This window comes from Dufourea novaeangliae, unplaced genomic scaffold (assembly GCF_001272555.1).
Source record: "Dufourea novaeangliae isolate 0120121106 unplaced genomic scaffold, ASM127255v1 scaffold65, whole genome shotgun sequence".
NCBI lineage: Eukaryota > Metazoa > Arthropoda > Insecta > Hymenoptera > Halictidae > Dufourea > Dufourea novaeangliae.
In genome coordinates, this window is record NW_015373961.1 from 5371348 (window position 1) to 5494452 (window position 123105).

The following is a 123105-nucleotide window of genomic DNA, read 5'->3' on the forward strand; positions in this document are numbered from 1 at the left end:
GACCGGACCAAGTGTGTGAAGTCATAACAGGGTTATAGAATCGAAAAGGTGATTGGGCCGAAATAAACTTCAAGAACGTAGGTAGCAGGGTTAAACATATTTTAGAATATAGGTATTCAAACAAGCCTTCCTTTTTATTTAAGGTGGCTTCCGCAAATTTTTAATAATTTATAAATTTAGTTGAATATTTAACAAAACATTGCTAGAAGCTTCAACTTTAGATTGCTACCAAAAAATCGCAAGGTGAAGGATAAAGTTATTGAACGGGAACGTTATCAAAATTTCATTTTAAAACGAGCCTTATGCAACTGTAGTTGATACTAAGAAGCTAATCATTTCTTATTTAGCTACAAAAAATGTTATTTTCATAAAAAATTAGGTGGTTATAGATTTTTTTACGCACATTATGATGACACGGAAGAAAAGACATATTAACGATCAAATATAACTAAAAATTAAGATCAAAGTATGCAAACTTAGGTTTTGATGCGTTCGATAGTATCTTCTATAAGCAGCCACGTCGTTTGTTTTCCTGTTGTTCGTTCGCGAAACTTTCTAAGTTTTTCTTTAAAATTAAAAAAGAATACATTTTCTGTGCAACAGGGGAACAAATTGTGATTTTTTTCCACATATTTGTGAATTTTGTTTTCCTTTAAACTATTTCGAAGTAGTTTAAAATATTAATCATTGAAATTAAATTGGTAAAATTGATAAAAAGTATAAAGCGCCATATGGAATCCCAGAAAACTACGTGAATCTAATAAAAAATTCCCATGGTTTAAATTAGTTATTTTAAGTTCACGGATTCGATGAACCCCTTGGAAATTCTAGTCAAAGTGGACACAAACATTGCTGTTCGAAGGTTAAAACTTTAAGCATCAAATCGCTGTCAACTGTTGAAAATGTCAATTTTAATTGAAACAGGTACGGAAAGACCATGATAATATGCATTTGGCTGAAATTTAAACTTTTTTTTTTAATTAGTTAATTTTGTTGATATTTTTCGAGATAGGTCATCAATTTTTAATTTACATATGTACTTGTGATATTTATATTCGTAAAACGACCGCGTATTAATTAAATTGTTCTGCTGTGATTTTGGTATCGCTTGTGACAGGAATTAACTTTGGAAATAAGTAGGTGTAATGTCTTCCCCTCCATGAATGCGCGTTAAACAAGTGAATGAAAAATAAGGCAGTGGAGACTATTAACCAATGATAATAATCCCAAGTGGTGTGACTATAAGAAGGGAATACTGAATATATGTAATTCTTAAATACTGTAACTGTACTCTTCTGTATTGTGAAGATAAGGTATTAATACTTTTTTTATAAATACATAGACATGTATAACATATAGAGTGTTTCTGAATTACTGATCGAGGTCTAACTGACTGAAAGGAAAAACAGGGGAATATAAACTTCTTCAGAAAATATGTATACTCTATAGGAATTCTATAGACAAAGCATGAAAAATGCAATTACAAAAAACAGATTGTCACATAAAAGAAGTAATTCGTTCTTCCGCCGATCCCGTCGCTTTTAAGAGGTAAGACGAACAGTGGAAAATGTCAATTACCAATTTTCTCGGTAAATGTGTGAATTGTGCCATACATATGTATATATAATTGCGGTTACGTTATTACAAACTGTACAAAGTGTTTTTCACGACTCATAAGATTATCGCTACTATGGAAACGATTAGTTCTAGGAATTGTCGTTCGTCCAACAAATTCTTCGCTTAATATTCAATGATGCTCAATATATATATATATGTATATATGTATATATTGTATCTTCCTCTATACATCACTCTTGTTCACTCTCTCCCTTTCACTCCCAACACACGTTTCACACGGTAGGAATTCTTCCTACAAAAAGAAACACATAATTAAAAAACGATCAGCAACAGGCCAGATATGTACGATTTTATAATATTTACAACATAATCAAGTTCTTTCCAATGCGCACATTATCGTCTTTCGATATATTACTCGAACGTTCCACATTGAAATTCTCAAATTTCTGTAAATAAATTTTTCTTCGTCGAATGATTGAAACGTTAACGTTACGACGTTCGATTCTTAATTAATAATAATTAATTAATTGCGTAATTAATTACGAAAAAGAAGCTCTATTTATCTCTATCCAAATTAACCGAGTAGGAAGCTTCACAAGTTTTCGTACCAGAGACAGAATTACAATACACAAAGATTTCATAGGTACTGAAAAACTTACGAAAATTCTTACCTTTTTTTTTTCTCAGAACACCGATATGTTTTCCATTTCAATTTGTAGGAAGGACTGCGTGCATGCTTCCATCCGTCGATCGTACAGGAGACGTCCATTATATCGGCTGTATTACGCCGCCAAATATAACTCATTAAGCTCATCAAAGTGGATATGTACATCGATCCCCTACGATACTGCACGTTCTGTACGATCGACCGTGATTTTCCTCGCTATTCTTATTGTTTCCGTGAGATCGTAACGTTCCTCGCGTGTATCCCGGAACGAATCGATCATCCTTCGCTGTCGTGCGAATGAGAAAGGATTGGAATGAGATATCGCCTGACGTAATAGGTTCCCTAATAGAGTGGCAGTATTCCTTACCGATATGGATCTTAACTTTGTATCATATTAAATTACCAACGTGTCGTGTCATAGACAATATCCTAGAATTTTCATATTCAAAATGTCGCCTTTCGATCAGTTTTTGGAGCGACGAACGTAGTACTGTAAAAGGACTTCGATAACTCTATTTTTTCCATTTTTCAGTTAGAAATGTTGAAATATGTTTATCTAAGTGACTTGTAGTTCTTTATTGGTTAGTTTCATTGTTTTATAGCGCGAATCAGTGATAAGTGGTTAAACGGACGTCGACGATTCTTTCACAGGACTACTTTCAGTTGCGTATACATTTGTCACTTACGATTCCTACGGCAGTTTATATTTTTACAGATTGTGAGAGTGACTGATTAGTTTGAGTAACATTATAAATTCCAGAACAACGCAACGGTTCACCGAGCGATCTAACGTCCCCTAGACGACACGATTCGTCCTAACAGTTATTCATAACAGTTGTTAACAAGTTCTTCATTGTTCCGCGCTGAACACGGCCTATTATCCGATAGATATTCGTTCGATATGTATAATAACATTTATTATAATGTTAGTATCCGTAATATAACTTCAATATTAGACAATTATTGTAATATCTGTCAAACTTATTAGAAAATTCTATTAATGAGTAATGTGTCAAGGGAATTGGTACAGAATATAAACTTGAATTTTATTATGAAACATTTTAGCGACTTACTTAAGTTATTGCAAACTGGCCTCGATTACCAAGGAAATCGGTTAATTGATCATTTATTTATCACATGATTTGCCTCCAAAATGATTGCAATTAGCAATGAAAGTATATTTGTTTGGTTTAATTACTATATTTTCGAGTACATATTGGACTTATATCGTCGTATTTGTATTATGTATCACGAAACCGTAAGAAGACACATTTATAATTCGCAAATAATAATTCTATAATACATTGAAACTTTTGAATTGCATGCAGCAAATGAAGTGCACAATAATCACTAAAGTCAGGATAAATCGACGAAAAAATTATAACTTCGTTATTACCGGGGAAAATTAAATGTGCACCTTGTGTTCCAATAGTAATTCCTAGAATCATGAATATTTAACACATTAGAGCCATTTGTCTCGTCTAGTTGAACGTTAACGTTTTCCGATAAATTGATAATACTCATCAATCATTCGGAAGAATGGCAATTTCGACACCGTTAAAAATTTATGGATGTGTTAGCACTGATTAAATGGCAGGATAATCGAAATTACCATAACCCCAGATGGATGTTCTACCACGTGATCTGATTGATCGAGTCTGTGACCAATGCGAGGTCTCAGGAACAGTGGGCTGAGAAAGAAAGAAACTGGTATTTACAAGACTCAAAGAATATTCATTTAGTATTATTCACCATTATTCGCTACAACCAATAACACAGTACGACGCGACGTAGTAAGAGGAGAAGCCATAAGCCTTCTCGATCGGTCACGTGATTTCTAACGCACGCAGGTTCCAACCTCGATCAACCAAACCGCACGTCAAAATCTCTTGATTTCCGGTTTAAAAATACTTAATAGCTGTACCAATTAATTATCTCTTGAAAATAATCGGCAATCAAAAATAAATCTCGACGATTGATTACAAAATCGAAGTATTTGCGTGACATTCGTCGATGTCGAAATGATCGACAAGAATACGTTCGTGGATTGGACGGGAATATCCACCGGATAAATGGGCCGTGTCTATTCCTTCCTATAAACTTAACTTCAGGTCACACGAAAGCTTCTCCTCCTCCGCCCCCCCCCCCCCCCCGGCCCACGCAACGACCATGTTTTGCAAGTCAGTAGAGGATTTAACACGTTAAATGCCGAGGATGAGGTTCCTGTTTACGCCACGCAATGCGACAGTTGTTCAGAAATGTTAGAAAATTGTGCAAAATGTATCATGAAAAAAATTCAAAACGATTTGGTAGGGAAAATTCTAGAAATACGACTACCATTTTAATTTGGAAAAACAAAATATTATATTTTTGAATTTCATACCGATTGCATTGTCTGTGACCGACGTTGTCTGAAATCTACTGTCGGACACCGATGACTGCCACGGCACTTAACGCGTTAACGAAAAAAAAAAAAGTACGGTCGTCCGGCCGCCGAGAGGAATGCGAAGCCTTATTTAAACGACGTTCACTAATCATATCTTTTATACTATCGTTTAACCCTTTAACATTCTTTACACGCTATATAATATATATATTATATATACGAATTTTATACTGCAACCTCTAGTGGTATTGTCAAACATTTATGCACTTCGGCTAAGCGCATCTTAAGCTTATTAGTAGTTTCATGGGAACTTAAACGTAAGCCGGTTGGCTCGAGGAATTCCTTTATGCCGTCCACCTTCACCCTTCTCTCCTTTTCATTTTCAACCCTTTCCCTCTTACAACCTACGACCGATAAAGCTGCCCCGTCACGGGACACTGGTTCTCGGTTCCGCCAGGCGCGTTCATCGTCGAACTTAATCGGCAATCTTAAGTTCCGATGCGCCCGTCAACTTCCCGCCCGGGACGAAATCTGCCCACGGTCTCCCCTTCTTTCAGTTTTTCCTTCGTCAGCGGTGGTTAATTAAAATTTTACAAAAAAGAACAGGTTGCGGTTGCACACTTGACCGCGTCGATTTCGCGAAGCTAAAGGCGAATTTATACTTTACGCTTTGAATGTGCAACGTGAATGATTCGTCCACACTGATAGGTGTAAAAATTGTTTGTCATCTGCATTTCATTTGAATTGAACGTCCAAAGTAACCAGTGATGAAAGTGGAGTCAAACACGTCCAAAGTGTAAAAGTGTAAATTTGTCTTTACGAACTCATCGGACGGCTTTGGGTGTCCTGTCGATTTAACTCGCAGTTCTGCCACTTGACGTACTTTTATAAAAATAATACTTATCCTGATCTTTAGATATCCTTAAATAATTACTCATCTAAAGAAAAATTGTATAATTAAATATTAAAGATTTTGTTGCCTGTTTTCAGTAGACCAATTTACTTGTCCATTATAGTAGGAGTCTCTTATAGTAAACTTTTAAATGCAGGAGGATATTCACTTGTAACTGTGAATCTTAAAGAAAATGATTCATTATTCTTGAAAATATAGAATTACGAACGACTAAAAATATACCACCCAGCACAAATTCTTAATATTTCCATTCATTGATTAAACAAATGTTTAATCCTGTGCATGACTTATCTTATTTTACAAAATAAGGAACTGTCCAGTTTATTGAAGCTTTCAATCAAACAACCACGTTTTCTTCCTCGAAACGAAGTTTACCACAATTTATTAAATTAGTAAATTATTATATCCCTTATTTGTTTCGATAACTGCCGATCTAATTTTCAAATCTTTTACATTACAGATTAACCCTCCACTGCATAATGTAAGTTTGAAGTCACATACCAGTTTTACCATTATCAAGGTTAAAACCATTATAATTTTATCATAGAAAGTATATCTTTTTCCACAGTTGACCAATGTAACTTGAAAGTTCGAATATGGCTGCTTATTAGTAAATATGTACACTACTGCACAGTCTGAACTTAAAGTAACAAATCTATTTAAAAAAAAACTGAACCCTTTAAAATGGAAAATATAAATTCCATATGTTAACAGTATATACAGGGTATGCCATTTATCTCGACAATCACATGGACATATGGAAAAATATTAATGGCAATACATACACCTGTTGTAAGTGAACAAAGAATAAATGAATTTGTGTATTAACATCAATAGCTTCCTCATAGAGGGTAGATCACGAAACGTGATCAGCTTAGATTATTCTACGGCTTGCTGCACGAACGAACATTTTTTTGGCTAATATAACATAATTTAAGGAGAACTTTAAGATGATTATACCCAATTTTTTGTCAACCCTTTTTTTCCAGAGTTTTAAAGGTCACCTTCAGTTTCTTACAGATAAACCTATAGAAGCAGATAAGACAAAATAATTTATCATAATGCTTACCAAATTCGTCTCAGTATCAGCTAAAAGATAGGTGTAAAAAAATGTAGATTCATCTATAAAAAACTGAAGGTGACTTTAAAAACTCTGGAAAAAGGGGTTTACAAAAAATTTGCTACAATCACCTTAAAAGTCTCCTTGAATAATATTATATTAGCTGAACAAAATTTCGATCGAACAACTAGCAGTAAAATCTATGCTGATCACGTTTCGTGGTCCACCCTGTATATTATCATAATAGCAAAAAACTAAACTGTACGGAAAAGTCTCTTCATCGTATACTCTTTAAATGGTCGAATTAAATATAACACCCTTATATACTGTCAGCAAATTTGTCGAAAAATAGATATTAATTTGCGTAGTAAAGGGTTAAAGTGTCTCGTTTAATGGTCTCAGAACACCCAAATCCCACGTCGTCGAACGTTCGCCAGTGTATAAACCTCGTGCTTCGACGAAAAAACACGGACGTGCGCACTTGATCGCGAAAAACCGTCTCCCGGAAATTATTCGTCGGCGTAGAAAACGTTATACACCACCCGCGATCCACAAAGTCTCGTGGCCACGTGTGTTCTGAACGTGATGCGAGTGCCGTTGCGGTGGGTATTGCAAGCTTGTTTGCTGACAGTATCAATTTCAGAAACAGCGTATGTGCGATTTATCGTACGTGCTCATCCTCTATTGGCCTACGAGAGGACCGAGTTCCATTTCGTATCGTATGCCGCCGCAGCTCGAAGTCGTCCTACTGACTCGACTACAAATACAAATACAAATCCGTCTCGTGTTTCTGATTATCGGGGCCGAAACGTACGTAACGTAACATTGTGCTCACCTTTCCCATTTGGGAAAAATTGAAATCACATTGATTTCTCGCTGTTGTAAAAACATAAAAATCTTGAATACAATTTCCGTTGAATATTTTTCCATGAACTAGTCGACTCGAATGTTAAAATAGTCGTGGAAATTAATTACGCTTATGACAGCTGCCAGAACATATTATGTTCGAATGGAAAATTAATAGATGAATCTTACTGTGTCTCGTAGATTTACAGGATCTTAAGATTCGATTTAGTCACGCGAAATGATTAACAGCGACAAGATGACCAGAATCGACGATTTACCTTTGCATTCGGATGATTTATCGAACTCCGTCTCGAGCGATTGGTCATCCTAGGTACTAACTTGGTCTGGTTTGGTGGAGCTTGGTCGTCGAGGGCCACCAATTCCCGTTTAGCTCGCCGATCATAGAAAGCCGGATGAGGTTCCAGCCTTCCAGTTCTCTGTATCAGGTGTCGTTCGCGTCCCCGTGCTTGTAACCGAGATTCTTCCTTTGGAGGAACAGATGGATCTCGCGGAAGTTCGGCCGGTCCACGTCGTTCCTCTGCCAGCACTCGCGCATCAAGTCATAGATGTCCTTGGGACAGTTCTTCGGCAACGGTAAGATTATCTGGAAAAATAAAAGTGCCCAACATACGTTAGTCACACATTTATGGAATACAAAAATTAGATATGCCAGCAATTGTAAACATAGGAGTAATAGCACTTCCAAAATAAAAAATTAAAATACTTCAATAAATAATTAAACTTAACAGAATAAAAATTTTTAAACTAGAATTTTATGAAATAATCAAGGAAAGAGTCACGAAAAATTCTAGGAACATTATTTATGTACTATACTATAGCATTGTTAATTCCAGAAACATTGAAATAAGTAGAAATGATCGAGAATTGTAAGACATGCTGGTAGAGTTTATGCAGATTTGACAAGTTTTTACGTTTCGTTACCCGAGTTCTTAATTGTATTAACTTTATTTTTTAAAAAAATGTAGTTAATTAATCTTCGTGCGCCTTATTGGTTCGAAGAATACAAGTACACCATAATATAAAAAAAATTCAACTTAGAAAACAACAAATATTCTGTCAAGTCCTAATTCTGAAACTTAAAAAATTTTTTTTTTCTTAATGGTTGTATCTCCAAATATTAACAATAATTAAAAATTGATGTCTATAATAAGATAAAATTTTGTTACACACGGTAATAAATAGCTATTCAGTAGATGATATTACAGTGTGTCTGATTATTTCACTACTTTCCTGCTTCTATAATGTTAAATGTCATAAACTTCAAACTCAGTTTTCTCAATTTAGAAATTAGTGGGGATAGAACAATTAAGAACTAGAGCAACGATTTGGTTTTCTCGAAAAAAGAGGTTGATTATAAAATTGTATTTCTTCATATTACATGTATAATTATCGTCTTCTCACTTGTATTACCAATTTTCTCTATATGTATTATACTAGTGATCGTTAGTTATAAAAGTTACATACGTATAGAAAATATAGAATTCGTCAACATTACTATGAACATCGAATAGTCAGAAATATCCCAAGAACATAGAGCTAACAGTAAGTATCATATAGAATATGTATGAATAAAATATTATGACAATAATGAATACAATATACATAAATAATTGAAATATGAAGAAATATTTTAAGTATTTAATAAATTAATGCGATATGAATAATTTAATACTATATTGTGTATATTTAAATGTTAATGCGAGAAGGCAGCTTTAAATAAATTCAGTATCAATAAGAATTTATTGTCATTTCTACGTTGGAATATTTTGAACTTCCATACTTTTCAAATACAACCAGTTAAACTATTCTACAAAAATCTCTCCTAACAATAAAATTAAATTACAGAAATTGGTTCGGAAGAAACAAATCGATAGATAATTTGAATTGGGATAGTTGACACGTTAAAACGTTTAGAGAACGTTTAATTCGATATATTTATTCGATCTATATATCGTCAACATTTAATTTACTAGTAGAAATGTGATATATGGGATAATACTTACTCTCCTCTCGTCCTCTTGGTAAAAATAAGTCGCGTTCTCAACGATGCGATGGTCGGGCTGCTCCTCGAACGGTTGTTCCCTCGCAAACGTTAAAATCTCCCAGAGCGTGACTGCGAACGCCCAGACATCGCTCTTCGTCGTATGTCTTCCCTAATTTCAACAAATCATCACAAAATGATCATTAGACTGTCTCAAAATATGCCACAAAAATTTCAAACGGATATTTTTTAATATCGCAAAATACACTATCGATTTTATTCCTGACTTTTTACTTTATTCTATACTATATATTATAATAATTCCAATCAACGGTATTCACTTGTCATTTTTCATTTCCAAGCAACAAAAAAGCAAATGCACCAGTAAAATCGCGAACAAACAATCGTTTCCAAAATATTCCCGGGTGCTAAAATCGTTCGATTTTATTTCAACGTCGCCTCCGTTTCCCGTTAGCACGGATACCATTAAAACGGTATCAAACTGAAACCCTGTCGCGACTAGGCGAGGCGAAAACAATTTTATTAACACGCTACGCGGCTCTTTCATATCTATACCATTCCCATCGATACACGTTCCCTGACTGAATCAATATTTATGGTATAGAATGTTACTGATATACAATAATACACAAACAGAAGCATTGTGAAACTCCCAAAAGTCACGTCAGTACTTCTATGATCTTTACAAGACCTCGAAACAAGTTGCCTCGCAAAATGTAGTCGGCCAACAGAACAGACCAAACTGTCACATTCATGAGGTCTTAAAAATAACACTCCCAGACTGTGTGAAACATATAATAGACCTATAATTATCAACCACATTATTTTCTAATATAGGAAATATAAGCAAGTTGGAAGAAGGTTAAATAAACTAACAATCCTTTCGGGTTCTTCAAAAATTAAGAATCTTTTCATTTCGAAATCACTCAAATATTATATCAAGGAGATAGGTATTTTGGTGTATTCTTTTGTATCTTACATAACATATAAATGATTCACAAGAACATTTTAACACTTCGAAACCATCTAATGCCGTTTTTCATTCGCTGTCATTTCATAACATTTTTATTTTTATCACAGTTATACATATACATATAATAATTCCCATTATAATGTTAATATACACAATGAAACCCAATTTTTCTTACCTTTGATCAATAAACCCTTTTGAAATATTTGAAACAGAATAGAGTTTTGTACATTTCTATACTATTAACAACACCTACTCAACACTTGAATTCCATAAAATGAAAGAGACAAAGGACGAGTAGGTAATCTCTTATTTTTACCGATAAGCTTTTAAATATATGTATATTCAAATACAAATTTGAACTAATATTTTATTTCGTAATTTAGAATTCACAGCTATATGGCAACAGTTGGAATGAAAGGATTAAGGACAACCTCACCGAAGCAACAATCTCGACATCGTACCAGGACATGTTGATAATATTCTGTCTGAGTATTGGAATACTCGATTACTTATAAAGACCCTGCTGAATCATCCCTTCAGATTCTACAGTTTTCAATCGCTTACTCGTGTGTATTTAAATTCAGTCAACAGTTGCTAATAATCCTTGTTTATGCTGCGACTCTAAGCTTGCAAAGAAGAAATAATATAATGAACTAAAATAATGATCGAGCTTTAGCTGTTGCGACAGAAAAAGCTCCTGGAGGAATCGGAGATCTGAACGCCACCCGTGAAACCCACGTCTAGAGCGTGGTCGGAGTAATTTATGGAAACCTTGTTGCACCGCGTCGAGTTCGACGAAGTTCAGGTGCTTCAGTTTACGTGTTCTTGCACCGATGGAGCACGTAACTACAACCACTTCGATACTGCGTAAAAAATGATTTTAATGAAAAGTGTTTTAAATAAAAGTTATGTGGTTTGTAACCCTGCGAGGTACATAACACACCAGTTCGATGGTAGTAGTAGCACAGACGAGATATAAGAATAGACCTAATATGCAATGTAATTTTCTGTCCCATGCTTCGAGGGCATCAGAAGCCCCCTTACCATTTTAATGTCAATACCCGACGTTACCGATAAAGCATGAATTCTGAGTATTATTAGCACAAATGAAGTGTTATATATTCCATTCACATTGCGTGTATCTATATGATTTAATGGGAATAAAAATATTCGATGCTTCAGTTTAAGGTTAAGAGATAAATATGACAGTCATGAAACATGAAACGGAAAAGTATATATTTTTCCACTTAACTACACGACAAGTTATTCTAAATGCATTGTTAATGGACATTTTAGTAATGTTACTTTTTACATGTTCTTGTTTTATTCGTTTTCATATCTTGCCTTACACTAGTATATTTGTAACAGATAAATTCAGAATAGATGCAGTTTCATAAATAGTTTATCAAATCTACATGTGGGAGAATATATACACCGCTTTTATTAACATTTACATATTTATAATTTATATGGGAGTAGGAATAGTTTTACTGCCTATTGTAAGAATCTTAATACGCACGAACAATTACTTTCTGGCAATTGGTAAATTTTTACATATGAATTTACTTACACGTTATTTACTTATAAAAATTGTATTTATTACGAGTAATTAAATAATGAACGTACGTTAATATTCAGCTACGTGTCTCTCAAATTAAGTGAAATACAGAAGTTTCATTTTCTTGAAAATTGGTGTCAAAGAATGCAGCAACTGGTCAGATTAGTTTCGTAAATAAATCGAAACCCTGTATCGGCATATTGTTTTTTAGGCTATCAAATATCACACGGAGTCTTTTAGGAAGTAGTAAAATCTTTTATACAAATTCAATGAAATACTTTCAGATACCCAGTTTAAGAAGAGGTAAAGAAGTTTCATATTTGCAATTATTTTGTGATACCGTTATAGAAATCGATATCCTGTGAGAAAAATCGTATTTAACGATATGAAATGAATAATAAATAACGGTCTTAGGGATTTATACTGGAGAGCTAAATCTTTAAAAGGAACATATCGCTTAAACAAATTAGTTAGAAATGATATTTATTTGGGGAATATGAACATCATAAATAAACGAGAGCGGGAGAGCGAGCTGCGGTAGCGGTGCTCTCCGTCGGTGTGACGCGAGCCGAGGAAATTCAGGGGGAAATTCGAGGAATTCTATGGGGGCAGGTGTGCGAGCGAGAGAGTACGGTAGAGCGTGCCGCGGCATCGGTGTACTCCGTCGGTCCAACGCACTAGTGACGTTGCGTCACACAGTTTATTGACCTAGCCGTGTACGCCGTGTACCATAGCCGTACCTGGCTGTACCATCCGGTGTTTGGGTCGTTCAAGGAAGGTCGTTCAAGCCGGCAAAAACAATTCAACACGAACAAACCTGCGTACGCCCAATCCATAACGGCGTTAGCTTCCTCACTTTCTCGTGAGCCGTCGCGGAGGGTGGGCGCGCGTCTCATACTCGTCCTTTCTCTTGTTACTAATCCATTGTTTGTTTCAGGCATTCGACAACCAGTTAATTAATTTACTGTGCATATTATTAATCTATTTACTGTGCATATTGTTGTGTCCCCTCTCTTGTAACTAATCCCTTGTATGTTACAAATGTTCGAGAACCATTGGCTTCGATATTTATCTTCTTATGTACTGTGATTCATTTACTGTGATTTATTTACTGTGCGTATTATTAATTTATTTATTGTGCATATTGTTGTGTCCCCTCTCTTGTTACTAATCCTTTGTATGTTGCAGAAGTTCGAGAACCATTGGCTTCGATATTTATCTTCTTATGTACTGTGATTTATTTACTGTGCATATTATGTATTCTATGTGTATTGTATAATGAAAAATATTTTTCCAAACAGTGATTCCATCGAAAGAAGACATCGATCAACGTCTACATCCTCGAAGCGTTTACCACTGCGTTAAGTTACTGGAAGTTAAACTTAAATCATAATTCGATATTCATTGTTATATTCATATTCATCATCACGTCGTTTATTATTAAATTTAGTCTATCTATTAATAGACTTAAATTGTAACCATCCATTGTGCATACCAAGTTTTTAGTAATTCATTTTGCTCGTTGATTTTCTACACAGACTTGGGGTACGGGCAGTGGGTCTGTAGTCTGTACCTATGGTACGGGCAGTGGGCCTGTGCACTAAGACTGTTTGCCGATCCCTCTGGTTTCTATTGAGAAGCCAGATATCGGACGTGTTTAGTCTTTGCCTGGTAAGTAGGATTTGGAGAAAGGCTCGTGCGTGCCAGGGTACGGAGGAGTCGGGAGGCTGCTCCGTAAACGGACTCTGTTTAACAGGGAATCTCGCTTGCACTACCATGCTTGTGTACTCTTTTGGTTCGGGTCTGGTACGCAGGTGAGCAGCCCAAAGCTCTTGGGCCTCCACTCGCAGCAACCTCCTCGTGGTGAGGCCTGGGCAATCGGTATTATCATCGGTAAAGTACTGGAAACTGAAGACAATACCGAGCTAATGGCTGCGAACTTCGAATCTATCTCATAAAACCACGTTCTATATTACATCGAACTAGGATTATTTTAGAAATCGATATGAGATTCAAAGTTTAAAAATGTTTAGTACTTTGAATGTTTTCGAAAATTATTCGAGATAAAGATGTATGAAACTACTGAAAATTACTTTAGATTCCTTTTCCTTTTTCTGTAAATTCTTTGATTGGAATATGAATGCTGCTGGAAGTATGAACATTTTCACAGGACAATGATATAAATGGAACTTTGAAACTTTTTTAAGTGTTACAGTGATATTTCGTTATATGTTCCATAATGTCAATAATATTGATTTCCCCGCAACATCCATAATTATTACAAATGTCAATATAACGAAATATCTTTTGTGCGATGCTTGTGATGTAATAAAAATCTGTGTTTCGATTACGTTTTTGATACGTATTACTCACTTATATGGAATAACATAGAATAAAAATATATATGCGTTCGTTGTCACTGTTAAACTGTTGTAATAACAATGAAATAATAAAATAATTTACTGAAATGTACATAATAATACATATACATATTCATAAAAACAATATTAAACGCAATAACTTGTTTGTACGCGAAAAAAAACCAATAGATTCGTCGGGACTGGAATCCAAGACTCCTTTCTAATACGTCTACTTTACAGTGAACGGACGTAAGAGAATCCGTTCACGACCATGGTCCCTTCGATAATTTTCCGACGTACCGAACACTCATGATCTGATAATATTGCGTACTTTAGACTCGATACGACTGTAGAAGTTAGACTACATAGTTGAGCTCGAATGGTTTAACGTAGTTCACAAATTCACCGTTCTCATAACGTAAAGGGCAGCAGAAAATCCCTGACTTTTTACACTATCGGTATTTGAGAACATGAGACACGAAGTCCCATAAGATGATAGGTCTATCCTATACCTAGTCGGTGGTAGTAGTAATGCACATAAGCGGAGCGAATCCCCACCACCTCCACAGTTTCGCGACATACGAACATCGTGCGAGGATCCACGAAATTCTAGCGCCCCACTTAGGCTTATTCTCCGCTAAGGCGTCTCGTCATAGACACGTCGGTGTAGCGTACAACATGACGTTACGCTACGCTTGAGTTTCTGTCCACTATGAGCGTATTGGAAGCGTACAGAAAGCCATGTTTGTACATGGCTAAGACAACATTGCATTAGTGTCTTGTTTTTTGATTAGCGGAGCTACCAATTTCTATTCATTCTATAGAAAGAATGAAATACATGATCATCTTCTGCTAATCCTAGCGCAGCAACAAATAGTCTACAATTTATACTCTTTTCTATGTAAGGATTTAAACCAATATCTTTTCCGACTTTTACGCCGTCGAATATAATTATATAAGGCGATAACGTTTTCTTCGTAGCTCGACGTCATTGTCAATGAGGAAAATGAAGCTTTCTGTACGCTTTCTGTACGCTTTATATACGCTTTCGATACGTTCAAGTGGAACCGCCCTACAGATTCAAATTAAATTTAAAAGTTCTAATAAATATAACAAAAGTACGGTTACAAGTTTCAAGGGGAGCATAATATTGGATGTGATTAGTGTTTTCGTAGGAGAATGCGTAGAGGACATATGAAGGTCAAGTTGGTTTCTTAAAATGGAATTATACATTTTGTATTGAGTTAATCGATCCAGTTTGTTACTTTGTATAAAAAGAAGTATTAACCTGTCTATATAAAAAAATTAGTCTAGGAGATATTTTAATTTCAATTATTCAGAGTGGCATATGTGAAACCACTGCGACAGAGAGTCACATTTAACAATTGAAGTTAAAATACCTCCTAAACTAATAGTTTTTTTATATAAACAGGTAACATGTGTTTATGCAGAATTTCAATGAATAGGTACATGATTCCTATAAAAAAAGTCAACTTGACCTTCATATGTCCTCTACGCACCCTTCAACAGAAGAACTAATCACGTGAAATTATACCATTCTCGAAACCATATAACTTTGACCTGAAACATTTTTCTCTAAAATCATTGGTGACGCAGTATCGAAGTGGTTCCAGTTACGCGCTCCCCCATATACAGGGTGTCCGAATTACCCGACACTACGTGAACGTAATTTTAATATAAGCCGTTTTCGAGATATGAACTCTCAAAGTTAACGTCAAAGCCACCATGATGTATAAACTCCGTTCGTGATACTGCCTCGTGGTGTGCTACATCGGGTAACCCTAATGCCGACGACTCGTCAAACTTGAGAGTTCATATCTCAGGAATGGCTTATGTTATAATTACGTCTAGATAGTGTTTTGAAAACTTTTCGATGCCAGCATTAATAAGATGCACTATAAAATATGGATTCCATTTTAAAAATTCAAAGTTAGCTTTCGTAGGCTTTTCCAAGGTCATCACAAGGTCAAATAGATGACAGCATAATATGGCCCCCATAGAATCATATAACTTCTACCTGAGACATTTCTTCATATCATTCATATTGTTCGAGATATTTTCCATCCTAGATAAAACTGGGTCATCCTATATACTCCTTTCTTCATTGATAGCGACTCGTCTCGCGGTTTACCGTTTCGAAGAATTTGAGAACACCGTGAAACGACACTGAGAATCGATTGAAATTTCGAGCTCTTCGATTCGCCGGTTAATTAATTCGCCTTTTTCCACGTCTTATCAATTAGTGAGGCGAACGTTGAAACACAACGAGGGTCGTAAATAAAACATTTCATTTCCCGCGGAAGGGAAATTGGTTCCGGTAATGGTGTCGAATTTTTCATTATCGTCGGATCTATCGGGAGGAGAAAAAACGTGGGTGGATGGGAAAACGAGTCGGGAGCCAGAGACGACTTTCCCGTCAGGCCGGTCGCACAGGTGACATTCGAAGTTGAAACCGATTTACGGCGGCGACGGCGACGAGCGCGCGGCAGGTGGTATCGTTGCTTGACGAGAAATTACTCCAACTTAAGTGCTTTAGTTACGTAATTTCAGGCAACTACTCCATCCCCTCCAGACTGTGCGTGGGCGGGAGCTAGGCGTGTTTACGGATCACGCGCGTTCCTGCAACCTTATAAACGTACTTCATTGTACGGTGGGGCGAACGCATACTCGGGGCTCAGATACGATTTCTAATTAGCTCGTTAACATACTGCCTTAATACGAACTCGACATCGATGGGAAGCTTTCCGGTGAAATTTCGCTTCGTTGTGTCTGAAGATGTGATATTCTGCGCACGGAAATAAGAAAGGAATGTTCCGTTGGCTCTTAACTTGGGAAGTGGAAATCTCATTACTTATTACGCAAATCTTATTACCAGACTGCAGATTTTGTACATTTATCGCAAATATGAATGAACGAAACGCAATATGTACAACTACTTTCGTCAAGATTAGCATCAATGTCACTTTATTTTGGACTTAGCAAAACCGATAGTAAGGGAAACAAATCTCAGACATAACTTCAGTTTAATAAATTAATCCATTTTGAATTTGCATGCAATTCTACAGTCTACTTAGTACTTGGACTAATTAAAAGGACTAATTAAAGTAGACTGTGGATGTTTATGCATTTATAGCACCTCTTAACTTGGAAAGTGCAGTAAACTAAAGGTTTTAATAAAGTTTAATACTACCTACGCCTTATTATTAACGTAGTAAAGCATCTATTACAGAATTGAAAATTCTGTTCCATTTTAATTTTTAGATATTAGTACCCAAAATAATGAATTTTGCATGAACCTCCGCAGTCTATTTATTACACAACTAGTTGTTTTGCATTCTCATGTCAGAGAAGATCAGAATAAACTAGCATTTTTTAACCCTTTAAGACCTGAATTATGATATCTTTATTTTTTATGACAATTTCTATTCTGGATACTTGAAACCAGTTCAAATATGGTTCCTCATTTTTTTAATTTTTTGTATTTTTTTTATTCGAACAGCTAAATTAGTTTCTGAGTGCTGGCATCATTCTGTAGCAATTCAAAGGACTTCAAAGAAGTAGTAAATGGTTATAAGTAGGCAGCGAATTTATACATTTACAGCATAAGGAGATTTGTGGAATGCAATAGAAAACAGAACTTGCATCAGCTTTAATATATTTTTTATTTTATTCTTAACCCGATGAACAACTTCGGAGGAAAAATAAGTTTTTGTATTTAATCTTTTTGAATTTTTGTAATGTAAGTAGTACTACAAAGTACCATCAGGACATAAAGGATTAAGTAACTAGTGACCAGAATTAACCTATTCTAAAAATATTCATGGGGTTCCTCAGACCCTACCTCACCACCGAAGGGTTAAGTTGCTAGTATGTTGAAATCATTGGTAAAAATATTAAGTCATATCATTTTGTACTGGTACCTATTTCAACGTTTGAAATGTATTTTTAGTAAATATGAAGAAACGTACTTGCTCTTTTATGCTTTATCCTATTTCGTTTGTACGAACATGATAATGTAACCATAGACATTCAGCAGCACTTCCATTACAGTAGGTATTCTTGGATACTGTTTCATCCAGCGTTCATAGTTTCAAACTTCCGAGTTGCAGAAAATTTTGTTATTTTGTACTAGATGTGTGTGAAACATGGTAGGTGCAATGAAATCTTCCGTCTGACGTTATGTAGCATTTATGGAACGTTTTCTGATTTACATGGGTGTAAGAATCCGACTCTATTACAATACAGAAGATACAATTCATTAATAAAACCCCAGAAAAATAATAATAACATAGCTCGATAATTTGTACTTTTCCCGTTAAAAAGATTTCCAAGCAGTTATGTATCATGAAAAATATAAGACTGAACTGTTATAACATCGTAAATTTTATCAACAAGGTTGTTTCAGAGCACAGATTCCCAAGATTCCTTCAAAGGAGACAAGAGTCCGAAGTATGCTAATGTATAAGAGTAAGTTTCGTCTAAAGATCCTTTAAACTTATCTTAGTTTGAAAAGTATCCGTTTAAAGGCGCAGTGGGCAGGACCCACCTCGCCGAGAAGTTGAGAATTAATTTTAGAACTGTAGTGCAGTGTGTCAAAAGAACGAACTTTACCATTATCTCTCTGTATCGCGACTAATCATTCGGAAAAAAAGTTTTTTCGTTTTATACGTACATATATTTCATACTATACTACAGAAGTATAATGTTTACACTACTGTTACCCAATAATCCCTTTAATCTGCTCATTGTATCTTTTTGGTATCTTATAGAAAAATTTTCTGTACAAAATCAAGAATCAGTAGTCATTTTAAGACCATTTAACACATTTAAAAAAAATTTTTTTCACGAACAATGTGTTTATTCACGATAAATAACGGCACAAAAGATGAAAATATCATCGACGCTATGAATAAAACGTTCCGAATAAAAAAAGTACCTTTTATTCGTCGGATAATTCTCGTCGAATAAATTTATTCAATCGACGCTGCTCGAATAAAGATACTTTTTTTATTCAAGCTTTGAATAACGAATAAAGATAAAGTATCTTTTATTCGAACAGTTATTTAAATAATTTTGTATCTAGATAATGCCCATCTCTGAGCTGAAGTTCCCTTTCGAATCCAGTTAACCTTGTAGTAAACCGTGAACATTTTATGGATTTTATTTGTGGGGAAAATTAAAGGAAGAAGTGTACCGCAAAAACCAACAACCAAAGTTGACATGCAAGAACATATAAACAGAGCTTGCTCTATAATAGATACAAATGAAATTTGTCAGGCAGTATCATTAGTATTGCAACGTTTTAGACTATGTATCCATGTTCAAGGGCGTCATTTTGAACACTTCTGCTAGCAGTGACTACGTAATTAACATGTTACATTTAAATTGTCGAAGTGTTCGGAGAGTGCTTTAAGATAATCTGTTTTCTCTTGCAGTTGGCCTTGAGTGACCTTGAATAACCTTCATTAGAAAAAATCCATTTAAAAAAACCGAGTTGGCCTTCATATCTCCTTGACGCCTCCACCAATTAAAAAATTAGTAACATCAGATTATGAGCCCCTCGATACCAAATAAGTTTGGTCTGATGCATTTCCTTCTATCTCCAAAAACAAGCGAGTTACCCAGGTGACCTGTATTAAATGCCCCACCGTGTATACATATTTAAGGAGCTGGAGGTTAAAGGGTTAACCCTCATGCACTGTTCGGGTCAATTTGACCGGAAGCCAATGCTCGATTATGAATGATATTTTTTAAAGAAATTCCTTGTAAAATTAAAATTTTTATAAAAGTTCCTTCAACAAATTTGTAAATTAATTTCACATCAATAGTTTACATAATATTATAATTTAGCGATAAGAAGATACATTTCCTCAACTTCCTTTTAATTCAGGCCGAATTTAATTCAAGAAATAGCAACGCAATAGTTTACTGTACAGTGCACGAGGGTTAAACAGTCGACAATTGCTCAAGGAAATTCGTTTCCCAGCCGAAATAGTTTCCTCGTTACGTATTCGTCGTCCACGCATTCAGCTTATTATCGAGGCGGTTCGAGTCGGGAATGTCGTAAAGTTTACGACGGCCGATCGCGGGACATTAGTTCGCGCCGGCGTTCGACTTAATAAAGTCCAACGTTAAATCATTAAATCGACGCTAATACCGAATAATTCTTGGCGCGGCGTTTCGCGCGGCGAACCAGTCCCACCCCCTTGCCCTCCTACGTTTCATTAACGCGCGGGCACAATGGCGGAGCTCGGATAAACGATGGCAATAATGAAACATTAACGACGCAGTCAATTTGAAATGACTACGTGAACGACCGGAGGGGGAAAATACTATATCGCCCGCTCGTTTCCCATTTAGTCGAATTACCATTTAGCTATCAATTTGCTGCTGCACGGATTTCATTCATACGCGATTTCCGATGGTAATGGCCGCCTGTTGATAAGTCGATCGGAACTCTCGGAACGGAGCCGGTCGATGCTGCGGCAAGATGAGCATTCTGAGTCGCTTTAGATCCAGAAATTACTATTACAATCGCTACTAAAGCGTGCAAGGTTAATTTTACGGTTAAGCCACCAATCACGAGATACATTGTATAGTAATAAAGAATATTACGGAAACCACAATAGATTCACAATAAAAATCGTAGTATATTCTGTTTTTTTTGGTGAATTGAATACAATTCACGTTTCTTTCGTCGTTACTTAGAATTCGTGCACTACAAATCGCGTTTTAGACTCAAGCCTCAGACGCTCAACCGTACAAAACACGCGATCACTGCTACAGTCCCGAAAGTGAGTTCTACAATATTTTCCTTGCTAACTAGAAGTGCGTGGATATCTGTCGCAGCAACCGATGGTTCGAAACGAAACCATTCGAAATTCAAATCCTCCGAACATTTGTAAGACTTAATAAATGGACATTCCTAGAACATGTGAAATTTAAATCTTGAGAACATCCGTAAGAGCTTCGTGACGAACGTTCGTAGAACATCCTAAATTTAAGTCTTACGAACTTCTTAGGGATGTCGAAAATAGATGTAGGATATTCGGATATAAACTGGAAATGGAACGGACGTCCTTTAGGTGTACGGTGCTATCTGGATAATGTATGAAAATTGGCAGAAGACAATGAAACATTTATTTATATTTTCCATAATAAATCCTATAATAAAGAATACAGTAAATCAATCATCGCTGAGTTTTCGAAGGCGCTTTGGCACTGGGTGTTCAAACGTCTTCCCCACTACTGGGCACTTGATTGGTTCCTTGCGCCCGCTCCCACCCCCAATAGTGGTGAAGACGTCTGAACACTCAATGCCGAGGAGCCTTCGAATACTCATCGATGATTTATTGTATTCATTTCTATTTGTTTCTCGTTTTCTTTCTTAAATTAACCCCTTGAGAATCTAAATTTTAAAAGTTTCATGAAGATTTACAATTTAACCCTGTTGTAGGTACTCTTCGAGTCTATATTACCCCAAAACGAAGATTATATTTCTATAGGTATTATGTTTTAAACTATTTGTGTTTTAGTATCCTCTTTTTCTATATTTCGCATTTCTAAAGTACATATTATTTAAAAATTTGAAATTTCAATGAAAAAGGAACAAAATTGTGTGTATACGTCATAATGGCTATTACAATTTTCAGAGAGTTTAATTGTATTCGAACTAATTGAATTCCAACAGACTTAAGTGACAGGTAATTTGTTTAGAATAATCTAATACTATCAATTCATTAGTGCTGACGGTACTGTGACGGAATGGAAAAATTTGGGTGGCGAGTGTTTAGAGCTGTCCGCGAGAGGATCATACGACTAGGATTCGGTTCGGAAAACAGCACGTTCAACTGGTTTCGTGTATGCTTGTGGCGTTTGAAATTAGAGGGATGCACGGCTTGAAATGCATGTGTACGCGTGTGTGTATAGGGAAATGCGTGGTTTCATTTCGAGAGTTCTGAGAGAGTAAGTGGCGCGAGCAACTTCATTTGAAACAGAGAATTCACGTTTAAAGCTATTCTATTTACCTGTTCTTGAATCTTTTATTCATAATTAGGCTACAGACGTTTATGTATTTAAAGCGTTTATTAATTTCAAAAATGCAATAAAATAAAAGTTTTTATAAGACTCAATATTACTTATGTGTTATTATTGATGTAGTAAAGCTTTCTGTACAGAACTAAAAATTCTGTCCACATTTTAATCTTCGGATACTAGTACTTACCAGAAGTTGTGAATTTGCATAACCATCCGCAGTCTATTTATAATTAAACAGTAATAATGTATCCACATTCAGGTCAATTCAAATTGGAAAACCCTCAAACAAATTATAACAATTTCAATCACTCAGTTACCAACGATTTAAACCACGTTCATTTCAATAGAATTTTTCCAACAAGCTCATTAATTATTCTGCGCTCATTAAAGGGTCACGGTTGCCTTGAGAATCTCCCATATCGAAAATGTTATCCCTTCAATCAGTACATTAAAGTTTAAACCTTTAAAAATTCAAGGAACGATTCGAAACTTTATTACTTAATTGCTTTTAAATCAATCGATCTCTAAGGGATAAAATGTAGAAATCCCGAAAATTGTGTAACACATTGACAAATACCGTTCATAAACGAAACAGCCATGAAAATATACTTTTGCACGTATCGCCGTGTCTGACCACTCACGGGTCTGCTCCACTTGTCGCGCACCTTTTAGAAGTGACCGACGAAACGAAGAAAAATTCCCATTCTATGGAACGTGTCTACATCCCCCTAGAAGGGACTCACATTTCCGAGGGATTGCCGAAGGGAAAACACGACCGATAGCAATCTATCCGTGTTATATTCGTGGAATCGTTGGAACGACGCCGGTATATTCGCTTAGTGGAACGATCGTGTCGGGGCGGTTAAGCAGGAAAAATTTACTCGACATCGAAAACGAATTCCCGAACCTGGATAGGGGTCGAGTGGAGAGGGAGCCGCACCCCACGGACTTTTAGGGTCCCGCGATGAAACTGGGGATAAGCTCGATCTGCTAATGCCACGCGACCGCAGACAGTTCTGGCGGCTGACGCTTCGTGGTTTCGCGGATCGACAGCCCGGTATCGACTAGCTACCGAACAAGAAATTAAAAATAGGATCCATCGAATGAAATACATATTGCACAGGGTTAGAAAAATGGTACAAGAGGGCAGTAAAGGGTGAAGTACTCTACTGTGTCCCTTCCGCAGGCCAATGTCTAATAATCTAACAAGAAAAATGGCCAACCTCTGAGTCGTCGATTTTAATGGAACTGTTAGGGCGTGTAGTAGGCATCTCCCTCTTCACAAATCACCCCCATATATGGTCAAATACTCAAAAGTTTTTGAGTTGCTTGATTTTGAAGTTTTCCGTGTGACATACAATGTCACGTTATTCTTTATATGAACAAAGAAATACAAAAACTACCAAGAAACCATATTTGAACAGTTTTCAAGTATCTAATAAAATTTGCAATAAAAGAATATCGATAACGTAATTCATGCCTTAAAGGGTTAATACAGAATTTAATGTTGGCTCTTTGTTCCAAGTTCATTTTTCAACACGCGCACAAAATTTGCTGTCACTTTGGGTGCTATAACTCAGACTCTAATTATCCGAATGTTATAAAACATTGACGCAATATCAGTGGAGGATGTATTTCTCGATGACAAAATTTTTCTGTAGATTCTAATTCAAGTTTTTTCAATCTTTAAAAAGTTCAGTTACGTTTAGGACAAACCGTGTATAACCAATCGTACCTGCATTCTCATTCCTTCTGCGCGCCATCTTTCCAATTCAACACAGCACGTCATTCCGCAAAACCTGTTCGTTACGCTGATGTACCGACATAACACGCGCCGACGATAAATCCGGTACGCGGAATACGTGTTTCCAGCGACTTCATCCTAACCACGCGGACCGTGACTAGTGACCGTTTCATATTTCTTTCAGAACGACGCGATAACTATCGGGACCCTCTCCGCCGGATGGGAAAACTGTTTTGGATCTGTTGCTTCATGAACTATGCGCCGCTCGTCCCGTTACCGTGAAGCACCGTTCTCCCCCATCGCGACACCGTGCTGAGCAATTTCATAAATTGAAACTCCTGAACTGCGCGGCGCGCTAATGCCTCGCCTTGATCTGCGCTAAAAGCTCCGGAACTTTTTTGGTGCGCTGATTTTTGCGGAAGTTAAAAGTGTCGGGAAAATTCGGAATTTATCGTGGTGGTGGTAACCTTGTAGATTGTATTCTGTTTGCAACTTCGGATGATAGAAACTGTGCTGATGTAGATTGGTCCATTTTAATCTCAATATTGCAGTATGAAAAGATTTTGGAATTTAAAACGATAAATACGTAGACACTGTAGAATATAAGGAATATATAGGGTGGGGCAATAACTATGTCCACTTTGAATGTTGCCGTTATTTGTAATAATATGAAAAAATGTTATGTACAAAACTTACACGGTATAGAGGAGATTTCAAGGTCATCTCTATTTTTTTTAATGGAATGCTATGTTTTTTTTATCGAGATGTGATAGTCGATGTTAAGACGACTTCAGCGAGCTATCATTGAAAGTCATGCAAGGTCAAATGTGGTAGTAAAATAAACTTTCTTACATTACAGGAGATGCTCGAAGTGGTGACCGTTTGCGTCAATGCAAAGTTGCAATCTTCGTATCGCTGCATCACGTGCATGTCTTATAGTTTCTGCACTTTTTTTAAAATGGAAATCTATGTTTTTGACTGCATCAACCGATGCAGTTTATTGTGCTCTATATAAAAGTACTAACATACTTATGCCCTAAACTTATTCGTTAGGAAGTTATCGAAGCTAAAAATTCTCTGAATTATTTCGGTCTGTCGGCAAATGTTCCGGAGTACCTACGTTATATTACATTACAATGTTTGTAAACATGAAGCTTCGATCACTTCCTAACGAATAAGTTTAGGGCATAAATATGTCAGTACTTTCATGTAGAGCACAATAAACTCCCTGGACTGGTCCAGTCAAAAACATAGGTTTCTATTTAAAAAAAAGTGCAGTTGCATTTTTCTGATGCACCGATGCATTAATACCATTTAACTTTTACTTATAACATCTTCTTCTATTCCCAACCGTTTAGGAGGTACATCTTGTTCCAGTTGCGTGGGACACCCTGTATATAATATGTGCGTGCGTGTGCATGTGAAAAATGGTATTAAAAATATTACGGGTATAGTTTTCAAACCAAAATCAAGAAGAAAAGATTATTGAACATCGGCCATAAATTGGAGTTGATAGGTCTGTGTTGCTACAGAAAGTAAGATATGTGATTTTGAGTCATTGTTCCGTCGTAGACCGAAACGACGGCTATACAGTCAGACAGTACCGTTACTTTTTATTATTTTATTCCTTCCTTCAGTCAATTTATATATTTGCAAGACCGACCCCTTGCAATTTCGATTTCGTTGACAAAGGGAATCAGAGACAAAAGAAGCGAACATTTGGTCTGCAGTCCGCCTCATGCGCTCGGTAAAAAAAACAATGTCGCGTCCGTCCGCGTGGATTCTCTTTTGAATCCGCCTGGAGTTGTAAATTCCAGGCTCGACCGTCGTGGTACGCGTACAGTTGCGACTGTTGCCCGCCAAATTAATTTTAGGCAACTGATTCAATGTTCTCTCAGTGAGAATAAAACAAATATCTGTTTGACCGATGGAGCGGATGATTTACGAGGTACTAATCGTGACTTGTGATACGATCGCGACAAATAGTTTAAGTCCATATTTGTTTTATTCTCACTGAGAGAACATTGAATCAGTTGCCTAAAATTAATTTGGCGGGCAACAGTCGCAACTGTACGCGTACCACGACGGTCGAGCCTGGAATTTACAACTCCAGGCGGATTCAAAAGAGAATCCACGCGGACGGACGCGACAGTCATCTAAAATCCATTGTTTAACCTTACGCTAATGTAAAATATTGACACAGGATAATGAATATATAAAAAATTGTAATCAAAATTATAAATTAGTCCAGTAATTGATGGCAGTTATATTACAAAATTCCTATAATATTGTACTCCTAGCTAAAAGACGGATGATGTCTTAAAGGACTCGCATATATGGATCGTCTTCATTGTTTATTTCAAGTGTTATTAATTTATATGTTAATGAAATTTTTTTACCAACAACTGTTGCTCAGATCAAATAAAAAATCAAAGGGAAAATGCATAGTTGCCAGTGAGAAATGAAGGGTTCACTTTTTTAAAGGGCTGAGCTTTTTTATGGATTGCGCACATCTACAAATATTGTAGAATACACGGGCGAAATATTATTTCTGAATGTAAAAGCTGAAAGGAGTAGTACTCATCATAAACGTGCAAGAAGTGGTCTATTAAGGAATCACGTCGCTCGTCTAATCAAATTTGTCATACCGACAAAGCAAATTATTTAAGATCCTTCGCTAGACTACTGTTCCAGGTCCCATAACACTAACGTAAAATCTCAAAAATATGTTTGAAAATCCCAAACACTAATTACTTTCCTACATGGTTAACAGTATCTACATACTCCTTTCGTTTCACTGCACTGAATGTTCGTCTCGTTCATGAAGACTCTAGTTCAAAACATCATTAAAAAGCAAATATACCAGGCTATTAGCTAGTTAATGCACCGTAATCTGCTGGCTCCCGTTTCAGTCCGTACTCGACTGTTTGAATCCACTTCGAGTTGCAGGGATCTCGGTGGATCACCATGGATGAGTTCGTGAACAACGAGGAATGTTAAAATGGCTCCTAGCCGGGATCGAGGCAGATCCGAAGGCGAATCGAGTCGACGCGACTAGCGTGGAAGCTACCCATTAAACAATGATCGCTGTTCTTTCAGCTTACTAAAACGGAGGGGATCAACGAATCTTGAATGCAAATATTGAAAAAAAAAAACACGCGTCCGTTCGTTCGAGCGCGAAAAACGAGGCTTTGATTCCGAGAGCGTGCAAAACAACGGATGATCGGCATCCGCGAAAACCAAACCGAGTTTCATCGCGTGGATGCGCAGCCACGGTCCATTTAAGCATCGCTGACCGAAACGGCTCGAAATAAAAGCGTTCGATTCAACTCGCCATTTTCATCCTCTCCTCTTCAACCTCAACGCTGAACAGAAACCGTTTACAATTTGTCTGGTGGCCTGCACTGTGACGGGACTTAATTTAGTCCTCGCTATAAAGAGGGATTTTCATTATTTCTCTAATGTTCCAGAATTATGAAACTTATTATTAGGTCAAAGATCATAGAAGGTTTCGTTGGTGCAGTACCTAAATGTTTACTGAAAATGTAAAATGCTTTTGAATATTGTACAATAGAGGCTAGATTATCCGAACACTGCATTAATCCGCTAAGTTGCTCGATTTATTCGAATTGTGTTTTTACGATTTGGGTCAGGAAAGTACGAATTTGCAAAAAAATGTAATGGTTACCAATGGTAATTGTATATCAGATTTGAATGAAGCTTGTTCCAGATCAAGTCGATTGTACTGAACCAAAAATTTGGTACATAATACTAAATATATATTAAATCTTTTAAGGTCCAGATTCATTAGAAAAGATACCTTACAAATCTGCAGTAACCCACTGCAGGAACTTCTATACATTCTTCTACTCCACGTCGATCAAACTCATGTAATTAAGTTCATCATTAATTCATTGACAGAATTGTCTCAACAATCTTTCACACTCTTGTGTCACAGACACTGAATATTCTCTTACAGCAAGGATAGACTAATTTAAAACTCGAATTACGAACTGTAATTAAACTACACTGCTTAAATGAATTAGGGTATCTCTAATGTGGGCGGTCCTGTTGCGCCCACTAAGTGAAAAAACACAAGTCCTGAATTGATAGCTTTCGAATTAACATGAGCCAGCGCCATTACGCTGCGAAAAAACCGAGCGTTAAAGGGTTAACACCCAGTTTATTTGTATAAAAAATTTTTCCAAAAATTATACCTAACCGTGAGAGACGATTCTCTAATTCTTTCAAGGAGTGTATTTGAATCACGAATATCGAAGATTCTACAGTAACTCCAATCGACTGTAAGACCAGTTAATAACTCACCATCAGCATGGATTCCCAAGCCATCCATCGAATTGGCAACGGAGGCCTGCCCTCGACCCGGAAGTAGTCAGCGGCATAGGCGTTCCTTCCGGAACCCAGATCCGACACTTTCACCGTATACCCACGACTTACCAAGCAGTTTCTGTAACAAACACATAAGCCGTTCAATCATATCTCCTCTTTTTGATATTTTTTTCAATGCAACAGCTGGCGCGCTAGCGGCTGCGTCCGTCGATGTTTTTTTCAGTTGACCCACATAAGCGGCAACGCTAACTTTTTCAATATTTCTGGATTCCCCGAATATACAGTAAACAGAGAGAGGTAAAAGAAAAAGAGAACCAATTCCTCTTCTATTTCTCGGGGGTTAATCCTTTTTCCATTTGGCTGTCGTCACTCGTTCGAGCGTCCCCCTACTCTCTGCTCGACCCCTGCAGCAACCCCAGCGTATTTACGACGGAACATCCCGTGGTACAAGAAGACACAGTAGACTTCACGAGATGATCCGTCTTCGAGGCCGAGTAGATTATTTCGGTTCCCCTATTCTGTCACTCGGCGGATACACGGGACAAGGGTATTGCCCGTGAAACGTGCTTAATACACAGTTCATAGGTCCCCGAAGAGGGTCTGAGCTATCCGATAAAAGAGATCCCGCCTCGGCTATTTATACGCGTTGAACGTGTTACGAAATTATTTCTGACACGACATCTGCAATCTTGATACCGTGTTCATCGTACTCTTACGGTTATGACATCTGAAATCTTAAGCCTGTGGGCTTATATCTCTCTAATGTGAACGGTCTCAGTATGTGTGGACGTGAAAGGGCTGATAAACTTGCAGAAGAGATGCGTGCACAAAAGAACTATCTAGATATTTTGGTTTATCATGTAGAAAAATAAGTAGTGTGCTACAAAATCTACTACTTAAATAATATAATGACAGATACTGTCAGGTAAGTTAGTGTAGACAGGGGGCACAATCGAAAGGTCTCAGTATGTGTGGACGTGAAAGGACTGATAAACTTGCAGAAGAGATTGCGTGTATAAAAGAACTATCTAGATACTTTGGTTTATCATGTGGAGATGGAGTAGGTGTTACAAAATCTACTGCCTAAATAATATAATGACAGATACTGTCAGGTAAGTTAGTGTAGACTGGGGGCACAATCGAAAGGTCTCAGTATGTGTGGACGTGAAAGGACTGATAAACTTGCAGAAGAGATTGCGTGTACAAAAGAACTATCTAAATATTTTGGTTTATCATGTGGAGATGGAGTAGGTGTTACAAAATCTACTACTTAAATAATATGACAGATACTATCAGGTAAGTTAGTGTAGACAGGGGGCACAATCTTACGAACCTTCGGACGAAGGTGTGTGGGTACATTTTGACACATGATTTCAGAAACATCATGCAACAATTCCACTAGCAAAAATTAAAAGAAGTCTAGAGTTGCTTATATTACCTTTTTACAGGAAGACTTTGCATGTTTTAAAAAAATTCGATCCAAAGCGCATGTAATGACGAATGAATAGAAGTTAGCGAAATCCAGGTACCGCTGTATATTCGATCATCAAAAATATATGCTTTTCAAGAGTTAACCCTTAAAAGACGGGAGGTCTAGCTTCAGGCTCCAGAGGGGTCGCTTATTTTTTATAATATAACACTATAACAAATCTATAAAATTTTTAATTCGGAAATATAAAATATCGTGAAAAAAAGGTGCCTGTCCTCTAAAAGTTAAAAGACCTTCATTGCTTCAAGCCACAATAACGTTAAGTCTCGTATCATTTAATCAAGAACTCTGTACTAAATCTTTTTCAATTATGCTTTTACGTAATTATTAAACAAATACCAGCACCTGAAGGAATACGCAAGATATATATATTATTCATACTGGAACACCAGTATCAAGCATGATGTTCATCAGAATTTTCTTCCGTAATTTTTATTGGTAATTCCGCATATTCAGGGTGTTCATAACCCATCATCAACCAGCGATTGCAGATCTATTTAGTATGATGACAACTGACTGATTGCCAATAAAATCTTCTATCATTAAGTATGTATGGAAATTGTGTGGGAACATTCAGAACGTAGTTTATAAACACTGAGGTAAGCCTCGCATGCGATGGTAGAAGCCAGTAAGTCAAACAGGCTGCTAATATACAAAAATGTTTATATCTCAAAAACGCTTAACCTTTCGATCAATGTTTACTAAGGATCTTTTACTCAGCACAATGTGTCCTATGTACCATATAAATATTGAATGCCTTTTTTTAACACCCTGTATTTAAAGCACGGCACTCTACACGATGGTAACTATCACAATAGCCGAAGAGTTTCTTCCAAAAAGAACTCCTCGGTCCCCCATCTCGTACTTTACCTTCTTTACCTTTTTTACGCTTTACCTTTTGTTACCTTTCCATTGGTGTCGGAGTCGCGTCTGACGGCGATGGATTCTGGAAGATCGCTTCGTGGCTGGGCGAATAGGGTTGAAGGAAGGGGAAGCGCCACTTTTAAGCAGCTCGCGGCGGAAATGTTCCGAGCACGTCGAAAACGATGGTCGTTCGAAGTTTTGCGCTGATTTGCGCGTAAAACCTGGGCGTTTATCGCTCACGGTGTCGGAGGAACATTTTAGTAGCTTCCGACGTCGCGTCGCCGCGACGCTTTTATTTTACGCGCGTCACGGAGTGCCCTCCAGGTATTCCGTCCGTTTTCTGGCAGATTTGCACGGGAACTTTTTACATCGTACACTGGTTAAACGACGAACTCTGGTGACGCGTAACGGAACGGTTAAAAATATTATTACACGCTTTAATTAATCTCCACGGCGTCAGGGTACAACAAGAGTGTAGTAGTAGCGGGAAACGTTTTCCAACTGCACAGGGAAATGACAGAAAACGCCCGGCAGCATAATACGCTTTGTTGACTATATTAATTACAAACAATCGTACGCGTGTTACGAGAGGCGGAATGAACTTGGTATGATTAAAACGTTTGAATGGGTCGACAGTTGCGTTAATACGGCCGCAGAAATGTTTTCGTGTGTCCTTGTGGCTCGTATACAGGGTGTTAATGAAAATGTGGGACACTCTCTTTGAGTGGATTCTACAGGTCGAACTATACTACAAGATACTCTCAATAAATTACAGCCTTGGACATAAACATCTGGTTTTAAATTTTTTAAAAGCGAAATAGAAATTATAGAATTCAATAGATCACGTGCTGACATTTCCATGAAACTACTTAAAACTTTCATAAACTATTAATCAATCTACGTGCATCTCATTGGTACAAAGAATACAAATTCATCAGAATGTATAGAAAATTCAACCTAGAAAACAATTATTCTTTTCAGTCCTAAGTTCGAAATATTGAAAGTTTTTTTTCATAATTGATGTATCTCCAAATACTAATGACAATTACAAATTTATGTAGATAATACGATAATATTTTGTTAAATATTGTAATAAATAGCTATTCAGTAGATGATTTTATAATGTGTTTGATTATTTCACTACTTTCCTGTTTCTACAATATTACACTTCGTAAAGTTTGAATTCAGTTTAGAAGTTAGTGGAGATAGAATAATTAAGAACTAGAGCGACGATTTATTGAAAATACGGGCGATATATGCGTGAAATACGTCGGACGCGATGGGTTATACTAAATCGAACAGCTGGATTCTGAGCTGATACACGGATTCGACCAATAACCCTGTGAATTTAAGGAATAAAATAAAATGAAATCAATGAAACCAATGCGTGGAACAGTTGACAAACTCGCTTCTCAAATAGAATAGCCCGTCGCGTCAGACGTACATTATCGTTCATAAGTATTAGGACACCTGGTCTGTTTGAATGAATTGCGATGTTTTGTACAAATAATACAGGGTGTCACAAAAGTGTTGCAGGTCCCAAAAATTGGTTTCTTGTGAAGTGATTTGGAATAAGTTTTGCCTTAGGAAAAATGTTATTCGAAGCTTTTAAACGACATATTAACATGAAAACGTGAATCTATCGGCCGAGCTCTGATTGGTCGGACTTTCCGTTAATACCTCGTTAACAAAGCCTCGAATAACATGTTTGCTAAGGAAAAAACTTGTTCCAAATCACTTCACGAGTGACCCATTTCAGGGACCTACAACACTTTCGTGACACCTTGTATACTTTAAGCCATTTTTATGTATTTCATAGTACCATAAGCGTTGTCCACCCAGCTTATATGTCCCCTAAACAACATTTATTCCAGACTTTTAGCAATTTCGGAATGTTTTATAATACTTATTGGATATTCGTTGAGTGTCTTAATACTTATCAACGGGAGTGTATTTTGCGCGCATTTCGGCGGTATTTTCAACAATTATTATCTCGAGAACGAAGCCTCGAGTGAAATTTCATGATTCTTGATTTTCATCTTAATTTGGCATGTAGAATCCATCCTGTGAAAGTGTCCCACATTTTTATCGACACCCTGTATATGAAATGTCCTGGAGCAGTTTTTTCGCCAGACGACTTTCGTTGGCGATAATGCGTGCTAATTGTTTGCGCGATCGCCGTCGTTTAATCGGTGGGTAGAGGTCCACAAAGGGCCGCGCACCGTTTCATATATCCACGTTTCATTTACCGCTCGGGCGGCCCGGTTATTTGGCCGTTTGGCACGACACTCGTTGCCAGTAAATCAACAGGCAATTAATTTCGGCCTCCGCGCCTGTTCCCGCTTTTGCCGTTGCGCCGCACGTAAACTTAAATTATAATTAAAGTTTATGATTAGAGTTAATAATTCGAACATGTGACTCGGCTATTCTCTGCCCCGCGTGTACGGTTTTAATGGCGCTACTAGGTTCACCGTTCCGTTGAGTTGCCAGCGGTGTCGGGAACGAGGAGTTTCTAAATCGAACCTGCGGTAGAGTGTACGGCCTGGAGTCTGATGAAATTGCGAGAGAAAGGGCTGGTAACTTCGCCTTTCATGTGTAAAAAAAATCGTTGGATCTCTATTGCCCGCTGTAATTTTCAAGTCAGATACCAGGTTTTCCATTATTAAGCAAATGAGAATATTTCTTCCCACGGTTGATCAGTGTAAGTTCAAAATTATAATATGAATTCTAATTTGCAAATGCACTATCGCCTAGTGTGACTATAAAATCAACAATCTGTTTTGGAGAAAATTAAAATCTACGAAATTGAAACTTTAAGTTTCGTGTATCCAGCTGGTTAGTAGTAGGCAGTATATGTATACAGAAAAAAGTTTATTAAACTGTAAAAGTATATTTGTGTTATAGAGGGTTAACAGAGCTCAGGAAACGTTTTAGAATTTCGCAGTGATAAAAGGGAGGAAGATATGAAATTGATGATAGCTACTGTGAAATTCTATGAATTAATACGAAAATTTAGTAGATAATGCGTGAAATAATATCGTGGGTGTACTCATAGAAGACCAGCTGTATTTAATATTATATTTTGCCAATATACTGCTAAAATAACTGCTGAACACACTAGTAAATCTTCAATACCTGTTAAATGAAACATACGAACGTCTTGTCTCGTAGAAATGCAACATTCATAATTGTTTGTGAATTAACCGAATTAGAGGGAGGGTTAATTTAGCTTCCGAGGTAGCTGTAGATCTAGAATATCTTAGTACTTAATGTTTATTACCAGTATGCGAAAGGTTAATTTTCATATGTTCTTTCACCATGAAGTAAAAATCGACAGTTTACGACTTAACGTCTTTTACCAGAATACACACGATGTGATTATCGATCGATAATTGTCGTATATATAGAATACTTTGTTTTTTCCTATTATTAGACAGAAGATTTTATGCATTTAAAGTATATAAGACTCTGTGAAATAAAATAATAGACAAAACATTCATCACATGCAACGAGTTTTCTATTTTATTCTTAACCCAACAAGGTACTCAGGGGAAGAAAGAAATTCCTACCATTTTATTACCATTAAAATGTCACTTTGCAGAAAAATCTGCAATCTACCTATTACTATCACTAGACTACATATGTTTATAAAAAACATGCAGTTTTACGAATTAATGCCTCGAAACTGAACGCAAATAACAATCTACATATGTATTTACGCTATTAGCGGTTCTATAGTTCGAAATAAAAAAGAAAACTGAACAAATTTTTTGAATCTTACTAGTATAATGAATTTACGTAGATCGAATATTTAAAAACGCATGAAATCCGCAGTCTTACCATATCACTTTTACTCCGCCCACGACTTAGAGATTAGACGTCTATCTTCGTAGGAAGTACAGAACTCAGGATCTTCGAACCGACCGTAGACATGGACTCAAACGAAACCACATGTTCACCATGGCGGTTGTCCCCCCCCCCCTCCCAACAACGAGAAAACACGCGTTTGCACAGCGCAAAGAGCAGTGAAGGTGTACATACCCCGTCGAACGAATGACTGATCGGCCGAAGTTTGTCTTAAAGTAATCTATGAGAAACTGTCTGTGTCGTTACCTTGTGGCGAGATCCCGATGCACGAAGTCCATTTCCTCGAGGTGTTTCATGCCGGATGCTATTTGCGTGGCCATGTAAACCAACGTGCCGAAACTGCAACACGAAGGAACGAGAGACGTTATCCGTCCTGAAGTTTACTCCTCGAAACTATCCTGTTCCGCGTGTGTACTTACACACGTGCGACGATACCATATACGTACACAGGTATCCTGCGTTGTGCACATACACACGAAACAGTCCCGTTCGTGCGTCGTACTCTAGCAATACCGCAAATGACGACGATTCGACGTTACAGACCGAACGAACGCACCGGTGTCGACCGGACCGTTCGCATTAACAACAAAAGCCCGGGCGCAGATCGATCGTTTTGCAATGTACGTTTCTGTGCGCCGCCCATAGAAATAAACCACGCTGCTTTGCTTCCGTTTCTGTTTTTTCTTTCTCACCTAACTAGGTATTTCCATTCGGTGCGCTCGACGAACCCGGTCAACGAGCCCTTTTTTATTTTCGGATGGAATCGTTAACAAAATGCCTCGGTGATCGTCCTTAGAGACGGAGCACGCGTTTAATGGCGGACAATGTACCGGGTGTCATGTGACTGGTGGTACAACAGCGTTGGGGGATTCTATGGGAGAAAATGAGTCGAAGAAATAACGTTTTTTGTTTTCGAGAAAATCGTGTTTGACGATTAATCTGATACGTGAGTACACTAAATCATTTATGAATGCTCGAAGGCTCCTTGGTATTGAATGTTTAGACGTTATCCCCACCACTGGGAGGGGGGGCGTGGAACTAGCCAAGCGCCCAGTGATGGAGATGACGTCTGAACACTTCCATGATTTACTGTATTCGTCCATGGTAGTAAGTAGAAACGGAACGCAATGAGCACACGCGGTAGCCAAGTCCTATTCAATTGGAGCAAGTTATACAGAAACCTACCAAGCCTGAAAATGACAACAAAATTAGTTAAACACACTACGGATCCCATTATTTTGTGATCTTTATTTTGCAATAAAATTACCAACCCATAGAACAACTCTTACATTGTATTGTACAATTACTGAAACTACCAAATTATAGGGAATTAAAAATAATATTAAAATTAACTATAGAAAATTTAAAATAAAATTAAAATTAACTATAGAAAATTTAAAATAATATTAATTATACTACTCACTATTAAATAAGCTATTGAAAAGCATTGTAGAACAGCAACAAGAAATAATATATATCCAATCGAAACAAAGCGACTTTCTTTTTAAATTAAAATCTTGAAACTGAATTTGCAGTATCACATAAGTATTCGTATCCTCGTAATTCTTGAATTCGAATGACTAATAATTCTTTAACAATATATACTTACATTCTGCAATGTTTATCATTTTTAAGCTTTCGAATGATGTGTCGTTTATTGAAAAAAAAAACAATTCATAATAATATAAGTGCAAACTCATAGTAATATAGTATAGACATTCATAGTAATATAAATGAAACTCACAAAAGTATTCGTATTCGTACCAGTTGTCTCCTTGTGGAATCAAAATATTTTCAAATATTTGTAAATTTCCTGTAGCCCCTTAAATTGTACGAATTATGCCAGATTCACACTAGCAGTCACGGTACGGTTAGATCACGTCAAATCAGGCAGCGGTCTTTATTGCTCACACGTAATCCAATAAGAGAGATATAGCCTAAATTCAAACTGCTCGTGATCTATCCGTACCTTTGAACGTTGGTGTGAATCTGGCTTTAGAATACTTTCATGAGATTAAATTTTCGATGATTTGTTTAAGTTTTCAATTACGATTATTACTATTTTCAATTAATGATATATAAATCGAAAACCAAGATATTGCAACAATATATTCTTATTGATAAACGTTTCAGAATGTATATTGTTAAAGAATATTAATCATTCAAATTCAAGAATTGCGAGGGTACGAATACTCCTGTAATTCACTGTATGTCATTTCATTGAGGATTAATAGCTTTCTGCATAACTTGGTCCAATTGCACGTGTATCCAGCAGATATTCAAAGTCGATTTTCTCGGAAACGAAGTCTGAACTAAAAAATCTTATTTTACATTTTCGACTTGTTTTTTCACGTAAAGTCACTCCACTGTAGCAGTTGATTGTACCACCAGTCACATGATACCCTATATACCGACATGACGCGAAAGATACAGACTCTCTCATTCGAAAAACGCGACCTATTCTTTTTCGGGTAACGTTTTCGTAAGCGGATTACGCGGTGGAACAGATTTATTTGTCCGTGGGATGGCCACGTCAACGATGGCCGCCCCCCACCCGCGTAAATATTGTTGGACGCGCGCGCGGCCCGTGTTCATGAAGAGGAATCGTTATATTTCATTCGTGCGAAACTCCGTTTTTTTTTTTCGAAAAAAAAAACACATCGAGACGCACCGCGAATTTTCATTGTTTCCCTTTCCGTGATTTTTGACCCCCCGCTGACCCTCACTCCCGTGATTTTTTTTCCGGGACGCGAAATTCGCACGGATAACACGGAATTGCAATTACTATACGTTTATGCAACGGCAGAAGGTAATGTTTCCCGGGCAGTCGAATATATCGATGTTAACGGGTCATTCTCGACACATCGTTTGGCGGAACGGTTCGGTAGTGGTTCGATTGCAACCGATCGGTTCGAAAATATGGATTTGGAAACAATTTTGTGCGTCTGAAAATTGCATTCACCGAACGAGCACGGGTGGCTAACACTAAAAATGGCAATCGAGCGTGGTGAATGGAAATAGTTTCGTTTACGTTGTCGGTCTAATTAACAGAATTGAGTAAGTTGAACTCGACACTCGGGAAAGTATTTAACTCTGTCACGGAATTCATTCGTTTTCCGTAGATTTCGCCCGAATAACATTAATTATGAATATCGATTGTCGTAATTAATTGATTGTCAAAGTTTGTCTCTATTTTTTTATTTGACCACGGTTAGTATGATATACTGTTATTTGTTTTTTTTTAAAACGATCGAACACATTCAAACACGAATATGCAGAAGTGAACGAATTATTAGACCAATTAAACTAACAGTGCAATATAGTGCAGTATAGTACAATATAGTTCAACACAATATAATCCAGTACACCCTTTTCTAAATCTGCTACGTACATTATCAACAACTTATTTGTAAAATAATTTGTAAAATAAGTTGTTGATATATTATTCATTGGTTTACAAAAAAATTTGGAAAAAATATTTCTTTTTAGCTTCCGTTTTTTTAAAAAAAAAGGTTGCAATTGTCGTCAATAATTACGAGCGCTTTTATTTCGTGTCGTATTCACTTCTATTGTGTACTATTTTCGTTCTTACGGCCAATTAGTTGGAATTTTGTTAAATTTTCAACCCCCTTTAATATAATGAATTCCCAATTTCCGTATGGACTCATATTTCAATACTGATCAAAAGCACATGGAATTGTATTAATTTGTAGCTTGAAAGCGGCGAAATTCACGCTAAAAGTTAAATTAACGTCAAAATATTCCAAATGAAACGTCATTCTGAACAAAGTGTAACACAGTAACCGGATAACAGCGTACATGGTATTTCACGAGTTACAAAACCGTGAAAATAAATGCTCTTCTTCTGTAATACGTAATTAATAAATTTCGATAAATTTGGTTACAATAGTCGACAGGGTAATTCAGCTCAGAGTAATTTAAGAATTAAGAAATTTCAGATAATGTATAAGATAGATTTTTCTACAATTGTAGGGAAGAATGATTATTAGGATTATTATGTTATTATACGACTTCGCGAGCCATTCTGAGCGGTCGTTTATGAGACGAAATTTCAGTAGCTCGTGAACTCTCGAATAGCTATATCAATCCCGATCGAAGATAAAGAGGAGCCGGAACGATCGTATCGGTCGTTCCCTCTTTGGCAGCGGTCGCAGGAAACGAACGCGCGGGAAAAACACGGTCCGGCCGACAGCTGTCACGAGCACCCGATGATCTTCTCTCTGTCGTTCACCTCTCATTTTCAGCCGATTTCTCGTATTTCGAGCAGTTTCGACTCGATCCGCGGACGTGCCGCATTTCCACACGCGCCTACGAACGTGATTGGAACTGACGTTCTCGCAACGATAAAATCGAAAAATTGGGTTCATTGTTCGCGGCACGGAAGCCATCGTTAGCTGGAATATCATTCGTCACGCGTATCGACGATGGGGACACCGACACGAGAAAAAATCGCCGTTGTTACATTTTCGATTGGACACACCAGTTACAATAAAGGGGGTGGGGGAGCAGGCGAGTGATTAAAAAGTCAAGCATCATTCGACGGCATACGGTTAACTGACGTATTGTAATATATGAAACTAATTTTCCGCGAAGAGTATGGTGAAATGTTTGCTGGAAAATTGCTTCGCGACCGGTCATTGAGGAAAGAGACGATTTCGATGCAATTCGAAAGTTTTTTCGGTCAGTAGGAATTGGCACTGATTATTCAGAATGTAATTTTACTGCAGTTACTGTAGCTATAATACATCATTTTTATTCTGTTCATTCGGTTTATCTTATATTCGACTCTTTTAATACAGGTTGCGGCATTTAAATTGACACGTGAAAATATCATAAAAACAAATCATTTCATAAGAAAGTATTTTAGACAACAGTTGTTTGATTTTGAGGGAGATAGAGAATGACATTATGTATTCTTAATCTGGTGAACGTTTTGAAGGTCATTTGAAGGTCAACTTTGTGTTTTTAAATGGATAAAATTTTGTTTAAATTGAAAGACAAAAACGTTTCAGAGAAGAATTGTTTATTTTTTTACGTGGATTAACGACCTGTTAAAAGAAATATATGTATTCATTTACGAAAACGCAGGTAACCTTCAAATGACCTTCAAAACGTTCACCAGATTAAAAATACATAATGTCATTTTCTTTCCCCCACAAAACCAAAAAACTTTTGTCTAAAATACTTTCTTAAGAAATGCTTTGCTTCTAACGATATTTCCATGTGTCAACTTACATACCGCACCCTGTATATCTACTACACTTTTTATATTTTTTCTGTATTTTAGTGGACTCATTCCGAATACATATCGCAGTCCTGGAAGAACAATGACACAACTGCAAAAAAGTAATTTTTCAGGAGATGAAAGAAGAACAATTGTTTTTAGTGATACTTCTGATTAAATAATGAAACAATGTTTCACAATGTTGGGAACAAAGTGATTGTTAGCGTATTTTGGTCACTTTTAAGTTGTATTAGTCACGAAGATATTTCTGAGACCAGTGACGCGTGTTACTCAAAATGTTCCAATTTTGCACTTGTGTTATCGTTCTTCCGAACCCATGATACGAATACAGAGAAATTTTCAAGCTTCTTCTAACAATTGTTTGAGACAGAATAGTCTCTTCAATTACTCGTTCGTAAAATTATATTAATTACGGATTGTCAGAAACTATAAACCATATAACCGTTCTAAAGACGATTATTGATTTTTTAAATATGGGAGTGCATGTTTTAAAAATCACAGAACTTACGAAATCACCGCATATTAACTAGACGAAAAGAAATACAGTAGAACCTTGATTATCGGAACATCACTTGATTGAACACTCTCAATGTATATTTAGTTGAATTTTATTTTGCAAAATGAACAAATCGTATATAACAATTTCATTTTGAGTTACTGTCTAGCATTTTTAGTTTGGAAGTAACTTTGATGATAAGAAAAGCAAAATTAAATTAATTCGTCTGTAAAGCGCGTATTAACACATTTCGCTTTAGTCCTGTAAAATTACAAGTTTATTGGACAATTGCTTCAGCACTGGTTTATTATCATATCCCTTCGAACATTTTAAACAGCCAATTATATAATATAAGAATTTTCCTCAAAACTTCACATAAAAGTGAAGTTCAATTTAACACGAAGTCAAATGTATTAACACTATAATTACCAAGCAAGTCAAAATGTTTTGTCGGTTCATTCTCATACCGATGATTAAAATATTATAGCCATATATTATCTCAGATATTTTTAATATTCTGTTACGATTTGAGAAAGAAGAAATTAATTAATTTATAAATTTTCAAAAGTTTGTCATGTTTATCGATCGATCGAAATAGATGTGCGTTTATCGTCGGTAGATCTAGGGTTAAGAACACTTTGAAGCCAACAGGTGACTCAAAACACTCGTAAAGTAAGAATTAAAATCGTCACAAAGTTAAAGCTGTTCATTACAACTACATCAATAACGTATAACAAATACTTATATTCCCAGTATTCATAAAGATTCATCTCTCAAACATCCGATTACCGTGAAATCGTTCCGTATAATCAAAGTTCCATCGTGCTCGCAACAGCCTATAACTATGATGATCCTTTCCAGCCGATTTAATCCCCGAACCCGTCTGTCGAATCGTTAAAAATGTTGTTTCGTCGCCGTGAGGACGCTGTAATTAGCCGTACCTGAGGGTCTTAGCCGTGTGCACGGTCGACGTTTCAGCGATGTGGCTCTGCAAATATTGATTCAAATCCCCGTACTCGCCGTTCTCCGATACGATGCACATGGGATCGTCTTGGAGGCTGGCGCCCAGTAGCCGTCCGACATTCCGATCGGCCAGCCGTGCCAGTCGTTTTGCCTCCTGTTGAAATTCTATCCTGGAAAATACACGGGGACACTCGGAAGTAATATCTTTATAGTCGGATGCCTCGCCGACCCCGTGCGACGGTATTGAATACGGGCATACCGGATGATGCCGGGGGAATAATGCGAGTTAGTCTGTCTGGGTATCGTACCGTTTTCCCGTGGAACTTCTCCCTCTTTCTCTCCTTTTTTTCTCCAATCCTTTTTCTCCCTCTAGAGGAAAATGTGAACGAGGGGTGGGGATGTGGGGTTGTGGAGGGGGGAGAAGGGCGGACAAGGGAGAAAAAAAACGGAAGAACAGAAGAGGGATTGTAGCCGGCAGAAGGTACGTAACACGGGGTCACGGATAAGAGCCGGCCGAGATTATCGTTTCAAGAACGCTTGTGAGCTTCATGTTTAATAGGGCCTTGCCTGTTGTGTTTCGGTTGTCTAATATTTATGATCCGGATAAGAGAAAACCTGATGTACCTCTGAGCCCCACAAGGACTTGTTGTCGAGACTGAAGCAGAGTATTCAGCGGATCGAATGACTACTGAGCGCATGGAATTGTGTTGTGTATGTATATGGATGGTATTATGAAGTACACTACCGCTCATAAGTTTAATCGCATCCGTGGAGATGCAGTAAAACTGAAAGTAACTGTAGAAGAAAAATGAATTGTCTTGTATAGCATATTATTTGAAATTGGGGGGTAACGTGATAATTATGGATGCACATATTATTCGAAAATACCTTCAACAATAAAAATATTTGAATCTGCTAATGAATGATATGATCGTAATGAATACTACATAATACAGGGAAGATATGGAATCGTGTTTTCCTTCTAACCTACAATAGTACATTCCAACGTGCTATGATGTATACTAAATTGCATGGGAAACAATTAAGGAGACATTAACCATATTTTAAATCGAGTATTGAAATAACAATCGAGTTGGTTACAATATTATTGCGTGCGTATGGAGTTCGCTAACAAGTTTGTTTTACTACTGAAAACTATGGTTAAAAGACAGCAGTCAAAGTTGGAAATTACAGCTGAAATACATGTATTACACGATATGAAGATTGATACCTTCTTTCTTTTAATCAGGCAAAGCACGACAACGTCAAATAACCGAATATTGTATGCGGGACTAAACCTTTGCGTTGTGCGATTAAAGTTATGAGTGGTAGTGTCTATGTTCTGTCTTTCTTTTCTTGTTTATAAAGACGTTGATACCTTTGGGGGTCATCGACATTGACCTTTTCTATTGAAGCTTGGATGTCATTGATGACTTAGACAGCGGATCTTTATGCATTTATAGCTTCTCTTAACTTGGGAAATATAGTAAGATAAAGGTTTTAATAAATTTTCATACTATTCGTATGTGATTGTTAAAGTAGTGAAGCTTCTAGTACAGAATACGAAATTCTGCTCCATTTCGATTTTTAGATACAGGTATCAGAAACTGTAAATTTCCATAAACTTTCGCAGTTTCTCGATGACTGACAGAGTTAGAAGTAATGTAGACATGTCAAATAAACGGTAATATTTGTAAGCTTTCCGATATTATTAATAATATAATATAAGCCATTAACCTTCATCAATATAAATGTACAAACTATAATAATACAGATCAGTTCAATAATTTTATATAATATTTTGGCAACACGTGTTTCGTGTAGTGAGAACTTCTTCGTTGAAAATATGTAGATATTTAGTATTTATGTCTATGCTTTATATGTTTCAATTTTATGTAATACGCTAACATAATAATAGCATTATTGCATTTAATACTATGCTTTCTTTGAAATGCAATCCTTGGTTATGCTGTATAAGGATTCTAATTAAGGAACTTTATTATGCGTGTGGTCAGCGTGCAAACGGACTACGTAATGCGTCTTTGTGGAGATCAACGCAGCAATTTAGCGGAAATGAGACTGAAAGGAAGCTTCCTAACCGGTACATGGAAAATTATAAACTTGTTTAGTAACTTTCAGAACAAACGTGACATGAAAGGAACGAATCTTACTCAAAGTTATACCAGAAATTTAGTATTCTTAATTTAGGTAGTTATCTACAATTTTGAGGCATATTTTGTAACAGAAAAGATTTAGTAGTCTTTCGAAATGGAAAGTTGCATTAAAAAATCGACAGTCAAATCGTTCACAAATAATTCATTTAACTTTGTTCTGGTTTCGACAATTTCTGTGTGTCCATATTGTTGCCAGGTATAAAGTTACCAGGAGTAAAGGACGGAGATATTAACACCGAGTGACAAGAATGAAAACAAATACGTGGCCTACAAGGTGTGACAATAAAGTGTCGCAGATAATTTATTCAAAAATTTTATTTCGAAAATTAAACGGATGTTAAGCCTTCACCTTCAAAGTATACCCTTGAGATTATGCACGCATTAAAGTGTGAAATCTATTGATCGTAATATTTCTTGTACCCACTTCTTGGTCATCTGTTGCCATACCCACGTTACATTACAGAGCGTGGCAATAAAATTTCGGTCCCACGTTTTTCGTTTGAAATTTTACAAGTATTTTCATAGCTAATAAAAATTCACAATCACAATTTTTCAGGACTATCTATATGGGGCTAGGAAAAATTATTTTATACTTTTTAGTCCATTTTAAAAACGTGGTATATTAGAAATTTTTTTTATTTAAATAATTATTGTTTTATGTATCTGTTAAATAAAAAAGAATTATCCAGGTAGTCCTGAATATAAGTAAAATATCACAAAACATGACATAAACAATGTGTAGATACTAAATGTTACTCATTTTTCGTACAAATGATACTTAGTAAGAATTTTCATATAAAATATATGAAGGTACAATTGTATCTCTGCCGCCTGTTAACGTTGTGAAATTATGCCACCTGACGAAGGTTAACAAGAATTACCCAGAGTTCCGTGAAAAATTGTATCAGAGGCGATGGAACGGCAGCGGAAGGGGGGTGACCGCGTACATTGGGAACGACCTAGTGATGGGCACCATCGACTAAATTAAACTATCAACTAAGGACTATTTAGTCGCAACATACTATCGACTATTTAGTCGATAGTTTTTAGTCGACTGAAATGTTGCTTTATAGGTTATGTATAGATTATCTCGTCAATTTTTCAGCACTATTGGTGTATTTACCTTTTAGAAATGTATTACTTCATAGATAGAATTTCAAAAATATAAATGGTAAACAAGTTTTTTTAAACAATTACTAGTATTCGATTTTTTGTAAGCTATTTAATACTGGCACTTAAAAAATTAACTGCTCTAAATTTGTTATGTAAATCAATTAGGTTATAAACAATAATTTGCACAGTTCTTGGTAATGCATAAAAAAATATATGAAAAAATTGCAATTGGTTTGCACCACGAAGAAAATAATTAAGATCCAGTTAATAGCGATCAATAGCTCGATAGTTCGAGCGAGTCGCTTGAAGCGACTAATATTAGTCGCCTCAAAGTAATCGCTTCAAGCGATTAATATTATTCGCCTGAAGTTAGTCGCTTCAAGCGATTAAAGTAGTCGACGATTGACAAAACTAGTCCACTGAATGTAGTCGTTGGTTTATATCGACTTAGTCGATAGTTTTTAGTCGATGGTGCCCATCACTAGAACGACCATAGACAGTACGTCTATGGGAACGATTGTCGAAAAACTGTGGCGGCGTTGCCGGATTTATCGACGCACGCCACCGTAGGCTTTTTCTTCTTTTTCGTTTACCGCGTCGCTGTTGCGATCCTCCTACCATTTTCTAGCCGACAGCGAGCGGTCTGTCGCGCGAAGAAAAAACGGGGAGAAAGAAGAAACGAACGAGAGAGCTCGATTGTGCTACGGAGAGGCTCGGGTAGGTATACCTGTCACCGAGTTTCTCGTCGACGGTATACACTTCCCACGAGCGTTCCGTCGAGCAGAGGAATCCGTAATCCCCGATCTTGTCTGCCCGGATCATCCGTTCCCTGGGCCGGCGATAACGCGTCGCCTGTTCAGCGTTGGAACACGCTTCACCGTGTATATCCGCTCTTGCTTCCTTGGCTTCCAACGGGGTCTCGAGTGGAGTTTATGAACACGGTTACGTAAATTGAAGAAGAACTATGACGAGCTACGAATTCGCAACAGTTAGTCGTCTGTTAATCCTGGTCCGTCCGTTGTGTCAATATGAAACATTTTTCTTTTAAGAAATGGTGTTATTCTATCATGTGTAGGTAAAGTTTAACTGACGATTCGTGATGTATGTTTTAAAGAATTTGTAAATTTGACTTATTTATCTCTTCGCTATATTAATTTTTTACTACTTCGTTCTTTTGATACAGGGGGACAAAATAAGTTGGGAAGACCAGAAGCGAATGAGGATTACGAGTAACTGTCACTCATTGTCAGTCGCTGGTTGGTTTTGTCGAGAATTAACAAAATATGGTTTTTGCTATGTGTGTAAGAACTAATTGAATAACTTTGAATACCTGGAAGGTATCAATTGTCCGTCAATTGTGTCAATATGACACATTTTTCTTTTAAGAAATGGTGTTATTCTATCATGTGTAGGTAAAGTTTAACTGACGATTCGTGATGTATGTTTTAAAGAATTTGTAAATTTGACTTATTTATCTCTTCGCTATATTAATTTTTTATTACTTTGTTCTTTTGATACAGGGGGACAAAATAAGTTGGGAAGACGAGAGACGAATGAGGATTACGAGTATCTGTCACTCAGACGCTGGTTGGTTTTGTCAAGAATTAACAAAATATGGTTTCTGCTATGTAGGTAAGAACTATTTGAATAACTTTGAATATCTGGAAGGTATCAATTGACACTCACATGATGGCAGTGTAGTGTTATCGACCACTAACAGTTGGCACTCACATAACGCTACAGTGGTGTCATTGGCTGTCATAGTGTTATTAGTGATTTTCGTGTAATTTACAAGGAAACTTCGACAACTCGAAAATTCCGATGTTTCTTAAATTGTTCAGATTTGTGAGGGTCCTCAATAGAAGTATCAAGCAATTTTGTTTTTGCTGTTGTTTGGTAGTTCAAGGTAAAAAATGCTTCTTAAAACGTAATGTGTATCTTTCAATTTTTTCGTGTATATATTGAAAAATATAAAAGATATACAAACATTGTTTACATGAAAATTTAACAGTTTTTTATGTTCCCTAGAGGTGTGCATTGAAATTGTTAGAAGTTTGTTCAGGTATGTATTTATCAACAAATTTTTAGTAAGTCTTTTGTAGGTCCTTACAAGCCTGAAGTTCATTCAAGTGTGAAAGTTTCAGAAACATCGGAATTTTTAGGTTACTGAAGTTTCCCTGGTAGTAGGTTGAACAAAAGGTTTGACGCAGTATAAAGCTTCATCTTAAATAATTATTTGTATTTTTCGTTCCTCAAGGAGAAGTATGTATTTCCTAGTGCAATATATCAGTATTTGATATTCTTATGTTTCTACTGAATATGCTATGTATGGAATCGAGCGATTATTTGTTTATACATTTGATATTGTATTGAGCAAATACGAGAATACCTAGTGCAAGCTAGAACAGTTTGTTTGTAAATGATTTAATGTAATCGTTTATCGATGGTATTAGTAACATAACTGTGCAATTGTTACTATGAATCTCTTAGTGTTTCTATTAATATGTTCTTACTCTACGAATATAGTACATGTAGGTACAATTTAGTAACGAAATCTATGTTATAAATAAATTTGGAACATACCGTCTAAAGTTAAGTCAACCCAGATGTAAATACCATTATTGAGCCAAAGTCATTTATCATTCGATTACAACTGTGCCCATTACCAGTTGAGCCTTCGTTCAAGTAACAGAACGGAATATTCTATTAAATCGGGAATCGATACGGGTGTATGGTGTGTAATTAAATTTTCCCAATAGAAATGAATCGAACAACACGTTATTGGGACATTCGTTTAAGTTCCTAAATATAGGTGGCCGGAACTATTAAGCGTTCCGATATTTTACGATGAATGAAAATATGGGAGGGTATAGGATACCCGCTGGAAAATTATCCCGATCGATTATAGAGTGCTACTCTGATTCGTTTAATATCCCGTTCATAGAACGGTGCGAAGTTCCGGAATGGTAGCGGGATGGGAGACCTGTTATAAGAGGGAAATAATGGAAATGTAGGACATCGATAGAAAATTATCCCAATCGATTATATCGCCGAGCGTGCAACGTTAACGGGATAATTCGATAATGTGGCGCAAAGTGATTTCAAATATAATAACACGCTCCGCGCATTAAGTAGTCGCGACGTGATAATGCGAAAGACGTTTACACTGGAGCTATGTACGTCCACTGCCCTGGTGGTATAATCGGATAACTTCCTCGCGACGTTATTATTTTTCTCGGACGCAAGGGGGGCGTTTTAACGACGTAACACCGATACCCGAACTAGCCGTCAGCGATTGGCAGCACAGTTCCCTCCGTAATTGACTGTATCGAACTTCGAATTCGACCTAGATATCCTTTGAAACCGACTAAACTACCTACCCCCCTCCGTCCCCCAGGGGAATTATTTAAACTCCCGTCCTGCGAATCACGAGACAATAACGAACTGGAAAGTTCGAATGTTTAATACCAATATTGATTTCATTTTAAAATTCATTCGGACACCGCATAGAAGGAAGTGGAACACCTTGAATGGTTATTCGAAACGGTAATTGACCGTTCGAGGCAATTGATTTCGTGAATTTTCTGCCACTTAGCCCCGTTTGTACGATTACTGACAGTAATTTGGAAAACATATGTAGTTGTTAGGTAAATGAGATTCTTTATATAGATAGAAAGTATCTGTGACAGTTAATGAAGTATTAATTATTTAATTTAAACTTTGCGATTACTTTGACGATAGGATTGAAAACAGTTACATTGGAATATTGATTGGATATAAATATGGCGAATGTTCACTTCATTAGGCAACCTGATGGTAGGAAATTGATAAATTTTGGTGAGTTCAAAAATATTCCTGAGGTTGTAAAGATACCATTGTATTTATGAGTAACACAATTCAATTGTAAAGATGATAAAGTTATTTAGACGTGATTTTGTTTGAATTAAAATGTAAGCTACGTCTAAAACCAGAAGTCGCATGTAATCCTGTTATAACATATACCTATTAGACTGATAGACAGTAATCATCCACAGGTGAATAAATAATAAAATTAGATTCGAATCCTGTCAGATGAGATTTATTATGAGTTTTCAATTGTTCGATGAAACTGATGATTTAATCTCAATGAAATTGATTTCGACAGAATATACAATTTTGACAGATTTGGTAGTTAGCGTTTACACAGTTTTCACGAATTTATTGAACACGATAAACCACGGATATTTCACTAAGAGTACATGTCTACAGAATTTTTTTAATATCATGATTATGACTGCATTTAAAATTTATTCAAGGTATCTTCTATGTTCATTATTACCCATCGCTGATTTCCATAAATTCCAGAAAATCATACATACGAGTCCAACTACACAACATACAACAACTAAGACTCTTCATTTCCACTACGGCACAAATACGTACAGCAAATCACAAGCTGATCTGTACCAATTAATGAGCTACAACTCGGACAAACATTAGAGAGAACGCATTCAGCAGTCAGAGAGAACAGATTCAACAGTCAAAGAGGGCAAATCCAGCATTTACATCAAGCACAATTAGTACAGATGTACACACACATACATCATACTATGTTACGATCAGTAAAGTTTCAGGGTGTTACCAAGTTGTGTCAAATTATTCAATATCACACCATACGACCAACCAGAATCACATTATTTATATCGCCACTACTATTACTATTCCAAACAACACCAAGTAAATTTTTGTAAAATAAATACCCTTGTATTAACATAACAAGATCTATGCATATTTAATATACACTTCTGCTCCTACGTATTGGGACATTTATCAGCTATGCAACAAATGTTACAAAGCACTATAAAATTGGTGAAAATCAGAAATAAATATTATTTAGGGAATATTAAAACTTAGTGGACAACGTTTGTGCTACTACAAATTAATAAAGGTGGCCCAAAATTTTTACTATACATCACATTTTCGTCATACAAACCATTTCGTCATAAGTATGATAAGTCCTAATACTTATGAGTAGACTGCGGATTTTATCCATTTATAAATCACGAATCCCAAGAATTCACTCAACTTAACACTCTTCTGACCGGTAGCCTATTAATAGACTTAAATTTCAGTGCTGATAAATAAAAAGGCTATTAATTTAGACTTAGATCAGGGTTAAAGTAGAAATTGTTACGTTATTCTGTTAGAGTTCTTGCCATTTTTCATGAATGTATGTCGTTACTGTTTAATAGGTTTAATAGTTCTTTGGCTATTCATCCTGGGATCTACTAAACCTACTAAATTGTAGCAACCGGTACGTAATATGTTAAGACTTTGTTAAATTTTAAAGAAGTGTTTATTATCTTAGGAACCCGGTGGTATATTAATAAAGTTGACAGTTCGTGGTTCGACTCCAATTCTGTAAATTAAACCATAAAAATCCATATTTGCATAGATACACATCCGCAGTGTACATATGAGCAGTAGCGTACATTCTACTTCATTAATCATTAATAAAAATTATTATACCTGTAACATTCCGTTCCATTCCCATCACCCCCAATTAATTCCATATTTGTTTCATTATATCCTTTTTCCCAGCATCCACCACAAAATTAAGTTGACGTGTCCCCAGCCAAAAGCGTCGGAAATATTAAACACCTGCGATCGTACGCGCAACACAGTCTCATATGCACCGGGTCAATATCATAATGCATCAACGGCACTTTATCAAATATTCACCCACCTCCCCGGAAATTCCTGTGCCAATGTAGTACCTCCGTCGACTTTCGCGATTATTTGCTTAACGCTCGGCAAATTTCGGGTTAATACGCGGACTCGATGGGGGTAGTTGACGATAACACAAGATCCTTACCTAAGCGCATCCGAGGAGCCCGGTCTCAGGGACTTAACGATCACTAGGTCGCTGCCAGCGTTCCGGAAAACTTCGTCGTATCCGGGAAACCTGTCGACCTCGCAAACGTGAACGTCCCCGAAGTATCCGCAGCCGAGGTTTTCAACGATGTTCAGCTTCTCCCGTGGGAAGTCTAGGATGCACTCGGGCACCTCGTCCTCCTCCTCCGTGAGCATATCCTCCGGGCTGTAGCTTGTCATGCTGCTCGAGGCTTTCGCGCTCATTGGCGGCGGCGTGCTAGGCGTCGGCGACGGCGGCAACGGCGGCAACGAGTTCTGTAATAAAAGCCAGAAATGTCGTACCGATGAGAAACGGAAAGCCTTGGAAATATTTGCGAACGAATCCGCGGAGAATAATACCCCCCCCTGGCCGTCGGTTTTATCGAATTTTTTCCGACGGATGAATATAAATCAGAGTGTGAGCCTGAAAGGTTCAGGAGACAAAGAATGAGGATCTTTTTTTTCGTCTGCTATGATATTTCAATACATACTGATGTATTTTTTATTTATATTATATTATGTTTGTTTTATTTATTTTATATGTTCTTGGATTTGATGGCCTCGACAGTTAGAAAAAGTTACATAATATTTAGTTACAGATCTTCGATGTTTAAATTTCGTTTTACTCGAAATAAGATTACGTGGACCTTCGTCTTTTTTCCGCTACACGTATCGGCTTTTAAGTTTCTATTACACTGACTTCGTTTGCTTTCATACGTTTAGTAGGGCCACTGATACACTTTGTAGATAGACTTGCATTTATTTATGTTATTTAGTAGAGATAATGCGACAATATTAGAGGATTGTAATAGAAGAGAATTTTTAGAAGTACTTGAATAAGAAATGATTCTTCATTGAATTACACTGAATGTATGATATGAAATGTAAAAAAAGAACATTAATTTGATTGGATCCTTTTTCATTCTGTGTACCAACTATTTTGAGATTTACTACATTTTGTAGTAGATAAACACAAGTTAAATGCCAATATTGTAAGAAACAGCTTACACGAATATCTTACTACTGAAATAAGAACAAACTTCTAAACAATATCATTATATTTTCTTTCATGAAGAACTTATGAACTGTTGATGAAAGTATCATTTCAAAAATTGCCATGAATTTTTGAATGACCATGTGATGTCGGTATGTGGTATGTATAAAATGTCGGTGTAGGTAATTTTGATACAGATATGCACAAATAGAGTGATGACATTAATCATGTATTTTTTAAGACACAGCTACTTTTGTGTTATATTCCTTGCCCAGCATTACGCGCCATTGTACTTCGTTTGGTTTAACCGAATGCCCCGTTACGTTACCCCAACAAATCCCCCAAGTATTTAATTACCAGGCTTGTATTATTCATGAGCCCGCTATCAGTGCACCCCTCTCTTCAATTATTTTTACGTTACTCCCGGTGTAGAAGCAATTAGGAAGCAAATTTACAAAAATCATGGTCGATCTTTCTTTGGTAAATACACCAGTGATTAACAATATTCACCTTGGCGGGCAACAATAGGGGATGATGGCGTAATCAGATGAAAATACGCGTAAAGCGGCTAGGGGAACTTAAGTAATCAATAACCACACCCTTTACATTATCGTCCGGTAATCTGTGTATGCCCACGAAAGACGCTTTCCTCGGACGTCTCGCATTAGTTATGATTGATAGTACCTCCTGGTTGCCTTGTTTTTCATCCATTAAGCCTCATTATTCTCTGTGCGAAGTGTTTTAACGTCGCGCCAGCGAATTCTAAGACCCGGGGAAAAATTGATCGTGATATTGTTTTCAATGAGAAAGCAGCGTGTTTTCACCACGACAATCAAACGAGGGCTGAGATATCTTAGTTATGGAAATGCACGCGAAGGAATGGCTAATTGATTCGAACTTGAATCTAGACACATGCATCGAATCAATTCAGAATTGTGAAACTAGAGTCGCGCTAATTCATGATAGAGCCACTCGTATTGGTTCAACCCGGCTTCAGAAGACTTAAATAGAACCGACCTTGAATTGACGAACATGAATTCACACGACTTGTGATCAATCGACACTAATTAAAGCAATTCAGGATTAAGAAACACGAATAGGACTAATGCAAAATAGAGAGAAGAGAATTGGACCAAATCAGAATCGAAATACATGAATCTGAGGAATTCAAGATGAAAGACCGGAAACTAAGCAATACAAGAAAAAGGAACTCGAATCAGATGAAACCGGCGCCGAATGATTCGAAACAAATCAACCCGAGAGTGTAATATTCGAATCGAACCAACCTAGAGTAAAGAAGTACGAGTCAGACTAATCCTGTATCGACATAACTGAATTGAACTGATCTAGAAATAAGAGAATCGAATCAAACTAGGGGAAAGGTGTCTAAAACGATCCCTTTAAGGCGTAATTTATATAAAAAATTCAAATGCTCATTATTTAAATAAAAGTAAAGTAATTTTTGTATGTTAGTCTATCTGTCTTATCATTGGCTGAAATAAAATTTAGCTACCTGATCAATTATATTTTTTATTCAGATTTCATTGAAGGCATACCTAAGAATCATTTTGTAATATACGTGTCCAAAATGATCCCCGGAGATCATTTTATACCTACTGATAGTAAATACGACGAACATTAAAAAGCATTTCATTTATTCCATTTTATTTAAATAAAAACAGCTTTGACGCGTTGTTTTTCTTTCATACTGACAGGGGCATTGTTGTAACTAAAACAAAAAAACAATAATATTGCATATGGGTAAAATGATTCCTGGGATCATTTTATCGTACTAGAGAGGGATCATATGACCCCAAACACCCAATTCATATTCAGTGGTTGAATGTAACCTCAACTTATTATTGAATTGTGGTTAAATCCGCGCAAGAAGCAGCTGTCGCATTAAACCGTTTATGATAAAAGTTACACAACATTGAAAAAGACCTTATCATAGATAAATTGCAGTAATTTTACATTTTTTTCGGGCTTAGGTTCTTTGCTCCAGGGAACTCTGTATTAAATTTGTTGACTGTGACTTATCCTGATCCAGACGTTTTAATTCTTTGGCAGCAAGACTACTAACCATCAATTTAGGGCTCACTTTCTTCATTTTTTTACGTTCTACATTGACCGAAATAGTGATTGGAGTGCCATTTGAATCCTTCGACCTTGAATCGATTCGATCCAAATCCTTCGACTCTAGGTTGGTCCAATTCAGTTTCCTCAGCTCTGATTTGATCACTGTCTTCTCGCTTCAATCTAATTCAGGCCTCATAATACCGACTCTACCTGATCAAAGTACGTATACAATCTGTATTAAATTTGTTGACTGTGACTTATCCTGATTCAGACGTTTCTATTCTTTGGCAGCAAGACTACTATCCATCAATTTTGGGCTCACTTTCTTAATTTTTTTACGTCCTACATTGATCGAAATAGTGAGTGGGGTGCCATTTGTATTCTTCGACCTTGAATCGATTCGATCCAAATCCTTCGACTCTAGGTTGGTCCAATTCAGTTTCCTCAGCTCTTCTCGCTTAAATCTAATTCAGGCCCCACAATTCCGACTCTATCTGATCCAAGTACATATACAACCGAAAAATGTTACAATCGCGTGTTATATATTATCAAAATCTCCTAAGCATGAAACAAGACTTTTCAGGGACAGAGTTAAGTGAAATTAAATTAAAGCAGAAGCCGGAACACCGTGGTGGCGAAACAACAAGGAATTAAGAGGGACCCAGCCGCTGTATAAGCTCACCGGGGCCGCGAAACCCTCGAAAGGGAAACGATTCAAGTGGCCGCGTGGCGGCGTGCCTACGATCGCGTTGTAAGATCCCGTAGTCACGAAGTGGTGTTTGACACAGTTCCAAGCCTCCCGAAGTGGCCCGCATTAATGCCCCCCGCGTGCGAGAAGGACTAATCGTCACGGATCGCATGTCTGCCGTACATTTTTGATACTCACCTTGCAGATCTCCGTGCTGGCGTAATACTTCTCTGGCGGCGGTGGTATGGGCGGCGGATTAGATGGATATTCTTGAACCGGCGGGATCGGCGGCCTCGCAAGATTGATCGTCGTGTTCAACAGCAACGGAATAACCGGCTGCACCTCCGTGATCCCTGTCCGGCGATATCCGTGAACGGGTGGGGAAAAAGAAAAAAGAATTTTTTTTTTCGACAAGGTTAGAGACACACGCAATGATGGCCACGGTGCACGTAAAGAAATTATTTACCTCGCGACTCGAAAGCTGCCCTTGCGCGCAACGCGATTGCATGCAACGTGGAACTTTTCGAAACCTGTACACTTCCGTCCTTTCTTTTTCTATTACCGGCCCCCGCGACGCGGTTTACGTTCTATTACGACACGTTGAGCGCGACCGTTCGAGGTCTTCGTGTTTTCACATGGTTTTCCCTTATCTTTGTGGGACAGACCCTCGATGTGATCGTACGAATCGATTAGGAGGCATGTGATTTTGTAATTAAACCTTTTTTCTGGCGGGTCGCATGGTTTTTTGTTTGCAACGTGGAACAATGTTTAAGGGATGTTCTAGTTCTTAAAGTAATTCACGTTTCACGGTGATATGGAAGGTTTCTATCAATCGAAAGAAATGATTGACTTTAATAGATTAGTGCATGTGAACTGTTGTTTCTGGAGTTCCGAATTAGCCGGGCCAATAATATCCATTATATGTATTTGGACCGATATTCTATTGTTTTATACCGTATTAACACTGTCACGTCACCTAAATATAAGTGACACGTAAATTTGCAAAAAGGCCGGATTGTTATAATAGGAAGGCTGGAAATTTTGCATAAAATTAATATCTCACAGTGTAATCTAAAACAAGACCATACATATTTTCGACGAACTTAAAAAATGAAATAAAGTGTGTCTGGTTACATAAAAACTTTTTCGCTGTGGCAGTTAACGTATCAGAGCAGAAAAAATATGTTGTAATACACGTGTTTTGAATATTAACAAGATACACAGGGTGTCCCACGTGTCACCACAAAATTTCATGGCATTTCTTTACTTTTGCAAAAAAAAAATTGTACTTCACTAAATATTTTTACTACTTCTCGACTTTTATTCTTTGCGGGATACTCTATAGATTAGAAATATTTTCACTCACAAATCGTCTTTAAACAGTCGGTGATTATGCAAATACGATCTGGTTTTGCAGTTCCGATTGTCATAAAAATTTCAACGGGCGTAATAGTCACGAAAAAGCTCGGCGAGAAATTTAAAATCGATTAAGGACGGGTACGTCGGAGGTACAAAGGTCCGATAAATCACGCGGAAGTTTATAATGATTTGTGTTCATGTAAGTATTGGCTTAAGTGGTCCACGAGCTCTATAATAATCAGTCTACCATTAGCCTGTAATTTAATTCGAGCGTTGCTCGGCATATCGCGGTAGGTGTTGCGTTTATCGTCGCGGCCGATGCCTATAGTCCACCGCCACCCAACCATGGTTTTACGTAATTTTAGCCGAACGCAAACTCGATAATGCGCCGCAGCGCAAACCCGCTCATTCCGAGTTTTCCCTCCATCTCCCCCTTCGCTATTTAATTAAAACACATAACGCTGTAATAAATATCGAGGCCGCGAGCGAATCTAGGCCTGATTTCAGAGTCCGTAGGTTCCCTAATAATTAATAACCCTACACTGAACACTTGTGTGTAAAAATCACATCATCAAAATATACGATATTACATTCTACAGCGTCCTCTACACGAGCACTGATCAACTTACATTTGCTACGAATATTAAAATCTATATTGCCTCAAATGATAGGAAGGTGTACAGTAGGCATAGAAAGTGTAATTAACACGGCCAATGCGGAACATTTATTAAAATTCCAACTCTAGTGAGGTAAATTATTTAAAAGTTTTGTGATTAGTTTTATTTTAACCCTGCTGTTCTCCTTGGGTTTATATAACCTGAAATGAAGATTATATTTCAATAGATATTATGGTTTTAAACACTTGTTTTCAGTATCCAACGTAGTAACATTTTATGTCTACTGTTTGTGTATTTCCCATTTCCTAAGAACAAATTATTTCAAGGTTTGAAATAATTTTATTCGAAGGGATACGAACGTGAAGAATAAGTGAGGAGAACAGCAAGATTAAAACAGTCGCAAATTCACTACTTAACCCTTTAACGCCCAGTGTTGCACCGGTACAACAATAATTTTAAAAGTGCGTCAAATTCTGTCGCCGGTTAATATGTAACTTTTGTCAGTGAAGATCATATTTTCAATTTGAAAATAACAAGATACAACATATACATATATCAGTTTTATAATTTTTAAATACCAATTTAAGGGTTTAAGCGTTAAGGGGTAAATGCTTGAATTAGTAATATATTCAAAAAATATTTCAAGAAATTGATATCAATAATTGTATCGAGTTCGGTATCGAGAATGTATGAACTTAAAGGGACACGTAAAAAGTATATACAGTGTGTCATGTAACTGGTGGTACAACCGTATGGGGATGAATCTAGGTGAGAAAATAAGTTTAAAATTTAGAACAAAATTTTTTCATTTAAAACTTCGTCTTTTGTGAAAATCGAGTTTCAATTTCTGTTGAATACGCGTGTATTCTTGGCTAACGCGTCTAATCATTGCATTCCGTTTCCACTTACGACCATGACGAATACACACGTTTCAAGTCAATTTTCTCAAGAATGAAGTCCCAAATGAAAAAATTGTGTTCCATATTTTCAAATTATTTTTTCAAGTAGAATTACCTCCTACCCGGTTTTACGACCTTATCCGATACTTGACAGTCTCTATACTTGATATACAGGGTGTAACAAAAGTGTTGTAGGTCCCTGAAACGGGTCACTCATAAGATGATTTGGAACAAGTTTTTCTGACCTATTGTCTGCACTTTTACGACATTCCTCACAAAACAACAAATGTTAATAGACTCTATTCTTTTTTTCTTTCATTTGAAACATATTCTTCTTTATACAGTCTATGAATAAAGACCTTAATTAAATCAATATATGAACGATCAACTAAAACGTTCATCGTGGCAGCAAGCGCAGTCTCTTCGGTTTAATTGAAAATTCCATAAAAAATTCATCTGGAACCAATCGAAATTAATCACATCGGTATTGGCCCCCGAAGTATGTAATTGTGAATTATTCGAAGCCCCACTTTGTCGGTTCACAATTACTTGACTTGGTAAAAATGTCATCCGAGGCTTTGTTAACGAAATATTAACGAAAAACCTTCGTTTCCGTAATATCTCGTTAACAAAGCTTCGGATAACATTTTTGCTTTAATACTTTTATTACATCCTGTATGTATCGACTTCGTCACTCTAAAGAACCTTTTCGATATATGTATCGACCTCGCACTGAACGTGTTAAAGAATTATATGTATATTTCATATCATAAAAAATAATAGTATGAACTTCTCGGGCCCAATGTGTGCTCTGTAGAGTTAGTAGACCCCGACCCCAAAAACACATGTAATTGATAATCATTAGAATCGAAGTGCAACCCTCCTGTACTCGTGGAAACGATTTAATGCGGCTTAACCGTACAGACGAAAGTAAAGTTCTGATGGCTTAACGCTGAACCGACAGAGTGGGGCTTCGAATGATTCACAATTACATACTTCGGGGGCCAATACCGAAGTGATTAATTTCGATTGGTTCCACTTGAATTTATTATGGAATTTTCAATTAAACCGAAGAGACTGCGCTTGCTACCGCGATGAATGTTTGAGTTGATCGTTCATATATTGATTTAATTAAGGTCTTTATTCATAGACTGTATAACGAAGAATATGTTTCAAATGAGAAAAAAAAGAATAGTGTCTATTAACATTTGATGTTTTGTGAGGAATGTCGTAAAAGTGCAGACAATAGGTCAGAATGTTTCAATCTTTAAAGTATATTTTTATATAGGCGAAGCATGAAATTGATTGTATGTTTCAGATATAATAGAGGAGAGTTTCGAAATGAGAATATTAAATCATTCAGGTTCCGTAATAATTAATCATTTTCTGCGGTACGCTAAGTCGATAATATCAAATCTATTCGAATTAATTTAGAACATCAAAGGCGTAACGTTTGTTTATTTCATTTAAACGATAATTATGTATTCGGTTTACGAGATCACCGAACTGTACCCATTAGACAATTATTGAAATTGTTATCTACCCTTTACTGCAGAAACTACTTTGTTAATCTTCAAATTTACGAATATACAGTGGATGAGAAAAGTACTTGCTCATTCAAATCTCTTATCAGTGACGGTTACATTGTCACAAATAAATCACAATAGTGCAATTATCAGAAATATATTATATAGAGCAAAATGTATGCAATACTTCTATGATTAACACGTTGATCGCCGAAATGTTTACTATTGAAATAATATTATGATGAAACACATTTGTTCAAATATTTGCTTTATATGAGGAATATAAATATTTGCATATTGGTTTCAATTACACCCATTATATGGATTATTACCTACTCCACAAGCAACTATACTTACAAGATTTGATATATTACAATTTAGAAATGCAATGTTTCTTCATATACTTTGATGTCTGGTAGAAACTATTAATTTTGTTAAGAAATCTAGAACTGTACAAGATAATTTGTAAAAATACAAATACTTCTTTCACACCACGCGTGTCCATACTCTACAGCAGTAACGTATATTCAAAGTGAAAAGAGCCAAATGAGACAGGAAAATCAATGATCATGTAAATCATTTGACTTTTTATGACACGTTTAATAATACCGTGGAATATGTTTCGAGGTGTGCCGTTGATAATCGCGAGCAACTCGAGCCGCCGCTGTTTGAATTAATTTAAATGGGCCTAACCGTGCATGCACAGGCAGAATTCGAAAGGCTTAAGTATCGCACTTAACGTCGCTACCAACCGCTGTAATCCGTGATAGTTTTGTGTAGTTGAGGTGTCGTCGTGGTGTAGGCAGCCGCGTGGTACTGCGCCGGAAGCGGAGGGCAAATTGGTCCCTTGTCCTCGCCCTCCTCCTGCACGGAGACCTGCGGCCGAATATTGAACGTACCCGTTAATGCACCTGACATTTATGCACAGGCCGCGCGTGTATATCGCCCGGTGAAAGCGATATTCCGCCCGGGAACTTTCCGTCACTTTGAGCAACTAGCTTCGCTCTATCTCTCCAAACTACTAAATACATACATATATTTCTGGTTCCTTTATTTATCGTAATATTAAAATATGTAAATCTCAACGACCGACCCTCCACCAGGGATATAGGGGGTTGATATCGGGTCAATTGAGATCGATATCGAAATTTCTTTTTATATACACTGCCCAAACCACTTAGGGGATCTTACATTATAGTTGCTGCGTTCGAAAATATGGCAAATAATTCTCGGAATCTTTGAAATACTCGGAATACTTGGAATACTTGGAATACTTGGAATACTTGGAATACTTGGAATACTTGGAATACTTGGAATACTTGGAATACTTGGAATACTTGGAATACTTGGAATACTTGGAATACTTGGAATACTTGGAATACTTGGAATACTTGGAATACTTGGAATACTTGGAATACTTGGAATACTTGCAATACTTGGAATACTTGGAATACTTGGAATACTTGGAATACTTGGAATACTTGGAATACTTGCAATATTTGGAATACTTGGAATACTTGGAATACTTGGAATACTTGGAATACTTGGAATACTTGGAATACTTGGAATACTTGCAATATTTTTCTTCCAATCAGTGTACGATAATACTATTTAAGAGATGTACGAACGCATTACAATAAAATACAATAAAAATTTGCGAATGAGCCAAAATTTCTACTGTATCATTATTACTGCAATTATGATACGGGACGGGTCAAATGTGAGACAAAGTTTATTAATTCCTATAATCAGATCTTAAATTGAACAATTTGGGGCAGGGTTCATATTAATTCTGCCAGAATATCCCTGTCGTTTTCTTCCTCTTCTATTTAATTTACAGTAAAATCTGTTCACTTTAATATCGATCTGAAATACATTGCATAATATAGCGCATTGAATAAAAATTGCAATACCAATAAAAACCAAGCTGAAGTGATTAACTTTTTATCACATATGAACAATAATTATAGAAAAACGTTTCTGTACTCCAGTTGTAGAATTGATATTCGACATTAACAATTTATGTTTCTGATCTAATTGCAATCGTTACGTACAACAGTATATTCCTTTCGCCATTTCGTCAATAACTACGAAATTTACCCCTTAAAATAACCTAACCCCTCCGTGAAACAGTCTATGTAAAGAATATTAAACAGTTTCTCTGCTATAATTATGTACTGTGCATCAACCTCCGTCTCGTCTAAAGAATCACGCAACGCGGGAAACATGGCGACGCGAATAATGCCGCACAACGTTATTATCCGCACAATGCATCGAAACGTATAATAAAATTTATCATATCATCGAGTAATTATTAGTTACGGTTCGGTCTGATGCCCGAGGAAATTGGATCCCGCTATATTGTGCACTCCAGTTTCGTTAATATTATAATTAATGCACGGTCGAACATCTATACCGATAAGCCTTACCACGTGTGAGATTAATAAAAAATAGAACAATAAAAATAATCCGGTAGGACGTATCACCTTCGTTCCACATCTCAAACTTCCACATCGCGCTTTATTTCCTTAAAAATAGAAAGTTGAATTCAGGTATTCAGGTTACCATCACGCTAGTACAAGAAACTCCCGCATAACACAGTGGTTAGGTTTCTAAAAATTGTTATACAAAATTGAAAAAAATAGATTAGCTTCCAGAAAATAACAAAACTACAAAAATGGAAATAACAAAAATGTTAATAACCACAGCAATGACCGTAGTGTGAGGCGGGAAACTCACTTTTTACAAAAAAAATCAAAGTTTCTAAAAAATTGAATAATATAGGATATCGAAACAAATCAATTTAAAAAATTGAAAGTTAACTTACGAAGAGGAGATTTCCAAGTATTACCTATTTTTTCCCCTATATCTACCGCGGCCGGTCAAGTGACCGGTTTTTCCGTACTAATTCCTACCTTTTTATTTATTTATTTATACGTGTATTTAGAATATATACGAGCATAGCCCTGTTTGAAGTGTTCTGTAGATTTCGTGTTAGAAGCCTCAGAGTGATGTACTCCCATATCAAGGATCTATTACATTGACGACCCCGAAACATAAAGACCAGTATCGTCGGTTCTTATCGACCACAGACTCAAACACGCGTATCGAGGCTAGCGAGAAGGAACAGCTTCGGTCAAGTATTACCGCCGCACACCTCAGGAAATTAAGGCTCTTATTGTAACAAACAATTCTCCACCAGAAGTACGATCTCACACACCACCCTTTCATTCACCTCCAAGATCGATAAGAGGATCCCGCCGAGGCACGATTCACCACGGTTGTGACATAATATCTATTGATTTTTCCCTTGCCCTCGAATGTCGCGGACGTCTAGAAGGGCACCACTGGAGGTGTGAGGGTGGTGTTAATTTCCGTTTAGGAAGCGTTAGGGTGCCACGTCGCCAAGATACTACGCCGACACTGTTAAGATAAGATAACCACTTAGCCATCGGGATTCTGCTCGAATCTCTTTGCTCGATTCCCACCACCCCCTTCAAACCGTCTTCCAGCTGGTCTTCTTTCACTTTTTTTGCTTCGATCGCTACCCGTGTCTGGTACGTTGCTCGTCTTCCTGTCATTCCAGGGTTCTATAGCGACGCCTCTCGTTTGCCATTAGGGCTATCTGAAGTCCTGTCGCGACTTCCTCCCCTCTTATGACCGGGCATTCAAAGAGACGTCTCGACTGCTCGTTCGGGTTGATGGCTCGATCACCAGCGAACCCCTTCGATGTGTCGGGGCTCGTTGCTTTCGGGGACGAGATGGGGAAACGAACCGAGGGAGAACACGGAGGGACACACACGGCGATCTTTTATCGCGTCTCGAACTGGTTGTAATAAAGTGCAACAGCGGGGAGGAGGCTGGGGGTGGGGGTAAGCATTCGATGAGAGTCGTTAACCCCTAGCGTTGACACTTAATACGTTCGATGCTGTGTGAAATGGGATGCGATGGCATGTTGAAAAATGATCGAGCAGTCGGAGTGCATTTTTCATCTTCTTGGTATCTTTTTATTTTCATGGTGGACTGAAGCGTGGTGCTATCTATTCGGTTGATGCATGCGTAATGGGGGAATTTTCAAAGCGATACTTTTGTATTACTGTCATCAGAATGTTCTGAAGATAGATCATGTTTTGGGAGTGATGTGTTACACCGCATGTAATGGAGAATACTTAGTTGATTGAATTACTGATTTTCATGTTTGAAAAAAAAATTTCTTATCATATGGAAAGAATTTTGTTATTAATCCTCTGCTATATGATTTTCTTGACATACATGTATAGTCTTCAGAATTTAGAGAACGTTTTCGAATTTGGACCATCGCATAGGTTGGACCACTACTGTCTCTTGTCATGGGTAAATAATTTGCACCGTATGATAGACAATATGTGTATGATAGAGGTGATTGCATTAACTAACTTTGTATACAGGCAACACACGTTATACTGCACAAATTGCTTTGCACATGACAAGTTACAGTAGTGGTTTAACGTAGGCGTTGGTCCAAATTCAATAACCTTCCCTTACTTTATTGTTACTAGTTTTCTACAAACAAAAGAAATTCTGTTATCGCAATTGGACATTTCCTCAAAAATATTAAATATTAATTCCGACAGAATAGTATTTCACTTCGACTCAAAGAAAACGAATAAAATTCATGTATATTTAATTCCATATTGAAATCGTCACCACGAGTCTGACAAGATATTATAAGGCAAGGGGTTATAATGTATCAATCTAACACTTGATTAAAATTGCATTTGTACATACGACTGTGGCTAGATGTGATAAGGATGTGTTAACTGTTCGCGGTTTAGAGGGTGAATTGTGCTTCTCACCTGAATTAGTTCAGTAGGTTATGAAACTCATTCGGAACCCACAGACACATATTTGAATCTTGGGTTCTGATAATTTCGGTAACCCACGAAGCACGTACAGGTGAGGGTACACATGATGCCTCCAAAAATCGCGATCTTGATAATTTCTAGTCGCCAGGAGATGACCGCCTAATATCAGATAATATAATTTGATCTTTTAAAGAATTGCATGACATTAAAAAACATTTTCGAATTATCATTCCTTACTGCAAATAAAATTAATTTTGGATTAGGATATTCATCTTTTCTTATTCATTTTGACGCTTCTCTAAACGACACTCTATTGCTGTTATCGTCATTATCTCAGAATTTGCAATAACCATACACAATTATTAAAATGTCCACCGTATGATTATTCACAATTTCTGAGGTATTTTTACCAACCCAATACCACAAATATTGTATTATAACAAAACTGTGGATTTTATGCATTTATAGCCTATAGGGCTTTCTGAAATACAATAAAAAACAAAACTTTCATCAGTTGCTACGAGTTCTGTATTTTATTCTCAATTCAATGAGACACTTAAGGGAAGGAAGAAATTCCTACACCCGTTCTTGCCTTTATGAATTTCATTAAAACATGTCATTTTGTTTATAGATCCGCAGTCTATTATAATGTAGTTAATTATAATGTACAACTGAAAAATGACGTACACCATTTCAATGGAAATTCTGTACAATTCAAATGGATACAAACAGTTGTAGTATTATTTACTAAACGAAACCGTCCCTCCTATTTTTTTAACGTATTAGCAAAGATTGAATTATTACACAAATACATAGTTAACCATAAATTATAGGTAACAAATGAAACATGCGTACAGTCCCCTAAATCTTGATATTCTCAGCACGTGAAAATCGTATAACGTTCTCCAGACACCAGTCTACACCAGGGAATTAATTTCGACGGCGATTTTGTTTGTTGGACGTTCGTACATTGATAGGGAATGGATTGCAACGATCGTGCGCGCGCGAGCGTTTGTCCTCGTAATTGACAGTATGGAAATCTTCGGTCGGGTCGAGCGTGTTTCGGTGATCGAGACGCAACGGCGCGAATGATTTAATACGCGAGGAAAAATTAATTACAGAGAAACCAATCAGCAGGCGGAATTTTCGACCGATCACACGGCAATTTTCGTTTAAGTGAAAAATAATCGATCGAACGAACGTTAATTGAAAATAGTAATTACTCGATAAACACCGGCCCGACGGCGGAGGAAGAATCTCGACGGGGCTTTCCGTAAACGCGTTCTCGAACGAATCTGCGAACTGTAAGTGGCTAGATCGCCTGGCGATTGAAAAACACGTTTACACGTCGAACTGTGGTTGCTTATTCGGATGTATGTTTGAAAAAAAAAATATTTTCTGTATTCCAGATAGACGTTCCATAAGTTGAATTTTTAGATTATTCGTAACGAGTGTCTTTATAGGCTGAATAAATATAGACTGGATATTCTGTATAAAATTTTGAAAATTAAAACTGTACAAATTGACAATTTCATAAACTCCAGCAACATTGATCATTGATAAGACAAATAAAGAACTATTTATTTATATTAACATTCAAAAATTTATCTAAAATTTTATCTTCTCAAATACTATAAAGATAAAATTTTTGTCCTGGTCTGTAGACCTGCTGTAATAAAATTGTATTATTCCGATCATTGGCAGAGTTGTTATTACTGAATTTAATTACAAAATGTTGATGTACACTTCGTTTAGACTTTATCAATATGAATGGAAAAACAGTTGTACAAGCAGTGATTCCTAGATAGTTAAATAACTAACTAGTTTAATTAGTTCAATACCTTGAACAAAACGATACTTCTACCATTCAAAAGCAATCTCGTCCACACAGTATATTACTACAAACAGGAGAATGATTCCAAGCGTCTTTTAAAAAATTATATTACTAATAGACTAGTTAAAAAAGCGATTACCACGACATACGCTTACAGTGTGAGAGCAATAAAAAATGCTTAATGAATGTCGGTCCTGAAATTAATCTGCTTGTATATAATTGTGAGCGTACAACTATTCGAAACTCATTGTCTTGAAATTCTCAGGACCCATTACAGAACCACAAGAATTTTACTATCCAGCGTCATTTTTCCAATTGCGGAACACGCCAGACATAACTTCCATTTTTACGATCTCATAAGGATGGGTATACATTCTAGGAGTGTCTCCCCTATATTTAGCTCTTTACCCCTCGCAATAAGTTCTTAATGGAGTAACGAATCAACCATGAAGGGACGGTCACCCAATGATCGTGAATGGTCAAATTTCTGCGGTCTTGACATTCAATGTCTGATTAATTATAGTCGTTATTAAATGAAACGCGTGGAATAATACTTTTTCACGCAAAACATCATTTATCAGAAAATTCACTATGCTTTTATATGTAGAATCGAATACGATTCGAATAACATGTCTGACCATTGCTCGCTGTTTCTACTTGTTGCAGCTACTGAAAATGATACAATTTCATTACTGTTCTACTGACTTCGTCACCTTCTATTAGCGTGTATTCAATTGTTGAAACAATAAATACTACACTCTTACTATCAACAATTATAGAGACAACAATAGATATAAGTAATCAGTCACGATAAAACGACAGCAGAATTGAAGATAATAAATTGGTTACTTTATTTTTAACATAATAATACATATAACTGATGAAATATCATTTACTTCGAAACTGATTTTTACAAAATATTCTATGAAAGCCAGAATTTCAATAAATATCGGTAATGCACGTATAAAAATTAACACAAAAAGAACCAATGAGAAATAAACAAATAATTAGACAAAATCTGAATCATACATGTGAATAGAATGTTTTAAAATAAAGCCTCATATGTAACTGGATGTTTATACATTTATAGCAAATTTGGCATATAAAATGCAGTAAAATAAAAATTGTAATAAGACATTTGGTACAGTAACTAAATTTCAATCAGATTTGAATGTTCATAAGTTAATGTCTAAAATTTTGAATTCGCATAAACATCCATAGTCTAGTAATTATGGTATTCCACATTTTCGATATTATTCTTTTTAAAAGATTAATTTGTTCTCGTTTGTAGAAGCATTGACGGTACTCTCTGTGCATTCCGAAATTTGATACGAACTGAGCACGATGGAACGCTCAGACATCGAGAGCAGGAATTCCGGCTGCCCCATCATTCCCCAAAAAGTATATCAATCGGTCGCACAAAAGGACCCTTTCAACCGATACATCCCTGACCCCTTTCCTGGATACAGACAGGTTCGATTGACCCGAAGTCGCTTTTATTGGGGAATATCGTACGGTCCGTAGCTCGGGCGTCTTCCGTTTCGGATATACAGTGTGTGTATCGGAAATTGTGGTACGACTGGAAAGACGATCGTATCGTACCGCTTTAATTATAAAAAAAATAACAGGAATGTTTTCACAAGATTATATTGAAGATTGGAATTTATAAAAAATCTTTTATTCACTTTTCAAAGATATCATTTACAATGCAACACTTCTAGCTACTTAACTGAGTAGTTCAGCTACTTAAACTGCCTCTAACCAACACAGAATCAGTATTTTGCTTTCGATCAGTGATTTTCTTTTTAAACTGTCTCTAACCAACACATAATCAGTCTTTTGCTTTGGAAATAGAAATAAACACAATGTACACACAGATCATACCCCGAGACCTATATTTCCATTATAATTCCTTATAGGAAATTTAACCTTTTATTTATTAACAGGAACTAAGTTAATCTAACTTCTACTAATCGCAGGAAAGTTAATCTTTTATTTATGAAACACAAACTAACGTAACCTAACTTTTATGACCTTGTAGAGAATGAAATCTAACCGTAATTCTAAACATTTGAGAAACGTGTCTTAAGACATTACCATAACGTTTTTAACAACTCTTTGAACGTTCCCAAAATATACAGAGAGTGCTACTTCTACACATTTGGAAAATGTTCTGAGAATGCTAACACAGGACATCCCTAGAATGTTCCACTTTGTAAGTACGACCTTCCTATGACATTTACAGATCATAGTAGGAGGACATGTGGACCACTTTGGGACATCCTCCGAATCTACCGAACATCGGGAATGTACGTACCCTGGACGTACATATAACGTTTTCGTGTTATTTGTGAAAGACTTCATTGATTCTTGCTAAAAGTTTTTTTTGCAGTATCTTTCCAATCTCTAAATTTGCTTTAAATCCATAAACATACACAGTCCAGTAATGACTGTACGATTTCAGATTCAGATCTTCGGTGTTTCGCAGTACAGCAATGACAAAATAATACGACACATATAATACTCGGTAGTCTCGGAGTCTTGCACAAGCGTTCTCCACTGGACTTATTATCATGCTGTATTTGTTCAGAGACGCAGAACGTTTCGCTGCATACTAATGACCGCATCCAGTTTGTCCACTGGTGGCGGCACGATCGATTGCCCCGCTATTAAATAATCTCCGGATGTCGCGGTTGAATTAAAAAGTTCCTTCGACGCGGCGCCGGAGAAATTTCAGAACGACTCGGAACAGTTTTAAATGCCGATGACAAGCGACACGGTTACAAATTTTACATCGGTGCCTCGAGGGGGAGCTAATTTCGACTCTGCGGCATTCTACGAAGTGGACACTCTGTTCGTGTCTGAGTCTTAGCTTCTGTCAGGGTGATTAATTACAAAAGACGTGTGAAATGTGTCCTTTTATGGTATATTCCAATGTATGTATATTTGTACGTAGGTTTATTCACTTAATTAGACGATGTTAAATTATTCGTTGTACGTAACAAACATGTTCTTAAACATTACCTGAATTCCAGTAATTATTTTTTTTTGTATGTTGTTCATAACCATAATTTGAACGTCAGGTTATTTTTTATAGATAACTATTTTCACAATAAGGAGAAGAATTCTGCATTGAAGAATATTTTGCATAGAACGAATACTTAATATAACTTTATTATTTTATACTCTCCCGGTGCAGAAACTTTCATTTACAGTATTGTACCAATATTACATTAACAAATAAATTTTTACATAGAACATGGAATGCCAATTATTGTAAGTTACAACAGATATGAGCACATGCAATTACCTTGTGGATAATCACAAGCAACTGAATGATTTTTCTAATAATGTTTCCAGATATATGAAAATTAACGCTCTTGTGAGAAAGCTATTGTAACTAAAGGAAAGAAACGAAAGGGGAAGGAAAATTGTATATGATTTGATATCACGTTTGAAAACTCCATAGATACTTGATATCGACAAAAAGGTATATTGTTTGAATGAATTGTAACTGTCAAGTGAAAGAGATTTTTAAAACTGAACGGACGATCGTTTTCACTCACGATTGACGAACGTCATACATTGAGCTGTCATGACAAATGCCAAAAATGTGAGTCGAAACAGAGGAAGCGTTCACGTTGATGAAATCCTAGACGCGCAAAGAACAGGATTTCCGGAACAAAACGATCTTTCCATTAATTAGCAGTGGAGTGCTTTTTGCCATTTTCATTACCATGGGTACATATTCCCGCCCTTTTCCTGTGAAAGCTGCTCAACCTGTCGGATGTTTGCACATTTTCTGCCTTCGCTCGACATCTGGCCCCTTACTCAGTGTCCTCTACTACTTTCCCCCATCCCGCGCTTTTTGCCTCTACTGAATTTCTCTACGTTCGATCACCGGTCACGTATCTCTTGCTCCGTGAAAATCACAAAAATTATAAATTCAAATAATCCGTCCCGATATTATCATTTAATTACTGGCTCATGAGCATACATACAATAGTATCGAATGATCGTCATATGCTGCTCTACGTGGATTATCTTCACACAAGGAATATTTGATTCGAAAGTGGACATTAATTTTCGGCTTTTTCTTTTAAACTAATTTCTGAATTCCCCACCGCGTAGGATCTATTTCCACAGAGTATGCCTCGTAACGATTGCACGGTATTTCAATAATTTATAGTTAATTAATTGTAATAATTTGGTCCAGAATTTAATTAGCTTCGTTCATAAATTACTTAACTTAATTAAGCTAATTAATCATGTCTTTACTTATCCATATTTCGACATTATTTAACTTAGTTATTAATTATACTAATTAGTATTCGATCTGTAATTTATGATAAAGTATTTAATTTGTAACAGTTAACAAGTTCTGGTGACATATTGCTCAAACAGTTTTTCCCTGAAATAGCTACGCGTCTTTTAATTTTCATGGTAGAATTGTATCATACAAAGCACTACAATAACTTTATAAGCACAGCTCTCAAAACATTGTTAATTTGAAAGATTTAACAAGTTAATTTTAAAGATATTTACACCAACACTGTTAACAATTACTGTATATTCAATTAGTCAGGCCTCAATTAGAGTATGCTTCAACCATTTGGTCTCCACAATTCTCAAAATATAAGCTAATGTTAGAGAGAGCGTAACACAAATTTTGTCAGATACATTGGTTTTAGATTGAACAATCCTATAAGTATAACAATCACGGGTATGAACCATTATTAAATACAGTACAGCAGTGCGTATCGGAACTCCATTTATTTCATCGAAATTTTAGCGAGTGCCCGATTAACTGAACACCAACCGAGGACCTCTTATCTGAACAACGCCCGAGCATCACTTCACTTACGTGGACGTTTTCAAAATGTAATAAGCAAAACAGAATCATAGTCCACGCTCAGTATATGCGCTTACTAAATGTGCTCAACTGATGTGCCAACTGTAACTGTCTCTATTGTTATTTGTAGATCATTTTATATACAGTGAGTGTCAAAAATATTCGTACACCCTTTAAAACGGAACAACTCTTTTACAATTGGTCCAACTGACTTGAGTTTTTTTGTGAAGTTAGAGACATTAATTTACTAAATGATGTGAAAAAAAAAATTGAAAAAGTTGCAATTGGTCCGAATCGCGAAGAAAATATTAAAGGTCTTGTTTTACAACTTTTTAATCTGAGGAAATAATGAAAATTTAGTAAATACGTATCGAAGATTTATGTTAGTTACGTACATACTGAAACTTTCATTGAAATCGGTTAATACAGAAACGAGCGACAGGCATCAAAAGATGTGAGAATTGTTAGATTTACTGCAGTTGTAGGTCGAAAGTCGGGAAAAACTACGATTTTCAATATTTCTAACCTTTTGTATCTCGTAGCAACGTTAACCGATTTTGATGAAATTTTCAACATGTATGTAACTAACATAAATCTTCGATATGTATTTATTAAATTTTCATTATAGTCTCAGATTAAAAAGTTGTAAAACACGACCTTTAATATTTTCTTCGCGATTCGGACCAATTGCAATTTTTTCCAATTTTTTTTTCACATCATTTAGTAAATTAATGTCTCTAACTTCAGAAAAAAAACTCAAGTCATTTGGACCAATTTTACAAGAGTTGTTCCGTTTTAAAGGGTGTACGAATACTTTTGACACCCACTGTAAGCATACATATAAAACAGACGCTGTTTATCTTGTGAACTACTATTATGTCAATATCTGCAATAGTTTTTTTTATCGCCTGAAAAAGTTTCAAAATTAATGAATTTTTGCTTTACACGGCTACCATATTTAAAAAAAATGTTTCTTTTTCATAACAGTTCACAAGATCGCCACTTTTCTGTAGAGTAAGATTACCTTTGATTTTTTTGTTCCGATGAATACAACAACGTGAATCGTGGCGACAGCCATTCAGAGCGAAACCTGGGTATAAACCCTATAATAACTAAATAAATAAATAAATCATTTACTCTCAGTCTCCCCTCCTTCCGTCTACATATTCCCAAACTCGAATCGAAACCATCGCATCGCAAGAACAATAAAAACAGTCTCATCTCGAAAGAATTCGAAATTCCTTTATTTCACTTTTCGCCGAATTTTCTATCTCACTCGCATTCCAATAATTTCACTCCATTCGCACAATTCGAGGGAAGTAACGCTCCTCTCAGTTTTTCTTTTGCCTCGAAATTGCACGGCGCACACCGTTCGCTAATTCGCGGTTGACGTTGATGAAAAGTTTCCTCGGCGAGAACGCCCACGGACCGAAAAGAAAAAATAGACGAACAGCGGAAAAAAGAAAATTCGAGGAAACGCGGAATGTAACGTTGTCGCGGGAAAAGCTCCGCGTAGAATCTTCTGTTTGATTTTCATCAGGCCAGCTAGGCACCGTCGCCTCGTTCTCCCGGAAATGGCCCCGTTCTATCCTAATGCTGAATCCGGAAACTACTGGCCGTGACAATGCGGATACACGCGTACGTCAAATTTGCGGCGGGTAGGGATTAGAGTGTACGGAATGGGAGGGGAAGGAGGAAAATCGGAGAGTTTGTTGCTTTAAATTAAAATAATCTGTTTTCGCTCGGCCGACCCCCCTCGTATCGTGACGAGCCCCAGAGCTAAAGTCGGTAATCGCATTACCTCACTTTTGAACACCACCACCCTCCCTCCAACCGTGTCCCTATTCCCCTCACCTTGTTTCGTCGCACCTCTACACCCACTGCGTCGTCCGAATGAAAAGCGTTTAAACGGTGTGCGTCACGATCAAACCGGCCGAAGATAATAAATTCGATGAAATTTAATGAAATCACGCGCGCTTCCTGTACTTTCAATTATACGACATTCCTTCTCCCGGAAATTCAATGTTCCCTGGCCCCTCGCGGACGGATCATCGGAAATCCAATATGGCGCTGGTCCGAAATTTAGATACCCTTTGCGTAACCGTTTCGCGAGTGCAACAATTGGTTTCCGATGAAATTGAATTTCGTCGACGCATTTTATAACGTGACTGGCTACCTAAACGTTCGTTAGGGGGTATTCTCAGTCGGAGACGTCATTTTTAAGCAATTTTTAGAACTAAGAATTATTAGACCAAGGAACTTGCCTTTGTTTGTAGGTGTTTGTGCATATTTCAGGAAAGCACCGTGAAATTTTTCGGCAATTCACTCTAATGTTAACAAAGTTATTACGTGTTATTTGCAGGGTTTCGCTCTGAATAGCTGTTGCCACGATTGACGTTGTTGTATTCATGGGAACAAAAAAATCACAGGTAATCTTACTCTACAGAAAAGTGGCTATCTTGTGAACTGTTATGAAACAGAACAATTTTTTTTAACAAATATGGTAACCGTGTAAAGCAAAAATTCATTAAATTTGAAACTTCTTCAGGCGATAAAAAAAACTATTGCAGATATTGACATAATAGTGGTTCACAAAATAAACAGCGTCTATTTTATATATACGTCAAAGTTAAAGTAGATTGATTAACTCATTGAGATATCGTGGCAGCCAATTTAGAAAACATGGTTTCAAGGAAAATACGTTTACTTGTGCAGCGGTACACCTACTCTTACAATCGTTATAACTTTGTCATTTCAATGAATTAAAGCACATCACTTTGGGGAAACATTTTCAATGTGATATACTTTAAGAAATTTTAATTTTAAAAAAATCGATTTTTTATTCTTAACCATTGTTAATCCAGTGATTCTTAAATCAGTAACTCTACTATGATTGAATATCGTTGATCTCGTTTGTAAAATTGCATATTGCCAATGATACATTGAAAAGTAACGAACTGTGAAACAGCGCTGTCCAGGTATTGTTATAAAGTCTGTTAATATAGATACGTGTACGTACGTGAAAAATTCAAATGGATCGTTATTTGTTTGAAGCATGAAAATTCGACGTCGAAAATCGGTAAATTGTGGAGCCACGTGAATGAAAAACAGATAAGTTAAAAAGGTTATACGTGTAATGGTTTCTCCGCTAGGTTAAATATCGGATAAATGATCGCGTCGGGCCGAAATAACGAGGGATCTGAAAATCGTTATTAATAATTTCATAAGAACATTTCGTGTAAATTTATGCGACACAGGGGCCGGGGAAAATTTTAAATCGCTCATTTCACGCACCCACCGTGGTTTGTCCACTCGCGATTTATGCCCGTTCGCCGGGCAGGAATTTCATTTAAATAATTTTACGGAGATATAATTCGAAACGAATCTGTTTCGGCTGTCTCGATGGTAATGCAAGAACATATTGCATGGATCGATCGAGCGAGAAGCATGACGAGTAGAGCGAACAAGCTTCGTTGTTGCATGCATTTAACTTGTTCGAAGTTCAAAAGTTCAATGAAACGAATAAATTCCTGGTTTGAAAATTGTATGATGGTAATTTCTAATGTTTAGGTATTTCGTCATAGATCGTAACAGCTGAGTTTTCAATGTTTGAAAGTCTTAGATGTCTACATCTGTATATTTATAAATTTATTTAATACTGACGGAATTGTAGAGGTATTTGATAATGGTACTAGTGTTAACTTATGGAAGAATTCCTATTGAATTTCAAAGAGTTCCATTTCTTCGAATTTTTCTATGTTTATGTTTTTTTACAACCCTCTGAAGCACGAATATGAGAATGCCACTGAGAAATCCTTATGCTGACAATTGTATGCGCTCGAAATAAGGGTTGCTGTGCAGGACACAGAAAGACAGAATACAGTAGCGTCGCACATGGCTTGAATATAGGACGCTGACATAGAATATGTAGTCAGTATGTCTACAATTTAATAACCGTCTCTGTTCATAATACAAAGAAAATTTGTTGCTTTCCAATTTCATCCATTTGTATATACAAACTAAAATTTGTTTCACAACGTAAATCTGTGCGAGAGTGGGTACATAATACTGGAACTACTGATGATAATGATAACACATCTATTTTGATCGATCGAGACAGATAATAAACTATTGAATATTTACGAATTTAGAAATTAACTAATTTCTTCACTTTCAAAAAGTTGCAAAAGATCTGATGAAATGTATTGTTATAATATTTAACGTTATAATATTAATCGTTGTTGTGAGTGCAGTGACAAGTCATTTTAACAAAATTCATCCAATTCTTCAGACTTCCACCACTTTATTACGCTTTATTTATACTATAATATATGACAATGACATAATTTATACTAAAAAGTACTCACCCAATACTATCAGCAATTGTCAAATTTCAAAATTTTCGGAAATTAGATCAAAACACTCAAGAACACAGAAAACATCGTAATATAGTGTTGCATACACATGTATACGTATCACGATCGACGTTTGTCGATATACTGATCGAAACGACGGCGTTGTGTGACTGCAAAGACGTGGAAGAATTTAAAACCGTTCCAAAAATAATAGCATGTCCTGTTTTTACCCTAATACCTGGTCTCAGACGGATTTCGCCTATCCTCCGTTACGTCCCGACAACCACAATTCTTCTTTTGAATTTCACGAAATTATAAATTCCACTATGTTGGACAATGCGGAACGTCGAAATTATCGAAGTATAACAGTAACGAAAACTTTAATAACGAACTTCACTTAAATTGAGAATTAGTCGTGTTACAAGCATTGGTTGAACAAAATGCGTTTTCAAAGTTTAGGAGAATTTTGCTTTAATTGTGGCGTGTTGGGGCTTATATAAACTTGGTTTCGTTGTGATTGGTGGGTGATGTGTTCTGTGATTGGTCAGAAGTCTTGGGCGATTTTATATAAAGTCTGTCGCCGACGAACGGAACTTTAGAGGAAGACAATTGTGCTAAGGTAAGCAGAAATTTACCACGGGTCGAAATGACAAAAAATTAGTTATACACAGTACGAATTCCTGAATTTTGTTATTTTTATTTTGCAAAAAATTACCAACCCATAGGGCAACGCTTACATTATACAATTATTGAAACCACTAAGCAACAGAAAATCAAAAACAAATTAAATTTAACTATAGATTATTTCAAATTATATTAATTATACTACTCACTATTAAGCCATTAGGAAACATTGTAAAACAACAAGAAATACAATATACCCAATAGAAATAAAGCTACTTGTTCTTAAAAATTAATATCTTCAAACTAAATTTACTTAATTTCAGATCACTGAGGGTTGGTAGCTTTTTGCATGATTTGGCCCAATCGACCCTTCGATGTGGCCTGTCGTACGTGATACCCAAGTGTTTGGTGAATCGCGAGGTGTCATGTCGAGTGGTAATAAAAGAATTTACCAGGCCATAAAAACATTCCAGACGATTCACCTTCGAAAATTGGTCGTGTTGTACGACGGGAAAGTATACAGGAAGTTAACCCTCATCGGACTCTTATAGCAATTCGAGACATTTTTCTCCTAAGAAATGTATTCTGTCACGTACAGGTAAATTTAGCTAACACTTCATAACTTTTATGTTAAGAAATCTACAAATTTAACAATTTAGAAGAATGAGGGACGGAGGAGAGTTATCCCCTTTAGCAGTCGGAAAAAAATGGTGACACCAAGGAAATTTTTTTAAAGAAAGCAAAAAAGATATGGTAAAAAAAAACTCCCTGGCTTTTATTTGTTATACATTCAAGTAAATGAACAAAATTTGTGTTCCAATATTCCTGCATTGTAGATGGCGCCAATCGTATTGATCCAAAATTGGACTGTACAAACGGTGCCTATCATAACAGAAAATATTTTTAATCGATTTTAAAAATTCTTGTGGCATTCTTTGTGTAATTGAATCAGTTATCGCATAACATACTGTTGCAAATTTTAAAGCATAGATTCTTTTGTTATTCATCACAATAATATATGTAAAACTTCCTTCCTTTTTTGCATGTCTGTGTTAAAATTCATACCAAATGCGGCTATTTTATTTTTTCGACTTCATGATAGGACGTACAATAGACATTGCAGTAAGATTCAATCATTTTTATGAAATTTTGATTTCGGACTACTCTATATCGAAATATTGTAAGCACCGTTTGTACAGTGTAATTTTGGATCAACACGATTAGCGCCACTTACAATTTGCCATGCGGTACGAATACGGAAACAAAAATTTTTTTTATTTAATCTATAATAAATAATGGCCAGGTAGTTTTTGTCATATTTTCTTTCCAATCTTTAATAACAATTCCTGAATATCACTTTCTTTCGGGCCGCTAAAAGGTTCATGGGCCTTAAGGGAGTATCCGATTGTAAACAGCTAAAAATGAACGAATATTGGAGAATATATTACGAAGAAAGCATTAAACCAATCTCTTTGAAACTTTGAAAATACTTTATTGTACAGTTAAGCTGGATACAAATATTTTTAGTTTCACGACAAAGTTATAAATATTATTGTTATAAGGATTTATGTGCAGCTGGTGAGTAAAACAGGTGTTTTCGCGCTGGGGTATGTAACTAAAACAACGTTCAACCAACTGTCTCAGCCTTGCATGTACATATTCTTCAACATCTTTTTCACAGCATGAACCTATGTTGAAGTTAAAAAATGCAAGATTGAAAAATGATGACATTTTTTTAAGAAAAGGTAATTTTTTTTATGTAAAAATGCCAAAAGGTATGATTTATTGAAACAATAAAATTATAAATGCAGAGTAATGCTGTGAAGAAGATGTTAAAGAATATGTACACGCAATGCCGGGTGAGTTGGTTAAATAAGTTTTTAGTTACATTCCCCGGCATGGAACACCTTTTACTGCTCACCGGCTGCACATAAATCCTCATAACTATACTATTTTTAGTAACTAAAAATTTTTATATTCAATTTTACTCTACAATAAAATATTTTCAAACTTTCAAAGATTTTGGTTTAACACTAAACCTGCCGAACCCTTCAGTAAGGTAGGGTTTAGAACGGCAAAACCGGTCATTTGACTCATTCATTTTCAGTCCGTTTATACCATGCTCCCCCCTTAAACGCTGCTTCCTATTGTGCGTCGTTCGAGAACACGTGTCCTCCAGTTCAGTCTTCGGGATTGAACACCAACACCCCAAACGAAATTCATACTGCAACCCTCCACAGAGATCCCGTCCCCGGATAAACATCGTCAAAAGCAGTGTATGTAAGTGTATCGAGTGGTCCGGATGAACACTCTCAAAGAGAAAGGGGGTAGGTGGCGGCTGCCAGTCTGCAGGAATTGCAACGAGGTCAGCCGAATAAAAAAAGGGGAATCGCGACACTCGACGGCTTTGGGAACGGTCGGGACGGGACAAGTAGCAGGTGGCTAATGCCAAAGGGGGTTGGTGGCACGGGACCGGTCGCTGGAACGCCAGAAGGAGGATGCCTACGTGTGTAGACAGGCTCGCTTACGGACGGGTGAACGGGCTAGATAACGCACGTCTCCTCGCGCCGACAATACGCCCGTGCGACCGGCTCTTTTAATTAAGTGGAGTCAGCTCGATTGCGTGCCGACCCTCGGTCCCCACACTATCCCCACCCTACCCCTGTGTCACCGACGGTGGCCGGTAAAAATTTACTCAGCGGGAATTATATTGGTTCCATCGCCGACGCCGCGGAAGACTTGAGCAGCTCGCGGCGACGGTCGATTCGTGGAAACCGGGTACTCTCTCCCTCTTACGGAACCTCTTTCAGCTAAAGTGCTTCGTAATAAATGCGACCACCGGAAGCGGTGAGCTTTTTGTTTTTGTTACAATTACCCGATGAGAGGATTGGCTGCGTTTCGAAACGCGGGATTTTTGGTGAACTTCCACTAATTACATTTTGTCTGGGGGTTTCCGTGGTTTCGGCGTGAGGCAGCTTGCACTTTTAGCAAAATTTACTGCGATCGAATTTTATATACAGGGTGAACCACGAAACGTGATCGGCTTAGATTATTATATTGCTAACTGTTCCATGGAATTTTTTTCGCTGTTGTAACATGATTCAAGAGAAACTTTAATTTTGTGTTAACAGCATCAGTTCTCTATAGATGAACCTATAATTGTTTTCCGGCCTTCTTATAGCGGATACTGAGACGAATTCGGCAAGCATCGTAAAAAAAATTTGTTCTTCTTTTAAACCAAAGAAATATTAAGAAAATGTCATTTACTCTGATTCAAACGATGTTCAAAGTGGTGTCCATCAGCTGCAATACAATCGCGTAGACGGTTAAAAAACGACAGCTTATTTCGATTTATGACGTCTGCTATCATGCTTAAGCATCCAAAAAAATTTGTCATCGAACAGCTAGCAGTACACTAATCTAACCTGGATATAGGTACAACAAATAGGTGTTTACGTTAAAAAAAATCAAGGTGACCTTGAAATCTCTGAAATGCCTCCACCCACAAAAAAGCGTGTACCTTATAAGATGTACCCCTTGATGTCATTTAGGTTCCGCGCCTCAAAATTTTTATAAAATGAACTGTTAAGTCATTATTCGAGGTGATCAAGATAGCTGAGACACCCTGTATATATTGTATTTACTGAGTTGATCCGTATTTGGAAAATGAATCGCTTGATCCTTTATACAATTGCGGATAAAAGACTAACAAGGGAACATCTCCAGAACGAGAATTTTGTTTTCGTTCTAGCTGGCATGAATTTGTAGAGAATTTAACACTATTGAACATGTATTTTTTGTTTCTGCGAAAAATCTGTTTGAGGAGGTGAAACAGCCCCTCAAAGTTCGCTACTCGTAACATACTTTTTACGATTACGTCTGAACTATTGACCGTATCGAAAAATGTTCGAAACAAAAGTTGCGCAATTTTTAACGTAGAGTTATATGGATCGTCGTAAAACTATGTTATCTGCGGTTTAAGAAAAAAACTCACACATCCAAGAGTGTCAAAATTGTTGTTAAGTTGTTAGAATATGGTTGTAATTATATTGAGATGAAATGCTGGTAACTTCAAAATATAAAGTGCTAAAATATATTGTATTGTTAAATACTGTACTCAATAATTCGCTCTTGCAAACACTGCGGTGTTTTATTATTTTATATAATAAAAGTTATAATCAACTATTTCTTATAAAGACTGTTTAGAAAAGTGTTTGCAGAGTATTTTAACAATACTAAACATTTTCCACGGAACTAGAGCCAGAGCGATATTTCCAACTTCTCCAAGCGATAAAATGTGCATTCGACACACCTAGGCAAACTGCAGAAATTTAATTAATGTTTATGGCCAGTTTTAATATAGCTAGCGTCACGTCTGCGTCAGACTATTGTTTTGCGCCTGTCTTAAGTTGAACTCGTTGGTGCAAACAGGTTTGAGGAGAAAGCTTCCGAGACGAATTGAGCTGCGCCGTCTGGCCTCCATTATTTCCCATCGTTCACCAACCTGTTAATTACTGTCTTCCGTACATTTCCCAGAGAGGCCGAAGTCACGGCGCTGCCCATTGACGTGAACAAAGTTCAGGTTATTATTAATCCAATTACGACAACTTTAGGACAGCTACCATTTTCGTATCTTTTATTTTTGTGCGTTGGTCGTCGTAACTTTCTCACTAAATAAATATTATTAGAAATTCAATTTGAACCAAATTTAATGTCCATCTTTCCAAGTTTCATTTTATTCTTAACTTCGAGCGATCTTTTATTAATTCGATATCCTTGTCACTTCGTCCCAGTCGACTGTACATATTTCTTTAATGACTTTTCTGTTCAACACTAAAACATTAATCCTTTGAGTGCCGACTGTGGCTTTTCGGTGATAATAAATTCTTTATATTTCTCTTCTTCTTTGAAAACATTTAGACATCCGTTCGACTCCGTTAAAAATAAATTTGTTTAACCATTTCACCCGCATCACATACAAATTAATATTTCAGTAATCCAGATTTACTATGTCAATTAGCACAGCCACACGTAAAAAGTGGATCTGTTATGCATCTTCATTTATAATTATAATTTCAGTCTCAATTTTCGACCAATAAAATATGATTAACACTAGAACTACCGACGATAAACGCTTATTTGCTTCGATCGGTGGATAAACGTGAAAAACTTTTGAAAATTTAGAAATTTAGAAACTGACTAATTTCTTCACTTTCATATCGTAATAAAAGGTGCAAAAGATCTGAGACAATGTATTGTCATAACATTTTAATCGTCGTTGTAAGAGTGTATTGACTAGTTATTATATCAGTTCTAGTGTTATATTATATATAGCTAACTGTGATAAAAGTAACAAAAATTGTCAAATGGCGCCGAATGAAAAATAGCATTAGACCGTCTCAAAATATTAAAATGGTCTTGTGAATCAATTATGTCACTTAATATATACAAAAATACAACAAAATATTTCTTTCGTAATATTAAATAATTTGTAAACGAAAGGGTAAATATATTTCATATGTATATGTGTCATCTTTGGCATATTTCACACAGCTGACTGTCGCGTCCGTCCGCGTGGATTTCTCTTTCGAATCCGCCTGGAGTTGTAAATTCCAGGCTCGACCGTCGTGGTACGCGTCCGGTTGCGAACTGTTGCCCGCCAAATTAATTTTAGGCAACTGTTTCAATTTCTTAGTGAGAAAAACGAATAATTGCTCGACCGTTGGAGCTGGCGAATCGTGATGCGAATGTTGTCGAATGATTGTTCGATTGCGAGTTAATGCGAATGAATTGAGTCCGTGTGACTCTAGTCGTAACGAGTATGTTTTGCGAACGAGTGTTTGCGAACGAGTGTTTTCTATTGAATGTTTTCGACTGAATGTATCTTTTCGACTGTATGTATCTTTTCGACTGTGTGTATCTTTTCGACTGTCTGTTCGAGTTTCGTGTGACGTCGCGCTTCCTCAAAGTTTGATGAAGGCGTGACCAAAACTCGCCTCCTTATTGGTGATGCCCTGAAGGGGAAGGCAAATTTCTCGGGTTTTTCACGCGACGCGGAGGTGGAATACCTCTCCTTCAGGGCGAAGCGGACGTCAGGAAAATATCGCGCACGTGGTCGCGGTGCGAGTTGACCGCGACGAATTTTCGAGTCTCTCAACGGTAGGGTTTTATGATTATATTGTCTGCGAGTCAGCGCGCCCCGGTAAGGCCCGGCGCGGATGGGTCCCAGGTTACCGAGCGCATGTGGCGGACTGCAGACCAAATGTTCGCTTCTTTTGTCTATTATTCTCTTTGTGTTAACGAAATTAAAATTGCAAAGGGTCGGTCTTGCAAAATATATAAATTGACTGAAAAAAAGGAATAAAATAATAAAAAGTAACGGTATCGTCTGACTGTATAACCGTCGTTTCGGTCTACGACGGAACACTGACCATGTGATTTTTTATACTTCACTAGGTTTTACATGCTAAGATAATCCACCCATGCACAATATGCGCACAGTATAACGAAGAATAAAAAACAAGAAAAATGTGAATGTAAAAGTGCAATCATTATTCAACCTAAATCGAATTAAACCCATTATTCAATTCCGCATACGGAATTTTAGTTCGTTCAATTCCACAATGGTTTCAGACGAAACCCGGTCTCGCCTCTGCTTTTCCTTCGACCTCTTGCTTCGTTAAATACCAATTCTCCAAGAAACACGTTTTCCGTGCATTTACATATTTCCGCGTTCTCCGTCGCGTCTCGTTTCTTTCGTTCAATACAAAGGGGGAAAAAGTCGGAATGCCTTCGCCCCGGAGGTGGTGGTAGTTTCTCCTCTTTATTTTTTTCTTCCCTTTGTGTATTCTCGCGCGCTGTTCACCTTTCCTTCCGTCGTCGCCACGCGTTCTCCAGCGCAGTTCGCCGCGCCAACAGCGGTAATTAATTTTTCGTGTTGAGGCCTGGGCCCCGGCTCTCTCATTACGACCGACGTTGCAGAGGGGACAGAATTTTTGGTGATGTGGAACACCGCCCATCACGAATGGACAACAAATATACAACATTAACACATTGACTGCCACGTGAGCCACATATGAACTTTTGAAAATTTACAAAGGTTATAAAATAAGGAGATTAAAAGTTCCCTTACGCCAATTTGGAAGTTTTTGATTTTTCACAACTAGAATACTGAATTTAAAAATCGCAAAAATTCTCTACCGCATACCCCGGAAATACTATCTGTCAGATTTTATTCATTAAACAGGCAAAATAGAGGAAAAACCGACAATCCGAATTTTCCCTATTACTACCCTCCTAGTCCAGATAGATGGTTGAAACTTGACACAAACTATTTATTCTTGATAAGATATCGAATGATATACCACAAGTCCAAATCGATGTAAGGACACTGTTCACCCCCTTTTCCTTCTATAGGTACCCTTTGTAAGTTACATAATGTCTCCACTTTCGTAACGTTGTAAAAGTTGCTAAGGATCTCAGAAAACGTAATATAATAACATTTTAGTGATTGTTATAAGAGTACTGACAATTCCTTTTGACTCGTTTGGCAGTTCTAGTGTTACATACCGTTAGAAAATTTTGCGTAAGAGTAGTATCGCAGTATAATTTAATACAAGACCAACAAATCTCTGTTAACTAAATGCATATATTTTCCATAACTTTAAAAATGAAACAAAGTGTGTCTGGCTACGTACGGCCTTTTTCATGGTGGCAGTCAACCTGTTAATAATTCTCCTGCGCACCCTGGATAGGAATTTACGAGGAAGATATAGACATTCCTCTCTTTAAATAAAATGCCAAGATACGTCGTCTCCATTCGCTTTGAAGAATTTTGAAACATGGAATTCGCCCGCCGGAAACTGGCCACGTTAATATCTGTTGGCCTGATATCACGAAAGAAGTGTAATAAAATGCGAATGACTGGGTGGCCAATATGAAACACAGTGAAAATTTCCTTCGGTGACATTTTTTTCTCGAACGATATTACTTGAACGATATGTTCACTAGGATACGGAGTTAGAAAGTTATTGGAAGTTTTCGATGCGGTTGCTGATTTTACGTGCTGTCTTTTTTTCCCATGGCTCGGGCGATTTTCTTTGAGTATGTACAGCGAATAGAATATTTGATAGTGTTGTCGGTGAGAAGACTTTAGAAGATAAAAGGAACATTGGTTTTATTTTGTAAAAAATTTGTCTCAACTGTGCTCCACTAAGGATGAAGGTAGATTTATATTATTTTTGGGCAGAAGTGGAATATCATGTGCTTCTTTGGAGTGTACTTAGAATGTACAGTTAAAGAGAATAATCAGTAAATACTAGATAATGTATTCGTACTTACATTCTACGTAAAACTGTACTTAGCAATGTATCAATAAATTCTATATACAGAAAGAGTTTCGAAAGATGATGACTTTCAATAACTCGTAAATTATTTGTAACGAAAAAATGTTTCAGAAAAATATTGCATGGTTTCCAAGGGGACATACAGTACTGTAATCGATTTGTTGTTACTCGGCTTCTTTATCGAGATATGCAAATCACCTTCCGTTCTTTAAACCAAATGAGAACATTTTTTCATACAATTCACAAGATATTTGAAACAGTCATCTTACGAAACTCACCTTGTATATAATTTATAGGTAATATATATTTCTGTTCCTTTTTTAACTACTAATTCGTAGTGTCGCTTACAAAAATATTCGAAAATGACGATATATTCAGCATTAAACTGTTCTTCAACTCAACTTCTATACACAGAATTTCTTCTAAAACCACTTTCATGGTATTTCTATATTGACGTTAAAAGCACTGGGACACTCTCTTCGACTAGATAACGTTGACTTTCCAAGCAAAATCTTACAAGATTCCCGGATTAAACGATTCCTAGAAGTAGAAGTCATTTATAATTCGTGATTATCGAGGTCAAGACGTTCAAGATTTCCCAGGCAACACCATATTCCTTTCGAAACCTCGTTCCAACCGTCGATTCACGATCTCGTTCGCCCTTTACCGGCTTCAACGAAAATATTTGGCCAACCCCACCCCCGACTCCTCTCAGCTTCCATGGCCAGCATCCAAAGCCATCGTGTCTAACACGGCTAAGACGTTTTCCATGATTGCTCAAAAGCCTTTTCGCCGAACGGCCCCTGGAAAACGGAGAGCAAATAGGTCGGGGGTGGCCCATCCCTTCGGTTCGGTTTATTAGGGACAAAATGAATCTCGTCGTAGCAGGGGAGATCGAGTCGCGCCATAGAAAAATCGCGTCCCCTCATTCCCCACCTGTGTGGAGAACGAAGGGAAACAGGATCGACGTCGTTTACCAAATTGGCAGCGTCGAGTTAAGGCATTACTCTCGGTCGGTAACAAGACGATAATTCAATGCTTCGTTCTCCGGATCGCCTAGCCCTTGTTACGTATCGAACGAAATACCACGACGATCGTCTCGAGTTACTAACAATTATCGTTTCGTCGGGAATGTGACGTACGAAAAAAAAAAAAAGGTCATCCGCTATGTGACGTGAAAGACACACGGCAGCGAAGCCGGGGTTGAAATAAATGCGTCCCGGTTCCCGTGGATTTTAAATGAGATTCGAGGTCAATGTAAACTTTGGGTACGGAAGGTAATTCGAAAGTTTTAAACGATGGATTCAGCCGGCTGATTGAATTCCCTTGGAAAATTCTACGACTCGCCTGTTTGTTCACCTTTTATTTAGGTTTCCGTATGCTTCTGTTGTAATCCCGTTTAAATCGCGCGTTTCTTTTAAATCAATTAAAATGGAAGAGTAGGAAGAAAGACGTGGTTTTCGCCAGGGTTATCTACCTACCGTCACCCGTTGACGCGCGTTTTAATCTCATTCGGGACGTAAAACGCCGCCATCCCGGACATCGAGTTAGCAGAGAAAACTTTAATAATCCGGTTAGTGAAATCTAGTCTTTCGAGGGAGTTTGGAGTTCGATAAATTATGTTTGGTTCGAGTTCGTCTCACCTTTAGATCGCCGTGCTGATCGTAGAATGTGGACGGCACGAGGGCCGCTTTGGTTCTTCGGTTACGATAAAAGATGAACATGATCGCTGCTAGGAGCATTACGATCACTGTTGTTAGGATCCCGATCACCAGACCGACGAACTGCTTCGATTCTGGCTCCCGGCTCTTTTCTGGAACTAATTCGAAATATTTACATATAGATACAGATATTATAATGCATCTTTGTACTTGGTTTGGGGCAGAGTTAGGCAGAATTTTATTCGAATAATACACAGTGAAAAGCAGCAGTATCTAAGGGTCTCGCTCTGAGCTTTAAACAGTTAATGAGATTAAATAATTGTTCGACAAATGTCGATTCATTCATAAAGAAGTATTATTTTATTACAAAAATTGAAATTTCCACGTTTAAACAATTATAAATGACGAAATACTTTTTTTTATCTTTTATGCGTTATTCGAAACTTTTTATCTAGATAATGAGTTGCCATAATTAATAGTTTGCCCATCTCTGGTCTGGGGTTTCGCCACTTAATACGATTGTCAATTAATCAGGCAGCAGAGCTGCCATGCGAGTTTGTCACTTTTCTACTTACTAGTGTCTTCCACTTACATGGATTAATAAAACCAAATGAGAACGCATAGATTCATAGGGGAAGTGACATTTCCTACGTTAAACAGAAAGTATATCAATGCAAGGAGAATGATGCCGTTATACCAGTAGTTCTACGAAAATTGGGCATTTTGGTGTGCTAAAGCCATAGCCAATATCAAAACTTGGATTATGGTATATTTTTTATCTTGAAACAGAAGGAAATTATCCCTTCCCTTTGTAATCTAACTTGAATAATATTTTTTTGTGGAATAATATCTTTTAGATCTCCACTTTCCACTGAAAATATCAATCCCCTGGCGGGTGATCACTTCAATACTGAACGAAGTACCGTTTATATTTCCAAAATGATCTAAAACAATCTACTTTTTTCATTGTGAAATTAATTGTAGACACATTTAATATATTATTAAAGTAAGTTTTTATTCAAAATTACTTTATTACTTTCCGCAATTTTTCATTAAATTTACGTGATCAGTTTCATACGCCAGTTCCTTGTTGTTTATGAAATTTAACAAATTGTAAGAAATAATTACGCGTCACGATTAGTGTCGATTCAGTTTTTAACGTCAACCGTAATCTGAGATACAGAAGCGTCTCATTTCCGCTCGGTCGTCTTGTACACATTAAAACAGTGTGAGCAGCCTGTTTGTGAGTGAAATACGCTTGGAAGTTAGTCACATTATCAGTCTATTGATACGTATAATTTTATTTATTTCCATTTGTGACAAACAATAAACTTGCTTTGGTAAATGGTTCTAAGATTATCTTCATTTTTCACGAAGTTCATCAGTCCCCTGTCGCCAGTCTCTTACCCAGAATAGTGACAAAGAGATTATACATACAGTAGGTACAGATGACGTCTGAACACTCAGTGCCGAGGATCCCTCGAACATTCATCGACGATTTACTGTAGATTGCTTCGAAATGAACTAATAATTTCTATTTAAAGTGTCGAATGAAATATATAATGCTGAAGTTTACAAACCACGTGGCAGCAATAATGAAACCACGATAAATCTAGGAAAATTGAAGCAATCAATTTTCTACAAATTTACTTAGTTTCCTCCATTTACGACTGAATTATGTCGTAAGACTGTTCAATAGCATGCAATTAGCCGAGGTGACGAAGAGTGAAACGACGACCCCGCGGTTCGATTCGTACGTGCTTTTCAAGCTTCACAATCGTACGTGATCCAAGGCACGCACGCACGTGTACATGTCACCACTGTCTACCCAGGCTGACCATCGGATACACCGGGTGTACATGACCTATCACGGTGGATATTATCGTGAAGGCAGCCTCGCATAATACACGATGGGGCGATAATGATGATTGCGTTCATCGTCCTCGTCATAATTGGATCACTTACGATCAGCATTATCGATCGGTTGCTTTTACTTCACGATCCATTGATTGTTGTCATTTGACGCTGAACTCATAGAACGACAAGAAAAAAATAAATTGAATTCTTTCTGGAGTTCACCCCAAAAGCGATTTGTTATTTTTCCGTTCGAACGAATATCGTTTTATCGGCAACTTCAGATCGTTACGAACCGGGGTCTCATTTCGTTTCTCTACTAAAGTCGCGCTGTAACGCTCCGCGCAAATACACTACGAGCCGACGCGAGAGGAAACACACCCTTACACTTTGTGTATACGTTTCTTGCTGGGGCACTTTCTGTTGGCTTTCTGCAAGCTGAAGATTATTGCGCCGGCAAAGGAATATTAGTTCCGTCCCGTGAACGACCGAATGTAACGAGTCCTACAAGCATCGCATTGTGTAAATGCAAATACTTTCAATATTCTTATCGATATCTTGCGTGTACATGGTATTTAGTACAATATTTATAAATGTATTATAGAGTTACTATTTTATTCAATTATATTGTCGAGTAAATCAGAAATTATGTGTATTTAAAGATACTTGAGAGGAAAGTACAATAGTACCTCTTTAGTTGTTACTATTGTAGTCTTATCTGCAGACACATGGGTACTTATACCTATTTATTGTACGAGCAATGATCAACAATTATTGGAAGCGTGAAATTAGTTATTGGGTCTAGTAAAAAAAATATATTTCGCTATAAGTGGCGAAAATTATAATGAATAATAACGGAAAAATAGTACAGTAAATACTCGACCAATGCGAAACGAACAATGGCGTTAGTCCCCTTCTGAAACCAATCAAAAGATAATAAAGAGAAGCTAAGCAGAGGCTCGGCTTCGTGCAAAAAACAAATTTATGAGGGGCTGAAAACCTTTACGCCTTGCCACGTGTGCTTCGAAGCGGACCCGAGTTCGTCGCACTCATCAAGACGTTACTGTAGTAGGTAATTCTACATTTAATATTTGGTACCTATTTAATATCTGTATTAATATTTGGTACCAAAAAACTGAGTAATAATAGGTCCAATAAAATATAACAGAATACTCAGAAAACCTCAATGAAAATTTAATTCTGTAAAACAATCTTTGTTCGTCTTTGTAATTTAAAGCATTACAGCGCTTTAAAGTTCCAGGAAGGTCTACTCGACGATTGACACAAAAAAAGTGAAGGGGGGATCGAGCACAATTCAGTCTATTTGCATTGCAGAAAGTAAAATAAGTCCCGTGAACTCGGTCGTAAAAACGGTCGATTAAACTTAATATCGTCCGGACGACTCAAAGGAAGAACTACTGGATAACAATTAGACCGTTTATCGGGCAAAACGAGGACACGGAAACGTCGGCCAGCGGGGTACTTTAGATTTACTTCTTTTAACACTTCGGCGTCAAAGTGAAGTACTCTCCGGGGAACAGAGCCGGAAGAAAGGAAATTAATTAGATTTTGCTTTCTTCCCCGACGAAAATAAAATAAAGGGACGGTACAGGGTACATTATCGGTTTATAGACCTCTCGCGGAGAAAGAGAATTCTAGGTCTCCGTCGTTTCGTCACGTTTGATCAAGAACCCAGAATTATAACGAACAGAATAGAAGACAATTATTACGTCTTGAGATGAAAGAGAGATATCGATGACAGAAGAATACTAAATTTAAATTTCGTTAGAAATTTGATGTTTACACGTTTTTTGAAATTCAAATTTTGCATTATTCCAAAAACATTTGTTCGAAAAGAAACGCAATTAAATAGGAAATAGATAATCAATTACTGGAGTTCAATAAAGGACACTTCACTTTACTCCGAAACTTCGTCGTCTGCACGGTGTGACTTCGTAATACAAAATGACAGCCTTATTTCACGGACTTATTGATATCTTCATCTACATCATTTCCCATATTCGAAAGAAAACCAAAGTGCTAAACGTGACAGCATTCACTGCCATTTGTATCGAACGCAAGAATCTTGGAATTCTCTCTTTTTTCGCTATCGTTGCCCCTTGTTTACATTAACGGGTGGTGAGGAAGTGAAGCGTATCATACGCTGCGTATTACGATCCCCATTATTGGGCAGCACTGGTTTAGCCTGTTGAACGAATGGCAGCTCTGCTATTCGCTAGTTATTGAAGGAATGGCGAATCGTGTAGCTTACTCGCGAGTGAATGGCATTTCCCCTACTCTATATCTGGTTTAAAAAAAACCGAGACTCTGTACTACATGTCGACATTTACTGACAACTATGTTAAGCACGAAAATTTTGAAATTCTGTGCTTGGATTACTATATGTTGTCTTTTGTTTATAATAGAGCGTGGAAGAAGTCCAAAACGAATGACACGCCCCATATGGTGGCAGCATTGGTACCCATATGTAGTCATCGAACACCAGAGATGGGTAAATTCATTATCTAGATAATGAATATCATTATCTAGATAATGATAAGTTCCAAATAATGAATAAAAGATAAAAGGAAGAACTTCGTCATTTTGAATTGATTATACGTGGAACTTCCAATATTTATAATAAAATAATATTTGTTCTTGAATGAAGAGACACTTGGCAAATAATAATTAGGATGACGATCGTAGATACTGCTGCTTTTCACTATGTATTATTCAAATAAAGTTGTGTGCAACTCTGCACAACGCATGGTAAATCTGCTACTACTATTAAATTTGCTACTGTATTTATATACGTATTATCGGATAAATATATAATTTATATTTCCGTTATACTTCAGACAATCTACACAGATTTTCTAATCTCGTTGTCCTATAACTACTAATAATATTTTTCGCGAATTATTACCGCAACTCGATTGATACTAGAATATTTATTTTTGCTAATTTTATATTCTATATGGGTGTATATTAAATTTTGATAAGCAGCGAAATTTTCTGGGGGAATTGCATTCACGAAAATTCAGAAAAGTGCAATTACAACATCCGATATTAACCGCATCGAACGGTTCCGTTCAAAAGCAGCCTGCAATAATGGAAATCGAAATCCAATTTTTCTTTTTCAACTATGCCCCCTTTCACCGTCATTGTACCCAATCAACATTGTTAAAGTGAACAGGAGGAACAACAAAACAGAAAAAAAAAAGGAAAAGCAACGGGGAAAAAAGGCGGCTGTTCGTGATCGGCATTCAATTTTCGTGCAGCATCGGAGCACAAACAAAAAGGTCGGCTGGAAAAAGGAGGGGGGAATAAAGAAGAGTGGAAATCGTGCGGAAAATTGCGAAAAAGGACCCTTCGATGCAACAATACCAGAAACCAGGCGGCTGTAGGACTTACGGGCGTTATCGTTGTTTTCCTCCTTATTAAAAGTGGCCTTCACTTCGTCCCTCTGCAGCGGACCCTCGTTATTCTGATAGGGGCTGCCGGTTGCCAGTACAATGCCGCTCTTGTTCCTCGGCTCCTCGTCCTCGGTGTTGTTCCATTCGGAGATTACTGCGCATCATGGATGAGGAATAATGAAATTTGCGGCCATCAAAGGAATGAAATGTCTCGGTCAATCTTTTAAACGCGCCCATATCTCTCTAATGCGGCGACAAATTAATACAACTGTCGAATCGTTTTAAATTTCTCTCACTGGTTTCGTGAACAATAAGCTTTAGTTCGTTTGCAATTCAAATGATTCGTTAGGATCATTCGCAAGTGGCAGAATTTAGAAGAGATTATTCCAAAGAATACATGAAAATTATGACATGAAATTTATTTACACGAAATTTAATTTTCGAAAGTATCAAATTTCCTGGGATATTGCATTCGACGTTCTTTTAGCTTCTCTAAATAATTATGTTATACTCCACATTATTTACATGGTCTTCTTGGGTTGGAAAAAATGCTTTTGAGTTTGAAATGGAGGATTTTATTCCAGACCAATTATATTTTATCTTTCATAGGGAGCGGTAAACTAAATGATAATATTATGCAGCACCACGTGGTGGATATGGTAGAAGAATAAAAACCTCTTTTACGTTTCGTTTTGTTGTACACATATTATTTTCATTCAGTTTCTGTATTATATTTATTTCGCGAAATTATCTCGTTTTACGATACAATCTGATTTTCATTGTAAAAATCATATTACTTAAACGTTTCAATGAATTATTCAAACGTTTCCACGAAAATAAATGTTAATTAATACAGAACTCGAAAGCTTCCAAGTGGACTACGGAAACGCGGAGAATCCTTTCATCATTCTAATTGAAAGAAAATCAAGTCTCGGAAGTTGAAAAAGTACTGTTAAAGCTACCACGTTCAGTACCGAGTGCTGTCAACAAAAAAGTATTCCACGGTCGAGCCGGAAGCATTCGGCGGAACGAGCAATTTCGCGATGCAAAATACTCGTATTTCAAACTTTCACCTCATTGCGATAAATTGCCAGCGTAGCACGGGGGCCTCCGCCGTGAAGCCTCGCCGAGTACATTGGGAGAAGGGGGAGGCGAACATTTAATTTACGGTCAGTTCAATGAGCGTCGGGCTTGAAAAGAGCACGGGCCAGCCCCGGAGAATTGTTAATTGCGTCCCGGTTCGGCTGTTAAGAGTGGACATTAATTACGAGCCGGGAAATTGCTGTCAACGATGTTCTTCGCATCCAGCCCTCTCCCCCCTCACAGTCAAGATGTCGCGGGATCGATATAAATTATATTTTCCCTATCGATGACAGCCGTTTGATGGCTCGATTCCTGTGCAAAGATGACGAGGCGGCGCATCGTTGTTCCACATTAAAAAAAATTTAAAAGCATCAAGTTTTTTATCATTCCCCAATTGTGGGGTTATATGTACCTATAATCACAAGTTGTTCAAAATGATGACCTTGACAACATATTCCAAGGTCGTTGAAATCCGGGAGGCGGTCCAACTTCTATACAGGGTGTAACAAGAGTGTTGTGCGTCCTTGTTTTTCCTTAGCTTAAATGTTATCCGAGGCTTTGATAACGGGATTTAATGAAAAACCCCGACCAATAAGAGCGTGAATCTACTGGATTCATATCTGCTAATAGAGTTTACGAGTGCTAACTTTTATAAAAGTACCTTTTTAATAACTTGTGTTTTCAGAACGTTTGAAGGACATGTTACTACACCTTTAAAAAGAATTGGTTTTAATTGCATTACTTTTTGTTAAATAATACTCCAATGAAAACTTTAAAATTGATTTTTTTGAAAGAGCGTTTCGGCGTATGCGCCCTTTTTCCGTCAATGGCCTCAATTACTTTTGCAAGATATTTGTAAGATTATTGTACGTTATAAGTGGAACTAAAAACAGTCGTTTCTTAACTGTTTACTTCAAATTATGGTAAATGATAATTTCCTAATGTTTCTTTGGTTTAGAAGAAGAAAAAATGATTCTTTAAAAGATGAGCATAAAAAAATTATAGTTTTATCTACAAAAAACTGAAGGTGACCTTGAAGAATCAGGAAAAAAAGATTGACAAAAAATTTGGTACAATCGCTTTGAAGCTCTCCTGAAAACATGTTATATTCATAAAAAAAATTGCGGTCGAACAGCTACCAGTAGAATAATTTAAGCTGATCCAGTTTCGTGGTCCACCTTGTACATTACGTCTGTTCTTGAAAGACTACAAATGCTCTAAACTCTCAACAAAAAACAACGTAAAATATTAAGGTGTTTACTTAGAAGTTACATTTGTAACGATTCGTTGAAGAATATTCTCCTTGAAACTAACTAGGTCTCTCCACACAAGAATGAAAATTATAAATTACATAATTTTTCGCTCGTCTGTAGTTCGTATTAACGAAAAATCAGTTACGACGTTGGTTATTCCGTCGATGTAACACGGTCGACTTTAAAACACAGGCGGTATGGTAAAAAGCGCGAGTATCCGTGGCACGTTGTTCGAATGAGAACACGTGGTCGCGAACCAGAAACGAAACTTACTTCCGAAGCAGACAGCCTCAAAAAGTTTCTCGCTCGTAGAAGTCGGCACGGGCCCCGTGAGCCAGCCGAAAGAGCGAAAACCATCGTTAATCATTCCCTCAGTACGCCCGATGTTTTCTCGTTCCGTGAAAGATAACTTCGATTGCTTAGCGTCGAAGTGGTTGGAATTCCACATCTTCCGGTGGGGGGCATCGTATAATTCACGTTCGCATTTCCGTGAACGTGGCGCGAATCGTTTCCCTAGATTTTTATTTAACTTTTCCTTTAATCGCTTTCCTGCCCCTGTGTGTACGTTTAATTGAATACAATGAGAATAAAATCACGTTCAAAGTTAACCTCCTATTACGCCGTGTAACCTTGACGTCACGTACCAATTTTACCAATTTTAAACAAGTAAACATGTTTTTCTGCTATTTGATGTTAAAGTCGAAAAATCTACTGTAGGAAAAACTAAAGTCTTCAAGATTGAAAATTTAGGTTACATGTGTTCACCTGGTCAGTAGTATACATGTATGGGTGAAAATTTTTTGAACGATAATTGTAAAGGAGAATGGCGAAATTTTTGGTTCTTCCAACAGCTGAAATGTAATGAGATATTATTCTTTATAGACTCTATCGTCTGAAGAATAGGAGAACGAACTGTAGCAACTACAAGTTATATTATAATGAGAAACACATTCCGTACCTTGAATATTGGAATCGTTATTTATTATCTCAACTCATTGCTTTTTAAGGTTGTTACTTAATGTTTCCTGCGTTGCTCTTATGCATACGATTAAAATATACATTTTTATCTACGAAACAGCGTTTGAATCTTTGCATTTCATGCATTCTTTTAGAAATTATGATTATTTAAAGTCAACAACTCCCAATTTATTGAACAAACCCCATGCACCTCCCTCTTTATTTGTTTTTCTCTTTACAACTTTAACACTACATGGGTGATAAATGATTACGTATTCAACATATGGAATAATGTTTCATTCATATTTTAAATGTCACGAGAACCATAAAAATGACCACTCTTTACTACCCTCTTTCGTGTTATAGAGAGTTAAGAGTAATCCATAAGTTATTTACGTGAAATTCATACAGATACGAACGTCTGTAATTTACAAAAAACAAAAATTACAATTTCTTGTTTCTGAAGTAGACATGTTAGGAAAATTTACAAACAAAATGTCAACTGCTGTTCCTACAATCTCATGGACGTAAATGTTCCCGAAACGAAATGAAGAGTCCAGTGAAACAGGGAGGTATACCACAAAATGAAAAGTAAGATTTTTATTAATTCTTGTACCTTTTGGGGTATAGTTTTTATCCCTTACTTTATATCTATATGGCAACATACATATATCAACATATATCCTACCTGTATTAAGATTGAATACAGGGTGAGACGCCTAAACAGGCCATCTGAATATCTCGGCTATTACTGACGATAGAAAAAAATGTGTTACACCAAATTTAGACCTAATTACATAATTTGATGTGAATAGTTTTTTGATAAGTAAGCGCGTAGAGATCATATGATAGTCAACTTCGTGTTTTTTAAATGGAAAGATATTTTTTTACGTACTTTCATACAAAATATGCCATTGCATGCGTCGTAAAACACTCTACTAGACGGTTCGTAAAACAACCTGTCTTTCCATTTAAAAAAACGAAATTAACCTTCGTATGATCTCTACACGTCCACCAATTAAAAAACTATTCATAAAAGCCTGAATACCTCACAACGTTATTGTTGTAGCATAGTTCCTTCTTGCAGTGGACCCCCCAAATGATCACTGGAATATTTCTTGCTTCAAGGGAAAAAGAGGCAAGTTTTTCACCTTTCAAAAGTGAAAACTTTCCAATGTCCACAGTGACAAAAGAATTTCAAGGTCTTGAAATTCCAACCAAAAATCAAGCACCATTTTCATCACGGCTGAAAATTCCATCGCGCGCTCTACGCCAGACAGCCACGCCAGGGAATCCATTGTCCCATCGATAGGAATAACGTCCCAGCTCTGACGTATCGCCGTCAGCGCACAGGGCGTCTGATTATCCCTCATCTTTCTCAATAATTCCATCGCATCCACGGGTCGGAACGACGGGGACGTGTCACCGAAAATTGGAAATCGAATCGACCCAGTCGGGGGTGGGGGATATCGAAGAAAAGGTACTCCGAAACTCATCCGTTCCTTGATCCCGTAGTTCACAGTAGAGAGGCGGCTCCTCCTCCGCGGGGTAGACACTCGGAGCACGAACAAGTTGCCGTGGCATCCTTGAAATCCGCGGGAAGTTATTTAGCCCTGGATATCTAACCACTACGAGAATTTTCTTCCCCCTATCTTATCCCACCCACTTTTTTTCTCGTACAACATCAGGCTGTTCCCTTTTTTTTTTTACATAGGTACAAGAACAACATGGTTTACGACCGACCAAGAGGAATAGATTTTTATCGAGGGGGGTGTGAGGGTTAACGGTCTGTGTTTTCCCTTACCTGATTCGAAGATTACTTCGCTGAGCATGATCCAACGGGCCGCGAAATACAGCTGCAGTTTCAGAAAGCGACCGGCGCGCGAGTGTAGCTTTATGGTAACATCACGTGCCTGCTCCAACACCAGATCCGGTATATAGGAGAACTGGACCGGCTCCCCGTTGAACTGGTTTCCACCGGCGCCAAGATAAACCTTCGCGTACGAAAAGACCTGCGGAGAAATCGTGCGCGTGTGTACGTGTGTATGTGTACGGTAACGGTGCGAGCAGACGGGATGAAGCGATTGGCGAACGGGTAAACAGGGGAGGAAATCGTTGAACGTGATGGAAACGCTTCTTCTTCTTCGCCCGTGGCCGACGTGCAACCAAGCAAGCGTGCCCGCTAGCGCGTCTGTGTACACGGAATAGGGCAATAACTATTGGCCACTCGGGGCAATTCCATTTTTCCTGGGTGCACGAAAACGCCCACCTCCGGTATGTCGATCGAATTAAAAATTTAATCCGTTGTCGATAGGGTTGCTCAGCATTCTACGACACGTTTTTCATTGTATAAATATCGTAGGTTCCGCGGCGGAATGGATTTTTCATTAATCTTGCACATGGAATTGAAACGGTGGTTTTGGGATCGAATGATGCAACGCAATTTCGTTATGTTGTTGTTTAAAGTTTCAAATCACGTTTCGATGCACGTCGATTTTTTTTGGGCGGAAATATGATGGATTGTTGATGAAGATGGGAATTTTTTAAAGAGAGGGTTATTGGCGTTTTGTGGACAGGATGTTAGTTCGAGTTTTTAATCGAACTCAACACGTTATATTTGTTTGTGTATTAGATGCATTGTGTAAATATACTGCTGCATGCAAATATTGTATGACCTGAAGAAACAAATCGTGTGTGCAATAATTGGAAAACGATAACAGTTTTTGAAAGGAAGCTCATTTTGTAAAATTGTTTAATAGATATTGCGTATCAAATACGTGCCTCCGCGAACATGAGCAATGCACTCTTATTGCTGCAATGTTTAAACATGACAGTACAGTAAATGATCGATGAGTGTTTGAAGGCTCCTCGACACTGACAAGGAGAGGTCCTCAGGTGTAACGCTGACTTTTTAATGAGATTTAAGAACAGTGATAGAGCTTGGGATTCTGAAGTCGATGATATTTGTTTCAGCGATATATAACCATTAGTTTATGAAATATTTAATGTTCAGTGCTGCTGAGCCTTCGAACACTCATCGATGACTTACTGTTCTATTCATGAAAAAGATATTGCAAAAAAAGTGACTACATTTCGATGTTCTATGTTCAGTACCCGACAGTGAATATATGCCAGATCTACTACAATATTCTTCGTTTTTAATGTGAAATGTAATGTTAAAATATGTACTTGAAATGATTGTATTTCACATCTAATTTAATTGTTCTGTAATAATAGGAACTGTTGCGTACCTGAACATCTTTGGTAAAGTAATTGTTCGTGTGTAGGTGTACGGCCGTGAAATTCCTCGTGTAGTCGAATTCAAAGGTTATTTCAACGGGACGTCCAAGCATGTTCGGCGTGTCATTTCTCCAACCAACCCATTCATACCCTGGAATAAAGAAAAACAGAACAATAACAAATATGCTCTTTCGTTTTCACCAAGTTTTGATATAATGCAAATAGGAACCCTATTATTTAAAATACGAGTTGAGCCAACCTGGAACGAAAAATATCAAATCGTCAAGCCGCAGCTAAGAAATGCCCAGAACCCGTGAACTGCAGTCAACGTAGCCATAGTACTGAAGCACTTTCGGATCAAGGAATCAAAGCCCAGGATCGAAGCCTGAGACCTGAGATCTCCTAGACTCAATGACCCAAGTCTAAAGCCCTTTGAATATAAACCTGACATCCTGGAGTTCGAAGGATCCTAGCTCAAGACCTCTGAGACCAAAAGACTCAGGCCTGAGATCCCATAGACTCAAAAACCCAAGCCCGAAATCCCTCGGATACAAGCATTAATGTTTGAGACCCTCTGGACCCAAGGACCCAAGTCAGAAATTCTAAAATTCCAGGCTCAGTAGCTCCCAGACTGGGGGACGTGAATCTGGGCCCTTGGGTCCAGAGGATCTCAGGTCCAGATCCTTGAGTCCGAGGTGTCTTGTGTCTCTGAGTCAGGGGTGTCTGAGGTTTTGGCTCGTGGGTCCAGGCAGGTGTCGAATCTCGGTATTTGAGTCCTGGCGTTATTGCACTTGAGTCGTTGACTCCAAGAGGTCTTAAGCCGGATTCACACTAGTGGTCACGATCCGGTCAGATCACGGCAAATCAGACAACGGTCTTTATCAATCATACGTAATCTAATGAGAGAAATATAGTCTAAATTCAGATTGATTGTGATCGGACCGTACCTTTGTACGCTACTGTGAATCTGGCTTCAGAGTTGGATCCTTGTATTCGCGGGATCTGAGACTTGAATCCTTGGGTTCGGGGTACCACGTGGTTAGTTTCTTTGGTCAAGAGAAATTCATGCTTGGGTCCTTGAGTCTAGATGGTTCTGTGGTTATGATCTTCGTGTATGGAGGTTCTAAGTTCGATCGATTCGATTGCCGTTTCTGTTCCGGTCCACTTCAATCCTTTCTGTTCTAAATTAATCTGATACGTGACTATCCACTTTGTGTTGGTTCCATATTAATGTATTCAACCTAGGTTAGTGCTTTGCAACTCTATCGACTCGAAATGAATCTTATCTACTCCTATCAATTCTGGATAAACCTCATTTCTATTTCAAAAACCTGATTTGACCTATTCCTGCCTGTCGATTTCAGTTTGTTACCGGTCGACTCTTTCGATCGTTTGCTAGGTCGATTCAGATTCTCGGCCTATAAATATTTGAATTAAAGATTTTGCATGTTAGATTCATCTCTATTTGCTTTCCTGATTTTGCTTTGTCTTCACTTAGGTCTTTCGGGTCTGGATTGGAACAGTTCTCCTGGGATGGGATTGCTTTGATTTAATTTTCTCAATCCCTATTATTCCGATTCGAATTTTTTGTTTTTGGATAGGCCTGGTCTTACATATCTTGATCCTGCGACAGCATGATTACTCATATATGTACTTTCGCGAACTACAAACACATGAAAATATATTCTGTTCCCAACAGGTTGCAGCTCACTAGTTTATAATACTTTTAACTCTTGTCCCCAATGTGTAGTCTCGATCATATATTTTAAAAAGAATACCTTTCGACATAATTTTGCGTTATTTTACAGTCATGTACAATTTCAATCGAACTACAACTGCAATACACAAAACTGATTCTGCATTTAATAAAAAATCGCGAGTTTTACTATTTTCTATTTATTCCAGCATAGTCACACTCCAGTCTGGGCTATCGAATGTTTAACTGTCCTTTTACACTTTTCATCAGTTCGTGTGAATGTTTCATACACAACGAAACAGTGTTTTTGTTCGATGTTACGGGATATAAAAAATCACACGTTGCGTTGTTGGATACGATTATACTATCGACACCGTGAGCCGTTAAACGGGACAATAAAATCTATAATATCGTAAATAATCCACGACACGAGATCCGTCCGTGACGCGACATTTGTTTGCGCGTGGCGCGGTTCATATCAAACGAAGAAATTGTTTCAACACGTTGGCATTTGTTGCAAATTGCGCGGGGCTTTTTTCAGCTGAAGTTCCGGCACAACCTATTTACGGCCGAAGGACAGATGGTCTTTGAATGTTACCTTAATTAATTGTCAGCTGTATGAGAAAATAGTAGGCGTTTCGTGCAATCTGTGACTGCATTGAATCCAGAACCTTTTCCGCCAGTGAAAGAGGAGGAAAAAAAAATGCTGAATTGTCGTTCCGGTATTCTATCAGTGTCGGCCTCGGAATCTCACGATTCTTCTTCTTTTTAAAATCTCGTGGATTACATACATAGACTCGTAATGGATACATTACTGGAATCATGCGCATACCAAGTTTCCGGAGTCCTAACTACATGGGCACAATCAGTACAGCATTCTCTCATTAAATGCTATGTATCACAGCGTCGACATAAAATTTTAATTCACTCTGTGAGTCGAGGAAATTCCCTATTTAAACCGACTTATATGTATAACTACAAATAATCGTACATATATTATTAATACAGTTATTAAAAATTCAGATATCTACTAATTATATTGCTGAAACTTTTAAATATTACATGAAAGAAGCATGTCGTTCCATGCAATTGTAATAATATCCTTAGACAGGACAATAATGTTTAGTTATAAACTCTCTATTAAGATTAATACCTTACTGTTCATTATGCTGCTGTAAGTGGTTTTATTTTTATTTTTGATTTAATTGTTACGTATGCATAGTGGATTTATACCCGTATAATAACTAAATAAACAAATAAATACATAAAATTGTAAAATTCTTCAAAATACACTGCTGAACAGAATGTTTAATTATTTAATTAACTGGTACAGAGCTTTGTTAAAATTATTAAAAATTGTGTCTTTTGATATTAAATAAATTGTTTCCTATAAGTTATACTGTTGTCCAACTGGAAAGCACTATTTCACTAAATAGTCGTAATAATTCATTATACGTGCAAATAACACAAAAATAGTTTCATAGAATTATTTTGCATGTATTTATGTGTAATCCTACAAACGTGGAATGAATAATTCTAGTCATAAATCACGGAAAACGCCAAAAAATGAAGTGAGCTTATACTTTCGTCCAGCAGTGTAGTGGTTTTTGGTCGATAGTACAATATTTCCATCGAAAGGTTTCTCAATTATGAGAATATAATCATTCAATATCCATTATACAATGTATTTGCAACAAACAGAAATTAGCCGTTTTAATTGACAGTGAAAATTCAAATTCAGTCTATAGATCCGAATAAGTAACCAGATAATACTGTTGACACTGAGAAGATTACTACAGAGCACTGTTCTCTCTACCGAAATCAATCCTCGTTTCTACAAGACCTTTCAGAACATTTCAGTCTGTCGTTGAATACAGAATTTCCTGGTTAGTTCTACTAATGGGTTGTAGGTATAATCTGAGTTAGGTTCGCGTTCATACGACTTACGAAACCACTGAGTATTATAGTATTAGGTGTTTTGAACTATCAAAATCTCTGGGTAGATGGTAGTTACTAACAATAGGTCGTTAATTGAAGTAGCTACTAACAATACGTAGATAACTATCCCAGGCACTGCACGTGTCCACAACTACTGAATTTTCTAACTTCATGGCAATTATCGTTAGTATTAGAAAAGTTTTATCGAACAATGTCGAAGCTTTCCCAGTTTCTGTTGAATTATTATCTTTACAACTGTCTTCTTATCCAATTGCCAACATTTATGATTGCTTATAAATCAGATTTTACTGCCTTAGCTTCAGGAAATACCAACGGTCTGAACTCAACACTGGAAAAACCTATCTAAGCAGTAAACATGACAAATTGACAATTTCTTATAGAAATGCATCAAATTGAAAATGATACGTTTTTAAACATCTTGAGCAATATTCAGTGCAATATATGAATGCATAAATTATTCAATCCATTATTTTATATTTTTTTCAAGAACTCTGCGTTGTTTAGCTCTTGGAGAAATAAATATACCTTAACCGTCGATGGTTCTCTTGTTAAGGAAAAGTAATCAGTGTCGCCATCAATCTGTGGCTCTTACATATTTGTAGCAAACATGAATACGCATGCCACCCTAAAACACACAGTTCAACAGAGAATTAATGAAGCTTCAATGTACAATTCAATAAATCCTTTAACATCAATTCTAATGTTCGTAAAATATTCCACGAACTTTCAAATCAGTATAAACAACTTAATCATCAGACTACGAATGTTTGTGTATTTCTAACACATTTCCCAATCTCCAAAATACATTAAAATGATGGTTTAATAAAACTCGATAGGTTAAACGCACCAATAAATGAACACTTAAGAAATTTCGTAACTACATATTAATGTCAAATATTAATGACAATAATATTACTAAATATTTGGCAACAGAAAATTGGATTTTTGAATATCTATACCTTTTTATAACGTATATATTTATATTTGAAAAATTGGAGGAATGTAATTAATTAAATTAGAAAGTAAAAAATATAGGATTCACCAGTCAATGAACAATATTAAGTAAATGAACATTTCTATCCAATGAAATGCCGCAAAAATTATTTGAATATAAAGCAAAAAATTGAAGAAAATCAATATTTAATTATTCGTTCATTGTAATAATTTAATCTACTCGTTATTATATGTATAATATCCACTCACTGACACGTGTTCATTTGCTAGTGCATTCACCCTACTGTTTATGTTTTATTATCAGCGCAGAGGTGTCCTTAGTAAGTTGCTCAAGATTCTATTAAATCCTGACTTTCATACGCAAGCATTTAAAATTGCGAATTTTCATAAACTTCAACAGTTTCCTAATCACCATTCAAATGAAAATCCTCACCGAAAGTACCGTCGAAACATTAATTATGCTTCGAACTTTTCGGTAACCCACTTCCTCGGTCTGTCTCCCTTCGTTTCCCAGACCCCACGGTTTCCCTTTTAAATGTGTCGGTGGCTACGCGCCGCAAGAGTAACGAAACACGTTTCCGAAAATGGAGGAGTTTCCGTGGCCGCGGAGCCGCAGCGTTCAGTTATTCCACGAGTCCCGCCATTAGATTTCACGGTGTATACCGAGTGAACACATACGTTAACGTGCCGTGGCCCCATGAGAACGGGTACGGATTGAAAATGGACTGCAATAACCCTTATGAAGCCAACGGTTGGGCCGCGAGTTACGCGATTTTTTTTTCTCCCCCACTCCATCCCCTGAAGGGTGACCGGGTGGTCGTGTCTCTGTTACTTTTCGCGGTCCGTTTCGAATTTCCGCCTTTAAACTAGACGCTACGGCTGTGGTTTCCCGGCCAAAACTTTCGGCCGAATGCGCGCGCGCGCACACGAATTTGGGAATTCTACTACGGTTCCCTCACATTCCCCGGGATGAACTGCCCCGGAAGTTTAGTTAAGTCTGGAAACGCGGAGAACCTGCAACGCGCGAAATGTCAGCTAACCGTGAACCCCGGGTTTTTCGTTCAGAATCCAGCCGACAGATGAGTTACGAATGATTCCTCTGGTACATATGTCATAGTAGAAGCGTGAAGTTTAGTAAATGTATATTACACACACTTACTGCATAGACAATGTGTGCGTCTATGTTAGAGCGTAGACAGAAAAATATAGACTGCGCGTTTCCCGGAAAATGGACGTCCCAAATTTAGAAAGAGGTAGATAGCTTTGGGAGGACTTGGTATCTCCTTTTAAATCTAAGTGATGGGGGGTGAAGTTCTGGAGGTCGGGGTTCTGATTGGTTAACTCAGCTATGTTAGAAAGAGATAACAAGACTGCAGACCAAATATTAGAGTCTTTTGTATATTATTTCTTTGTATTAGCGAAATCTAAACTGAAAGTGGCTGGTGTCGAAAACGTCTAGAATGAATCTACAAAGGAAGTAAAATAATAAAAGTTAACAGCATCGTCTGATTCTATAGCCGTCCATACTGGTTTACGACGGAACACTTAATATTTTTCATTCATCAAAGTAACGTCAAATATACCTATCGGTAAAGTCGCCCATTTCATGTGAAACTACATAATAAATACAATAAAGTACTATTATATTTGTGCAATCGAAACATCATTTTTTAGTGCCTAGATATTGTAATTCAATAAAATATACATAAATGATACTTGTATGTTTAGTATGATTCGTTATTTCGTTATTCTAAATAACATAATTATTAGTTTTTCTACGTTCTTGAAGGCGATTCTATCAAATTGATGAAACACAAATGATGTCGTCAGATTTATTACGAGAATAGTGAGATCTAAAGGAATGTATTATCCTGAAATTTAATTATTCACTGCCTCCGCGATAAACAATTCAATTGCGAAACCTGTCAAAAAATCTAAATTGACCGAAAATTTACATTATGCATAGAAAATTATTCTATAGCTTGAAGTCCAAGCTAATTTACAGTAGTTAAAATAATATTTTCACAGATTGGTATATTTAAAATACGTTTACAATGTCATCAAGATTTTTATCATTCAGTTCACTGCCCTGAATAGAAATAACGTTTCAAATAATAGATCTTTTAACATTATACATTTTTCTTCCTTTCCAATTTAGTAAGTTATACTTTCTCAGACCCAGTGCACATTGCAACATACAATAATTGTAACGGTTGTTCTGAAGCCATTGTATTTTATGTTTTTTCGAGTCCATCTGTACATTGCAATGTATTTTCTAAAAATTATACCTGAACAGGAACGTAAAACAGTTTTAGAACAATTGGTAAAATTATTGTACATTAAAATATACACTGAATCTGAAGATGTTAATAAAACCGAGAGTGTGTATATTTCTTGGGAGTACCACAGCTGGATACCAAGCAAGTTCCCAACAATATGGTGGACACTCCATACAGAGTATGTGATTCAATAAATATTTCCCAGGATCATCCCGCGAATCCTCTTCAGGCAGTTGTCCCTCTATTTACGTTCCAATATTTTCCTCGTACCTAATACGGCTTCATAAGATAGCGAGAAGTTGATACAACCAGTGTGTACCTGTGCTCCACCACCTTACAAAGATCTGTCCTTTACGCTATAAATCCCGCGCACTTTTATCTCCTGTCCTCGACGAATTCTCCAAGGAAAGGAGGGTGGATAAAAGAAGGTAAAGGGTGGAAAGAATGGGAAGGAGTTGGCAGGGAAAGAAAAGCGAGGGGTTCTCGACCAGACCGGGGACAGGGCAGCTCCATTTCGACATTGTCGTAAGGGAATAGAAAAGAGGGGTGGGTATGGGGGTTGGTTGTTGCAACAGGCGCGGTAAGAGCCTTAGAGCTTATTAAAACTTAGGAGAGTTTCAATCGTTCCGTTTCAATTCGGTATCCGCGTTCAGTACCCCGTTTGGCTTTGGATTTTCCTTGCGACACAGTCCCTTCCGGTCCCTCGACAATGTTCGAGTGCCCGATGCCCCCTCGTCCGGTATTATATCGCTCTGATCTATCCGCTTTCATATAAGCCCCACCCCTTAATATCGTCCCTCGAGTAAATAGTTTCCAGTTTCCTGTCGTCGTCGCCCGGCTTCGACCGCTATCTACCATCAATTCTGAACATTCAACGGGGTGGCCGTAAGATAACCGCCGACCATAGGTATACCCGTGGTTTGGTACTCGTCGACGCTCGATGATTTTCTCACTTAAACCGCCTCTGAAACTATACGACCGCGCGTATGGCTCTCGTAAAGAGGGTTGACACGAGCTGGTCGCCTTGGCGTTGTCACCCACTCCGACCGCTCCACGTGAGTTTCTGGCGTTTAACCGCGATAGTTTGATTTTGAGAATGCTGTAAGCATGAATTCTTACCGACTGCGTTATTGGGGGTTGGAAAAATCGTAGGTACGTACAGTCCTGTTCATAAATATTCTTATAGGACACGTGCCGAGTGTAAAGTCTATCAAGGGATCACGAAATGGTTGGAGGTCTGATGTTAACGTTGTTTAGGGGAAATCAAAGTTCGATCGACAGCACTTATGCAAGGTGAGGCATCTAAAACAGACCCATCTAAATATGTCGGCTGTTACTTGGTGATAAAACAAAATATTTCATACCGGACTTACATGGTATCAGGGGAGCATATGTATAATTCGGTGTGAATAGTTTTCTGATAGGTGGACGCGTAGAGGTCATATGAAGGTCAACTTCGTGTTTTTAAATGGAAAAACATTTGTTTTACGTACCGTCTAGTAGAGTGTTTTACGACACATACACTGGTATATTTTGTACGAAGGTACGTAAAAAAACATATTTCCGTTTAAAAAAGACGAAGTTGACCTTCGTATGACCTCTACGCATCGACGTATCAAAGAATTATTTACATCGAATTCAGTGCTCCTCGATACTACGCAAAGTTTGATCTGACACCTTGTTTTCTATCATCAGTAACAGCCAAGACATTCAGGTGGCCTGTTTTAGGTCTGGGTGGCCTAAAATGTGCCTAGGTGCATCACCTAGTATTATTATAAAGTAATAAACTTAAAAGCTTATAGTACCTTAAGTTGGGGTAACTTTGTCCCAAGTCAGAAAATGATCATATTTGATTTTGCAACTCTGAAAATTAATTGATTGTGTTGATTTTTACGTGAAAATATATTTTACGTAAAAGTACCTACACAAGAGCTACACCATGGAATTTGATAATTTCCTGACTTTGTGTCAAAGTTATCCCAACTTACGGTACTAGTCGAGAGAAGTAAAAAATATCTAATCGAAATAGGTCCTAAAATCCATTCCTTTCGGTACTAAATTAACTTTTACATTTACGAGCGTTCAATATCGCGAGTTCCTTCGCAACATGTATGTAAACAGAATAATTGATTTAGAAGTACATTGAATGAAAGTTGTATGACAACCGGCAATACGAGATACAGAAGAAATATACTGATCCACAGATGTGAGCTTTTCCATTGAAATGGAAAGAAAACAAGGAACATCTGTAACAAACGTGAAAACAAACTTTTGTATTTTTCTCTGAAAGAATTGATTTTAGGAGCAACGTTGGTCAGACATTTTTTACTCCTCCGAAGAGTACTCTAAATCCCCAAAAAGTCTTAGCCCCTATTTTTTAATCACCCTGCAGATTGAACGGAACACAACATACATATGCAGGTAGTGACGAAAAATATATTTTGTGAAAACTATCTATAATTGAAGATGAGTAAAGTAATAGAAGTTTTCGTGATATAATGTAAGAATCTACAAACTTATTTCAAAAACGTGGGCACCTGTCAATACTTTCTTATATGCGCTGTATGTAACAGTGGTGGCCAAACCTTGTCAGGTCAGGAGCCATATATCGTCTCTCAGAAATACTCGAGAGCCGCAGCCTCTATTGGAACGATATTAAATTGTTAGTTATGCCGCATAATAAAGTCAGCAAACTTATAAAACATAGATAGGGCAACTTACATATAACATAGATGTATGTAGTACGCGTCAAGATTATAAAACAATATTGTATAAGTATATGGAAACCGCAGTAAGGGTCTAAATGAGGCGCATGCGGCTCGCAACTCGCAGTTTGGCCATCGTGGATATTCAGAGTGTAACATAAGTGTTGTAAGTTCCTGAAATGTGTCACTCGTGAGATAATTTCGAACCAGTTTTTCCTTAGGAAAACTGTTATCCAAGGCTTTGTTAACGAGATATTAACGAAAAATTCCGACCAATCAGAGCGCGAGTGTGCCGGCCGAGTTCTCGTGGTACCGTTGGCTACGCGCTGCGATTGGTATCTAACCCTACCGCGGAAGCTCGGCCGGCAGATTCGCGCTCTTATTGGTCGGGGGTTTTCATTAATATCTCGTTAATAAAACCTTGGATAACATTTTTTCTAAGGAAAAACTTGCTCCAAGTCACCTCACGAGTGACCCACTTTAGAAACCTACAACACTTTTGTTACACCCTGTATAGTTACACCCTGATGACAGCTATTTGAAGATATTATGGGTACTTGCCTAAAACAGAATCAAACTGCATCCCCCGAAACCCGGACTCCCATTCTCTTTCTCGATTGGAAGGAAACCGAAGCGACGAACTACGGCTCCCCGTTTAAAGAGAGTTGAGAGAGCCCAGCACGCAGTCGGGACGGGTTTAAAAGTTTAAAAAGCTGAAAGTACCCCGTAGACTCCGAGTGTGCCGGCCTGTCCCGGCGCGCGTAAATGGAAAGACACAAATGTATCCCGGGAGCCGGTAAACAGCAGTGTGGCTTGCAGTCTTGCCCCGCGGTTCAATATAAATGTAAATTGGAACAGATTCGTGTGTGCGGGCATGGAACACGTACACCTCCGAGAGTCCGAGAGATCCAGCCGCTAGCGTCGGCTCCCTAGAATTCTCTTATCTCTCCAGGCTGGCCTACACACCTGGAATCGACGCAAGGAGAAATTTTATTTTCCTTTTAAACTCCATCCCCTCCCTTACGAAGGAAGGGAGCCTGCGATGAATTCGCATCCCGTGAACGCCGCTGGCTGACCGGCTGCCTAGACTCTGAGGATTATCTGGCGCGCGTTCAAGAACTTCCACGATTCTCCTGTTCGAAAGTTCCAGCTGAATTTTTCGGATTTTGCTTTACCCACGCGTGCCAACTCATTTTCTAGTGTTACAGGGGGGATTTAGAATGCAAACTGATTAGCTGTATATGCCGAAAACTGCTATCTTTGTGAACTTCTTGGTGAGTTCATTGTATTGTAATTGCGCAGACATTGGGTGAGCACAGATGGACTCTTAGATAGGCATCCTAAATGAAGGATTTAGCTACCTTGAATGTTGTGTTTCTTACTATTTAGTTCGAATTTCTGTGTGTAGGTAGTTAAGAGATTAGATGAAGTTGTGTGAAGACTCATTTGGGAACTTCGTTCATTGGAGTCAAATGAAATTTCATGTTGGCCTATGTTCTTTACACATAATTGTTGAGTCCATTTTAATTAGCCTTTTTGATGGTACTCTAACTCCTACCAACCTATTAATTGCAGTCAGTCTGTTAATTCTTTAATGGTAAGGCCCGTTGTGTTGTTCTCACTCTATTTTTGACTATGCTCTTTTCGGTTTAAGATAATTTTTATTATTTAGTAAACGTTTAATGCTCATATTATTGTATGTTATATAACTCAGTTATTATTCCATATTATATAAAAAAACTAAAATAGAAGTTCAAGGTAATCATTTTTTTTACCTGTACGAAAATAATGAAAAAGCGATTAGGTTGGATCCAGCCCAATCTTACCATGTACGAATTAAAAACCAATCGTACCACTGGATGGTTAAACATAATATGTTATAGGTGTATTTTCTCAAATGTGTCCACATTCTTCAAGAAGATTCTACCACAATAATTTGCTGTAAGTATATTTTTTCAACGATGTCTACATTCCTCAGGAAGTTTTTACCAAAGTGTAGATTACGCATAGAATTATGGTAAATATTAAAGAAATGTAAAAATAATTAAGTTTTGTTCAAGTACCTAAAATAGCTTACGAAGAGGCAAATCTTAGTCTATATTAATCCAGGCGTTACCAACCAGACCCGAAATATCCTTTACATTAAATACATTCTACTATTAATTGAAATACAGTAAATCATCGAGGATTGTTCGAAGGCCTCACTGTACTGAGTGTTCACCCGCGGTCCCAACCACTGTGGGCTTCACTGGTTCCAGCCCCCCCCCCCCCTAGTGATGGAGATGACGTCAGAACATTTAGTGCCGAGGAGCCTTCGAACACTCATCGATTATATACTGTATTTTCACTTACAACAGAAATATTTTAAGGAACCTGGTATAACGCAGGATGATCAACTATCTACAGCAATTCACATTCAGACACGATTCTATCTTCGATTTATACATTGAATATATTAAATAAATAAACAAAACAATTCCGGTTACATTTCCAATTAACAAACTATTAGAATATGCAGGCGCGAATGATCGACACTAGGTTCCTAAAATATCAATTAGCAACCAAACCGACACTCAACCACCAGCGAAAGTCCACATGAAAAAAAAGAAAAGAAGAAATATATAAAATGTAGACAGAGAGAAGCAGTACAAGTCGGCCAACGAGCGGGTAACTCGGGAGTGCAGCCGTGACGGCTTTATCACGCTAATCTAGACACGATCGGGCTCTAGCTGCGCTAATCTCATTTCAGCACGAAGGAAGCAGCTCACCTTTCCCGTTACCGCTGACGTCCGATCTGAAGTTGTCAGGACCCTTTTGCCCGTCGACAAGTTCACCGAGTCCCCCGGAGAGGTAACCTCCTTCCTCCCGGCCGTCATACGTTCGGTCGGAAAGGTCAATCTCCGAGCCCCGCTTGATTCCTTGGGGCATGGAATACGACACCAGGCCTTCTGCAAAAAAGAAAAAAAAGAACCGAGAGAATAAACAAAAAGAGCACACCGGGAGCACTACTGAGCGTTAGCTCGATCCACCGAGAAAACGGCTCGTGAACTATGCATCATCACGGTTGGTACGTGGCCGATGGTACCGGGGACATTTTATCCCCGACGATACGTGATAAGATTGCGCCCAGGTCGCACGGATAAACTGCACGTGCCGAGGAGTAGACGCGACTGGAAAGTTTTAAATCTCGACGTCACGACCCGCCAACGCACTCGATTACCTGTTGTCCCGGTGTGGACAGCATTTATAGAATTTATGGGCGAGGAACAAGTGTACAGGATGTACCATGCAACTGGCGAAAAGTGTATCTTTAAAATAGTGGGAGGTAGAAGAAAATTTCAATAGACAAATTTACATCGTTTCGCGCGATGCATCATGTGGCGCATTGTTCTGATCCGGAAGTGGAAGCCTTTCAGAGATTTCAAGGTCACCACTATATTTTTAAACAGAAGTAGATATTTTTGTATACATCACTTGATGTGTTTCTTAATTCTCCATAAAAAAGTATTAACCCTTTTAGTATCTTACAATTTTTCTGTGTACCACTTAGATATACTTTGGAAAATATGCATTGTTGAAAATATGTATTAAAATTAATGCATTTTTTTCTAAAAATAACGATAATTTTACACTTTTTTTTTGTATTGTATTGTAAAGTGTAGTTTGTGTTATATTGAAAATGTTGGAAGTATTGTACTTTCGTTACTTTCTGTATCAGAATTTATAATTTGCATTGCATACGAAATATCGACGAAGGTATTTGTGGCTAAGACCGCAGAGCCAATATTTCGGTTTTTGGATACTAAGAGGGTTAAGGTACATGCGTCTAAAAATAATTAGTTTAATAAGTGATCGGTCAGTTTTCTGTACCCATAAGGTTTTGACGTTTTGAAATCAGCATTCTTGTTCATTCTTTTAAGCCACGAAATCATGTCAGTTAATGTAATATTTCGAAATATCAGACGAACCGATACTGGCAAGCAGTTTTAAAGTCAATAAATACGAATAGACGTATAAAAAAAACGTTGAAGCATAAATTATAAATAGAATGGTTTAAAATTTCAGTTAAAATAATTTTTAAATGAATCCCTTATCGACACACCTATCTTATTTCTTTTGTATACAGAACAAAAGAGCACATTAATTGATGTATATAAAAATATGTAGTTTCATATAAAAATAAAATGAAGGCAATCTTAAAATCTCTGAAATCAGCCTTTGTTGAACATTACTAAAAGGCTCCTGTGTTAACCTTAGCGCATACAGTTTGTAGTTGTCTAGAAATCCAATTTCGTAGGGTTTGACAGCAATAAATAATTTATTTCCTCGAAGTCCTGTAGCCACTATTTCAAGACGTGACAGTGATTCATAAAATTATTTTTAACCAACTAATTATGGTCAGGATAATGAGCTACACATTTACGCATTAAATATGCGTTTTTATTAATTTTCCTAGCATCAATAACAACTGAGGTATAAGTAATAACATGTATAATATTCGAGCGATGCAATAAATATTTCCAGTGCTGTATATTAATAAATACGTGTTGCCAAACACAAATACAGGTGCCAAGGATACCAAAATCCAATCTAGAAATATTATATTTTACAAGCTGTCAGAAAATTCAATATTTTGAATTACCTTGGAAATAAGTAAGATTTCAAAGCAAAGTTCCTAGTGAAGTCTCGTTCTTGAATACCGCGGTAACAAATTTTCGCGCTGACCGATTGGCAGTTATTATTATTCGCTGTACAAACCGTTCGCCAACCGCGCCTGGTAATTTAACGCGTATATATCTTCATCAATGCCAGAATCGTACCCAATAAAACGATAGCACTTTTACCTGACTCCTTCCTAAGGGACCAACGAAGAAATGATTTATTGGACGGTTGAAACGATCGCGAAGCAGGACTGGCAGACGTCATTCTAGACCAACGAGGGAACAAATTTCAACACTTTCCCGCGAATAAATATCCTGCGTTCGTTCCGATGCATCTTTAATGCTTCGCGGTGAAACGTATTGAAATTTAATCGTGTGACAAGAAACGAAGGAAATGGAAACGCGGAACGGTATTAAATTAATCGATTCGCATGAATGGCGGTCCGAAAAAAGAATGAATAACCACTTCGAGGAACAACGAACGCGTTGGAAAACGCGGCCAATTCATCTCGCCGTGCTTTCTTTTTCTGATAACAGTATAAACGATAAATTTCCGTCTCCATAAAAACGTCGCGTCTGTATTTATCATGGCGCTATTCGCGTGTGTACGAGGTGTGGGTGAGAGGGTGGAGTGAAAAAATGCGCCAAGAAATATACACTACCGTTCAAACGTTTGGAAACGGTCTTATTTTTCAGTTAATGGAATAATCCTTTGTTAATTTGTTGAAAGTAACCGTCAGTAAAAAACTATATTGCGCATTTTAACCAGACTGCTGGAAAAAATCGTTTTACTAATCACGTTTAAAAAAATTCTTTATTCTTTAAAAATATTCTGCTTGTGTGTGTATTCTGTTATTCGTGCGCGTGTCACACAACTCTGGGTGTGCTTTAACGCAGAATGGAGAAATGTGGATAAAGAATATTTAAAGGAGTTAATGAATAGAATGCCTGAAATTTCATTAGAAAAGTTATTTAAAATAAGTAACTTGACTTTTCAAGATTATACATTAACTGCTTCCAAACTTTTGAACGGTAGTGTAGTTGCACAGGCGCACGCTCTATTGTGCACGCACCAACGATTCCACTAATTTCCACAGCAATCACCGGCCAGCATATGGAAAATACTTCGTTCTCGTTATAACAATTGCATGGAATGGAATATACAAAAGTCGTTCCACGGTCTCCCGTTGTTGTTAACCGGAATGAAAACGCTGTTCAGTTGATATAATTCGAGGCGAGTACTCGTCGAACACACACATCGTCTGTCTGGTTCGACGGGAGATGGCACGCAGGCCAGGTTCGATCGGGTTGGCTGTGGAATACGAAAATGGAAAACAAACATTCTCAAGGTAAATATTTCTTAACGTACAAGCAATTACGAGGACCGCCCAATTCCGCCGTTGCTGCTATGTATCGATACTTATAACCGTGAATTCCCGAGCAACGACGACCGGAACCGTGTTGCGCATCGCTCGTTGAACCGTTACCGGGTCAGATTAACGCGGGCACACCTGTACTCCCTTGGAATCGTTCGCGCTCGTAAATCTCCGTTAATGCCGGCCTCGGAGCCAGGCGAAGTTTGTTGCGATTCGATCGATGTTTAAGAATATGAATGCGACCGATACGGGAACCCAAAGGATCTACGAAATGCGTAGGCGTTCGACGTGACATTTTCATGATCGTGAAATTTGGATGGTATGTTATTAACGATTTTGCAAGCTTCCTTAACATTCTTTGAATGGACACTAATATTATCAAATAGTCAGTAATTTGTAGGCAATCGAGGTGGAATCAAATAACGTAATAGCCCATTACAATAATTCTAAATTTATTTATTTCATCAGTGCTAGTTTAAAACATGATTTAATCCAAGTAACTCATTGTAATTAACATAATACTGTAGAACTTAGATTTCAGAATAACAGAATTTTCTAGATAACAGAATTTTCAGATAATAGAATAACTTTTGTCGCGTGAAACTTCAAATACATTAAGCATAATAATGAAAATGGGCGGCACATTGTACAAAAGTTTCCAGGTTTTTTTTCCTTATTTTTGGTCCCATTAATCGTAGCTTCCCGACACTATATTTTCCTGTTAACTTTATCACACTCTCACCACTTTTGAATCTCCTCAAGATTTCATGTTCTTTTTCAACTGATAACACCACATCCCTAGTAGCATTGATGGTTGGCCAACGGTGGCCAACGGTTTGGAGTTACTTGGGATATGGTTAGTGTTTTCGCCTACAAATTCCCAACATAGGCCCAACAACCAAAAGTTATGACATTTTGCCAACGGATAGCCAACGTTGGGCCAACAATTATTACCGTTGGTTAAATAATATGAAATTTACAACGATAATACAACATTGGTGCAACCAAAGTTTGGCAACATTTAAATATCGCCTTAAAGGCATCAGAAACATTGTTACAACCGAAAAGTTGTTATTATATTCCAAATTGATTTTTTTGTTTTCTTATTCATGTATATACATATATTACGAATATCCAACGTTGGCAAACTTTGGTTGGGACAATGTTGTATTATCGTTGTAAATTGCATGTTATTTAACCAACAGTAATAATTATAGGCCCAACATTGGCTATTCGTTGGCAAATTATTATAACTATTCGTCGTTGGCCCTATGTTAGGAATTTGTAGGCAAAAACATTAACCATATCCCAACGAACGGAATTTTCCAACGGTAATATGCAAAGTTATTGCTAAAATAATAAAAGTAAGACTGAATAGATAGGTAATTATGAAAATGACGATATTGTCGTTATTTGTGTTACCAAAAATAATCCTAACAAACTCATTTTGTGAAAATAGAGTCAGGGGACAGAAGATTGGAAATAACCTATAATAATTATTTGTAATAATTAGATACATGCATAAATTGTAAAGGTAACTTTGCTGGTAAAACACTTAGTTATCTGTTTAATACACATAATTTATACATGTATCTAATTATTTTATAACAAGTAATTATTATAAATATTATTTCCAGTGTTATACTCATTCAAATATTTTTAAAGGTTTTTATGAAAGAGTAGTATGGCCAACTGTCTCCCTATAGTTGGTTTATTGTAGATACTCAACAATTGGACCTACAGAAAGAAACCTACAGTTGGCCCCTTGTATTGTAATGACGTATGCCCAGCGTTGGGTATGATCGTTGGCCAATCAATATTCCAACGAAGGGCCAACGAAAGGCTAACGATAACTGAATTATCGTTAAAAGATTTAATTTTTATCGTTACATACCTGTACAGAAGGAATGAAATACATTGTTTGGATAACAGAACGTTCCGATGACAAAATATTCAGTTAACAGAGCATTCCGATAATAGATGGTCCGAAAATCGAGGTTTTACTGTACTCATTCAAGCATGCAAGAAACATTAGGTTAAAGGATTTTCATTTGATCGACCTTCTTGCATCGAATAAAATTTTTTAAACCTCAATGAAACGTAAAACCATGTATAATAAATTTGAAAATAATGTATTGAAAGTATTTCTAAATGTTTTAAATAAGAGGTTCAATACTGACGTGATAAGAGACACGATCACCGGATGCGTCGACATATTTCTAACGTTAGAAGTTGCCCGATAAAATTGAGAAATACCGACAGGGTGATAAAAATGCGTGAAACTGAAAACTATCGGGGTCGTCCTTTTCAATACTTAGCGGGTGGACAGTTTGTCGCGAATAAGTACGAGGTAGGGGGGAGAAGGTGAAATATGGGTAGAAAGAAGAGTGGCTATAAATTTCACTCACCGGTCCATGGACAGCCATAAAGCTCCACCCGTATGCATACCATGCGCATGTGAGAGGTGTAAGGGATGAAACGGACTTTTGTTGCCACGATCGCTGGGTCGAAGACCTGTTCCATCTCCGTGTTCGGATCATAGTTACCGGCGAGAAGCTGCAAAAGATAAAAGTGTCGTTTGTTTTATTACAGGATATATCCCCGCGCACTTTCAACTGAAATTGTAGAACATATTCTGTCGCAACTTTATAAAATTATTTTCAGTACGTGCGCGTGGTTGAATTTGTTGTAGAATAAATGTAGCGTCTTTTTGATATTCATTTCTGCTTATTACTTGATAGTTTCTAATTATTTTCTAGAAATTTAGAAACTTATACCTCGCATAAAAATCGGCGATGTCTATCTACTTAATTACCCTTTCATTCCTAAGATATTTAAAAATTACTAAAGAAATATTTTCTTGTATTTTTGTATATATTACGTGACATATAAGTGATTCACAAGAACATTTTAACAATTTGAAATCGTTTAATGCTATTTTTTATTCATTGCCATTTGACAACTTTCTTACTTTTATCACAGTTATATATATAATAATACCCATTACAATGTTATTATGCATAATGGAACCCGACTTTTCTTACCTGTGATCAAATGCACAACATTTGAATTCCAACAAATCAAAGAGACAAAGAACAAAGAATGTCTTATTTTATTGATGAGCTTTTAAATAAACACTCACGGATATGAAAAACTGCACGATACTAATATTTTATTTCGTAATTAAGAATATGTAGCCATATGGCAACACTGGGGACGAAAAGGTTAATGATTGAAAATTCTAAATATAAAAAATGCAGTGACAACTAGCTATGTACCGTAGTTGTTGGGAACTACCTGGTTTATTTCTGGTATCTATCGTAATAAAAATGCAATTTTATCTGTAATCTCATGGATTGTGATATTATAATTATTGTTTTATTAATCATGTTTACTGTTCAGCTGAATTTGAGCGAAGGGTAACCGCTGATTATTACTTCTTCGTATTATAGAAATTTATTGGTAATTATAGATAAATTGTTCGTACGTGTTACAGTTTATTTACGAATCGACATACCTCATGATTTCAATTTCAGTTCCTGTATTACGAAATATTTTCTATATCGGGACGGATGCTACTTTTAAAATTTGTTTCCAGAAAGACATTAATTTCTGTCGCTTCTCGATGTCTTAATCCATTACAGAATGGAGAATTCTTATGCAAAATGCATCGATAAACTGTCAAAAGATGATATACGGTCATTTCGAAATACCAGTCACTATATTTCAGATTAATGCTAAGATAAACGTATCCAATAACAAATTAATTAAAGGACTCGGAGAAATTGCCCTATAATTTTATTATCCACAATTTATGCTTTTAAGAAGCGATAAACGTGACTGACAGTGACATGGAAATCGTCTCACCATTTCGAGTTACCTGTCTCTCATTTCCTTCTTGAAGCAATGAAAGATTTTTCGCAACCTCAAGGCGATACGTATCGTTACGAATTAACGTAGAATTGTGTCAGTCTTCATTCTGAATATACACTCGATACTTTATTAATAATTCAAAAGTTTCGGCGGACGAACAAATCGTACGAAAGACATTCACCATCGACGTCTCTGACAGAATTCTTTTACTTTTCCCTCCGTTTACTTCGAATCAGGTAGGCAGTGTGAGAATTTCTATCCTCAATTCATCAAGACACACAGAAGAAAGAAAAACCTAAAGTTGTGGGATACTAAAGAGTGCGAATAAAATATGTCTGAATACCATGTAACAGAAATGGGTGGATAAAGTTGATGAGTGTATTGTACTCGTTCTAAAGATGTATTAGATTCAGAAAATCTTTCCTTCTCGAGATGCATACACTTTTTGTTCATTTAATTTATTTATAGGAATTTCTAGAAATTCCTTGGACAACGATTGATAATCACATTCACAATGAAATGCAGTGACCTAAATAAATCTTATAATCTGCTGGGATACAAGAAATATTTTTATTTGCAGGCCAACTTGATGTTTCTTATATGAAATGCTGTGTTCCTATATTGGTATTTATTTACACCCAAAATAAAGAAGGCAGCAGACCAAGAACAGACCCCCAAAATGAACCTTTTTTTCACATGAGGATTTAGTGTCGTATCAACCGCTTAGATTGTTTATTGACGACAGTCTGTGACGAGTAAACTATCGTAATGTACATGACCTTGTCAATTAGCTTTGTTTCTAGGAGCAATGTTAGTATAACATAAATCTTTTTTCTTATGAAATTGTTTCTTAAAGTTGTCTTAATCTGACTCTTTTGGCAGTCGTTTGAAAATGTAGAGTTTTCTGGGATATGTTCGACAGTTATAAAGTAATTACAATCATTACAATAGGATGGGTCATATTTAGTTACTTTAAGTACTGTTCCAACCGAATCCACCAATTATTGTTTGTTATTTTCTGTTAACATTTGAATACTGTTGACGAAGGAATTACGCGTCGATGTCTACAATATGAGTCGCCGTACTAGTCCCTTCCACTCATTTTCCCAGTTAGTGGAACCGATCCTTCTCGAGCACTAAACATTAGATTAACCAGCCCTGCCTAGTAGACAATTCTCAAAGAGTACTAAGTACGTAGTAATGGTGATTACGATAATTCCATTCATTTCCCAAGCTAATCGAACTGATCTTTCTCTAATTCCAGATATTGGATTAATCAAATCACCCTAGTAGATGATGCTCGTATCGAAATACTTATCAAACGTAGAATCACAAAAAAGAGGAAAATATTTACGAAGGAGTCACGAAGAGTACTAAATACGTAGAAAATTGTTGATTATGATGATTCCGTCGAGCCCGGCCGCAGATGGAGTATCGGATGCCCATTGGATCGTGTTTACAGCGTCAAGAACGAATCTCACGGGTCCCGAGCACCATTTTCCGGTTCCGATTAGTAAACAACAGCTCGGGCGAGGAGCTCTTCTAAATGCAAATGCCAGCGTTAAATCTGGACGGGAGGCGGCGGTGGTCGTCGTTTGGTTCTTCCACCTCGCGTTCGATCGATGCCCATCGAGTAGCGGCGCATCGTTTGCCTCGCGAAGGATACGGGGCTTTCCGGCTGAAATATGAACGTCAAGGCCCGGAATGGAACTTCGAACGACGAATCCGAGCCTAAACGAACCGAGGCTGCAGTGTACATCGCCATATACATAGATGATTCACGTACGTTTGAACGCGAAAATCAAACCTACACTCTCGTCGATATACCATCGGACATTTAAGTTACTTAAATGGGAATAAGAAAGAATTGCAGTTGCGAATCGCTTTAATTTTGAAATAAACAAATTCTTGTTGATTCTATACATTGTTGGAAAACTGTAGAATGCATTGAGTGTTGTGAACAATTTTAATTTCTGCCAATATGATACATATTTCTGCTAAGAAATGATAATATTAATAATAATATTTATATTAACGAATATTACATAAATATGAATATAAACAACGACACGTGAATAAAAAATCAAACGTAAACAACAAAAATACAGTAACAATGGCATAGATATAACTGTTGGATGACCAGCTTTCTGACTCACCAATGGGCCTACCTGATAATCACAACCGAACTGTTATGTCCAAAACATCTTAGTGATAGTCGCTTCTGCTCTTTTCAAAGTCCAACATCCTAGAGGAGGCTTCTGACTCACTCTGTAGCTAAGGGCCATTGCAACTTTCTCCCCACCACAACACCTCATACTATTATATGTATAATAAGCTTTCCGAAAAGACACAGGGGGTAATTCTGGTTCCAACGGAGACTTGAGAACTCCGAAACGTATAATTTAGAATCTTACGACAATTCTGTTACGCGTAATCGAATAAAATTCTTCAAAATTTTTTTATTAAGTGTTGCCCTCAATTCCACAACCCGGAATCCAACATAACAATTATTTGTGATTAGGAGACTGCGGATTTTTATGCAAAATAAAAGTTTCTGAAGTATTTTATAAAGTCAGAAGCAATCGTAGAAATTTATTTTTTCTCTGAAGTATCTTATTGGGTTCAGAATAAAATAAAAAACTCGTTGGATCCGATGAAAGTTTTGTTTTTTATTGTATTTCACAGAGCCCTATAGACCATAAATGCATAAAATCCGCAGTCTGGTAATTAGGTAATAATTTATGTTCACGCGCGAATTCACGAGACTGTGGTAGTCAACGAAGGTCGTAAATTTCCGTTACGGTTATTATCGACACCGAAGTTGTGCGATTCCTAATACGAATTAACGTAATAAGGATAGTAGATTTGAATAAACTAAAAATGGAAATAGTGTATGTGAATTTAATGATAATAGATAACAAAACAAACTATTGATACAACTATTGAATGATGAATAAAGTGACGAAGTATAATACGCGATACAGGTTATACCATTACTCTGGAGTCATATATGTAAATGTATACAGAGTGCAAGTTGGTGTTGACTCTTTAGCTGTTGCTGGTAGACTGACTTTTAGACGAACTTGAAGAAGCAAAGGAAATATGCGTTTTGTCTGATTGGTTGAAATTAAGGTGAAGGCGGTTGCTAAATACTATCCGCTGATTGGTTGCCTTCATGGAGGAGAAATCCGTTGGTTTTACCAGGATGTCATGAAGGAGGAATATCTTTCCTTCAGGGTGACGTGCACACGTGCAACTCGTTAAGTTCGCCAGTCAAGGTTCGACCTGACCGGGCTGAATTTGTGCGCGTACTCAAAGGGTACAGGTTTATGACCCTTTTGTTCCGGTTTTTGATAGTACCGCACGGACGACAACGACTGTCGATCAAATGTTGAACCTTTTGACGAGGAGATTAAAAAAGGAAAGAACTATATATAATGGGTAAAAGGAAGTTTTGTTCGAGAGCAATAGCCGCTGTGACTGGGCTAAAAAAATATAAAATTAGGAAAGTTCTAACTGTATATATTTATGGTACGCAGCGCGTAACAATTTATGTCGAAATACGCTTGGTGACAGGTAAAATAAATCGAAAGTTTGATCTAGAATCTAGAGTATTATTAAAGAAGAACAGAAGATATAGTGATTTTCTTCTGTTTTCGAGTGTGAATAGATTCAGTCTGCTTAAGTACGGCTAATATGGTCTAGACAGCAATGCAGAATTTACGGCTGATTATTATTTTATAGTTCTCTATGGTAATTCTGAAAGTTGTTAGACGTATATTTGACAGCACTATCTTACATAAAAATAATATGAATTCAGTAAAATTGATTCAGAAAACTGCATCTTTCATTCGGTTTTCATATTCCACCAAACAACCAGCTGTTCGATGGTTCATGAACGGGAATGTACGTCGGGCGAGAACGTTCGCAGTGATCGGATCAGGGTTGGTTTCGTTTGCGGTTCTGAACGGATTAGAATTTCTAACCGGGTATCCTTGTTATTCGATCTCGAAAATGTATGAGACCTGTAATTTGACACCTCTGACGTTTCCCACTGCGAGACACAGTGAGCTACCTCGGCGACCTCCGCATAGTAACTTGGCGGAGATTAAAGGAATGCAATGGAGATTTCTAGAAAAGGGAACTAAATCTAAGGACTGTATTTTACTAGCTGCAACGATGATGGATATGATACAAATACAGTAGAGCCTCCAGTATCCGAATATGCTAATATTCAAACGTTTTGTTATCCGAAGGGTATGTTGTCAATAACAGATGTCTTCTCCTGTTGCAAACATCTAGTGCTTACACATAATGTATATTTTCTTTTGTGTTAATCCTAATGTGTTAGTCCTACGCAGTTACTTATGCCGAAAAATTTCTATAATTTAGCAGCTCAAAAGAGAGAGTAGCCATAATTATTTAAACGAAATGTCAATTTTTTTGATCTCTATTTAAATAAACGAAGTTTCGTATCAGAAAGATGATTGTTCCATTATATGTATGTCTTTCCAATAGTTTCTATATGGGAGGCACTATTGTATATAATACTGTGTAGAACTACATCTGTAGGAAGCACTCTGTATCACTTACAATTTTACTGTTCTACTATTTCAAGACAGTATTCTTCTGAAGTTGCCGATGCGTTTCTACTTAATTTTAATGTTTTCCTACTTAGGCGTTAAGCCCCTTTTCTTCTTCAGTAGCCAAAAAAAAGGTGATATTTAGGAATTTAAAAAAAAATCAAAGAAGATATGGTAAAAAAAGCTTCCTCGGCTATATTTATTATACATTGTCCAAACGGTGCCCATCATAACACAAAATGTTTTCAATCGATTTTGAAAATTCTTGTGGCATTCTGTTTGTAATTAAATCAGTTATCGCATGACCTACTGTTGACAATTTCGAAGTATAAATTCTTTTGTTATCGAGAATGATATGCGTAAAACTTCCCCCTTTTTTGTATGCGTCTGTTAAAACTCATACCAAGTGCGGCTATTTTATTTTTTTTGGCTTCATGATAGGTCGTATGGTAGGGGTTGGAGTGACATTCAATAATCTTTTTGAAATTTTGATTTTAGTCTACTCTACCTCGAGATATCATGGGCACCAGAAGCTTTTTTACCGTATCTGCTTTGCTTTATTTTAAAAAATTTCTGAAGGTCACCTTCTTTTCAAGCCGCTAAAGAGGAAAGAGGCGTCAAGAGTCGTTTCAACTATTTATATTACTTATTTGCGACAACCTAGAACAAACAGACTATTGTAATTATTTCACCAATTAGTTTTGAACCCAATGGCCAGTTGGTGCAACTCACGAATTACATCACTTTCTGAATAATTAACTATCATGACACGAATCATATAGAGTTTATTACGTTCCACGATGACAGAATAGTTCCTTGATATCTTCACTGCTTAAACATCGCTCGGTTCGCCGCGACCTCTTCACCTCGAGTTACTTCAGAATTACCTACTTGGATTCACTTTAGCCTGGCAGTTTAATACTCTATTACTTTCGTGACTATGTAAGTCAAATTCCTACTTCGCGAATTCGTATCAAACTTCCCCGCGAACTTCAGGCGTTCGTAAAACTCGGTAATCTAGAATACGCTGATCCAACATGGGGCGCTCCACTATGCCGTGTCAGAGTCCGTAATTGAAATTCAACGTCAAACTGTGACATCGGGGTGACTTTCCCTTAGGGTATCGCCAGTTTGCGGTTAAATCTACTATGTGGATATTTTATATGACCAAGAGTTCCTTTTTCAATAAAAATTATGTTTATACTGTAGGAGCGTTGGAAAAATTAGAAGGCCCAAGCGGGATTCAAACTCACGACCCCCGGCGCCGAAAGCAGAGACTTTGACCCACTGCTCCACGAAACCCTCCTATTTTCCAAAGATGTTATTTGCTCCTTTGTTGGGTATGGAGATCCCAATCTCACAATACAATCGTCGATCGAACCAGCAATGACAAATGCGTCGAGCTGGCAATTCCAGTTACAGGAGGAATGATACGACGGATGTTTGACCAACGATTTGAGTCAAGATCCCTCTCGTAGATCGAACGCTTTTCTGGCGTCGTATGATCGCGACCCGGTGCCTGGTATATTAAATGGATTCGTGCCGTTTCCATGAAATCCGACTACGTGCTCGACGTATTCGCGACACGAGGGACGAAAGAGCCGAAAAAATTTCGAACCACTTTATTCGCATCGGAGTGTGTATCGCGACCGACCATCCACGACAAAGCTGCGATCGTTTCCTTGAGCCGAATAACATAGGAAAGAGGATTATTTGCGGATACCAGTCGGGATCGCATCGCTGGATCAAATATTATGGAGAATTGAAGGAATATTAAATTTAAGATGAAGAATTCCACTGCATGATTCATTCTGAATTGCTAGGAAATTTATTGAATATACAGGGTGAACCACGAATCGTGATCAGTAGAAATTACTCTGTTATTAGCAGTCCGATCGA

General features: G+C 37.1%; 1 protein-coding gene across 1 annotated transcript; it reads right to left on the reverse strand.

The window, feature by feature from the left end:
- Positions 1 to 7892: 7892 nt before the first annotated feature.
- On the reverse strand, positions 7893 to 118908 carry LOC107186493 (discoidin domain-containing receptor 2-like). Its single transcript, XM_015574356.1, has 16 exons — positions 118891 to 118908; positions 118780 to 118791; positions 115159 to 115306; positions 109482 to 109661; positions 97132 to 97271; positions 95685 to 95892; positions 90586 to 90741; positions 85300 to 85475; positions 59555 to 59678; positions 54600 to 54754; positions 50603 to 50916; positions 41440 to 41631; positions 34983 to 35075; positions 28493 to 28634; positions 9475 to 9624; positions 7893 to 8054 (listed from the first exon to the last, which is right to left on the reverse strand). The coding sequence occupies exons 1-16, from the start codon at positions 118906 to 118908 to the stop codon at positions 7893 to 7895; spliced, it is 2370 nt and encodes a 789-aa protein (XP_015429842.1).
- Between the last annotated feature and the right edge of the window lie 4197 nt (positions 118909 to 123105).

What these genes read in the sequence shown, in the direction of transcription:
- LOC107186493 (XM_015574356.1), bottom strand. An exon ending in CGAAGTAATCTTCGAATCAG is followed by an intron (nt 90,742 to 95,684) that starts GTAAGGGAAAAC and finishes CATGATGCGCAG; the next exon opens with TAATCTCCGAATGGAACAAC. An exon ending in CATCGGGATCTCGCCACAAG is followed by an intron (nt 28,635 to 34,982) that starts GTAACGACACAG and finishes TGTTTGTTACAG; the next exon opens with AAACTGCTTGGTAAGTCGTG.